Source organism: Apodemus sylvaticus, chromosome 14, assembly GCF_947179515.1.
Source record: "Apodemus sylvaticus chromosome 14, mApoSyl1.1, whole genome shotgun sequence".
In the NCBI taxonomy this organism is placed as follows: domain Eukaryota; kingdom Metazoa; phylum Chordata; class Mammalia; order Rodentia; family Muridae; genus Apodemus; species Apodemus sylvaticus.
In genome coordinates, this window is record NC_067485.1 from 71,064,879 (window position 1) to 71,169,174 (window position 104,296).

At 46.4% G+C, this 104,296-nt stretch overlaps 3 protein-coding genes across 6 annotated transcripts; 1 reads left to right on the forward strand and 2 right to left on the reverse strand.

The window, feature by feature from the left end:
* The first annotated feature begins 17,900 nt into the window (after positions 1–17,900).
* Positions 17,901–25,867, forward strand: Ucma (upper zone of growth plate and cartilage matrix associated). The gene is made up of 5 exons (XM_052156829.1): positions 17,901–18,085; positions 18,426–18,491; positions 18,576–18,671; positions 22,561–22,659; positions 25,429–25,867. Exons 1-5 carry the CDS (start codon positions 18,028–18,030, stop codon positions 25,524–25,526), a joined length of 417 nt encoding a protein of 138 aa, XP_052012789.1. The 5' UTR covers positions 17,901–18,027; the 3' UTR covers positions 25,527–25,867.
* A 5,989-nt stretch (positions 25,868–31,856) lies between these two features.
* Mcm10 (minichromosome maintenance 10 replication initiation factor) lies at positions 31,857–54,576 on the reverse strand. 4 transcript variants are annotated; one of them, XM_052156763.1, is made up of 20 exons: positions 54,526–54,576; positions 52,081–52,170; positions 50,389–50,724; positions 49,270–49,377; positions 49,006–49,140; positions 48,146–48,380; positions 47,212–47,377; positions 46,261–46,428; positions 43,585–43,701; positions 43,169–43,365; positions 41,191–41,291; positions 40,351–40,461; positions 40,156–40,264; positions 38,769–38,997; positions 36,860–37,004; positions 35,989–36,101; positions 35,285–35,398; positions 34,427–34,572; positions 33,964–34,006; positions 31,857–33,554 (listed from the first exon to the last, which is right to left on the reverse strand). In XM_052156763.1, exons 2-20 carry the CDS (start codon positions 52,085–52,087, stop codon positions 33,471–33,473), a joined length of 2,664 nt encoding a protein of 887 aa, XP_052012723.1. In that variant the 5' UTR covers positions 52,088–52,170; positions 54,526–54,576; the 3' UTR covers positions 31,857–33,470. The 4 variants fall into 4 exon arrangements, with proteins under 4 accessions (XP_052012723.1, XP_052012724.1, XP_052012722.1 ...); XM_052156764.1 differs by lacking the exon at positions 54,526–54,576 and adding an exon at positions 54,346–54,441; XM_052156762.1 differs by lacking the exon at positions 54,526–54,576 and adding an exon at positions 53,751–54,038.
* A 6,069-nt stretch (positions 54,577–60,645) lies between these two features.
* Optn (optineurin) lies at positions 60,646–103,861 on the reverse strand. The gene is made up of 14 exons (XM_052156873.1): positions 103,684–103,861; positions 94,821–94,997; positions 93,418–93,620; positions 84,591–84,806; positions 80,874–80,947; positions 78,608–78,742; positions 75,546–75,642; positions 73,954–74,069; positions 73,563–73,712; positions 72,561–72,654; positions 70,787–70,945; positions 68,067–68,197; positions 65,918–66,000; positions 60,646–62,704 (listed from the first exon to the last, which is right to left on the reverse strand). Exons 2-14 carry the CDS (start codon positions 94,984–94,986, stop codon positions 62,574–62,576), a joined length of 1,755 nt encoding a protein of 584 aa, XP_052012833.1. The 5' UTR covers positions 94,987–94,997; positions 103,684–103,861; the 3' UTR covers positions 60,646–62,573.
* Between the last annotated feature and the right edge of the window lie 435 nt (positions 103,862–104,296).

The window sequence follows — 104,296 nt, forward strand, 5'->3', positions numbered from 1 at the left end:
AGGTCCCAGGCCATGGATTCCCGGATGCGAAACAGAGAGGTCTGAGACACACTCTATGGTTCCTGGCCTCCTGTGTACCCAGATGCTGCTGGGGACTGCAGGAAGTTGGGAATGGTGGTCCTTGGGTCCGCACTTCTCCTAAGTAAGTCTAGGCAGGAAGAAGATGGCTGAGCCCAGGATGAGGGGTGGGGGACGAGGTTGGAGGTGGGGAGTCCACTTTAGTTCCGAGAGGATGGAGGGCTGGAAGAAAGAAGGCCTTCTCTGGGAGATTTAGACATGGCTCTTCATGATAAAGCCCAACCCCCACCCCAGGCGACCCTTGATGAAGGAGACAGTCCTTGCCTGAACTGCTTTATTTGATGGTGGATATGAATGCATTTGTCTTTTTTCAAGAAGGAATGCCCAGGATGGGAAAGAATCTCATTGGCTAAACACTCTACTCCGCGCCTATCTAGATACCTCGTTAGCATGGAGAACTTTTAGTTTTTTTTATGCTACATGACTGATTGTCAGGGTCCTCTCAGTGGGAGTTCATGGTGTTACAGATGAGATAGTTTGGCAGAGAGCTGGCTTCAATGGCCACCGGCCACCGTTCTCAATGCTGAGATTTCCCAGGGTTTGGGCTGTCTCGACCTTATCCGTTCTTCTGTCTGGTGGCCCAGTCCAATTGCCCCATGGCTCTAAGAGCTCTCTTTAAGCAACACAAACAAACAAACAGTCCGAAATCAGGTACAAAAGACAAGAGCGCTCCTTGGAGGGTCCCCACAGTCAGGCCTGGAGGGAAACGCCAACCCCATTTCATAGTACCTGTGTGAGTCACTAGACATCTCTAGACATTGTTTCTGGAATGGGGCTTCATGAGGTAGTTTTGGAGGTTGAACATAAGAGAGGAATGTTGGGTATTTCCCCCATCTTTATTCTCTATGGAGCAATCCATTCAGAGGTCTTTTGGAAAATAAAAATGGAGGTCATGCCAATATATGATAGTGGACATCTATAATGCCAGCATTTGAGAGGCAGAAACCAGAGGATCATCAGGTTCAAGGCTAGACTATGACACAAGGCTAGACTGTATCTCTAAAATTAAATTAAAATAAACCAAATCCAAACATCCTAACCAGGGACTAGGAATTGTAGCTCAGCAGGTAGAGTGTCTACTGAAGGGAGTTGGGACTTTTCAGAATCCATAGTTGAGGCAGCAAGCAGACTAGAGCCAGGGCATGCTGGACAAGCTTGTAGCAAGGTTGTGGTTGAGCCATTCCACAAACAGACAGGCCATAAAAGATAAGGGGCATGCCCGGGAAAACTCCTATGGGTCATACACTATCTGGACTGGAGTCTCCTTTCTCCTGTCCCTTGGATGCAGTTTACTAATGTCAAAGTGACCTTCCTGCTAACAAAAATAAACCGCCCTCCTACATTGCTGATGGCCCGATCTGCACGTATGCCAAAAAAAACCCACCCTGCGCGCCAGAATCCCCCGCCAATGTTTGAACCAGCAAATCATGTGTAACCGCGCCAACCCCCCTGACAACCCCCCTAACTTTTGAGCCTCAAGGTCGACTCCACTGTCTCCTGTGTGAGATACGTGTCGATCCAGAGCTCTGATAATAAACTACCTCATGCATTTGCATCAAGTCGGTCTCTCATGTTTCCTTGGGTGTACGCTATCCCGAGAATGGAGTGGGGGTCTCCCTCAAAAGGAGGTCCTACACTACCTAGAATGCATAAAGTCCTAGGTTTAATCCCCGGCACCGCATAAAACTGAATGTGGTTGCACGCCCTGGTAATCTGAGCGTCTGAGAGTAGGAGGCAGCTGAAACAGAAATTCAAAGTCATCCTCAGCTACATAACAAGTTGGAGGCCAGCCTGAGGTGCACGAGACCCTGACTAACAGCAAGCAAACAAACAAAAACAACAACAACAAAAAAAACCCTGACCTTTTCACAGTGAAATATGTATAAAGCCATCCCATGTCAGTAACAACTCCATTGAAGATTTTGAACCATGGGAAGGAGGATCCTGTATTACTGTGATGGAGCCTTCAAAGCTATATATCTTTAAGTACCCAAGGGTCTTCTGGTACCCAGAGATCTGAAGGCCCTCAGGTAATTCCAAGAAGGAGCACAAAACCAAATTTTCAGTGGGACAAGAGAGGGGTAACAGGAATGAATACAATTGCGTTAGGTAAACATATGGCCAGGCAGTGGTGGTGCACGCCTTTAATTAGCACTCGGGAGGCAGAGGCAGGTGGATTTCTTAGTTCGAGGCCAGCCTGGTCTACAGAGTGAGTTTTAGGGCAGCCAGGGCTATACAAAGAAACCCTGTCAAAACAAAAAACAAAAAAACAAAAAAAAAAACAAAAAAACAAAAAAACAAAAAACAAAAAAACCCCAAAAAAACAAAAAAACAAAAAAAAAAATACAATTGCATTAGGTAAATATGAAAATAGCATACTGAAATATATTACTGTGTGTAATCAATACATGCTAATAAATGTTAAATGGCAAGACAGAAAAGTCCTCATTTATTTTTCAAGAACACCTGGGCCGCGCACACAGCGGTAACCCGCTTGTTACTGGGACAGTTTGCCTTGGTAAATTCTCATTCCTTGAAAGGGATGTGGCGAGCTCGCACTGGGAGAGAGGAGAAGGCATAATGAAAGGTTTAGAAATGAGGGTTTCATGAGGGCCGAAGCCAGCCCGAGGAAACGGTCTCAGACCTTCCAAAAGGTGAGCGACCAGGAACTTGTGTGTACATTCCTGGCGTGCCTCTGACCAGTCTCAGAGTCTTGATGCCAACCATCTCAAAGACAAAGACGGCCCCAGTCCCTCGAACAAGCTCCCTTTCATACCTCCTCTCACCGCTGGGCTGCTTCCTCTCACAAGCCTTCACTCACTCGCCTGGTTAACACTTGAGCTGTTCACAGACGCCCTTTCATGCGTTTCCTCGGGCGGGCGTGTGCGCACACCCGCTTCCTGCCTGGTCCGCCAGCTTTACCTGGCCGCGGCTCCCCTTCTCCCGGCTCCTACCCAACGGCTCCGGATCAATCTCCTGCTAGCAAATATTTACTGATACCACGCGTGCAGCAGCATTAGGGACCCCTGGGAGAACGGGATAAGGCCTGGCCGGTGCTCAGGCAGAGGCAGCTGGGGAAACCCCATGAAATCTTGTGTACAGAGAGAGGCAGGCTGTAGACCTGAGGAGAAACACAAAGGAAAGAAAGTGTGAACCCAGGGAAAGACGAGAAGAGGGAGTTCTAGGAAAGGAAGATGGTGTCTACCTGGAATTGAGGAGAGAGGTCTAGAAAAGAAGGACCTTTGGAAAAACCAGCAAACTGCTAAATATTTTTTTTAAAAAAGAGAAAGTTGCTCACCAGAGTATGTGGAGAAGGGAATTCATGGGCAGCGTGTGATGTGCCCAAGAGGAGAAGACAGGACAGCCATGTAGCTAGAGAGCACCGAACTAACAAAAAACGTTGTCATGTCTTATCAAGTCATTTAAAACATTTTCAGTCTTTAGTGGTGCTTTTGGTGGTAAGTCGCAGGAAAAAAAATCTATTCTGCAGTAAAGAAAAGATATTTTCCCATATAACTGGAGTGCCAGAGTAAAGAATGCTCAGCCGGATGTGGTGGCACATGCCTTTAAGACCAGCCTAAGCCCAAGGGAGGCAGGGCAGGGGCAAGGGGCAGGGGCAGGGGCAGAGGCAGAAAGGCAGAGGCAGAGGCAGAGGCAGAGAGGCAGAGGCAGAGGCAGAAAGGCAGAGGCAGAGGCAGAGAGGCAGAGACAGAGACGCAGAGGCAGAGGCAGAGGCAGAGAGGCAGAGGCAGAGGCAGAGACAGAGAGGCAGAGGCAGAGAGGCAGAGGCAGAGGCAGAGAGGCAGAGACAGAGAGGCAGAGGCAGAGAGGCAGAGGCAGAGGCAGAGGCAGAGGCAGAGAGGCAGAGAGGCAGAGAGGCAGAGACAGAGGCAGAGGCAGAGAGGCAGAGGCAGAGAGGCAGAGACAGAGAGGCAGAGGCAGAGGCAGAGCAGAGAGGCAGAGGCAGAGGCAGAAAGGCAGAGGCAGAGGCAGAGAGGCAGAGACAGAGACGCAGAGGCAGAGGCAGAGGCAGAGAGGCAGAGGCAGAGAGGCAGAGAGGCAGAGACAGAGAGGCAGAGACAGAGAGGCAGAGGCAGAGGCAGAGGCAGAGGCAGAGGCAGAGAGGCAGAGAGGCAGAGAGGCAGAGACAGAGGCAGAGGCAGAGAGGCAGAGACAGAGGCAGAGGCAGAGAGGCAGAGGCAGAGAGGCAGAGACAGAGAGGCAGAGGCAGAGGCAGAGAGGCAGAGGCAGAGGCAGAAAGGCAGAGGCAGAGGCAGAGAGGCAGAGACAGAGACGCAGAGGCAGAGGCAGAGGCAGAGAGGCAGAGGCAGAGGCAGAGGCAGAGAGGCAGAGAGGCAGAGACAGAGAGGCAGAGACAGAGAGGCAGAGGCAGAGGCAGAGGCAGAGGCAGAGGCGGATCACTATGAGTTGAAAGCCAACCTGGTCTCTGCATAGTGAACTTCAGGCCAGTCAGGCCTACACAGTGAGACCCTACAGAAAAAGGGCATGCCTGCCCAGTGGTGATGGAAAAGCCAGAGCGCTTTTGTTTTTTACTGGATCTCTAGTCCGCCCTGGAAAATTTTATGTGATGTGCATTTTGCCATAATTAAAAATAGAGGGAAAAAGAGATAACAAGGCCCTTTACATTTCTGGATCTTTGAAACAAAGATTTATTTACTTACCATTTAAAAACAAAACATTTATTTATTATATGTAAGTTCACTGTAGCTGTCTTCAGATGTACCAGAAGAGGGTGTCAGATCTCTTTACGGATGGTTGTGAGCCACCATGTGGCTGCTGGGATTTGAACTCATGACATCCAGAAGAGCAGTCGGTGCTCTCACCCACTGAGCAGCCCTTATTTAGCATTTTTAAGTACATGTGTTGACACCATGTGTGTGCAGTGCCCATTTGAGGCCAGAAGTGGGCATGGGATCCTCTGGACCTGGAGCTGCAGATGGTTATGAGCTGTCATGCAGGTGATGGGAACCAAACCCAGGTCTTCTGTAAGAGCAGCAGGCTGAGTTGTCTCTCTAGCCCCAAATCTTTTAACCTCCGTGAGACTCATCAAGGACATACAACCCCCTAGGCATATCTGCAGCTAAGAATGTTGAGAGGAAAGCAAAAAGCATATCAGAGAGGAAAGGCCGGGGGACAGACTCTTGGTGAGGCCTGTGTGCATTCTCTTGTGGTCCCCTAGAAGAGTTTAGAACAAGACAGTTTTCGTGAGAAATGTGTGAGCAGATTTATCTTATCTGAAAAACACAGATGATGTTTTGGTGGCAGCAAGTTCGAGTAGGTTGACCAGAGTTTATGATAAAGTGGATTGGTTCTTCAGTGTGGTTAGGTGACAAGATTTATTTAGTGACATGGCCAGGGCATTCGGCCCTGTGGTGTAGAACTTGCCTTCTTTGGGTATGTCCTTGGGGTCCTTACTCCCCCTACCCTGGAAAAAATGATGTAGCTCAGTGTTTGATGAAAAATATTTAAGACATGGTTATGACAAAATTTTTGCTTATTTTTATTAATGTTTAGTCAATAATTTCAGGACTTTTTTCCCCTTCCCCATTCCTGTATTGGAACTTAAAAGTCTAGGACCCTATACCTTCTAGGCAAGCACTTAACCACTGAGCTACACCACCAGTCCAGAAGGCTTGATGACATTTTTCTTTTTCTTTCTTTCTTTCTTTCTTTCTTTCTTTCTTTCTTTCTTTCTTTCTTTCTTTCTTTCTTTCTTTCTTTCTTTTTTTTTTTTGTTGATTTGTTTTTTTCGAGACAGGGCTTTTCTGTGTAGCCCTGGCTATCCTGGAGCTCACTCTGTAGACCAGGCTGGCCTCGAACTCAGAAATCTGCCTGCCTCTGCCTCTGCCTCCCAGAGTGCTGGGATTACAGGCGTGTGCTACCATCGCCTGGCTTGACATCTTTCTTTTTCAAGAAGGCCTCAAAGAAAATTATTTTAATGATGGGACAAATTCTTTTCCAACTGTGTTGTTTTCTTCATAATTAAAAGGCCCAGTTAGCTGTTAGCTGATTGGTTGTCATTAAGATCCCTTTCCTGTGGGAGTTAAGAAACATCTATCCCGGGCTGGAGAGATGGCTTGGCGGTTAAGATCACCGACTGCTCTTCCGAAGGTCCTGAGTTCAAATTCCAGCAACCACATGGTGGCTCACAACCATCTATAGTGAGATCTGATGCCCTCTTCTGGTGTGTCTGAAAACAGCTACAGTGTACTTACAAGCAATAAATAAAATAAATCTTAAAAAAAAAAAAGAAATATCTATCCCAACTCCCCAGGTTTCAAGGAGAAACTAGTGTGCAAATGTATGTGAAGAATCTGAACAGAAAGGCCCTAGGGCAGTGGTACATGCAGTTTCACACAATAGGTGTGCTGTAAAAATCAAGGACCAAGAGTCCACCTTCTAACAGTAAAAAATACCCTGTCCATGTATACAGGGGATGTGGGGGGGAAGGCTAGTAGTGGCTTTAAACCCACTGCTGTATCTGGAGTCCACCAGGTTTACAATGTAGCCATTTTATCTAAAATGTTAATACCTAGGTGCAGCTGTCCAGCAGCCATGGATGAACTGGGTTACCTGAAGGGGGGGGGGCTGGAAATGAAAAAAATGGGGGAGGGGGAAGGGGTAGAGAAGGATGAAGCCAAGACAAAAGTTTCTGATCAAGGCTCAAAGTTTAATAGTTAGCACTGCATTTATATAGGGAGAGCCACAGACCCATCCTTTGTTTCAGCTGGATTAGGTTGCAAAGCAAGCTCAGCGGGGAGTCTGCTCCTGGAGGAAATTTCAGGTGCAGCAAGACAGAAGACTTCACCTAGGTGGTTGAGATCCAAGTGTGGCAAACAGTCTGTTTAGCCTGCTCAAGGCTGGGGAAAGGGCACACTTAGGACATGGCTAAAAGTATTTATAATAATTTAAACTCCAAAACTGCGGCTGTCAATCCACATTCTGGGAATCAGAGAACTGATTGCCAAAAGTTGTCTTCTGACCTTTCCATACCTGAGCCATGACATACCCATGACCACCCACATGTCCGTGTGTGTGCACATACGCAAATGGTAAATAAATAAATGTAATGAAGATTTAAAGACTTTTGTTTCAGAGTCTGTTTTGCGTTGACTGCATTTCTGTTTTCACTTAAGCAGAGCAAGGAAGCAATTGTCCAAGGTCTCAAGACATCTAAACACTGGGAGGCATGGAATCTGAGGAGTTGATCAATCGTAATTGGAAAAGAAAAGTTGAAGAGCCCTGAAGTGCTTGCCACTTGCTCTTTTAGGAGAGACTGGAGAGGAGGAGGGCAGTGGGTGACATGAAGGGCAGAGAAGCGGTCACTGACAGGCTGGTAAGCCATGAGGGGATCCTTGAGCTTCTGCACTTGATGAGGAAAGCTGGGGAGGGGATTTCTGAAGGGTAAAGGAGGAGTGGATTTGGGGGAGAGGGGAGGTGGCAAGGTTGGGGGGGACTAGGAGGATAGGAGGAAGGGGAAACTTCAGTCAGGACGAGAGAAGAAGAGGAGGAGGAAGAGGAAGAAGAAGAGGAGGAAGAAGATGAGGAGAAGGAGGAGGAGGAAGAAGAAGAAAAAGAAGAGGAGGAGGAAGAGGAAGAAGGAGGAGGAGGAGGAGGAGAAGAAAAGCAGGAATTGTGAAGTTACAGAGCACACTCTCTCCAAGTAAGATGCCTTTTGACCTCTAATAGGAGAAAAGAACCAGAGGTCATCAGAGGTCAGGGTAGCCATTTCCCAATTTCCTTGGTTCTCTAGGTCCCCTTGAGACTTTACCAAGCAGAGTCTCTGCCGAAGGCTGCCCTTAAAGTCATGCCCAGGAGGAGAAGAGTGGATCCTGTGTTTCTTCTTCCCCTTGGCAAGGCTCAGTCAGGCCCAGGCTTCCTTCAGATCCTGGCTGCTGGACCCAGCTGTAGCATAATCTAGACACAGTCCTGGCTCGGCTGCCCAGACCTGATGAGAACGCCAAGCATAAACCACACATTCACGGATTCCTGGAAGACCAGTCTGCTGGGTAGATGCCGTTTACCCACAGACCATGTTTATGTGCTCCTTCGGAGGTTTTGCCAGCAGTCGCTCCCTGTCTAGTCCATAAATCCTATCATGAGATCAGAAAGCAGGCCTGTGTCTGACGGAGGGAGAGATGGAAGGAGTGGGAGAGACGGGGAAGGAGGGAGGAAGGAGACATTTCTAATAAATGCATGTTCTGTTCTCAGATGAGTACACCCCAGGGTACTCCTGGGGTCTTCTATCTTGGTTGTCTCCAGTTTTGCATTTTCAAAGTTAAAGATGCTCTTTATTGACTTACCTGCATGAGACTCTTTGTAAGGGGATGAGATGTTGATGGGGCTGGGGGAGAAGAATTTCAGGATGGGAACCAAGAAGAGACAGGGAACGTACAGGACAAATTCAGGAGAACCGTGAACGCTAAAACAACCCTGTGAATTCAGAGAAAAATTAAAAATACTTCCCAGGCATAGGACAGACATTTTCCATCTAGAACCAAGCCTCTCTGTAAGCACAAGCAGTTTTCTGAAAGGCTGAGCCAAGGGTCACCCACTCTAGGTGGTAAGGCCTGAGATTAGCAGTAGAGGGCAGTGGGACAGGACGCAGGCTAGCAGCAGCTATTGATGCCGGATCGAGACTGAAGGTGGATGTAATATACATCGATCCTAGGGCCTTATGAACGCTAATGGATACATTCCTACAGGGCTGTGTCCTCAGACTTTGTTTTGAGACAGTCTTGCTGAGCTGCCCAGCTGGTCCTGATTTTAGGATCCTCCGACCATAGCCTCTACTGAGTAGTTGCAATTACTATGTGCTTCCTGCCAGGCAAGGAAATAGCTTGATATTTGAATGACTTGAATAGCTAGAATAGTGCTGATGACCTGGGATGGTTAGTTTGATTGTCAACCTGACACAACCCATAGTCACCCAGAAGACAGTCTCAGTGAGGGACTATTTGGATCAGGTTGTCCTGTGGGCATGTTTGTGGGTGACTGTCTGTTGGGAAGGGTTGAAACAGGGTTTCTCTGTGTAGCCCTGGCTGTCCTGAAACTCACAGGCTGGCCTCGAACTTACAGAGGTACATCTGCCTCTGCCTCTCCAGTGCTGAAATGAAAGGCACTCATGACCACCATCTGACACATGGGTGGGTGAGTATTTTGGTCAGGTAGTTCTGTGGGTATGTTTGTGTGTTATTATTTTGATTGCCTTCGCTAGTGTAGAAAGACCTCACCTGATTATAAGCAGCACCATTAGCAGGGTTGGGTCCCTAGACTGCCTAAGAGTAGAGAGAGCTAGCTGAACAGTAAGTGTGAGATCTATTTATTTTTGTTCTTGGCTGTGGTGACTAGCTGTTTGAGGCTCTGGCCACTGTGGCTTCCCTAAGAAGATAGATTATAACCTGGAATTATAAGATAAAACAAACACCTTCTCCTGTAAATTGCTTTCTGTTGGGATATTTTATCACAGTAAGAAATGAGTGAAGGAAAGGTTCTGTGTAGAATGCTCGCGAGGCTGTGGATCTGCACTTAAGGGAAAATGGCTTTCACAGGAAGATAAGACACCAGGTGGGATTTAGAAACATCCTAACGTGTGGAGATCTCATTTTCCACACACACCGGTGTCAACACAGCTCCAAAGGGATGCCAAATAAATGGATTAATAAAACATTACAATCTGTCTTTATTGCAACATGAGTCTAACAAGCAGGTCTAACCCACCCACATTTGCATTTAAGATGTTTCCCTTCCATGGAGAATAGAGGAAAGATACTCATGTCTTCCCAGACAGGGCTCAGTTCTGGAAACTTCTTGGTTCCAAGTGTCAGGAATTCCTCTTGTGATACAACCCCTACTTTATGCCTTTAATCCTAGCACTCAGGAAGCAGAGATAGATCTCTGAGTTCAAGGCCAGCCTGATCTACAGATTGAGTTCCAAGACTCAACTAGGGGTACACAGTGAAACCCTTTCTAAAGACAAAAAAATAAATAAAAATGAAAGTACACCGTGTATTGTCGACATTAGGAACCACGTATTGTTGACTGACATTAGGAATCCTGTAATGGGGGGCTGGAGAGATGGGTCAGTGGGTAAGGGCACTGATTGCTCTTCTGTAGGTCCTGAGTTCAAATCCCAGAAACCACATGGTGGCTCACAACTATCTGTAATGAGATCTGATGCCCTCCTCTGGTGTGTCTGAAGACAGCTACAGTGTACTTACATATAATAATAAATAAATCATTTTTTTAAAAGGAAGCATGTAATGTTGACATTAGGAACAGACAAGGCTGTGCATGTTTATACTAGGCAGCATGATAGGTGGACCAGGGCATTTAGACATCTCGTCTTCATGGACACACTTCCCTAGGGTCATTTCCACATGACATATGAGTTATGCCCAATGTCCTCGGAGGACTGGATGGCACACTGAGTCAATGTTATCGGCAAAGCTAAAATGGATCCAACAATTTTAGTCTTTATTCAAGACCATTGTGACATTTGAGTGGGCCTGAAGCAATTGCACTAAAACCAAAGGGCTGGATGGGTTTGGAGAGCCTCATGGGAGAAGTACAGAATACCCGTGTGTGATTATTTGGCTGTCGTGACTCTAAAGTTAACCACCTACCCTTTCACCAAGGCTGGGACACAGATCTTCCCAGGTTTCTGTGGCAGAAAGATGAATCTCAGGGACTTCTAAATGACATTCCCGAATGAAAACAGAAGTCACATATATCGTTACCCTTCTGAATCCAGAATGTTGCATCTTCAATTTCTCCAGAATTATTCAAAATATATTTTCTTGAAAAAATTTTATTTTATGTGTAAGAGTGTTTTGCTTGTGTGTGTGTCTGTATACCTCCAGCACATTAGTGCCTGGCTCCTGGGGAAGCCAGAAGAAGTCATCACAGCCCCCCGGAACTGGAGTTACAGACAGTTGTGAGCCACCATGTGGGTCAAACCCAGGTCCTCTGGAAAAGCAGTAAGTGTTCTCTTAACCACTGAGCTATCATTCCAGTCTCTCAAACACACATTTTAAAAATTGCAGGTGTGTTGAGTGTGATTGCGCACTCAATCAGTCCCAGCACTTGGGAGGCAGAGGCAGGCAGATCTCTGTGAGTTCAAGGCTAGCCTGGTCAACATAATAAGCTCCAAGCCAGCCAGAGATACATATTAAGACCCTGACTCAGAAAAGTGTGTGTGTGTGTGTGTCTGTGTCTGTGTGTCTCTGTCTATCTGTCTGTCTGGAGGGGTAGGGAGAGGAGAAATGGCTCCCAGTTTAGACCACTGGTTACTTGTTTCAGAGGACCTTGGTTTATTCATAGCATCTGCATGGCTGCTCACAACTGTGACTTCAGTTCCAGGGAAGCTGATGCCCTTTTCTGGCTGCTCTGAACACTCTACACATACGATGCACAGACCTCCATGCAGACAAAAACCCTCATAAACATAAGATAAAAATAAATTACAGACAAACTTGTTGTGCTAGGAAGTGTTTGTGAACACCAAAAGGCCACCAAGGAGCTGATTCTGATGTAATTGCACTAAGGTCTCTTTATTTAAGCTCCAGCTTGGTCCACACCACAGTCTGTGATGCAGCAGAATGGGAGGGCTCTGCTGTGAGCCAGTTTCAGGCAAGTGTTTACAGAGGCAAGAAGTGGGTATCTAGCCTGGCATATATCTGCCTGGGGAGCCATTATGGCCTTTAGCATAATTGGCTGATACTGGGAATCAAACTATAAACTTAACATCTGTTTTCCTCCTAATTGGTGGTTGTTAGGAAGTGAAATGTCAGGGGCAAACTTGTAACCTGGGGGTGCAGATTTGTTGGGGGAATAACTTGGAAACTGGTGTAGGTTCCAGCCTGTTAGTTAACTTGAGTTCAACCTTAGGTCAGGGTCTCTAAGATGGAGTCTGAACCTAAAAGATATAGTCTCAAACTCAGCAAACTATTCCTTAGCTAACGTAACAATTACTTACATAGCATGCACATTGTATTGGATATTATAAGTAATCTAGAGAGATGTCCTAAAGTGTATGGGAGCCAGTCACCATGATGCAAGTTTATAATCCCAGCATTTGGGAAGCTTAGACTATGGAATTATGAGTTCAAGGTCAGCCTGGACTACTGAGTTGAGTCTGAGATCAGTTTGATCTATGTAGCAAGGCAATGCTTCAATGAACAAGCCAAAGAAAGAGGATAGAAAATGTGCATAGCTTGTATGCATATGCAGTACCATTTTTAAATGATTTATTTATATATTACACATACAATGTTCTGCCTGTATGTATGCCTGTAGGCCAGAAGAAGATACCAGATCTCATTATGGATGGTTATGAGCCACCATGTGGTTGCTGGGAATTGAATTCAGGACCTCTGGAAGAACAGCCAGTGCTCTTAACCTTTGAGCCATCTTTCCAGCCCATGGTACCACTTTCATTTAAGGGCCCTGAGCCCTTTGGCTATCCACAGGGAGGCCAGGACTCACCCTACCTCAGGCTGGGAAAATTTATCTTTTAAATCAAACACTCCACGAGAAGGTAATGCAGGGGCTTCAAGGAAGGAAGAGAGTTGTCTAAAGTTTGATTAAACTTGGGGGGATGTTAAGGACATCTTGATGGTCCTTCTGTGCAGTTCTTCATAAGCACATCCCCAAAATTCACTCTTGCTGTTTGAGAAAGACTGTATCCTGGGGAACTCTCTGGCCCCTGTATGAGTTCCCTCTCATGAACGGCCCATTGAGACGAACATATGAGTGTTCCTTTTTAACGTTGTCAGGGAAGGGAATTTTCATTGAGTGATTCAATAAACATTTATGAGGCAGCTCGGCTGTGCCAGGTGGTATGTTGGATATGATCCAGGTGGAAATTTCCCTCAAAGAAACCTCAAAACACCAAAAGAAGAGAGACGAATAAATAAAAATATTCAACATAAAGTTGCCCTGGGATCCAGACCTCCCCAAGAGACTTGGTGGCCACACAAACATGGCCACACAAACATCCATACACTGAAGTTCACTGTAGCACAATTCCCAGTGAGCATATGGTGGAAACCATGTGTTGAACCAATGGTGACAGGGAGATGTGTCATTTGCTGTTCTTCAGTATTAGTCGCCAATGGAGAAGGAACGAAGCTCTGATTCACGCCACACCATCAGTAGACCCATAAATCATTACACCAAATGAAAACTGCCAGGCACAGAAGGCTACGTGCTGTATGATTCTGTTGGGTGGAAATGTCTAGGCTCAGCAAATCCAGTCACAGAGCATGCGTGAGAGACTAAGGCCTAAGGCCTTGGAGATGAGGAATTGGGTGCTGATGACACAGGGTTTCCTTGAAAACAAACAAGCAAACAAACAAACAAAGTGAAGTTGATTGTGGTGAGGGGTGCCCCATTTTGTGAATCGGCTGAAACGGCTGAGTTGTGCACTTTTTGATGGGTGTCGTATGTGGCCCACAAATTCCTTCTCAAAAAGCTTGTCACTATGGGGGTTTCAGAGATGGCTCAGTGGCTAAGAACACTTGCTGTTCAATCCTGAGCCCTCAAGTTAAGATCCCAGCACCAACACTGGGCAGCTCACAGATTCGAGTGACTTATAGGTATGGTGGCAAATCCAAGACAGGGTTTCTCTGTGTAGCCTCGACCGTCCTGCAACTCTGTAGAGCAGGCTGGCCTTGAACTCCAGAGATCTGCCTGCTTCTGCCTCCTGAGTGCTGGGATTAAAGATGTGAGGGAGGCACCATTGCCTGTCTTTAATTCCAGCACTCAGTTAAGACAAACAACTAAAGCAAGCAAGCAAGCAAGCAAACACAAACAGAAACCCTAACTGCCTGTAACCCCACTCTAAGGAGTCTGACACCCTGCTTTGGACCACCTCGGGTACCACACATACCTCTTCATACGCTCACACAGAAGCAAACACATACAAATAAAAGCAAGTCCTCATGTCCAGTAGTCAAAAAGCAGGGTGCAGCATGAGGGTCTCAAGGGGAAGCGACGCCGGAGATGAAGCTTGCAGCTTCAATGCCCAGGTTTCCAGAGTTATTTGGGAAGAGGGGAAGTGTGGTAGAAATCATCTCATGCATGTTTTCTTCTCATATTCTCAGGCAAGAATGTTGTCCTGGATTGACTCAATAAACATCTATGAAGCAGCTCATTTGAGCTTGGTTTTCTATTAGGGATGAACGTGATGTACGTGATGTACGTGATGAACGTGATTTACGTGATGGACGTGATTTACGTGATGGACGTGATTTACGTGATGGACGTGTACGTGATGAACGTGACGCCTTCCTTTAAAGAGACCGCACAGCTCTGAAGGAGACACATCCCTGAGGACACGCAGGTGCTCCAGCGGTCCCAGATCATAGGTGTCTGTGGAAAGTCTAGGGACAGACATTGCCTGGGCATGGCAGGCCAGGGCTGGGCTACTTGCACTCAATTCCATCTTTGCATCTGTGGACTGAGCAAGTCACTGCAAGTCACTTCACTTTCCTCATCCTCTTCTCTCTAACACAGATAGCACAGAGGCATCCGACGTCCCTGCAATGGGGTCTGGCAGGCTCTGAGCATCTGGGCATGTGTGTTGACATCACGTGATGATGAATTACTGTCAAGACACTCATCTCCATGAAGCAGAGGCTGAAAGGACCAGACTAAAACAATGAGAAGGGAGGAGTCACGGTTGTCCACAGAGGATGGTGTTTGGGGAGGTCAGGAGCAGCGGGGATGGCAAGGAGAGAACGTTGAAAAAGCTTTAAGAAGAAACCCTAGGCCGGGCAGTGGTGGCGCATGCCTGTAATCCCAGCACTTGGGAGGCAGAGGCAGGCGGATTTCTGAGTTCAAGGCTAGCCTGGTCTACAGAGCGAGTTCCAGGACAGCCAGGGCTACACAGAGAAACCCTGTCTCAAAAAAAAAAACCAAAAAAAAAAAAAAAAAAAGAAGAAGAAGAAGAAACCCTAGGGTGTGATAACTAACAAGCTAAGGCAGGGAGGAGGGGTGGAGGTGTGCCTTTAGGTGGCTACCAAGGGCTTTGTTTGTTTCCTTGTGTGTTTTTTAAGATAGGGTTTGGCCGTGTAGCCCCGAGTGTTCTGGAACTTGCTTTGTAAACCAGTCTGGCCTTGAACTCAAGAGATTCACCTGTCTCTGCCTCCTGAGCGCTGCCATTAAAGGCATGCTCCACCACCACCTGGCTTGCTTTTGAGTTTCTGTTTGAATAACTGGGTGGATGGATGGTAGGATCACTCATGGAAATGCAAAAAACAGAAGAAAGGGAGGGTGTAAACCTCATGTCACTGGCCAAATCTGGCAAACAGTACCTGTGGAATCCAACATGGCCTCTTATTATTATTATGCATATAATTTCATTTTTTCTTATAGCTAAATAAAACTCCATTATGTGTATCCAAGGAGGCGTAGTAGTAGTAGTAGTAGTAGTAGTAGTAGTAGTAGTAGTAGTAGTAGTATTGCAGTAGTATTTGTCTCATTACGTAATTCCATTGGTCCTAGAACTCACTAAGTATATCAGGCTAGCCTCAGATTCACAGGGTTCTACCTGCTTCTGCCTCCCATGTGCTGGGATTAAAGGCGTGCGTCACCACACCTAGCCTTAGTCTGACTTATTTTATGTAACATGAGATTCTCCAGTTCCAGCCATTTTTCTACAGATGACATAATTTCATTTTTTCTTACAGCTAAACAAAACTCCATTGTGTGTATCTCCCCCTTCCCTCCCTCTCACCTTTTCCCTCCCCCACCACCAGTGTGCATAGCAAGCCTACTTGATAGTGTGCGTGTGCACACTCATGCGCGTGCATGTGGAGGCGTGAGATTGACACCAGGTGTCTTTTCTTGAACATTCTCCGTCTTTATCGTTTTTTGAGCCTCACTGAGCTCCTGGGTTCTGCTCGGCTGGGTGGCCGGTGAGGGTCAGTGACCTGCCTGTCTCTGCACCCTAGAGCCCCGCCCCCTCCCCCTGCCTTTTCACATAGGGATCCAAACCCAGGTCGTCATGCTTGCTGGGCAGACATTTTAGGAACTGAACTCCCTCCCTGAGCCATTTTCTCTATCTACTCTTCTGTTGACAGCAACTGAGGTGACAGGATAACTTGGCTGTTGTGAATGGCGTCACAGGGAACAGACGTGTCTATCTCGTTCTTACTGTGACGCCTTCGGGAGTACACACAAGAGTCCACCTAAGTCTCCTGATTTCTGATCCAGAACACTTCTCATTTCCAGTCACTAGAGCTGTGACCCTTTCTTGAGGTGACATGGCTTTCTATACCACAGGGTGAAAGGTCATGAGGTGGCCAGCTCCGCTGTGCACACAGCCTGGTGGGCAGCCCTGGGGCAGAGCAAGTGAGGACTGAAAAGTTATGACAGTGGATTCCAGTGGTTTGGGACAGAAAGTTCTGAGGGGACCTAGAGATCATGGGAAGCAGCTAGGGACCATTTCTTGGACCAGGGCAGCACAGGTGGCACAAATGGAAGCTTAGACATGAGACATGCACACTTCATTCTCATTAGTGGGTTCTGTTACTCTGCCCAGTGACTTCTGATATCTGGCCATCTTCTGCCACGCTGGCTCTGGGAGAACAGCGTGGAGCTTACTCTCTAGGCCTTTTGGCAGAGACAGTGGGTTTATGAAACCCCAATGTGGGAATAAGTGACCTTGGAGGAAGGTGGTACCACTCACTGGTCAGTGACTGGTCCAGGGGCTCCGGAGAAAGTTGGTGCTCAGTAAATGTCTATGGTTGGACGGGATGCTCTTTAAATGGGCACAGGCGGGCTGAAGATGTCAAGGCTGCCACAAGTCTTTCCCATATCTACCAGGTCAGCCCCGTCACCCCCCCAGCGCCGTGCACCCAACAAGCTGCTATGGCGCCCTACAGAGGACCATTCCAGGAACACACTGAAACATTAAAGGAACTGTGTTCTGGTGCTCCACACAGCTCAGAGGCCTGGAAGGGCCGGGTGCAAGTGGTTATTAGGAAGTATTTTTGATATTTGTGTGCATGTATTTGTCCCCTTGACGTGAGAAGAGGGTGTTCTCGTCCAGTCCTCTGCAAGAGCAGCAAGTATAATTTAAAGGCTGAGCCATCTTGCTGGTCCAGTCATAAACAAGTATTGTCATTGTCTTCCTCCATCTCCGCAAACCTAGAGTTTTGCATTTTAAAGCCATTTATAAAGAATTCATTAATATTAATACAGTCCGTTAATTCATGGATATTAATGTAGTCCTGGAGGTGGAACCTAGGCCCTCCCCATCACTGAGCTATATCCTTAGGTCAAGGACGTCATGTTTTACTTCATAATAATCATCCCTGGAAACAATGTATCAGGTGAGGAAATCCTGTAGGTGTCATCAGACATCCCTGTGTCTCAGTGAGCATCACCAGACATCTTGTATTCAGATATCAGTAGCCACCCTTGTCTGACGTTTGGATGCAAATGATCTCTGAGTAGTCCTGTCTCCCTTTGGCCCCACAGGTTTCAGCCATGGTTCCCAGCATCCTACCCCATCTTGAGGACATGCGAAGGATTCATTCAGACATGTCATTTGCCTCTCCCACTCTGACTCAGGCTGGGCATTCCTCGTCGCATCTCCCTGGGCATGGATGTTGGCAAGGACAGTTCAAAACTGCCCCTGCCGGGGCCTCCACCAGCTGCAAGCTCCACTCCTGTGGAACTTTTTCCAGGCGCCAAAAACATCTCCAGGGCTCTGGCCTGGAGCAGCCAGTGGAAACCATAGCCAGGACCCCTCCCACTCTCCCCCCAGTGCCATCCCAGCTTCCTGCCGCCTGTTTCTCTCTCTTGCCTGACTCACAAGTGAGTGAGGACTTACTGGGCAGCAGCTTCAGCAGTACTGGGGACTTCCAAGATACCTCACCTTATTATCTGCCCTGTGGTTTCTGGGGGTGCACTGTAAAGATGTCGTGGAGACAAGCCGTTCTCCTCACCTCTCTCTCGGCTCTGGTGCTCCTGTGTCGTGAGTATGGGAGGGGTCAAGGGGTGGGCCGTGTTAACTACACAGTAAGACTAGGTCTAGGTAAATTCGTTCAGGTGCCGTAGGTAGGAGGGGTGTGTTTGGTAAGGCAACTATTCTTGGTGTGTGTTTGTGTGTGTGCAAAAGATAATGTAACAGAGAAAAACAGCAAAGATAAAATATAGGAAACAACCCAGCTTATATGGTGGGTTCCCATCAAGATTGGATGGCACGGCAAGGGCAGGAGGCCCCACATGAAGTCTGGCAAGCCACTGCACCCAGAGCTATTGAAGCCCTCCCGGGGCCTCTGTGGTGCAGCCTCTCCTTGTACCTTATCCTACAGTGCTGCAGGAGGGGACCAGCGCTTCTGTGGGCAACAGGCAGGCAGCTGGAGAGGAAGTGCCGGAAGGTGAGTCCAGGGGCTACCCCTACATGTGGGATCCTGCTCCTCCACACCCCATGCTGAGTGTGAAGAGTTCCTTTTTGGTTTCAGGTATGAAACAGAAGATTTTCATGCAAGAATCTGATGCCTCGAATTTCCTTAAGAGGCGTGGCAAACGGTCTCCGAAGTCCCGAGATGAAGTTAATGGTAAGGATGCTTGGACGGTCTCCCTCCCACAGTAGAAGACCAAAGCTCTGGGATATTAAGCTCTACGGGCAATAGTACCATATCTGGGGCCCGTGAGACGGCTCAAAGGGTGAAAGTGAGAAGAATTCAATCCTTAGACCTCCCATGGTAGAAGACAACTGGCCGCAACAAGTTGGGTTTTTTTCTTTTTTTTTCTTTTTCTTTTTTTTTTTTTTTCTGGAGACAGGGTTTCTCTGTGTAGCCCTGGCTGTCCTGGAACTCACTCTGTAGACCAGGCTGGCCTCAAACTCAGAAATCCTCCTGCCTCTGCCTCCCAGAGTGCTGGGATTACAGGCGTGCGCCACCATCGCCCAGCTAACAAGTTATTTTCTGACCTCCATGTCCACGCAGTGGTATGAATATGTCCCTAGCAAATGAAATAAATAAAAATATAGAAGTGATATCATATTTCACTGGTTGTGGACCACGGGTTGAACTGCATGTGGCATAAGAGTAATGAACAATATAGAATAAACCCCATCGAGAGCACCAGGATGTATCCAGATTCAGAAAGTGAAATAAACTTAGAACGTCTACTAGGTGTAAAGTGAATGGGACACTTCAGTGTAAGGGTAGCGGCCTGATGCACCCAGGACAACAATGTGTCATCAGGGGACAAGCACAAGGGACCCGAGTGCTGAGAGGAGGTGGTTTGGTGACAGTTCAGCTGCTGAGTGGCCTTAGCCACTCCCTTGCTGTGTTTCCAATTTCCTTATCTATAAACTTGGGGGAAAGCTGGTGACAATGTGTCAAGGGAGGGAGCTGGTATATATATATATATATATATATATATATATATATATATATATATATATATGTGTGTGTGTGTGTGTGTGTGTGTGTGTGTGTGTGTGTGTATTGTTTGTTTTGTTTTGTTTTTCTTCAGTTTATTTTCTGTAAATCTCAGACTCTCCAGGCCTCTGAATACCCCAGTTGGTTATTGATCTTCCAGCCGAGGAGGCACTTGATTCTCTCAAGCCTCTGAGCTCAGGACATCCTGGCTGAGTGTGTGGTTGGATTCTTTCCTTGTGCCTGGGGGTGAATGAACTCTTTGTCTCTCTTACCACACTCAGCAAGGAGGTGACTTGTTCAATCAAACAGCAGGATTATTTTCAAATGATGGGGAAGAACAGATGGAAATACTTGGCAGATCATTCTTTTTTGAAACGTGGAGAAGTCTAACTACAGTAGGAAAATCACCAGACTGCACACTGAAAGTCTGCGCTAGAGGTGCGGTCCTTGATTACAATCAGAGAAGCAAAGTCTGGCAGACTCTGGGGGAGGCAGCTATCTTCTGTCCTGTAAAACTGACTCGAGTAATGGGGTAGTCGATTAAGCCTGAGGTCTTTAATCTTACATAGAAGCTCAGGCAGGCAGTAGATGGGTATCCAAGTGAATACTAGGACTTTACATATGCACTCAGCAGTTACTAGGTCAAGTTCTGTGGACAGGTAGAGAAGCATGACCTTGGGATTAACTTGGATTTAGAAATGCTTTAGAGTAAGAATTGGATGGGTGTATATTTGTGTGTGTGTGGGGGGGGCAGAAGACAACTTCAGGTGTTGTTTCTAAGTTGTTGCCTACTTTTCCTTTAGAGGCAGGGTCTCTCAGTGGCCTGGAACTTGCCAGAAGTCTAGTTTGCTCACAGCAAATCCCTGGGACCTGTTTCCTCTATCCCAGCTCTGGGATTACAAGTGTAGGATACCATGCCCAGTTACGTTTTAAAACATGTATAGAATGTGTTTGTTGGCAACCTAGTATAAAACACCCTTTTGGAGGAGAATGAAATTGTTTTTGGGTCAGATGTCCAACTTTTGGATGGTTTCTATTACAAAGATGCTTCTTCGGGAACTGGTAGTCACTTGTGAAGTCCTTCCTAAAAGCCGAACCTTCTCGAGGCAGCTCTGGGATACCTAGAGCTGCCTCGGAGCCTCAGGTGAGTCAGAAGGGAGGCACTGCCCTGCATGGTGCTCTGGCAAGACAGCTGTGTGACCTCCATTAGGCCACCACACCTGTTGTGATCCTAAAAAGAGAAAGAGGTTAGAGAACATGTTCTTCCTCAGTGTGGGGGAAGAGGGTGGCTCAGCGGGCCCTTGCTGAGGCATCCCTTCCCTGTGAGGGTCCAGATAAATGCCAGTATAGAATAGAGTTTATTCAGGGCATGGGGAGGGGAGTTAAGGGGGTAGGAGAGGCGGAGAGAGGCAGAGAGAGGGAGAGAGTAGAGAAGCAGTGACCGGCCATGACCATGTGGAGAGAGTGGGTAGGGGAAGAGAGCCCAAGGGGGCAAGAGAGAAGCTGAGAGTGTGAGAATAAGAGATGTAAAAGAGAGAGAGAGAGAGAGAGAGAGAGAGAGAGAGAGAGAGAGAGGAGGAGGGGCTGAGCAGCCCTTTTTATAGTAGGCCAGGCCCACCTGGCTGTCCCCAGGGAACTCTGGGGTGGAGCTTAGAATCCTAACAATATCTCTCTGGGTTTGAATCACCTCCTGAGAAATCTGAAGGGTGGGGAGCTAGACTAGACTAGACTATCATTTCTGTCAGGAAAAAGATTTCTGCTATTGTAAATAAAGGCAGAACTTTGTAAAGAAACATAGGACGTCTCTCAGAAATCTGGCCTAAGGCAAACTCACAGATAACCTGGTTTTTATGAGTTAACTAGTATTCACATATTTACTTATGAATATCAGCTTCTTGCTACCAGGAGGGATTTGAGATTTTCTTTTCTACTTTCTTAGTTCTTTTTCCTTCTTTCCTCCCTCAAACGAACAAAACAAACAAACAAAAAACCCATTTGTTGATTTACTCTGTGGGGTGTGTGCACATGTGCTTACACATGTGTGTGTGTGTGTGTGTAGGTCAGAGGACCATTTGTGGAAGCAATAAGTTATTTACCACCAAGCCTGACAACCTGTGTTTGAACCCCAGAATCCACATGTGGGAGGAATCAGCATCTACAAATGGTCTCTCTCTTCGCTCTCCTTCCCCATCCCCCCAGTGCTAGGTATGGACTTCTAGGCCTCGTGCATGCCAGGCAAGCCAGACGCTGTGCTGTGGGGTGAGATGGGTACCATGGCTTGCCTCAGCCTTCCTGTGTCTCCCTCTCCTTTTGCATACCAGTGTTGCCAAGCAACGGGCACTGTAGTCTCTAGTGATGATGTCGGGGAACACTTGCCTTGACAGTGCAAGGCGATCTGAGGGACCCACTCTGTGTCCCACAGGCCTTCACTGTGTTTTCTGGTTGAAGGGCATGCTCTAAGCACCTTTAAGGAGCTTTAAATATCACCTCCCAGAACATCGCGGCTCTCAGTCTTTTTTCCTAGATACCATCATGGAAGTAAAAACTTATTTGACCGTTTAGCGCTATTTTGCAGTGTTGGGAATTAAACCTAGGGTCTTGCATATTCTGGGCAAGTGCTCTACCATGGAGTCACACCCCCAAGCCTGCTGATACTGATTTCATACTCTTCTTAACTGCAAGGCAAGGCTGTCCCTCTTAAGGAGTCACCACCGCCCAGCTTAAGACATTTAATCTTAAGAGTTCATTTCCCATCATGTGAGTTCAAGTCATGCGAGTTCAAGTTTCTAAGCAGTCTGGTACTTAGATCACATCACTGGCTTTGTGACCAGAGCCAAAGCACTTAACCCTTTGGGCCTCCATCTTCTCATCTGCAAAATGGGCTCACTGGATAGAATGGTCTCCCAGGCCCTTCATGTTTTAAAGTCAAGGCAGGCACAAACTATCTGGGCAAAACCCTTGTCCACCCTCTTCACCAGGTCCAGTTTCTCAGGTATAGCGTGGTGTCCCTCACACATGCGCCTCCTCCTCTTTCTCAAGAGCAACTCTGTCTTCACAGCGGAAAACAGACAGAGGCTGCGGGATGACGAGCTGCGGAGGGAGTACTACGAGGAGCAAAGGAATGAGTTCGAGAACTTCGTGGAGGAACAGAGAGATGGTAAGCTAAGCGCTCTCCGGCCGCAGCCTTGTGGGAGGAGAGCACAGAGGAAATTCCAGGCCTGCCCCCGTGTCTCCCCATGCTGATTGGAGGAAGGAGGTATGGATGGGGAATCCATTTTCATCTCCTATCCATGGTAGATGTGAAGAGAACGAGCCACAGAAATGACTATGCAGACTTTAAAAGTTGTGGAACAGGGTAAAGGACATAGGGGTTGGGGACACGCTCGGCGGGGGGTGGGGGTGGGGGTGGGACGGTGGAGACCAGGGAGTTATTGGTCTGTATGGAAGTATACATATTGACCGTATGGAAGGATAATTCCCCCATCTCTTTTTTGGAATCACTGTGGATCTAAGGGCCCCAAATGTGACTTAGCTCCTGCAGAGTTGACAGGTGAATATCAAAGTCACGATCATGAGTTCCTTAGACATTAATGTGCCAATTCCAGGTGCTACTTAATCCCGGAAAATGAGGACCACTTACCTAGTCATTATAATCTGTGTCCCCTTCCTGTTTGCATTTCTTAAAAAAGATTTATTCCATTTATATGAGTACACTGTAGCTGTCTTCAGACACCAGAAGAGGGCATCAGATCCCATTACAGATAGCTGTAAGTGGTTGTTGGGAATTGAACTCAGGACCTCTGGAAGAGCAGCCAGTGCTCCTAACCACTGAGCCATCTCTCCAGGTCTTGCTCTTATCCACAGAGGTAGGGCTTCTCAATCAAACCCAGAGTCAGTCAATTAAGAGGCAGGGCTTCTCAATCAAACCCAGAGTCGGTCAATATGGCCAGCCTTGGCTTGCTTTGACACCCCTGTCTCCTCCACCTTCGGAGGCTCAGAGTACCATGTCCGCCCAGCATTTTATAGATTGTGGAGCTCACACTTGTCTTTGGCAAGCTCATTATATGCTACACCATCTTGCCAGCCCATAACAACACTTTTATACAGAGAGCTGATGTTACAAAAGCACCGCTCCTTTTACCTGCCCTGCACTTGACTTCTAATATCTCTATTCTATCATGGCCTCTCAGTCACCCAATAGCAATGTGGATTCCTGAAAGGCTTTTGTGCATGGTTGTCTGTGTCTCTTCTCATCTGTCACCTTTTAAACTAATGCCTCGCTCCTGTCAATACAGCAGAAAAGTGACAGACAGCTTAGGGTTTCTGATGAGGCAAGAGGCACATTTCATTCCTCCTAGCTGCCCTCAGGACACAAACCAGGCCTCTGCAGAGGTGTGGGTGGAGGCAGTTCAGAGCGGTTCTGTCTGAACCAAGGCTGGCTAGAGGTCTCAAGTGTCACCCATAATAAACATGCATAGGGACACCTGATGGAAAGAGAGGGAGAGAAAGAGGGAGAAGACGTGGAAGAAAGGGTTGATGGGGAAGAATGAGGGTGTGACTATTTCTCTCTTGTTTCTGATTTCAAGCCTGATGTACACCCACAAGTGTCTTGGAAGCTCGGGCACACCAGCTTCATTCAGGTCCTGACAGAACTTGGTATTAGTTCTGACTCCTGGGCTCTGATGGGTGTGGAGGGTTTTCCTCTAAGGGCACAGGGCACAGGCTCTGGGGACTGAGGGCCGAAGGCTGTTCCCATTGCCTGGCAGAGGTCACCTAGCTAAAGGCTGCAAGCAGGTGTTGGGCTCCCATCCAGGGAAGTCAGGAGTCAGACTTTCTTGGGAACACAGTGTAAAGAGCTCAGCCTGTCACCTCTGTTGTTGGAGACTTGTTGACCTTGGCAGGCTGCTGAGGGGAACAGCTGAGGGGAGCTGTCTTGTTTTTAAAACCTGAGGATTTGGAATCTAGATTTCCTTCGGTGTGATTTTTACTCACACTGTTCCTAATAACACTCGACTCGGTGCCATCTCCAATGTTTCAGACAGGCCTGGCGGTGCTGCCTCATAATCCCAGGACTTATTTACTTCAGTGGACTGAAGCAGGGAGAATCTCAGTTTTGAAGCCAGCCTGGGCCACATAGTGAAACTGTGTAAAAAAACAAAACAAAACAAAATGAAAACAACAACAACAAAACAACAACCAAAAAGCCCCAATGACAAGCAAAATGTATCAGTTTCAAATTTCAGCCTATGGGTGGAAAAAACTGACAAGTTTGCTCTTTCATGATGAGTTGGGATGTGGGGTTACCACCTAGCAGATACTAAGACCATGGTCCTTGAGCTCCACCCACGCAGAGAAGCGCATCAGGGTAGAAGCTGTTGGGGATTGTCACCATAGCACTGTTGGCACTGAACATTTGTACCGAAACTGTCTAATGCTTGCCACATTCCTCTGAAGACAGGCCTCACCATCCCCACTTTACAGACTGAAAGACTGAGGCTTTAAAAGGAAACACGGTCCCCACATTGATGTGCTAGCAGATGGCCTAGGATGGCTGCTCACTGTTGGCCAGCAAGGTGTGGCTTGCATTTCCACGTGACTCTCGTGCTGTTCCCTGTTCCTTTGCTGCCTGGTCATCTGCTTAAGACTCTTTCCCCCATTGCTGGTAAGGAGGCCGGCGGCTGAGCTTTAGCTTCAGTTCTGCTGGCAACCACCTCTGACCTTTACCCTCTGACCTGCTCCAAAACAGAAACCTTTGTACAGATGCTCATCAGCCCCTCCCAGCTCCAATCTTGGACTTCTCCAGGGCGGTGCACAGGCACACTTCCGCTCACTGTCCCTTCAGTGGGTGCTGGGGGCTGATCAACAACTGCTGCTGGGTTGGGTGTCTTCTAATCAGGACAATGGCCTTTTATCTTCCCCCCTTCAGAGCAGGAAGAGAGAACCAGGGAGGCAGTGGAGCAGTGGCGTCAGTGGCATTACGATGGCCTGTATCCTTCCTACCTTTACAACCGCCAAAACATCTGACCTCATCCTGAAGCAACTGGGGAACAGAAGCATGCCACATGCCTCCCACCTCTCCCCAGAGGGACCCACAAGGTGAAGCCCTCTCGCTACCCTGGCCAACAGCTCCAGGAAACACTGCCTTTGTTCCGATGCCTGGCTTTCGCTTCTTTCTGAATGTTTGCTTTGTTGTGCTTTTGAGTGAACAACCATCTGTGGTTCTTCCCAGCATCAAATCTACACCCTGCCCCCTTGCTTAGCCACCGGAAACCGGAATTAAAATGCCCATCTGATAGGACACTTGAAGGATCGAAGTGTAAAGATTTTAAGCTTGCTTATAACCTATTAATAAAGTGCTGAATCCACCTTGTGTTATCATTGCCACAAAACTCCAAGGAAGCTGCTGTGTGTCTGAGTGTCATGCTAAGCACACGCTCTACCTCTGAGCTACACCCCAGCCCTAACTTGCAGTACAAAAACACTGTGGACAGGCAGATTGGAGGGACCACCCTCTCCCAAGCACCTGGTGCTCTGTCTTCAAAACAGAGCCTTTTGTTTTGGGGGAATCAAGCTTGGAATACAAGTGGCGTCACAGCAAAAGCCAAACCCGCCTCCAGGTCCCATGGCTACTTTTGTAGATCCACAGGTACATAGCCGTCTCTTTCCCTATTTCTCCTCCCCTGTGGTCATGGTACAGGATGCTCCAATTTCCACAGCAGGCAGTTTCTCTGTGGGGTAACAGGTATTTAGAAAATTTTCTGTGCTTTCAAGTTTTTCTTCCTTTAAGTGTTTTATACTGAAACCACTGGTGCTTTTGGGGTGCTTTTGGGCTGTGCTGCCCTCCCATTCCTTCTTCAGTAAGGTGGTGACCTGTGGGCCCTAACTTCTACACTTCCAACCCGGAGACATCATTGATTTGAAAACATTTACAGGGAAAGTCTTGAGGAAAGACGGCCTTGAGATATATTACTATTACTGGTGCCATCTCACTGTCACCCATGACCTCGCAGGTCACCAGTGCACCCTCACCTGTTCAACTTGCATATTCCTCCCCTGTTGCTTCTGGGTGAGGCCCAACAGAAAGGCCGTTCCGAAACCCAGTTGCCATAATCTGGTCTATCAGCAAGAACGCACTGTTAAAGCCTGGTGTCTGATTGCAAATTTTGTGCTACTGGAAGGGGGTATTCTGGGACAAATGCCTCAAGAGGGCTGTGCACCTTAATGTCTTTCCTCTCTTGTTGATGACCATGAAATGAGCACCATACATATATTCCTTCTACAATGAAAGGCCTCATGCAAAGCCACAGGGCCTATCAATCACAGATTGAAACCTCCAGACCAAGAAGGACTGGAACTCTATTCTCTCTATGAAGTGCTCTTCCACAAGTATTTGTCACAGGTACGGAGAGCTAACAGCTGCCCTCTAGACCTGCCGTGCAGCTGGAAGCTGGCATATGGACTGGCAGAACTCTAAGCTAAAAGCCTGACAAGGTACCTCCCTGTTCTGTAGCTACTTTTATTACTCTATTACCTGAGGGTGCTGGGGTAACATAGGAGACATGACATCTCAATGCTTGGAAGATAAAAATCTCAGCACAGTCAGTCCCTGAGCCAAAGTGGAGAAGGCAAGGAGGTCTGAGCAGAGCAAATGTCAGAGATGTCCTTCTCTGAGCAACCGGGTAAGAGACTCAGATCCTGCACAGAGATGTCCTTCTCTGAGCAACCGGGTAAGAGACTCAGATCCTGCACGGATCCCGCCTGTAAGAACACAGCAAGCCTTTTTTTTTTTTTTTTTTACTTTTAATTCCTAAAGTTGTTCTCTTAGGGCTGGCTCCTCTACATTCCTTCTCCACAGCTGTATTAGAATCCCAGACAGACCCAACTTCATTCTCACCTTCCGGGCCGCCGAGCATGATGGGAGGCAGACCTTTTGACTGGAGCTGACACGTAGGCAGAGATACAAGCTTAGCTTGCTGTGCTCTAAGGGAGGTTGGATTGTGGTTACATAACCTTTCTGCTTGGCCAGGAACTAGAAGACAGCACAGGCCTTGAGAACTTTCCCCTCTGATGGGTAATTTAGGAGACAAGGTGCTTTCCAAATGGACTACAGTTGTCTCTTTGTATCTCAGGAAGACTGGGCCCCAGACCTACCAATAGTTGAAGATGCTCGTTGATGTGTTTATAAAAAGATAAATGTTCTATGTTCTATGAAGGTGTGGGGGAAGGGAGTGCCTCTGCGGGCCCATGCCGAGGCATCCCTTCCTCCTGAGGGACCAGCCATACAACGGTGGTATCGTATAGAAGAGAGTTTGTTCAGGGCATGGGGAGGGGAGTCAAGAGGGTAGGAGAGGCAGAGAAAGGCAGAGAGAGAGAGAGAGAGAGAGAGAGAGAGAGAGAGAGAGAGAAGTTGAGTAGATGAGTAGAAGCCAGCCATGGAGAGATTGGGGACGGGGAAGGAAATGGGGAGGGGGGAAGCAAGAGCAAGAGAGCAGGGGGCAAGCAGCCCCCCTTTTACAGTGAGTCAGGTACACCTGGCTGTTGCTAGGTAACTGTGGGGCGGAGCTTAGACAGAAGGCCAACACTTGTCTTTTACATAACCAAGCCATGTATGCAGCAGCATTTGCATATAACCCCCCATCTCCTTGCATGATCCAGTTCATCTCTAGATTACTTAATCGGAATACAATGTACGTAGTATATATTACTCTCAAATGACTGAGAACAATTACAAACATGTCTGTAGTTAGTGCAGATGCCATCTGTCTCAGATGTTTTTAATCTGGGGTTTGTTGAGCTGGTAAACGCAAAATCCACACATCCCTCTATTACACGCCCAGCTGGGCAACAGAAGGCAACAAACACAGCTCTCTCTACTTTCCAGGGAGGCAAGGGTCCTAATCTGGGTGATCCTGTCACGTGGCCGGCTCACTTTCATTCACACCGGCTGATTGGCATCTCCTCCCACAGGCTAGTGCACAGGTAGAGGGTCACAGCTGGCTGCATTCTGAGATGCATCCCACACATTCCCCCCATCCCCCATTGTGTCTGAGGGAAGGAATGCTCACACCGAGTAGATTTCTAAGGGAAGCAAGGTTTGGGAGAACAGCCAGTTTAAAAGTGAAGGAAACAAACCCTGAACAAAACTGCCCTTGCCTCTTCAACTGCTGCACTTGGCATTCTGGCTCTAGATAAAGAGTTCTGGCCTTGAGGGCCTGGGTAGGAATCCTTTCACCTCATTCACCCCTGTCCTTAACAAGGGGGGCATTATTCTTAAGTTTTTCCAAGTTCAGCCTAGGATTGCTTCACGAAAGGCCGAGCACTGTTATTCATAGTGGGAACTATGCCAGAGGTAACAAAACCAGGAATCTGAGTGACCAAACTTCATATGCCTATGAAACAGCAACAGGGCCATCTGTACTTGAGGCTGGCCTTGCCAAGGGCAGCTTCAGGGCTCGCTGTGTCTCTTCCATTCCTTCTCATCACTACGCACTCATTCTGAGGAGGTGGAGAACAAATGTGTCAAAAATTCCTTAGTAATTTCTATTCATTCATCTCACATGTTTTATTTACAAATACAGGGAGGTGGGGCTCACCTGGGAGTCAGACTGGCAAAGCACTTGCTCACCAAGTTCAGGGTCCCGGGCTCAGTTCCCAGCACCACCCAAAACAAACCGAGGCAGTGACTAAGGAAGCTGTATGCTCTGGGCTGATTCTGTTTACTCTGACTTTCTGAGAAGAGGCTGGTGATTTTCCTAAGCCCCACAGTGAATTAATTGTGTTTTCTGTAAACCTCTCCTGCGCTTCCCCATCTGGTTGGGTTACTTAATTTCTAATTGCTTTTCAAACAACAGTGTTCTAATGCTTTCCTAAGATTGTCATAATTTAGGTTGGTGAAATGGTCAAACTGCCGGTGCTAAGCCTGATGACATAGGAGAGTTCAGTCCCCAAGACTGACATGGTAGAAACAGAACCAACTACTTCCAAGTTGTCCTCTGACCTCAGGCACATTAGCTATATCTATTTATTCTGTAACTGGTATATATATATATATATATATATATATACACATACACATATACATACACAAATATATGTATATACAAATATATGTATGTATGTATATATATTTAATGAACTCACTCATTCAAAATAAAATATATGGCTAGTGCAGACCATCTCTAGACCAGTAGTTCTCAACCTCTGGGTTGTGACCCCACTGCAGGAGAAGGTTGGATGGCTCACAGGGGTTGCATATCAGATACCCCGCATATCAGTATTTACATTATGATCCATAACAGTGGCAGAATTACAATTATAAAGTAGTAACAAAAATGTTATTGTTGGGGGGTCACCACATGAGACTGTGAATGAGTCTCAGCATTCGGAAGCTTGAGGATCCCTGCTTAGACTATACACAGCCACCTTCAGAGTCCCTTATGGTTCAAGCAAGCCTTTGTATTCAGAATATAGAAAGAAAATTTGACAAGTCCACCTAATGATACCAAGCTTCGGCTGGTCGATAGCACGTGACAAGATGTTCAGTACTGGTGATGAGCACTGAAACCACAGTGAGGTGTCACCATACGCTGACCTGAACTGCTGAACTTAAGGACAGATGGGCTGGGGAGATGGCTGGACAGTCAAGACACTTGCTGCTCTTCTAGGTGACTGTGGTCCCCAGCACCCACATAGGGCGGCTCTCCATAGCCTGTGACTCCAGCTCCTGGGCATCTGATGCCCTCTTTTGGCTTCTGTAGCTACTTGCATACACACACACACACACACACACACACATACACACTCACATATAAATTTAAAATGTAAAAGATTGACAGTATCAGGTGTTGGTGAAAGCCTTGGAGCAAATGGGAAATGGAATTCCCGTACATTTACTAGACGGTGTGTCAGAGGGTACAACCACTTTAGAGTAAGGTTGGCAGCTTCCTATAAAGCTAACACACATCTATTTATGATACAACCTAGATATTCCATTTATAGAAATTTTTTTGTTTGTTTTTTTTTTTAGAAATTTTTTATAATCTAAAAGATCCAAAGATGTAGGCACAGAAATACTTCTGAATGGATGTTCATAGCAGCTTTAGTCAAAGCCTCAAAGCTCAATGCCCTTTAATCGGTGATTAAATAAACCAATGGCAAGCACATTCATTCGTAGCATGCTTAGTAATAACATGGGAACATGCGGCCACAGGGAAGGACCTCACAATGCCATGCAAGGGAAAGATGCCGGACATTGGAGTGCATCCTATGTGATACCATTTATCCTGAACTCTAGGAAAGACAAGTAGAAAGTGATAGGAAATGGATTATTTTCTACATTGGTCCTAATGGGGGCAGGGTCTAGGTTGGGCTTTTACAGGAAACTGGCTTTAGGCTAATGTCCTGTTGACTGCACTTTTAATTTTTAAATTTTGTTTGTGTTTTTCTACAAATTGCTTCTAACTTTAACCAACTGACCTTTCATCCCTCCTTTGAAATATTGGCAAATGTAGAATTTCCCTGTTTGAACTCTCCACATTTCTGGACTTAGGACATCCAAGCCCTGCCGCAGGGTAGACTCTGACTTTCATGGCAGAGCACACGTTGATGGGTATTCGTGACACTCGTAGACAAACGACTTGTGCTCCTGCTTTTAAAAAAGATTTTATTTTTATTTTGTGTGTAGGAGTGTTGTGCCTGCATGTAAGTGCATTTTATAGGCCAGAAAGTGTGTGTGTGCACGCGCAAACTGCACCCAACTCTCCTGTCAGAGTTCCTAACTGCTGAGCCATAGCCCTGCCGCCCATGCCCCTGATTCTAATCAATAAACACCTTCGGACATTATTTAACCAGCCCGTTTACTTTGCTAAACCCCAGCCACCCCGAGGCATCTGGTGTTTTAGCTTCTGTTGGGGACAATTTACCAGACATTCAGAAGTTCCCTATTTTCTTTTTTTTTAGCCATGGTTTTTCTGTATAGCCCTGGCTGTCCTTGAACTCACTCTGTAGATAAGGCTGGCCTCAAACTCATACATCCACCTGCCTCTGCCTCCCAAGTGCTGGGATTAAAGGCATGCACCCCCACTGCCCCGCTATAAGTTTCCTATTTTCTATTCTACAAGATTGTTATCTAAAAGAGTTCATCTTTCTTGCTTGGAAACAGGATTTTGTTTTTTAAAATGTTACTTTTTTTCTAAATAGAAAAAAAAAAGGCATGAAAAAAACCTAAAACAAAAAAAATCCTGAAGATAGATTCAGATCAGCCAGTTTCTGCTCCTGCTGAGTGCTTGCCCAGTTCTAAGTGCCTGATGACCTGATAAAGCTCTGACATTAAGTCAAAAAAGGATAAACATATAGTGGATTTGCATGGAACTATTTAATTGCTCGTAAAATCACTAAAAGGAAGGATTCAAAGGTTAAGTCCATTAATGAATATTTTCAAGGCTCTCGGGTAGTTCCCTCCACCCGTTCTCACCCCTGAATATTCTGGAAACCACACACACAATGCACACAAATCCAACCTCTCAGTGTCCGTGAGAGTATAAGGGCTTCCACTGTGTGTAGTTATTTAGAAATTAAAATGTAAAAGAACGAAGGCAGCCATACTCAGGTCTCAGAGCTTTGTGAGCATCTGAACATCTTATAGACGGCCAAGACCCAGCAGACAAGAACGCGTTTCCCACACAGCGCAGGAGCTCTGAGAGCAGTCTGCTCTTCCTGATCTACATATCTGCGCTGCTCACTTCACACACATCTCTTTTCAGATTAGTTTTAAGAACCTTTGGTTCTTACTAATAAACACTTTTTTTTTCTTAGCTGAGTTAGAAACCAAAGCCAAAACCCCATGTAAGCACAAACACCCCTATAAAATGGTGGTCAGACCTCCAGGGATTCAGGGACCACAGTGGTCAGCTCCTTCAGCCCAGAGAGCAGACACAAAGCTGGAGGCCGGCCCGGCCACGCGACTGTTCCTTTGGCTCTTGGAAGCCGATAACTGCTTTTACCCTCTCAACATGCTGTCTGGGACAGAACCCAAACATGTCTAGCTAGAGTTCAGACTCCAGGATAATGGTCCTGCCGTTATCTTACACTTAGACAGTACCAGCATTCACGTGGACCAAATACTGTGTGAAAATAGTTTGTCCAACTAGTCTAATCTGGAGAACTAAATGTTTACTGTGATTAGCTATGTATGTGTTGATTTAGGGTTCTTGACACATTTAATAATAAATATACCTGTAACCCTACCCAAAGTCCTTGAGATTCTGTCCGTACAGTTGGTTTCTGAGTCACGTTTTACATCTTCTCAAGTTGCATATCTGCTTTTATTAGGAGCATCAAACTTTATTTTAAATAAACCCACACTAAAGGCGATGAGAGCTTAGGAGTTTCTGAGTCCCACAGTGCTGTAGGAGAAACACTTCCTTCTCTATATGAAAGGACTCGGTCACAAATTGGCTCAGTGACTTCATTTCAAAGAAAAGGCTGAAATCACAGTATACCAGACGGAAAGAATGTGGCATTCGATGTCAGCACGTCCGGACAACACAAGCAGCAGCGGCATCCATCATCCAGAACCCGAGTGCTGCGATGTCAGACATGCAGCCGGGGCTTCATTTCCACATAAGGACCGCGTGTGCAAGTGGGTGATAACCATGCACATTAGCTCTTCGGTCTCTCAGTGTCCCCATTAATGCTTGAAGGAGACCCAGAGGCAAAGGTTCTGAGTCGCCTTTCAGTTCTGGGACAAAAATCTGTGTGGCTGCTGTACAGCAGGCATCTGCGAGTTGAGGAAAGGCCGCAGGGCCTGGTTTCCCAGGTGCACACGAATGTTAACTATGGTGTCAGGCCAGCACGGAGGAAAGGGAGTAGGCCCTGGGATTACTAAGCACTTCTTTCTCACAGTGTCAACCAGGAAAAGGCACAGCACAGAGCCACAGCACCACGGCCAGCTGGGCGAGGCTGAGAGACTCATTTAAGGCTGTTGAGGAACTTGGCGTGCTCTTCTCCTCTAGGCAGCAGGGTTTCGCCTCCTATCTTTGGACCAGTCTTCTCCTAGAAAAAGGAGAGCGCATGAGTAAGAGATGCTTTATCTTTATTTTCCTGGGCCACCAACTTAATTACGAATTAGAATACAGTCGTACCCAGCTAGGTAATGTCTAGAATGTTCCCAAGGCCGTCTCTTACAGCTGGCACCAGGCTGGTGCTCTTGGGAGGTAGTGGGACCGAGTGGGCATTCTTAAATCACTGGGGACGAGGCCCCAAAGGAACAGTAGGGCCCAGGGATCTTTCCTGTTCTGTCTGAGATAAATAAGCCTTTGTCATCTTTTCCCCTAAGGTCCAAAACCGGACTAACCCGGCAGAAAGCGGAGAACCGTGAACCAAAGGAAACCTTCCCTCTTTTAAAGTTGATCATCTCAGGTAATTTTTGTCACAGTAATGAAAAACAGATCAGCACACATACCTTTAGCATCCCATCCCGTTCCCACTTGTAGAGGCCACAGTTACTGAAACAGAAAAAAATGGCTTCACTCGATAGTAAGATATATAACGGCGAGAAGACAATGGGGTTGGGGTGGGGCAGAGGGAAAAAGCTGCCCCTTCATCCAAGGAAGAGCTGCTCCAGGAGGCACCCCGACATCCACCTCATCTAGGGTCATGCTCAGTGCTACGGAGAATAAGGACTTCAGTGGCTTGACACACAGCCTTCCACTCCTCGGTAACCTGAGGCTTCAGAGAGGAAACTTCAGGCGACAGCACTACAGCCCACCACCGTGTGCATTCTTCCTCTGGGGGAGGCTCTGCCTCTTAAGGGTCTCAGCTAACAGTTCCTAACAGAGGGCTATCAGGAGCTGCGGGAAAGCTCGGGGTGATGATCCCATGTTCCAGGAAGTACCACGGAGTCAGAGAGGCAGTGATGCTCATACCGACAATGTTTATTTGGGAGCTTGTCCAGGGAGATAGTCCTGTTTCCACAAGGACATTTGAAAAACCTCTTGATGCCGTCATGCCAGTGGAGGCTATGCTGCTCGCTGACGCAGGTCTCCAGAGGCTTGAAGTGGGTATAGGTGCACTGCAGGGGACACAGACCACACACCGGGTGAGTGAGCAGCTCTGAGGCAGGAGGAGGAGCTGCTCTCGGGGCCCTCTGCACTCTGCCACTGCTGGGACTTGACCAACTAATCTTTAATGATGCTTTTCTTCTTGACACGGGGATTCTATAGCCCAGGCTAGTCTTAAACTTGTACTTATGTCAGTCTCCTACCACTACCTCCCAAATGCTGGGATCGGAGGCACAAGTCACCTCGCCAGGCTCAGGTGGAGTCCGTGGCTCTCTCCTAAACTAATTCCTATTTTCTAATGTCAGCCCTATTGGGCTCACACAGAAGGGTTGCAAGCTCAAGGACAGCCTTGGCTACATAGTGCATTTCAGATCAGCCAGAACTAATAGTGAGATTCAAAATAAAATTTTCCTTTTTCCTTTTTTGTTTTTTAAAATTTTGGTCAAGGTTCCAGAGATAGCAAACTTTGAACTATCAATATATCTGGATTTGTCAGAACTCGACAACAGCAATAGGAACAACTTGGTCCTTGCCTATAAACACTCCACTGCACAGCTACAGGTCAAGCAGGGAACCTGAACCTTGTCTGTCTTGCGCTATTTATTTTCAACTCTGAATGACATATTCCAATCTACAGCGCCACATCCCACAACTCCCCAGGTCCTGTCGAGCGGCCCCTGAGGCGGAGCCCCGCCCACACACCGGAGCCCCGCCCACACGCACCGTCCTGCACGTCACCACTCGGCACTTCACTTCGCGGGTGGCTCTCATCTTTTCTTCCATTTGTTCTTTTTTCACTAGTGGCTCAAAATAGGATTCCTGTAGCTCAGCCTCGGCCTGAATGACAAAAGCCACCGGGGTAACTGCACCAAACCCAGTATAAGCTCAGAATAATGACTGCCGAGATTTAATCATCATCTAAGCAGAGCAGAGGAAGACAGGCAAAATGTCGGAACGCTACATAGAGTAAACCAACTGCAAGCCAAAGATCATAATAGTTAAAAAACAAAAACAAAACCAAACAAACAAACCCTAACAACTAAAAACCTTAAAACAGGGAGTAAAAGAAGATTAAAAAGACCTAAAGACATTTGGTTTTTAGAAAAAGTTTGAATAAGAACAGATGTGATTATCAAATTGGCAGTCCGTTGAGAGTGTATGAGCAGACAGCCAGTTCAACACACCATTCCGACAGACCGCAGAAGGCAGGCACGAGCCGCCCCACGGATGACAGCCCCACTGGCTAGGTGCTGGCCGCTCCGAATGCTCAGGGCACAAGAACGTCCCACGCAAACAGCAGTAGAGGTGGGGGCAGTCACACCACACACACACACACACACACACACACACACACACACACACACACACACACAGGCCTCCTAGAGCTCGGTATTGAAGGACTCGGGCCTGATCCCTTGGGCGCTTACCTCCTTCAGGATGTCTGTGTGCTTGGACTTTGCTTTCAGAATTTTCTGAAATTCCTCTGACTCTAAGTAGGCCAGCTGCTCTCGCCTTTTCTTCCTGGCAGGCTCCAGTTCATCTGTAAAAGAACAGCACTAGTCATTACTGAGGAGGGAGGGGAGAGATAGATAGATAGATAGACAGAGAGAGAGAGAGAGACAGACAGACAGTGTGCTTCACCCCTTAACTCCACATTCCGGGCTCTTCAACCCTGACATCAGGACCCCAGTTGGGAACTGGCAAGGGTGACCTCCATGTACAGTGAGCTAGGTATGATGGCCTGCGATCCCATTATTGGTAAAGATAAGGCAGGAGGATTGCCAAGTTTGAAGACAACCTTTAAACAAACAGTAACCAAAAATTAAGGAGCGTAGACCGGGGCAGAGTGCTTGACAAGAGACTCTTTACTTCTGATTTTGGTGACAGAAGAACAAAAATGTGACTTACAAGCCCATTTTAAATGACATTTAGCAGTTCCCATGTCTTAATTAGTTAAAAACAGCAAATTCCTTTCAAAAATCTGATGTTACTATAAAATGCATAAAGATTCAGGGAGCAATCCTTTCTGCATCTGCTCTGCTCACGCACAATGCCATTCCAAGTTCGTGTGACTAAACGAGTCACTGGATGAGCCAGGCAGGGGATTGTGACTGTAGCCAGGCAGGGGATTGTGACTGTAACCCAGCCCCAGGGCTCTGGGCAAGAAGACAGAGCTGGAGGGAGGCAGCCTGGACTATTTACCCAAACTGATGCTTGATGTTGGAGGACTAAGTGTGCTTAGAATGCGTCATCTCTAAACAGGATCTGTCCCCAACTATGACGGCGAAGTCACAGTACCTTCAGGAGAAACTGTGCCACTGTTCTCCGCACGCTCCTTCACTCCCAGCGCGGCTCGGGCGTCCACTGGCTTCCTTATAATATTGTTTGGGTCTATTTTTGTAAGAATCTGGCCCTTTGCCCTTAATTTTGCAATAGCAGCTAACTAGAAACAAAGAGACAAACAACCAGTTGAGATACAACAGGCACCTATAACCCCCAGCCCTTGGTTCTCTAACAGAAACTAGGTTGTGGATGGCCCGGTAGGCAGAGCCTGACCACCTGAGTTCTAACTTGAGAACGCACATGGTGGCTGGAGAGAACCAATTCCTGCAAGTTGTCTTCTGCCCACCGCATGGTGGCACGTGTACGTACGTACACACACACACACACACACACACACAAACAAAAGACTGTACTGGAAGTCGACAGGACAACAGTAAGTCTATAAACAGATATAAATAAATGATGTTTAAGAGAAATACACACTATGAAATAGCAGAAGTATGTTTAGGGCCCTTTTGGAAATTGTCAGAAAGCCTATCCAAATCTCAGGCCCAAAAATTCATTTAGCAACTTTTAAAATCAAATGTTCTAACAATATATTTCAAAGATATATTATTTTTGATACTTCCATGCTAAGGAATAATAGAAGGGAAATATTAAATGTCTTTGCTTGCTACAATTAAGCCATTATGCTTAATTTCCATATTTAAATCATCTTGAAGAGTAGAAATTGAGCATATACCAAGACCATTGCAGACTATTATATAAAACAGCATGGAACTTTAGTCAAGGGTGTCAGACAGCTCATTGGTACTGTGTGCTGAGATGGTGTGTTCGTCAGACAAAGTGCACATGCAGAAGTCTCAGAAGCAGGCCTGTAGTGAAGTGTCTTCATCAGCACGGGCAAGGATTCCCACGGATAGCCTGGATTTGTTCTGTGTTTGACTCTTGAGTTAATTTTCGGACACGGTGTACTCGAAGCCTTTTATCAGTAATACAATGTTCACGACTCATATCGTGAGTTACGAGAGCCCCAAATCAGTTGGTAGCCTTGGATAAGAGGCTGAACTTTCTACCACGACCATTACAGGGATCTTCTGCCTAATGCTACTGTCCCCAGCTGTAGAACAATACCTTCCTGAGGCTGCCTCCTCCTCTAGATTGACAAGAAATTGTACCAACAATGGCTCTCAAGTCCTTAGACAAACTTAAAGACCCTATGCCAGCACCATTAACATTGCACTTACTTTGGAACTATTTAGGATGCTTGGCTGACAGCTGCTCAGTGACTTTCCTGGCCAGAGTATAGCTTTAAAAACCATCTCGCCACAGAATGCAAAGCCAAGCAATGAAAATAGAAGCCAGCAAAAATAAATAAACCTTTACATTTTTTAAACAATAGACTTGGGTGTGTATAGCATCCCGAGTGCTTGTCTACATGTGTATAAACTAACAAGTGTCTTTCTGCCTTCATCACCCTCACCTTATTATTTAAAACTGTTTGTCTGTCTAGTGCCTGCTTGTCTGTGTACCATGTGTGTATGGGTGCCCTGAAGGCCAGAGGAAGGTGTGTGTTAGAGCCTGGAACTGAAGTCACATGCTCTAGGAGTTGCCAGGCCGGTGCTTGGAACCTAGCCTGGGTCCTCGCCAAGACCACCCACGTGTCCAAGCAGTGACCGGGCTCTCCAGTCCCTGTCCTTTCTTTTGAGATAAGATCTTCCCGAGTCAGAACTCACCAAGTGGCCAGAATGGCTGGGCTGGCTGTCATGAATCCATTTGTGTTCACACCCCCCACCCCCCGCCCCCAGGGTCACATGCAGCCACCACCATGCCTGGCCTTTTACTTTCATACTAGGGATCCAAACTCAGGTCCTCAAGCACAGTAAGCACACAGTTTGGCATGGCTGCCCAACACCCCAGTCACCTTTTTAGCTTCTGCTGCTGCGCTCAGTTTTGGTCTTGGTGGTGGTGATTCATCAAAGAAGAGAACATCGTCCCCTTCTGAGATGCCTCTGCCCAGCTGGGGCATCCGTGGGGATGCGGTTCCTTCCAGCCTGGGGAACTCAGCCCCAGTTCGAGGAGACTGGGCGGCAGCCTGTTGAGAGGAAGACGGTACTGCTGGGCTCTGGACTTCACTTGTGCTTTGGAGGAATCTTAAAAGGAATATGAAGAAACTAAACATGGGGTTGGGTGTGTGGCTCAGCGTTTATTTGCCTAGCATGCCCTAGCCCCTAGGCTCCATGCTACAATCAAAACCCAAACTAAGTAAACATAAATGATAAACATATACCCAAGGCTCAAAAGACTTAGAACTCAGAATAGACCAGGAGACCTTGGGTAAGTTAGAGAGGACAATTAGTTGTTGGTAAACAATTTCCTTCCTTTGGATAATAACTCAAATTAGCAATCAACAACACCAGCTTTGCTCATTCTTGCCTAACTGAGGATGCTGTGGGTGTTCCACGCTTCCTAACTGATGACTGTTTTACCAACCGGCTTGGCCAGAGATGCTGCCTACAGCACACATCTAAAATTATAATGTGGAGGCATCTGTGTGTGGTTAGCTGTGAGACCCTTAGGGCCTCACCACATCTCCCTGCTTCTCAGCTTATCCTACAGGATGGGAATACGCAGGGATGCCTAGAAACCCTTCACAAGGGAGGAGGGAGGAGATGTTGAAATGGCCCGGGGTGAAATGACTACAATTCCTTATAGGCATGTATGGAACTGTCAGAGAATTAAAGAAAAACAAAACAAAACAAACAAACAAAAAAACAAGCAAAAAACCCCTAACCTAAGCTGGGTGGTGGTACACACCTATAAGGCCCACACCCAGGAGGCAGAAGCAGGCAGCTCTGAGTTCAAAGCTAGCCTGTCTACAGAACAAGTTCCAGAACAGCCAAGGTTACACAGAGAAACCCTACCTTGAAAAACAAACAAAAAGCTAAACCAAACCAAAAAGAAACCAACCAACCAACAAACAAAAAAACCCCCCAAACCAAAAACAACCAAACAAAAACCCATAACAAAAAGGCCACTGCAGTTTTCTTGTTGATGGAACCCAGTTTGTATGGCTTGGTAGCCGTCATGCTTACCCACTGAGCCACCCTGCCAGCCCGGCACCTTTGAAATAACTTCAGATCCACAGCACCCAGAATTCTCATTGTGCAGATGAACTAACTACGGAGCTGGCCAGTGCCCTGCAAGCCTGTGCACACTGTCTCCCTTCCCCCTCTCCAGCGCCACAGCAACTGCTCGCCCCAACACCAGGCTCTCAGTGCTCAGAGGCAGGGAGCGGAATCCACTCTTACCGCTTCTGCATTTCTTCTGATCTCCTCTTCCGCATTTCCAGCATCTGTTGTTTCTGCTGCTTCAAGAGGGCTGACGCTGAGATGGATTGGATGGCAGGTTTGGGGCTCCCTAAAACACAGGCCACACACTGAGGGTCTGTAGAACGATCTGGGGAGCACGGGCACACACACCATAACCATACACATTGACCGTACCTGAAGACTTGGCTCTGGCTAAATGCTTTTGTAAGTTTCTGGCTCCAAATGTGGGTAGGGCCATCAGTTCCCTGAACTCCTCAGAGCAAGACAAGCTCTTCTGGGGAATTCCTGAAACACGCAGACATTAATTTTAGAGGATTCAATATGTAAATGGTTTGATATCATGTGAGATCACTTTTTAAACTCTAGTCATAACTTAGTAACCTTTTAGTGCATAGGATAGAATACTTTTTTAAAAGATTATTTATTTATTTATTTCAGGTGAGTACATCACCATTGCTCTCTTCAGACACACCAGGAGAGGGCATCAGATCTCATTACAGATGGTTGTGAGCCACCATGTGCTTGCTGAGAATTGAACCCAGGACCTCTGGAAGGGTAGTCGGTGCTCTTAACTGCTGAGTCATCTCTCCAGCCAGTGCAGAACTTTTAACTTAAAGGTAGGACAGCAAGGGGTTCAGACACTAAGCCCCTAAGGATTGTGGGGCCCACAGCCATGCCATTTCTGGAATACGCATGAGTAAGAGGCTATGCAGGCTCCTGGTCACTCTTAGGACCAAAGGTATGGGTGGACCGGCCCTATCTAACCTAGGCTGATCAGATCAGCCGGGAACCTGGTACTAATGCTGGATATTGAGAGGTTGACCCGCTAAGATCAAGCTGAAGATTTTCCTTACTGCTCAGTCACCAAGCTTTCTTCTTTAGCCTACACCATATCGTCCACTAAGCTCAGGTGATGACAGGCTGCTCGTCATTGAAGAGTATGAACAAGCCATACCCTTCCTTAGTCCCAGATACCACATCCACCGGAGACAGGGTGGGGGAAGAGAGAATTACCAAGTTTTTGTTTTGTTTCCTGGATGATTGAGTTTGTGCCCCTCACAACCAGATTGGTCAGCGTGGTTTGAACCTTCTTCTTAGGAGCAGTGGCTGCCACCCTGTAATGACAAGAGCCAAAGCAGAGAGAAAGTCACTGAGCTACAATGCCTTCTGAAACAATATGAGGATTCCCTATGCATCTGTTACCAGTGGTCCAAGTTTTCCAAGCCCCACGCACACAGGCTTTGCCAGCCACAGCTCAGCAGCCAGCAGTCCTGGCTTATACACTAAACACTGACGGAGCCTGCAGATTTGCCTGAGGAACCCCGGTGATGTGTGGACTTGTCATCTCACCATAAGGATGGCATCTGAGCATACGACAGGTCAGAACATGCACAAAGGAACTGTGAGTAAATTTAAAGCAAGCAGGCTTTAAGCTTTTCCGACCTTACAGAATAAGGCACAAAGACTTGTACTTTATATTAAGTAACAAATAGCTCTTTAATCATTATTTTTAGTAGCTATAGAGTATCCTTTATATGATTATTTACCATATTCCATATGGGTAAATGCTAATGTTATTTCTAATAACATTGTAGTCTGTCTTTTTCCTTTCACTTTCTTTCTTTCTTTCTTTCTTTCTTTCTTTCTTTCTTTCTTTCTTTCTTTCTTTCTTTCTTTCTTTCTTTCTTTCTTTCTTTCTTTCTTTCTTTTTCTTTCTTTCCCTTCCTTCCTTCCTTCCTTCCTTCCTTCCTTCCTTCCTTCCTTCCTTCCTTCCTTCCTTCCTTCCTTCCTTTCTAATTTTTTGAGACAAGATTTCATGTAGCCCAGGCTAGCTTGAACTCAGTGTACAGGCAAGCCTGGCCTTGAGCCCCTTGCCCTCCTGCCTCCATCTCCCTGGTGGGATAACAGGTACATGTCACTCTGCCCAGCTTCTCATAACATTCTAAAAGGACCTAGGATTGTACCATACTAAACTTTAACAGTCATTAATGTTTCATTATCAGTTATTCCTAGGCTTCTGCATCACAGAACTGGTGTATTTTTTTTGGTGTTTCTGGCTCTCTGGCAAAGTTTTACATTCAAGCACAGCTCCTTTGTGCGTGTTCTGACCTGTCAGATGCTCAGATGCTTGGCTGGCACCGACTACTCATTCTGCTGCCTTCACCTCTTGGTGTTGGCTCATCAAAAAAACGGTTTTATTCATTTAATCCTTTGGGTGTATGTGCATGGGTCTGAGAGTAGGTTTGTGCACACTGACGGAGAGGCCACAAAAGAGCATCAGACCTGCCCAAGCTGGGGTTACAGCGGTCGGGCCACCGGACATGGGTGCTGTATGCACTGGAAAACAAACTCGGTTTTCTCCATTTGAGATAGGGTCCCCCTAGACCGAGTAGGCTAGCCATGGCTTCATGTTCTTTCTGTCCCAGTCTCCCCAGAGCTGGGACTGCAGGTACAAGACGTAAAGCATGGGCTCTGTGACGGTCTGTATGCGCTTGGCCCAGGAGTGGCACTAGTAGGAGGTGTGGCCCTGTTGGAGTAGCTGTGTCACTGTGGGCGTGGGCTTTAAGACCCTCATCCTAGCTGCTAGAAGCCAGTATTCTGCTAACACCCTTCAGATGAAGATGTAGAACTCTCAGCTCCTCCTGCACCGTGCCTGCCTAGAGGCTGCCATGCTCTGCCTTGATGATAATGGACTGAATCTCTGAACCTGTAAGCCAGCCCCAGTGAAATGTTGTCCTTGGTCATGGTGTCTGCTCACATCAGTAAAACCCCAACTAAGGTTCAATGTTCAGATTACATGACTCACTGCCCATTCATTCCCATGTGCTCCTCTCTTCCTAGGAATAAAAGATGTCCTTGACCACTGGCTTCAGCGTCGAAGAACTAAGCTCAGGTAAGCATCCTAGGACAGCTCCAGGACAGTCTACCACCAGCTTCCTCTTAAGAGAGAAGCAAAATCCTTTCCCAAGAGCAGACCTGAGAAACGCCTTACATGGATGCTGCAAAGGATTCGGAAGATACGCCGCCGTAGTAGAAGCCATCTTGACACAGCCGCTCCTTCAGGCTGGTGCCTTTGCGGAACTTCTTTGGAATTCGTCCCCCAGAGAAAGTGGACTGCAGGTCGGAGCGCTTGGCGCTGAGCTTCCTGTACTGGGCCTGGATGTGATACTGGCAGTATTCACAGTCGTGCTGCAGGGAGAAGCACCAGATGAGGGCCCAGGTCAGCAGCCCCGGGAGCAGGGACGCACGCCCATCTCTCCTAGTCTGACAACACTATGTGCCCACCGAATCCCTGTGACCTCCAGTCCTCCCCTTTGCACGCCACCACAGCACCTAAAGTCCATCCCCCATCCCCCATCCCTCACAGCTGATGGTCCATAGGCGAATACTAAAGGATCTGAGACCCACCAAGTTGACGGTTTGTGTACACGGCTCTCCGTTCTTCTTCTTAGCTTTACAGGTTCCCAGGTCCATGGCTTCTCCCATAATTAAGACTTTTTGGGGATGATCAATAGATAAGCACACCTGTGAGAGAATGCTTATGTAAGTGCTAAAGGTCTTTATCCTAAGAATGGGCAAACGTATGTCTGGTTTTGGAAGGCATCTTTGAAGCCAGAGCTCACAGCTGTGGACCCGGCATGCAGAAGACTCAATCCCAGCTTCCGTTTCTGTAACAGGCTTTCCCTCCCTCTTGGCTGTCGGAATCTTGACTGCCCAGGCTGGCCAAGTGCTCAGCCCCAGACAAAGGAGGCAACCCTGTTTTCCCAGCATTTCCTTACAGCTCACTGTAATCGAGTGACTAAGGTTTGGCAAAGTAGACTGGAACAGGAATCGATAGGGAAGTAAGTTCTTGATTTCCTACTAAAAAGACAGCTGGCTCACCTTTCTTCATCAGGTCACCAATGGTGATAAGGGGCTGGGGGACAGCCTTAGTGACCTTGTCTGACTCAGGTTCTCAGGCAGGCCTACCTATCTACCTTCCGAGGATACAGGCTGAGATAAGGACTGTCCTCAAGTGCCTGGGCTCTCTCCTTGCTCCCAGAACAGGGCATCGGCCCCTTGAAGTCATAGGGCCCAGTGGTTGTTAGGTAACAGAATCCCCAGCCAGCCTCCGTGCAAACTCGGCCACAGGTAAGCCCCCATCCACACTGGGCAGTTGTCCCCAGCCTGGAGGGAAGAGCCCACAGCAGCCCATCTGTAACGGCTGCTCTGCCTGGTGGCTGAATTTGTGCAAGACCTCCCATCAGATCTAGGAGTTTTAGCAGAAAATATCAAGCCGTTTAGAGCCTCTCCGCCTCCAGGGTAGGGAGATACAGTTCTCTGCTTCATAGTGATTTGCTGTCATCTTTTGACCAAGAGGGAAAGGCAGAGACTCACTGTTGCGCTTTGACTAAAAACTGCCCCATAGGTTCATGTATTTGAATACGTGGCACCCGGTTGGCTGGAGATATTTTGAGAAGAATCAGGTGTGGCCTTTTGGAAGAGGTATATCACTGGGGGTCTCTCTGCCTCAAATTTATGGATTAGGATGTAGGCTCAGCTACCATCATAATGCCACGCCTGCCTGTCTGCTGTCCTGCTCCCCACCATGATCCTCAGGGACCCACCCTCTGGAGCAGTACAGCTTTCTTTATAAGTTGCTGTGGTCATGTTGCCTCTTCACAGAGATAAAAAGGTAACTAAGACACTGAGAGATAGGGCTTCACGACACTGTCTGTTTCTAGTGTCCTTGTTTTTCTGAAGAGAGGCCAGGGTCTTGTTGTATACTAAAGAATAGTCTAAATTCACACATAGCCCAGGATGGCCCAAGGCTTATGACTCCCCCCATACCTATCATAATACTAGACTGGACTTAGAAGAAAACTGGGCTGGCAAGATGGTGGGTAAAGGTACTGGCTAACAAACCCCATGACATGAGTACAACTCTAGGAACCCACATGCTGGCGGGTGAGAACCCATTCTGCAAGTTGTCCCCTGAGCTCCACATATATGCTGACACCCGTCAACCCCACATGAACTAATAAAGGCAGTAAGTTAAAAGAGAAAACGGGAAGAAAGAAAAGGAAAAATAGTTGGAAATGGTAACTTATACCTATAATCCTAGAATCTGGGAGGCAGAGATAAGAGGCCTGCTGCTAGTGTGCGCACACAGACATGCATAGACACACACAGACACACACACAGACACACAGACACAGACACACACACACACAGTTATTTTGGTTTTATGAGACAGGACCTGACCTCGGAGCCCAGACTGGCCTTGAAGTAATGGTAATCCTCTGGCCTTTGGCTGCTGGGATTACAGATGTGAATCACCACACCCACCTAAATCCAACTGTTTGTTTAAAAGAAACTGTAGAGAATTTTTTTGTTGTGTTGTTACAAATGATCAAATATACTCCCAAGCAACAAATGAAGACTTTTGTCGTTCTCTACTGAAAATAAAGCCCTTGCTGGGACAGAGCAGAAAAACTATCCGTTGTAATTTACACTGGTTAGCAACTCACTAGGAACAGTAACACAAAACTCTAGCAGATTGGGAGGATGAAGATTTGCTTTGCCTCGAAGTACCAGCTAGGGCTGTAAAACTCATTCAGCTGTATCACACGATCTCTTCATACAACCATGGACATATATGAGGGGCTTTAGGAGCCCCAAGCGGGCAAATTTAGGAGCACTGAGCTGGTGACGATGACCCAGCAGGTACAAGTGCTTGCCGTGCAAGGCTGCAGCCCCGAGTTCAATCCCCAGACTCACATAAAGGTAGGGACGAGATTCCATAAAGTTGTTCTTTCACCTCCACACGTGAGCCATGTCAGTGTGTGAGTGAGTGTGTGTGTGTGTGTGTTCTCTAGTTCTCTTTGATAATAAATAAAATAGCAGTGATAATAGGAGTTCGTTTAGAATAAGTAGATTTCTCAGAATATTGGTAAGCAGTGAGCCAACAACTGAAGAGGCAGAATAGTGGGGAGAGAATCAGGTACAGCCCAGAGGAAGGTTAACACAGATGTTTCTGATAAAACAGTGACTGCAGGAGCCAGCAGCCAGCAGCCAGCAGCCCAAGCTGAGTTCAAGCCTCACCTCGGCCGAGCCATCTTTGGGCTTCATGGGATTGGCGTTGAGCAATCCTACGACAGTCCCCTGCTCCGTCTTCCAGAGATCTTTGTGGACGTCTCCAAACAAGAACAAGGACACACACTGAGTCAGGTCTCGAAGGTCGTTCAGTTTCCAGATGCTAAACGTCTTCCCCTGGAGAGAAGAGAGTCCCTTTCAGTCACCTTTGAACCGTGGCTTACGGTGCCTCCGTGTAATGGTTCAGGTGTCTTATTGTAGAAAATTATCTCAATATAATTCACCTGAAATAAATGGTTGTCAGCGGGCTTTCAAATTACAAATTAATTCTTTCTTTGGGCTCTAGCGTTCATTACCTGCCACATTTGGGATGAACAGAAGCAAGGCAGGCCACAAGCAAATTTAGTAGAGTATACCTTAGCGGCAATCTAGCTGCCGTCCAGTACCACAGGTAGGGATCGCGTGCAGCAACATCCCCTACCATCCTGGTGTGAGACGAGAGGCAGCTACAGCACTGCATTCATACTGATCACAGGGTTCAGAGCAGGTGACTGATCGTCACCGGCACTGCTCTTAAGAGCTACCTCAGTACATACCTCACTGACTGGGCCCACCATCTCAGCACCTCATATTCACAGGGATCTCTGGGATTTGTGGACTCAGCCTGATTACTTGGCCTTCTCCACAGGAGACATGACAGTATCTTAGGGACCAACACAGGTGTCCCATAAATGGTGAGAACTGAAACACAGTCAGAAGGACTGGACAACACACAGTCCCACTGTGCGCCCTCACTGTCTCTCAGCCCTGTTCTTTGCAGACACTACCCTTGAATGCCAACCCAAAGATGAGCGCCCACTAGGTGTTATTTTAAAAGGAGGGCTGGCAGGTGCCAGACGAAGAGCCGGGGAACCCTTTAGCCCAGGGCAGGCGGAGCTCAGCAATCAGTAAAGCACTTACACTGTTAGCGCTCTGTGGAGTGACCTTCCTCAGAATAACCCCAAATGTCACCCAGTCCTTCTCTTCCAGGTTCTCAGTTGCCATCTTCTCCTTGATCTGAGACAGTCGGATCAGTTTCCGGCCTGTCATCTTCCTGTTCATTTCTGTGGAGGAGACTCGAGGTCGCCTGGGTCAAGAGGCCAGTAATTGCTAGGTTATTATTCTGGTAACAGACTGTCTGGCACCTTACTAGGTGGTCAGGGGAATATTACAGGCAGCAACCTCTCCCGTGTCTTGGGGTACGTCTATAGAATATGAACAGTATATACTTATTTTTATTTAGTTAGTTTGGTTTCTTGGGACAGAACCTCACTATGTAGCCCAGACTGGCCTGGAACCCTGCCTCCGTTTTTGCTTTCGAGACCTAGGTTAATGCTGAAGCCTGGGCTGGCCACGGAGTTGGAGTTACTTGGAGTTACGCAGGCTAGCCTTATTTCCCAGTCCTCCTTCCTCAGCATTCTGCGTGTGGGAATTACAGACTGCATATACTTACAAGTTGTATACACTTCAACTGTATACATTTAAGAATTGTCTAGCATCGTAACTGTACACAGTAATACAGACTACACCATACACATACAATGATGGGGTGTTTTATAATGACATCTGTGTCACTTTGTAGACCAGGCTGGCCTTAAACTCACAAAGCTCTTCCTGCTTCTGGGTTCAGACTGCTGGCACTAAAGGTGTGCGCTGCCCACCATTATCGTTGTGTAGACACACCTTCCTAAACAGTCCACACCACAGTGCACCGAGCTAAGATCCCTCAGTCAGAGCTGCTGCTATGTGGACCTGTGGCGCACACACTGCCTCTAGAAGACCCATCTTCTGATAGGAGTAAGAGTCATCTAGCGGGACAGATAGAGGGACACAAAGGGTCGATATAGCTACTGACCTGAGGCGTAGGCCTGAGAAGGCTTCCACAGAGACCTGGGAAACCTGCGGGGGCCGCTCCCCAGAAGTCCCCGGGGTCGCCCTGCTTTGATGTCCAGTCATCCCACTGCGTCTGTTTCCAGGAACAGCTTGAGGTGAGGGCGGGCTTGCCGACCCTGAAGAGGAGCTTTTCGGGGCTAGAAAACTGGAAGTAAGCTGTAGTGGCTGTGAGGGTGTGCTGATCCTTGAAGATGGCTCTAGAAAATTAGCATAAGCAGTGGACAGGAAATGACTGAGGGCATAAAGCCTGTTCATGGCATTCCTTTTTTTTGTTGTTGTTTTTTTCGAGACAGGTTTCTCTGTGTAGCCCTGGCTGTCCTGGAACCCACTTTGTAGACCAGGCTGGCCTTGAACTCAGAAATCCGCCTGCCTCTGCCTCCCAAGTGCTGGGATTAAAGGCGTGCCACCACCCAGCAAGGCATTCTTTTGAAATCAACACATAGGATAGTTTCTTGTTGCTATTTTGAGACTGGGTCTCACTCGGTAGCTCAGGCTGGCCTATAATGTAGGTTCCTCCAAATGCTAGATGTAGAAGCGTGTACCAATAGGTCTCACGCAATCCACTCGTGCCACAGAACAAGACCACTTTGTGATGATCATCCAGGTCTCTGCAGGGGCGTCTAGTAGACCTTTGTGTGGCAATGGCTGGGCAGCTCACAAATGCTAGTGACTCCAGGGATCCCACCCCTCTGTAAGTATCTGCACACACACAAGCTTACTTGCCCGCAAAACTCTCTCACCCCTCCCCCCACACACACAGCAGTAGAATGTATTTTCAACAGAGCTGAGCCGTGAGACCCCACAAGGCCTTGAGAAGCACACCTGCAGGAGTCTTTGGCGTCCGTGCCACCCGCTTGGCTCTGGGTAAAGCGGGGGCATCGAGCTCTGCAGAAAAGCACGCTGACTCCTGAATTCTCCGAATTTTCTTCTCCTTACGTGGGGGCTGCAGAGAGGCACCTTTGCGATTGAAAAGGAAAGAAATTAGGAATGCTACAGTTTTTGCAGGAGCTGGGCGAAAATACTAATAATGCTACTGTTGCTTGGTAAGAAAAATGCATATGATTGCTCCAATCACAGTCACATTACCAGGCGGTTCCTTCAAAGGGGCCGTGCACAGAGGCGGCTGTTTAATTGATGCAGCTTTTAGCTGTTCCTGTAAGGATTTCATTTGCTCTTGCAACTTCTTTAATTCATCTACAAAGGAAAGTATATTAGAATCAGATAGACTAGCATACTCCATCTGACACAAATACTGGCCGTATTTTTATTATCCCCACCACAGCCCTCGAGGTTCACAATACAATTCCTTAGTAGCTGTACACTTCAGAGAGGTTCCTTAAAAAATCTTTTTATCCCTAGCAATCAAGCCTTTTGACACCTGAGCTAGCCAGGAGCTTATTCAAGGAGCAGGCATGGTGGTGTAAACCTGCAGTTCCAGCGCTCGGGAGGGGGCAGAAAGGGAGCCGAGGTCAGCCTAAGCTGCCTAGTAAGACCCCGCGTCGGGAAAACATAGACCCCCAACAAAACCCCAAAGAGGAATTCGTACGAATGTGTTACAGAGGTCAAGCAATCTAAGTTGAAATACCATAACTAGTACCATCAGTGCTGGCTTCTGTATTAGATACACGCGAAGGGGCCAGGACCAGCGAAGGGGCCAGGACCAGTGAAGCGGCAGTCCAGGAATGGCCTCTTGCTCAACACAACCGTGTGGGAACTTTGTAGCCTCGCCCGCCCCCTCCCCCCCGCCCCCCCATGAACATACATCCTAAAGTAACACATTCTGCAACAAGTATGGACAGGGTTAGAGCCGCTTTGCAAAGGTCAAGTCCAGCTGGCTGACCAGGACGTAAGGAGGACCAGGAGCGATGCAATGCTGACTTTAAATGCCCCATGTGCCCCTCATTCAAGGTCAGCACACAAAGGGCTTTACGGTCGGTACCCCTTGATTGCTCCTGCCTAATTTTTTGAGTCAGGGTCTCTCACTGAGCTCACGGATTCTGCTAGGTTGGCTCCTCGAACTGGGGTTCTGGACTTGGGTCCTAGTGCATGCATCTTACTAAGCCATCTTTCCACCATTTTGAAAAAAATAAACCCATTGGTCGCCACCCTTGTATCTGCAGTTATTTTAATGAAAACTGTCCACCTTGGGAGCACCGACTGTCTCGTGAGTAAACAGGAGAAAGCAAGCCCTCCAATCGGGGTTACCTTGCAACTCCTGATTGGTTTTCTCCTGTCTGGGCGCAGGAGCAGGGGGGACGCTGCTGTCAACCTGTGATGTAGGAACTTCATCATCTGTTAAGTCCTCCACATCGCCAAAGAGAGTGGCCAAGCACTCCTCCTGGTTTCCGGTCTTTCCCTCTTCGCTGTCAGCCTCTTCTGTGTAAGATTCACCGTCACCATCAGCATCAAAAAGCTCATCAAATTCATCTGGGTCGCCGCCATCTTCCAGAGACAAGGACTTATTCTCTCCTGAACTACAGGGCAAGGCTGCCTCGCTCTCCTCCAGCAGAGATGTCAGCAGACACAAGTCATCCTCCTCCACTAGAAGAAATGGGAGCAAGAGTCTACCCAGGGCAGTGTCTGAGACAAGCACACCACACTCACCGTCAGCACTCACAGGGCAACTGAGAGGAGCCTCCAGGTTGGCCATTCTGCCTGCTGCTCTTGTACCTACTCCCCCGCCCCAGCGCTTCTTAGAAGGCACCAAGGAGAGGGCAGAGCAGGTGGGCCAGGCACCAGGCTAGAGCTCCCCCTGCACTACTTTAACAAGCTACCGTCCTACAATACTGTTTCATGATATCTGACCAGTAAGGAATAATTAAAAAACACTTTAATATAGATATCGACCTTGCCTGCTGTTTCACTTTTTGTCATTTTTAATTTTTATGTATGTATGTATGTATGTATGTATGTATGTATGTATGTTTGTATTTCAAGTCAGGGTTTGTCTGTTTTAGCTTTGGCCAACCTGGAACTTGCTGTTTCACTTTTTGTCATTTTTAATTTATTTATTTATTTATTTATTTATTTATTTATTTATTCATTCATTCATTCATTTATGTATGTATGTTTGTATTTCAAGTCAGGGTTTGTCTGTTTTAGCTTTGGCCAACCTGGAACTTGCTCTGTAGACCAGGCCGGCTTCAAACTCAAGAGATCCTCCTGCCTCTGCCTCCCTAGTGCTGGGATTAAAGGCGGCTGACACACCATCTGGCCAATTGTTACTTTTAAATGGAAAAAGATATATAAATACTCATCACCCATAATTAGCTATCATTAACATTTCTGCCATATTTGCTTTTATTTGACCTTTCATTATTAAGTAACATTTTATTTCACTGGTAATTTCATGTTCAAGATAAAATGAATCCAAATCTTGAGACAAGATCTCATATAGCCCTGTGCTAGCTGAACTCAAGAGATTTACCTGCCTCTGACTCCTGAGTGTTGAGATTAAAGGGCTAAGCCACCACACCCAACCCAGTGGAGTAATTTCAATGTTTGCCTTTACTTTTCTTAAAGAGGACAAAGTCTAATAAACCAGGGTCAAAAAGAAAGACAGTGTCTGGCAATGAGCTCAGTTATGTAACCAAAGAGAACAACCACCTCACCCCACCCCGCAGTCTGCTTGCCCAGGGCCTGGAGAATCAGCGCAGACGCTCTGTGCTGCTCCATTGAGCTTTGCTTAACAGAACAATATTTTTTTCATTGGGATTTTTCTTTGTACAAATCCCTGAAAAACAAACAAACAAAGTAACTCTGGAGTCAGAGCGCCCTGGCCTGACAATTGGACGTAAGTTACTAAGCAGCCCTGGCTCCCTGCTATTTTGTGGTAGAATGATGAAATGGCAGTCCTCCACAAAGCTAAGAGGAATCCACAAAACTAGAAGACCTTACCATCCATGCTGTCAACAGAAGAGCCGAGATGAACAAGGGTGAAGGAGGATCAGGTCGGCGGCCCAGGAGACGTGCAGCGAAGACTCTTGGCTGCATACAAATCAGTAGCAGAGAAGTCACTCTTGACTCTCTTCACAAGGCGCATCCAACAAAGCTACATCCCGGAGATTCTGTGTCACTAACCTTAGGATTTGCCTAGCACCTGGGATGTCTCATCACCTCTCACCAGCAGCTCAGGGGCACCCCTCCTCTCACATTAGCATTTCTATCTGGCTTCAAAGTGTGGCTAGACACCAAGCAACAGTACAGTGCAGGGTGTGAGGTAGACGGCAGACTCTGTGAACAAGTACTACTCAGGCTGAAGTGAGATTTAGGGTCACTATCCTGCTTTTTGTTTTCTGAGGTCTACATTATCCACTGAAGTGTGATACATAGCTGTACCCTGAGTCAGGATTTGACTTCCACAGTAGTTATTGAAACATAGATGACCAGAACAATTAAGATAGAAAGATAACATCGAAGCTGGGTGCAGTATCAAATGCCTTTAATTGCAGTACTCGGGGAGGAGCAAGCAAGTTGTCAGAACCCGGGCCATCCTGCCAAACAGTGAACTGTGAGAGAGGCTCGGGGGTGGGGTGGGGTGGGGATGGGGACAGAGTGCCTTTAGCCTCCAGTACAGTTTGCTCCCTGGATTGTTCTTGGACCTGATTTCCAGACTCCTGTGACAAACATTTACATTCAACTTATAAGACATGTTTGTTCCTGTTGGATGTGGGAACACGGCTATAGTGGATAGGTTGAGCGCTGTCTTCCGTGTATGACTCTGGACACGGCCTGCTGCCTTCCTTGCTTTTAGTGTTTCCTCAGATATAAACTATACTGTGTATGCCAGGCTATTGTTTAAACTGTTCTGAAAACATTCTGGAAAAGGGTTGTTCTGTTAATATTTAGTATGTGCTTACTGTATACTTATTTACATGGTCTTCTAAACTCAGACAGCCTTGCTCAAACCACTGTTCTGTCACATTTGTTTACAAGAGCACACTGAAACTGGCGAAGTTGTTAAAGGCACACGCCAACATCACCCTGCTAAATATGGTATTTTTCCCTCACTCTCTCAGCAAACGTTTGCAAGGATGATAGCAGGAGTCATGTGTTATCTGCAGAGGCATTCCCAAGTATAAGTTTCTGGAGGGTTAGGAGCAAACGTCTGGGCTCATTCCTCCCAGTGTCTTGCCTTGCTTCCCCAAATCAAACCAGTACATCCTTCTGGTCCTGAGAGATCCTAAAAGCACAACAGCTCCAACCTACAAAACATTGTGCACACTTTCCTCTGTTCTCTGAGCTCTCAGCTAACACCCCAATTAAGTCTCCGTTAACTTTTTAAGCCTTCCTTCGTCTTTTCTTTGGTCCCCCACAACCATCCCTGTTACCCTGCAGTTCATTCATTCTCTGAGACAGGATCTCCCTGTGTAGCTCTAGCCGGCCTCAAAATCACCGAGCTTACCTCGACTTTCTGCCTCCCAAATGCTGCCACCTCCCCCAGCCATTGGGCCCACCGAGTTCTTTCAGTTGAACCATTCTGATGCTTTCAATCATCCTCAGAACAAGATTCACAAAGCCTGTGAGGCAAAGAGTGCCTTCCTCCTTCCTTGTTTCTATTTCCTCACCTTTCTGCTAGATTAGTTTGCTTTCAACTTCTTGAAGTGCTTCCGGCTTCAGGCACTTTGTCTAGAAAGCTCTTCTAGAGTTCTTTCTCTTCTCCAATTATCTAACTTCTGAGCCTTTCCAATCGGCCACACCCGGATGGTCCCCTCTCTGCCCTAGCTAACTGCACATTGGCCCGCTATTGTGTGCTGGTTCTGAGACCTCTCCGGAGGGCTAGGTCGGAAGGCTAGAGCGGATATTACTACGTGTCTCTACCGGAGCCCGGCACAAGGTATGCATTTAGCAGGGGTCAGGGAGACGCGAGCATTTTTAAAAGGGTGCTCTCTTTATGCGGGCAACTCTAACGGCCTCGGTGGGTTTAAACAACAACAACAACAACAACAACAACAACCAACAACAACAACAACAACAACCAAACATGAAAGTAGCCGGATACGTTCGGTGAAGAAGGGGTTCAGAGAAAAGGGAAGCGGTTAAGAGAGGAACGGGGCTGAATATAACCAAAACTGCCGTATCTACATGTACATAAAGGACACTGTCAGAGATAAACTTTTAAAAATCAGAAATAAAAGGGCGCTCTTGAAAAAGAAAACAAACCAAAACGGGCTCCTCAAGCACACGAGCCTCGATCTTCCAGCCCCGGCGCCTTGCCCTTCCCAGCCCCGGCCGAAGTCGCCTGCTCCGCCCGCCCCAGATCTCGGCGCCTCTCGCCCTCAGACCCCAATCCCTGCGCGGACGCCCAGAGTCCCCGGCACACGCTAAGCCCGTGAAGCTCACCCAACACCGGTCCTCTTCCCGGCCCGCACCGGATCCCGCCAAAAATTAAAATTGAACTCCCCCCACCTCTGACGCCAACGCGTTCGTCTGTGGCGGTCGCTCTGATTGGCTACGCCGGAACTCTCGGACCATACAGATCCTTGGCTGGGGGGAAGTACCGCCTCTCAGAGCAACCTGATTGGCGTAGTAGGTTACCAGACGCCATCTTTGTTATGGGCAAAGAACTTCCGGCTAGTGAAGTCTCAGATTCCCGTAACTAAAGTAAGGGGTCTGGCGCCCTCTAGCGCGGAGGAGGTGGATCATTATTGCCAACGCCGGAGCTCAGTCCATCTCTATAAGTGAGGATCAAAGAAGCCTAAACTTCTACCAATGGACACTCACCGCTGTCCTCAGTGGTTTCCTTGATGTAAGTAAACCTACCGACGTCCGAACCAGTTTTGCTGATCTCGTGTCCAGTTTAGATATTCGGATTTGAATAGAGAGCCATGGAAAGTTTCTACCTTTCACTCTGACTTACAGGAACTAACATTTCTTCAGATTTTGTTTCTCCACCTGTAAACGAGGGAACGGCTAGATGATATTTTTGGATACAGAAAACAATATTCCTAGAATAGTGCAGATTCGGGGGACTAGATTATGTCAGAGTTGAGAATAATGTATCGATCATTCTTTAGTAAAATTCAAACTTTATTTATGAGTGTTTATATATAGTATTAAAACCATTTCCCAAATGCAGAATATTTAGTCCCCACAATTCCAAAGACTTCCATGTACAGCTTTGTTGATGTTTGAGACAGGGTCTCTCCTCGAAGCTCTGGCTTTGAACTTTCTACATAGATGAGATGAGTCTTGAACTCACACTCTGCTTCCCACGTACTGGGATTAGAGTACCTGCCTGGATTGTTTTAAAACAGTATGTAGCAGAACCCGGAGTGTCCTGGAATTCCTCCGCCCTCCCCTCTTCTTTTTCCTTTGTGCTGATGATTGGATTAAGGGGTGCCCTGTGCCCCGGAGCTATATTCACACCCCTGGCCTAGAATTCTTGAAACCTTCTGCCTCAGCTTCCAGAGTGCTGGGATTACAGTCATCACACCCAGCTCCACGTACTTGTACCATGGGTACTAATGCTCCATCTCATCGTTATTAAAGCCTGTGCTACTGGCCCAGGTTTAGGAGTAATTCTACTGTGAAAATTTCACAGTGAGAGGAGAGACTTCACTAATTAGCTGGACTAGTTCTTGTTGGCACTCTCTAGTTCCTTTCTTCCCCGTGACTTTGCAGGTAACCTTTGCTTCCGTGGGATCCGAGGAACAGGAAACAGTGTCAACCAAAGCATCCAAGCACAAATGGATACGGAGAGCCAAGCAATTTGTATTAATTGGTTTAGTGGCAAATTCGAGGAAAGAGGAGGTAGTGATTTTGGGGAAAAATAAATTCAGAATCCAGTGCATGTGGGATATTGAGGAGAGAGAAAGAGGGCAAAGGAAAGTCAGAGGAAGGCTAGCTGAGCCTTGTGCGCCTAGTTGCTTAGTTGTCTCTGGAGGTAACGCACTTTAGCAGGGAACATGGAAAGTCAAAGTTTAAGGGACACACACAATAGAGTCCACTTGGTTTCAGGTGGCATCTGTATATGTTAGTCAGACTTCTCGCTCCTGTGACAACTTCAGGCAGGAAGGATTACAAGAAGAAATTAGAGCTCCTGATGTCAAACTAGAAATGCCCGAGGTGACGTAAGGCAGGAAGGATTTTGGTTCTATTGTTCCTAGACCTGGGTGAGGAAGAAGATTGCTAAGGCAAGAAGGGTATGATGGACGAGGTGCAAGGCACAGCATGGTGGAAAGGGGTAGTGTGGTTGAGCAGGGCAGCTCATTTCATGCAGCCAGGAAGCAGGATGACAGGAAGATCAAGAGCAAAGTTTATCACTCCTGCTTTCCCTAACACTCAGAGACCAACTTCCTCCAACTAAGCCCCGCCTTCCACAGTCCCACATCCTCCAACTAGGCCCCGCCTCCCACAGTCCCACTTCCTCCAACTAGGCCCCGCCTTCCACAGTCCCACTTCCTCCAACTAGGCCCCGCCTTCCACAGTCTCACGACCTCTCCAGGGTCTTCTGTTTTGTGTTTTTGAGACACGATCTCTCTGTGTAGCCCTGGCTGTCCTGGAGTGTTCTCTGTAGACCAGGCTGGCCTTTAACTCAGATCTACCTGCTTCTGCCTCCCAAATGCTAAGATTAAAGGTGTGCGCCACCACCTCACTGTAGCTGGTCTTCCGCTACTTTGTGGGTTCTTTTTTCTTCCACCCTTCCAACCTCCCAACACTAGATAAAAGGATAAAGAAATCCCTGAATAAAGTCAAAGGTCAGAAATGGGGTCACATTGTTAGACTACTTCTTGCTGACTGGGGTGTCTGAGTTCCTTGGGGCAAGTTTGATCTTTGCCATTGGGATATCTAATTTTGGGCTGGAGAGATGGCTCAGTGGTTAAGGTCCCAAGTTCAAATCCCAGCAACCACATGGTGGCTCACAACCATCCACAACCATTCATAATGAGATCTGACGCCCTCTTCTGGAGTGTCTGAAGACAGCTATAGTAAAAAAACAAAAGGATATCTTAATTTCTTCCTGTTGTTTCTTCGTTACACATGGCTAATTAACAAACTGGGACCAACATCAACCAACAACCCACCAGGTTTCTAGCATTTATATAACCTCCAAATAAGTCCCCAGAATCCCAAACATTCATCTGCATCTGGCAAAAATCAAATGCCCATCACAGCATGAGGCAAATCATAGTTAGCTACTGCCACAGCTGAAGTGGTCCCATATTTCACAGACCAAGACATATTCTTAAGGTATTTTTGTGGGTTGTTTTTGTTTGCTTTGTTTTTTTCAAGACAGGGTTTCTCTGTGTAGCCCTGGCTGTCCTGGAACTCACTCTGTAGACCAGGCTGGCCTTGAACTCAGAAATCTGCCTGCCTCTGCCTCCCAAGTGCTGGGATTAAAGGCGTGCACCACCACCGCCCGGCTATTTTTGCTTTTTAAAGAAACCAAAATACCAAAATTATCCCACCACACGTAGTCTGTTCACACCTGGAACCCACAGTGGATTAATGCACGCGATCTGAAGGCGCCTCTTCTGAGCATTGCTTCTCCTGGGGCCCAGACCTTCAATGCAGGAAGCTTTTGAGGCAGACATTTCATATCTAAAGCATCACACTAAGAGGATGAAGCTGTCCAGGAACAGCTTGCCCCGCCTCTTGAGTCTGCGGCTCTGAAGAAAGGCTGCACCCCAGAAGAAGAGCTGAGGCCCACACATCAGGTCTAAACTATTACACGGTTGCTTTTGCTTTCTTTTTCAGATTTGCTGAGTTGCTCTGGCTGTCTTTGAACTCCTGGTAGTTCTCCTGCCTCAGCTTCCCAAGTGCTGCTATTAGAAATTGCACCATGTAGTGGTTCTTAATTTGGGGGATAGGGGTAGGTGCTTACAGACCTCTTTGAGAAAATAATCTAGTAGGGTTTTTTTTTTTTTTCCCTTCTAGTAAAACACATACATACATCAAGAGTTTTTATGCTTTTCAGGGGTTTGTATACTTTCTGGAAACTAGTCCAGATGTCTCTCAAATTCTGACGATGGGTGTGGTGGTGACCCATACTTTAATCCCAGCACTCGGGAGGCAGAGACAGGTGGATCTCTATGGGTTCAAGGCCAGCCTGGTCTATAGAGTGAGTGTCAGGAGCCTTTGGTGCAGAAGACCAGAAACTGGGAAGAGGAACCAATGGTCAGAACAGTCAGAGTGGGGAGGGCAATGGGCTGTCCTCATCCTGAGCCCCGCCCTTCATGTGGCCCCATCCTCAAGTATGAGGTGACTGCATCTGTGTGAGCTGGCTTCTTTCGGGGCATGCTATTCTCGCTGTTGTCTGTTTCACTGCCAGTGCTCTAGTCTTGTTTGTATTTTTCCAGTGTATTGAGAGTATTTGAAAAACATGTACATATATATGTATACACACACACACACACACACACACACACACAACTGAACAAAACTTAACAACAAAACAATAGCAACAACCAGGCACTTAAGAAAGTCTTTGGAGGCCGGGTGGTGGTGGCGCACGCCTGTAATCCCAGCACTCTGGGAGGGAGAGGCAGGCGGATTTCTGAGTTCGAGGCCAGCCTGGTCTACAGAGTGAGTTCCAGGACAGCCAGGGCTACACAGAGAAACCCTATCTAGAAAAAACAAACAAAAAACCAAACCAACCAACCAAACAAACAAAAAGAAAGTCTTTGGCTTCATTATTCAGTACTGCACTGGCTCCTTCAGGTCTTTTATATTAATACCTTCCTACGTAAGATTTAGATGTTACTTTGTTGATATCCTCAAAATAGCTTGCCAGGAGTTTGACTGGAATTGCATTAAAGTCAGACCTGACATCTTGAAATTTTTATATGTATAGAATGTGTTTTGAAAATCCTATGCATGAATGCAATGTCTTTAATCAGATTATCCTCCATTACTGTCTTGTTCCCACCCTTTCCTGCTGACCTCCTTCCTACCTAACCCTCCTCTTACTGTCATGTCTTAATAAGCCCGCTGAGTTTCCCCAGCGTGGCCACCATGAGCAGAGAGGAGTGTCTTAGTAATGTGCGGGCAGTTTTCCAGTGTTCCACGGAGAAGAAGGGCTCCCCTCCCTCCGACAACCCATTAACTGTCAACAGTTTAAGGAGGGATAGGACACTAGGGACACTTCCATCATCAGTGAGGAGTCCTGTCTTGTGTTGGAGTATGCAGAGATCCACATTTGCTCTGAGTTCTTGGGTGCAGCAGCCAAAATATCATTGCACCCCTAGCCATCTATTGATTTCCTCCTGTGATATTCCCTGCGCCTGGGGTTGGAGAATACAGATGTTTTATTTAATCTGGACGCTCAGCAGTCACTCACTATTAGTAATCTATTAAAAGTATAAGGAGAGAAATGAAAATAGGAAAGTGGAACTTAACTATATCAGAATAAAAGAAGTCTGCCTGGCCAAAGAAATAACCAACTACAGTATGAAAGGAAATATTTGCAAAGCAATCTCTCTCTCTCTCTCTCTCTCTCTCTCTCTCTCTGTGTGTGTGTGTGTGTGTGTGTTTATACACAAAGTGGTCAATGAATAAAATATCAGCCACCAACCATAAATGGAATAAAACCCAATAAGCCAAGTATTGAAATTTTAAAACAGTCAAAGAACTGGAGTAGACATATCTCCAAAGACTTTTACTTGGCCAAGAGGTATATAGAAGGCTCAGGATAACATCACTGGGAAATCACAAAGCCAAATGACATAAAATATCTTATCTGTTAAGGTGGCTATTATCATCAGAAACAGGAAAGAAGGACAGACAGATGAACGGACAGACAGCCAATATTAATAAGGATGAAGGGCTAGTGAAATGATGTGCTTGCCCCGTAAGCCCGGCAACGAGGGGCTTTGCTCCGAGAGCAGTGAGATGGCTGCTAACTGCGACTGTCAGTGTGACTGCTGTTGCAAAGTGCCCCGGAGGTTAGAACTTCTCTCCTTGGTGTCTGGAGAGGGAAGGGTTGACATTAAACATGGGCAGCACTGCTTGGCAGGTGGGAGTCCAGTGGGATGAGGCCATCTCTCTGTTCCCTGGCCTCCCATGGCGGAAGCAGCCCATGTCCACCACAGCCTCCCCACCAGGAAAGACCAGGGCCTTTGACACACTGAGCCTTAAGAAACTTTTCTTCCTTTTCCATTTTTGGTCAGATATTTCATCACAGCAGCAAAAGTCTGATTAACACATGCAGATAAAACGTGGGTGATGATTTTTCAGGCAGGAGAGTGACACGTATAGCCAGGTGTGGTGGCGCACGCCTTTAGTTCCAGCACTCAGGAGGGAGGCAGGTGGATCTCTGTTGAGTTTGAAGCCAGCCTGGTCCACAAAATGAGTTCCAGGACAGCCAGGGCTACACAGTGCAACCCTGTCTCGGAAAAACCACGATCAAGAAGAAAAGAAAGAAAATAACATGCATAAAACTCCTATGGCTTGTAACATGCTAACTGGTACCATGCAACAAGGCCTTAGAGCAGACAGATGAAATAAATCAGATAACGCACAGAGGGTTTACAAGTTGTTTACTAAACTGGTGATATAGCCTTAATATACAAATTATTACAGTCACTATTCTGTACAGTAGATCACTACAGTTTATCCCTCCTGAGACTTTGTGCCTTCGTCCGGCATCTCTACCTTCCTACGCCTTCCTCCTGTCCTGCTAAGCACTGCGCAGCTCTAAACATCCACCGCTACGTTTCTTCAGAGTCCACATGTGAGATCACGTGGTATCTATGACTAGCTTATTTCACTTGGCTTGCTGCCCTCCAGGTGATATAATCCTTCTTTTTCAAGGCTGGGTACTACTTCACTGTATCTGAGTATTGCGTTTCCTTATCCAATCCCAGGGAATGGATGCCTAGGTTGCACTGTATCCTAGCTGCTGTGGAAGATGCTGTACATAGATCTCTCTCTAAGTCTTAATCTGAACTTATCTTCATTTGTAATCCTCTTCATGATCAAACAAATGCGTAGGTCATAGTCTTAGTAAGACCATTTGAGTGTTCACTTCACATTCTAGATTTATCAGATAATTATACTTGAACAAAGCAAAAGGATTTCCCCAGTAACCTCATTGTAAAACGGTTTGGTTTCCTCCTGGATCTGGGATACATTAAAAACCTGCTTTATCCAGTATAAAATAGTAAAGAAATTTATACTAGAAACAATAAGAAAAGAAAAAATGTCATTGTAATTTTAGAAATGTCATTAGCAAACATTGTCCCTAGAGTCTGAGGGGGGTTCTAAACTAACTACTGATGAACAGTCCTGTGTTCTACTGTCTTGGAGGGGATAACTGTTCAGGTGTGAGGATTACCTGTCATCTGAGGACTCTGTTCCATTGAGATGAATGAAGTATTTTTATTTTATTTAAATACACATCTGTGTATATTTAACCCCAGGTCCTATGATCAACACAAAACAATTCTCTTAATTGTGTTAGGACTTGATGCTGTTTACTTGTGGACTTGTTTAGTTCTTGCTAACTTTTTTAACACAAAGTATGGCAAATCCCCATTATTCTGTGTAGACCTATGTGGCCACGAGCTGGCGATCCCCTGCCTCGGTCTCCCGTGCGGGTGTGCTATGCACCATCACCGCCGCCGCCGCACATGGCTCTGGCTACGTCTATATCAGGAATCTCATTCAAGCATGCATGGGCCTCTAGTAAAAGGACCCGCTCCTATCCACATTGATCAGAACATCTCAGTATTAATATACACACTACAGTGTTGCTGGTCATGTATGAGCAGCGGAACACACATATCACAAAAGTTCACTTTGTAATAACTGTAAGCTGCTACTTCATCATGAAGAAAGTAGCTGCTCTTAAAAATTAAACTATGTACTGTACTAGCCTGTGCACCTCCGGTACAGAGACTGAGGGTAACGTTACACTGAGCAGCGGAGGGAAGTACCGCAATCCTGAGCTACATACACTCCGAGCCCCACCTGTCCTGGTATCAACAGATACCCCAGGGCTCGCTCAGAAGGAGCCACATGTAACTTCCACATAAGTGCACACAGAACGCGATGCCTGCGGGGGAAGGATTCCCTAGATAAACACTGCAGCCGTGCTTCCCCACCATTTCAATTTCCTGCCTCTTACAGGTTCTCACCTTCAGTGAGTTCCTCCCATGTCATTTCACGAACTTGGTCACATGGCTGTCCCATTCTGGCTGACTGCTCTCAGCGACTCTCATGAGCAGAACATAAAAACACTGGCTCTCGTATTGGAAGGGTGCTAATTCGATTCTTGTTTGTGACTTCCTGTCGGTCCAGGCGCTCTCCTTAGGAGGGGTACAACTTCCTTTCTCCAGAAATAAGGATAGTGTGGCAGAAATATTTGTGTGACAAAAAAGAAGACAGAAGTACAAGTGTTGGAGGAGAAATCTGGCGTTTACCAAGAGCTTTGGGGAGTGGAGAGGAACTCAAATGATGCAGTCCATCACGTGGATCTGAAGTGTGTCCATGTCCGGCAGGACCTCCCCACACTTGGGGCATGAGTGAACCGCAATACTGCGAGGCTGCTGCCCGTGTTGCCAGCTCCTGTCCTCGGCTCCTGGGAGGAAGCAAGAGACACGTGCGGTCAGCCAGCTCCGTCTCAAGAGCACCTCGGCCTGGATTTAGTAACAGAGGGTTAGTGTGAGCAGCTGTGAAACTCAGAAACCAGCCTTGAGTGGGACACAAATGGGTCCTTTTGGTCACTAGTGGAAATCATCACAATGAACACAGAGAAACTAGAACTAGCGTTTGTGCCTTAAATCACATCTGGAGTTCAAGGTCTGTGAAACATAGTTTTATGTCTAGGGAGAGGATGAGACATGGTTTACCAAGAATTAAATCCACAAGAGAGTAAGCCAGAGATGAGGATATAAATCAAAGGGGAGCGATCAGAGGAGCTGGGGAGGGTCTCTTGGGAGGACATGTCATCTCTCTCAGAAGCAGACAAGATGAGAGGAGCTGGGGAGGGCTCTTGAGGGACACGTCATCGTCTCTCTCAGAAGCAGACAGCTGTCTCTTTGGTCAGCTGACCGAGAACCCTCCAGGACTCTACTGCTCTGTGCTGGGCTATGGATGAGATGGGGAAGCCTGGTGGAGAAGCAGCAGGTGCAGCCTCAGGCCCTGGGTGTCCCCCAGGATCGAGGGCCCCTGGCTCTGCAGCCAGGCCCTCTTCTGTCAGGTAGGAAGCACCTTTCAGGGGGCAGCACTATTGCGGGAAGGCTGTGGCACCGCTGGAAGGTGGAAGGAGGGCGCTGCAGCTGTGCTGGGGCTCAGGCCCTGACCTTGGCCTCGGCTCTGCTCCCTGCCTACTGTGATGTGAGCCTCCTCTCTCCACATGTTTGCACTGTCATGATGTTCTTTACAAAACATAGTTGAAATGGATCTGTACTCTACATAGATCAATAATCTTTGATCAGTAAATTTCTCCATTAATGCTGAAAACTGCTTCTGCTTCCAGGGCATCTCTCTGCCCCTTTATGGAACAAACTTTTGGCCTTTTAGTCTTAGCCGAGTAAGACTTAAAGACTTTTTGGCTTAGCTCACAAAGTGTCTTTTTATTTTACTTTATTTATTTATTTTTTTTTTGAGCATGACAAAAAAAAAAATGACCTTTAACGCTTGTTTGCTTCAAAGCACATTAAATTTGTTACACAAGGCTAATAGATGGCTTGTGGTAAACAAATTAAAGGGATGTTTGTTGATTCATTTGCAGTACTGAGAGTCAAACTAGGGCCTTAGGCCTGCTAAGCAAGCATGTAACCACTGAAGCAAGAAGTTTGTGTGGGGGTGGGAGACTGGCACAGATGTTCGTATGCACATATGTGTGCGGGCATGCTCACCTGGGTATACACGTGTGGAGGCCACGGGCTGACTTGTAGCATGCCATTTTGTGAGACAGGCCAGCCTTTACCTGCTGATGCTGAAAATTCTCCAGGGCATTACTATGTCAGGCCGTGGGCTCTGTCCTCGGCATGCACCAAGGATGCATGTTTCTTGTTTGTGATTTGGGGTTTTTGTTTTGGTTTTAATCAGTATATACTCATATATGTAAAAGACTTATTCCTTTTTTATTCATGTGTGCTTGATTGTGTACTATGTGTTGTGTTCAGGTGCTTGCAGAAACCAGGAGGAGGAGGAGTGAGCTGTAGTTACAGGCAGTTGTGAGCGCTAGCTACAGGCAGTTGTGAGCTGCCTGCCTGATGCAGGTGCTGGGAACTGGGTAACTGAACTTGGTCCTCTGGAGGGTCAACGAGGATCCATCTCTCTAGCTCCTTTATCAATGCATAGTAATTATTCAGAATAGTGGGTTTCATTGTGACATGTTCATACATGTATACTAATCATTTATTTATTTATTTATTTATTTATTTATTTATTTATTTATTTATTTATTTATTTATTGGGATAGACTAGCCCAGGCTGGCCTGGAGTTCTCAGTCCTCCTGTCTCAGCCTCTTACATCCGAGGATGCAGGCATGAGCCACATTGGCTGCTAAACTTTATTTATTTTTAACTTGCTTTCCTATAAAAAAAAGACTTCGCTGGGGGGGGGGCGTGGGAGGGAGGGACAGACAGGAAATACAAAATGACACGTAGAGACATACTTTTCAGTGTGGATTTGGGGTGACGCTCCCACAGTGGTGGATGATAACCTACCTACCTGGAAATGGGAGTTAAAACAAGCCTGCCGCTTGCCCTGTTCTCAGATCAACAGAAACCAGAGCAGGGCAGACTGAGGGGCCCTCGGGCTGCTCTGACAACTAAGGGGCCTTTTAATGTCTATGAAATTTACGATGGCATCTTGTTAGCAAGAGCATTGCCACTGACATTTCTCCTAGCTATGCTGGGTCTCTGGCTTTATTTTTGGGGGGGGGGTATGAAAAATCAAGAATACTTCTTTTGATAGCTTCCTGTAATTTACAGAACATTGTCACTTGTGTACTGATACCACCACATAATAAATCTGGCACCATGCATCTCTTCACACCTGGACTTATCTAGCATTTCATGAAGATCTGGGCTTAATTTCAAGCATCACAAACAGAAAGAGTGAGGCAAAACCCTCTCAGTGAAGGCAAACGGGCTCAGGATGAGCTGGAGAGGGCGACTTGGGTCAGCTAACGGACACTGGAGTCGTGTGGTACTAGCTGGCTGGTGGAGGGTCTGGACTGAATGAAATGAGAGGCTACCAGGAACTGAATTCTGGGAAACTGAGCTGAAGGGCCAATGCACCAATGAAGGGGGCTTAAGAAGAGAGAATGGGGGTTAAGGGCGTGTGGCATGGCGGTGTGGGGGAAGAGGGTGCCCAGGAGGGCCCTTGCCCAAGCACCTCTTTCCCCTGAGGGACCACAAGCACACAGACATGGTATAGAATAGAGTTTATTCAGGGTGGAGGATGGGAGTTAGTGGTAGAGAAAGGCAGAGAGGGGGAGAGAGAGAGAGAGAGAGAGAGAGAGAGAGAGAGAGAGAGAGAGAGAGAGAGAGAGAGAGAGAGAAATGTAGGCTGGCCATGACCATGTGGGAGGGGAGGAGAGCCCAAGGGGCAGAGAAGTGAGAGTGGGATGAGAGAGAGTGATGAGGGGGGAGGGGCAAGTAGCCCCTTTTATAGTGGGCCAGGTCTATGGGGCGGGGCATACCTGGCTGTGGCCAGGTAAGTGTGGAGTGGAACTTAGATAGAATACTAACGCAAGCGGTGCTGTATTCCGACTGGCTTGACCAGGGAACCATTCCCTACAATGTAATCTGAAACCCTGGCTCATAAGTGACTCACCTCTTTGAAACAGGTAAGCCTGCTGGTCAGAGTCGCTGGTTCTCGCCCCGTGCCGGCACTGCATTTCCATCAAGGACTGCCTGCTGGGATCAAAAGCAAGCCCGGTCACCTGTGACATTCTATAGCCCTGCCACAGGTCACCAGCAAGCCACCAACAGAAGGGTGGGTGTGGGAAACAAGCCACAAACACAAGGCTGAACTTCATAAGGAAACTGACCCTGACTGAGGATACGTCAGCAAGTAGCTCAGGCCGAGTACTTGCCGAGTGCACAAGGCCTGAAGCCCTCAGGGCCACAGGCACAGTAAACCACCCGGAACGAAAGACTAACTTGGTTTTTAGCTACCACTAATGCCAGGGCAGAATGATATAAAGATACTAAGTTGGGCTTTATAAAATCAGGAAATAACCTAACTCTACTCTTTTCTTTTTTCTTTCTTTTTTAAAAAATGTATTTATTATGTATAGTGTTTTGCTTGCATATACACCTGCAGGCCAGAAGAGGGCACCAGATCTTGCTGGGAACTGAACTCAGGACCTCTGGCAGGTCTCTTAACCTCTGATCCATCTCTCCAGCCCATCCCCCACCTCAAACACACACACTCACACACACACACACACACACACACACACACACACACCCGGTCTTGAAATGATAGGCCTTTTCTGTTTAGCCCTGGCTGTCAAGAACTTGCTTTGTAGACCAGGAGGACTCAGATGTCCGCCTGTCTCTGCCTCCAAAGTGCCCAGAGTTGATAGCCAAGTGGGTCAGAGAAAGTGGCATATTTCTGGATCAAAGCATTACAAAGCAATTAAATCATTTGCTAAGAGAAAAAAAATCATTTTCTAAAAAATAATGAATTAAATCTGCTTCAGAGTTCACAGTCACATGATACAGATTAAATTGCAGAACAACATCTATAATGATCATTTTGTAACTTAAACACAGAAAAAAAAATCAGTATTATCTTCCTTAAAAAAACACCATGTTGGGAGCTGGAGAGACGGCTCAGCGGTTAGAGACTACTTATACTCTAACAGAGGAGCTAAGTTTGGTTCCTAGCACCCACATGGTGGTTCACAACAGCCTGTAACTCCAGGTCGGGGTTGGATGGACATCCTCTTCTGACTTCTGCTGGCACTAGGCATACACGTAGTATACATCAGACGTGCAAGCAAAACACTCACACATAAATATAAAACAGTTGGTTAAAAACATGATGCAGGGATTTGTGTGGCTATGGACATGAGAAATTATAATGCAGATGGGTGGTTACTTACCAAATTCCTGTCTCCACAAAGTAGGGGTGGAGGGGTGGGGTGGACTGAAGGGTGGGAAATGTGACCAGCTTTGGCTAGAACTCCCCTTATACCTTTGATAAACAGGACTTGGGGCTGGCGTGATGGCTGAGCTGGAAACACATTTTCTGACAAGCCTGAGCTCAGTCCTTGGGACCCACATGGCAGAAGAGAACTCCTGCCTCTCCCTGACTCCTTCAAGCTGTCCTCTGTCCTCCAGACACAAATCATGCCAAGCATCCATGCCCCGCACATAAATAAATGTAAGGAATGTTGTTTAAAGAAAATGTAAAAAAAATACTGGAAGCAAGTGAAATAAACAGTTAATTTAGAATGGCACGCACATTACTTGTGGTATTTTCTGTTTAAAATATTTTAAGACCTTTCCCAATATTGTTTAAGCCTGACATCTGGTATATGCCTGGACTCCCAAGTAGCACTCCAGAGACTAAGGCAGGGGGACAAGGTTTAGGCCAGCATGTGGTAGCAATTTCTAGACCAGTCTGGGTTTCAAAACAAACAAATAAACAAACAAAGTAAAAATAAAAATTTAAAGCCAGGTAAGATACTGGGACACAGAATGTTATTTTTACAGCTTACGCAATGCAATAAAGTTGTTCAGGTTCCTATGCCTGTGTTAGCCTTTGGTGTCCCCTGAACTAAGTGTGGAGAGAGAGCAGGTCTCAGCTATGAATAAGACTCAGCCTGCACACCGTTCCTCTGCGGGCTGGCCTGTGCTAAGGACTCAGCCTGCACACTGTTCCTCTGCGGGCTGGCCTGTGCTAAGGACTCAGCCTGCACACCGTTCCTCTGCGGGCTGGCCTGTGAGCCAGTTTCCTTGCTTTCTCTTACCTGCCTCCATCTTCAAAGTCGTTGTTCTCTTTCAGCAAAATTGCGAGCTGCAAGGCCAGCTGTTCCTTTTCTTCATGAATCTTCTCCCTGGCGGCTCTCTCAGCATGAAAATCTGAACAGTACACCTCCATCTGCGGGAGGGAGAACTGGGTTACCATGGAGACGAGCATGGACTCCGGGAGGGTCTAACGTGACCTGAGATCAGGGTCTGTGCTGCCCCTGTTCACAGCTTTGGGACTCACAGAGGCTTGTGTTGTGAACGGGTGTGATAAATCATGACTTCCCAATGCCATTAAATAGTAGATACAAATTGCTCATGTGTGGCTGCTTTAAACAATGGCAACTCCTAAACTGAACTGATATAAATGGCCTAAGGGATGCATGAATCATTAATTCAGTAATATATATATATATATATATATTTAAAAAGTAGTACTCAGGAATAACATAGTAAATGGCTCACCAGAATGTTGGTTGTTAAACTAAATTTAAAATAAATAAATAACACATTATTTGTTGAGTTCCAGACATTTGTAAGGTCTTAGTTTGGTTGCTTTTACCTCATCAAAAGTCCTCAGAATTAACCCAGTCTCAGGGGAAAAAAAAAGTCTTCAGAATCCGCGCTTGAGTGATAGAGACTCACATGTCTGTTCAGGTCTTTGTTGCAAGTCCTGGGCTACATAGCAAGACTCTGTCCTGGAAATGTAAACTTGTCACTTTTCTAGTTGGCTTAATAGTCCTTAGTCTCAGGAAAATCTGGCTGAGCCTGAGCATGGTGGCACTGGCCTGTGATCTTAGTGTTCCACAGGCGGAGGCAAGAGGATTTTGAGCTGTGGTCTAGCCTGGGCTACATGGCAAGACTGTAGCAAAAGAGGAAATGTTTAGTGACTCATGTTTGAACCTAGAGAGAGGTCTTATGGACTCCTCCATGTATCAAGCCACTTCCTCTCCATGTGGGTGGCTCCAGTGATCTTCACGTCCTGGCAGAGAACTTCTTGTGCGGTCTATCCCACACTAGGGCCAGCCTGTGTAAGCGCTAAGATGCTACGCAAGGGGTGGCGGGTGGACTCCGAGACCACATCAAAGGCACTGTGGCCCCTGCTTGCTTTGGAGGAGGTTAGCGGCCATGCCATGGGCAGGCATCTCGAGAGGCTCCCAGAGGGAGGCCTCCTGTCAGGCACGTGACTGAGTCATCCTGGAAATGGCCCACAAAGTCCATTTTTGGTGCAGCCTCATGAGAGGCTCTGAGCCAGACCTCCCTTACTGAGCTTGATGCTTCATTCACAGAATCTGTACTTGAGATGACAAACGCTTGTTTCTATTTCAGCTGCTATGATGCGGGCATAATTTGCCACATAGTAAAACAGACAACTAATATATTAATATATTCATAATGAATAATTTCATTGTTCTCAAATTATATCATAAAACAATCAATTTCACAGTGAATGGAGGTGATCTGAACACTGTTTTAATAGCACCTTTTGATCTTCTTTTTTATTTGTTTATTTTCATGTGCATTAGTGCTTTGCCTGCTCTAGGAGGCAGGATCCCATGCTGCTCCTGTCGCAATGGCATTAGAGCCACAGGCACAAACTCCACTCTGTGGGGTTTGTCCACAATGGGCAGCTGGTGATAATGAGCCCTCAGGTAGGATAGAAACCCTGGCATCATTTCTACGTAAAAAACACAAGGATGGAAAGACATTGGGGCCCTCCTGAGAGAAGTCCTGTCATGTATTTTGTAGGATAAACTGGTAGTGTTTATTTAATTTTAAAATAAGCAATGTACATAATGATGTAGTCTCTCTCTCTCTCTCTGTGCGTGTGTGTGTGTGTGTGTGTGTGTGTGTGTGTGTGTGTGTATGTGTGTGCATATGTCAACACGTACATGTGGAGGCCGGAGGACAGCCTCGGATGTCATTCCTCAGGTGCCATCCACTTCGGTTTTTGAGACAGCATCTGTCACTGGCCTGGAACTCCCCAAGTGTGCTAGACTGGCTGGCCAGGGAACTCAGGAATCTCAGCACTGGGATCACAAGTAAATGCTACCACACCCAGTCTTTTTTTAAAACTTATGTCTAGTATTTCTATTTAATAGCAACTTTAAGAAAAAGACCCATATGAAGCCAGGTATGGTAACATGCCTACAATCCTAGTATTTGGAAAGTAGAGGCCAAAAGATCAGGGGTTCAAGGCCATCCTTGGCTACATAGATATGTGTCAAAAAAGAATCCACTTTCCCCCAAAAAACCATTTATAATAAACTACAAAAATATTTAGAAATAAGTGTAATACTAATACCTGGGAGTCTAAGGCTGGCCTTGAACTATTAATTCCCCTGCCTTTATTTCAAGTGCTGAAAATTCAGGTGTGCACAGCCATGCCTGGCTCTCATTTAAAAGTTGTTTTTTTGTTTTTGTTTTTGTTTTTTTTTTTTTTTTGGGTAGGCACCGTGGTACAGGCTTTTAATCCCAGCACTTGGGAAGCAGGGACAGGCAGATCTGTGAGTTCAAGGCCAACCTGGTCTACAGAGTAAGTTCTAAGTCAGCCAGAGCTAAATAAACAGTGAGACCATGCATCCACAAACCAGAACAGAACAAGAAGAGAAGCAGCTTTCATAAAGAACCTAAGAGCACTGGCACGTTAAGCACTGCCATTGTCCCAGTTGAGGTCTGCCTGGGCCTCGTCCCTCTGCTCCGGCTCTGGCTGGCATCTCACCTGCGCCCTGAGGACAGCCATGGTCTCCAGGTCCTCCTCCTGTTTGGCAAGGGTCTGCTTCATGTCGTCCATCTGCAGCTGTTTGGACGCCAGAGCCCGCTCGGCCAGCTCCAGCTTCTCGCTGAGCTCCTGCAGCAGCATCTTGTCCACCTTCTCTGCCTGAAAAGTACAACTCTACTCTAGGAACTGCTTGGAAACGATGCGGCCCATTTTAGGAAAAGGTAAAGCTTTACACTAGGTACTGTCGCTCCAGTCTGTTGCTCAGCAGTGACAATGCACTCAGCAAGTTGTAGTCACTTGTGACTGGCCAGAGATCGCCTCCTCGGCTAAAACACTTTCTTAAGAGGTAAGAGCAGTGGTAGGAAGCACTGTTCCCCGTAGATGAGTTCAGATCTCAGCACACATCAACACCGGATAACGTGACCTGTGCATGGATAGCAAGCCTGCTCTGATGAGGGCGGGCGGGCGTGGAGACTATTATTTATCTTGTTACTTTAGCTTCATAAACATGTTTACATTTAAAGGGATCAGGTCCTTGGTGAGCATTGCGGCTCACACCTTTAATCCCAGGAATCTGGAGGCAGAAGGGGCAGGTAGTCGAGGCCAGCTTTGTCTATGTAGTGAGTTCCAGGCTAGCCAAGGCCACATAAAGACTCTTTCTCTAAATAAATAAAATAAATAAGTAAATAAATAAGTAAATAAATGGGTTTTTTGAAGCTATAGGTTTAAGAGAGTTATAATATTTTTCTTTTTTAACGAAGTAAAAAGGCCTGGGAGATTATCCAGTCGTGAAAGTGCTAGCTGTGTATATGAGGACGGAGTCCAGAGCCTCCCATCTAAAAGCCAGATATGGTGATGGCTCTTGCTTGCATGCTAGTCCCGGGGATGCAGAGACAGGAGGCTCCCTGCTTTGCTGGCCGGCTAGCCTAGCTAGTTGGTAAGCTTCAGTAAGAGAGACCCTCAGAGCTAAGGTGGCCTGTCTCTGGCCTCCACATGTTCCTGCCAGTATGTATGTGGATAGCACCATCTACATCCTGCCCCCTCTGGAAAAGGGAAGGAAAACACGGGCTTACGGCAGAGGCCTGTACTCGTAACTGCTGGGGAGACTGAGGCAGTAGGCTTGCAACTTCAAGGTCTGCTCAAGTAACTCTGAGACTTTAGGAGGCGAGGGCAGAGGAGGATGTAGCCCAGTAGTAGAACATTTGCCTAGCACGCAGGAGGCCCTGGGCATATTCCCCGCCATAGAAAGGAAGGAATAGGACTATCCCCTGAAGGTGGGAAGCAGGAGTAAAGGAAGGGGGGGCAAAGAGCATATTTATAAGAATATTTATAGCCTTATAAATGGAGACTTAATTCAAAGTCTCCATGGTCTGTAGATTTTATACCATGTTGAACATTGTTAACCAATTTAAATTAAATGCTGTAAACCCAGGGTTCCAAGTTCACTGCCAGCAGGCAAGACGCCCTCGCAATCTCATTCAGCAGATGGCCATAGCCAGTTGTCTCCCTACATGGTTGACAAGGAGCCCAGGCTCTGGGCTCTCCTACAGACACACCCTGCGGAAGCAGGAAAAGCCCAGGCCCCGCCTCCATACACAAGTCACATTTTATACATAGGATGAACGTGAAAAGCTGTAATAATTTTGTTAAAATTGATAAGCTACAAAGCGATTTTTGAAAGTAGACTTAGTTGAGGGGCCACACAATGTTTTTGTACATATATCCAGTGGTTCCATCCCCTGGGGCTATGGGAGCACCTTTTCTCTATAAATACCTGTTGTTTGGTCAGTTCTTCAATTGTTTTCAGTGCTTTATTATGTTCTTGAAGGAGCTTGTTGTGAGTTGCCTGTAGAGTGGCTAACCTGGACCTATTAAAATATGATATTAAAAGTGGAATAATGAGGGAAATATCATAGAAACCCATCCTCCTGTCTCCCTAACAGACTTTGAAAACTCAACTAGAAAAATCTCTGGTTTTTTTCATCCCAGCAACTTTTAACTCTCAGCTTGACATGACCAGGAGTCACCTGAGAAAAAGCGTCAGTGGAGATTGCTTTCAGGTTGGCTCTCGGCCTGTCTGTGAGGATTGTCTGGATTGCCTTTACCCGAGTGGGATCACCTGCCACATGAAAGAGGTGACACCTGCCAGTCCCTAGCTCGGGGCTCTGGATTATCCCAGCACTGGAGTGTAAGAGGCAGGAGGATCTCTGTGAGTTCGAGGCCAGCCAGGTTTACAGCGTGAGTTCCGGGATAATCAGAGACAAATCTTGTCTCAATAAACAAAGCTAAACAGAAGTAGAGCGAGCAAGCTGAGAACTAGGCATCCATTCTCTCTGCTCCTCACTGTGGACGTGACATGAATGGCTGCTTCCAGCCTGAGCACCTTGACTTCCACCCAAGAAGGGGCTGGACCTGGAACTGTAAGCTAAGATAAACCCTCTGTCCACTAAGTTGCCTTGTCAGGATATTTTATCACGTTTAACAGAAATGAAACTACAGCCACCACACATCAGCATTTTTCTTACTCTCAAAGAAAATGGTATCTTCTAGAGGATCGTCTTTCTCACAAAAGATAGAATGAAAATGCTTTTCATATCTTTGCTACAACTCAAAAATTTAATTCTCCCCAAGGGTCTCCTAGACATCTAGTTTCCAGATGGCAAAACAGATTTTATGCCATGACTCTTGGGTCCTCCTCCCCACCCTTAACCAATGTGTATTTGGCCAGCCGTCCTTCCCCTTCCTGGCAAGCTGTTGCCCTGCCCTGCACACGCACCTCTCCTCCTCCGTCTTGGCCTGCTCCATCTGGATCTCGGAGCGCATACTCTCCACTTGCAGCTCTAACTTCCTGTTGCTGTAAAGGAGCTCTTGCTTTTCATTCAGCTCTGATGGGGTTGCAGAGTTCTTCCTTTCCAGAGCCTGACACCTGCAAAAGGTGACTATTCCATAAGGAAGAACAATGCTTTGCCACTCTCCCTGGCTTCTGCACAGACTTCAGGAGTACACACGTACACACACACACACACACACCAACCCCAAACTCTCTTTTTCTGAACCGTATATCATTTAGGTCCCTGCTTTTGCTTTAGCCAGTAATACAGTAACAAAACTGTTTTGATACAGTAAGGCACGTCATAAATCATGCGATACAGTGACGGAGTTATTACTTTTCTTGAAGTCTCTTCTTCATCAGCTCAGCCTCACTGAGCTTCGTGTGCGCCTCCTGAAGCTCCTTAAACAGAGAGGTCACTTGAACGTTCAGTGTTTCCACTTCGCTTCCAAACTGTCAAGACAATGTTAGATATTCATTAGAGAGGAAATGAACGTTGTGTGAGAAGACAGTGTGGACCCCAAGCACCCAGCTAACACTGATACCCTAAGTAGACTCGATTAGCGCAAGACGTCCCCAAGTGCCTGACATGAAAAGCAAGCTTCTGCGTCTGTGTAGCACATTCACTATAAGCCGGACGAGCACGTATGGTAATGGATTTCCTGCCAAACCTGGCCCTACTCATGCTTCCAGGACCAGAGGTCACCAGGTCAGAGGTCACCAGGTCAAAGTGCAGCCTTATCCATGTGGGGAAAGGCTCAGAGCCCATATTGCCTTGCCAATGTCTTGTTTCTAGCTAGTACAATTATTTCTGTTATCCGGCTCTTTTCCTGGAAGGCTGCCAGTTGTCAATTTGCATGTTTTATAAGAGCTTAGAAACATCAATACTTTCCCATTAACTGTTGGTCCATTTCAGTTAATGGTGTGCTATTCTGGCGGAGTTCTCTCTCCACCTCCCCCACCCCTGTTTTGCTTTTGTAGCCAGGCTGATCTGGAACTGGCTATGTTGCATACGCTGTCCTTAAATTCAAAATCCACCTGCCTCAGCCTACCAGGCAGTGGAATTATAGGGAAAGGCACCATTGTACCGTCTTCACAGTGTTCTCCACTGTCTTAAAGTGGCGACCCAGAGCCAGAGAGGCAGGTGCATGCCTGTATTCCTAACATACCAAAGGGAGGAACATCGCGAGTTCCTCTCCTGGGCTACATAGGAAGTCTGAGCTCAGCCTAGGTTGTATAAGATCGTCTCAAAATTAAAAAAAAAAAAAGAAAAAGAAAAAAGAAAAATAAAAAGGAAGGACATATCCAATAGTGGTGTGTGTGTGTGTGTACATGGATGAATACATGAACAAAAAAGGATCATTTTATATGTCTTTCTCATGAACTCCTGTGAGCACTGGCTTCAGGAACTTTTCCTAAGCTTAAAACTCTTCAGGCTCAAGGATATAGTCACAATGTCTTTTTCTGGTAGTGGACTTAAGGATTTAGGAGATGACATCAGTCAAGAAGAAAAATGAGAGTATCTTATGTAGTACAGACCGGGATACATCTTACTGACATACACTTCAAATCTAGGATAAGAAAATGAAAGAGAAGCAGAAAATGCTCAGTAACAAACAAGTTTCCATGTCTAAGGTAAACGGTGCAACATAAAACTTGAACCAGTGATAGAGAGATGGCTCAGTGGTTAAGAGCACTGACTGTTCTTCAGAAGGTCCTGAGTTCAAATTCCAGCAACCACATGGCAGCTCACAATCAGTAATGAGATCTGACGCCCTCTTCTGGAGTGTCTGAAGACAGCTACAGTGTACTCATATATAATAAATAAATAAATCTTAAAAAAAAAAAAAAAGACTTGAACCGAGCAGCCACGTCACCCCCCCGGGATGTGACAGGGGTGTGCCAGTCCTTTGGAGGCGCTGTACCCACACTCTCTGGGCCTTTGTCCTCTTCTTTGTCTGTTCTCCCCTCTGTCTGGGTCTCAATTGCAGAATGGCCATTTTCTTTCTTTTCAAATTCTGAAATTCTGAAAAAAGAAAAAAAACCCACCAACATAAGAACGTAGCGAAGTTTTCCTTTCTGTTTAGACGCACAAGGGCAAGCAGCTGCAACAGCACTGGAACGCACACCGTCAGCCTGGAGAGCGACCGGGCTTCAGTCTCTTTATATGTGCCTCTTCGGCAGCCATCTTGTTGTTACCCTAATGCTGGTTACAACTCCTGTGACTTAAGATGAATACACACAGAACACAGATATCACAGAAGAAAAGAGGTGGGGCACTTTTGGCTAAGCAGATCTCTGAAGATATTCTCCTCTCAGATTCTTCCTCAGGAAGTCAGCAGAGATACAGTGCACTTCACTAAGGGGCAAAGAGTAAGAAAGGCATTGGAGTAAGGGAATGGGAGCCGGCATGGGAGAGCCGAGGAATTCCATAGGATGCTGGCGAAGGGCGGTCTTAGGAGCGACTACAATGTAGAGGAACCAAGACACCTTAAGAACAATCTCAGTCGTAATGAATGGAATGTAATTAAGAGATTGGCTCCCTAGGAAAACTTGGGGCTACAACTACAACATCCCTTTCAAAATCATAGTGAATTTTTTGAGGGGTAAGAGAACTTTATTTTTAATTCTCTCTGTCTCTCTCTGTCTCTCTGTTTCTCTGTCTCAGTCAGTCAGTCAGTCTGTCTGTCTGTCTGTCTCTCTCTCTTTCTGTGTGTGTGTGTGTGTGTGAATGCAGGGATCAGGAGAGGGCATTAGATCCCCAGGAACTGGAGTTACAGGCAGTTGTGAGTCCCTTGGCGTGGGTGCTGGGGACTGGACTTATGTGTTCTGTACGAGCAGTCCATGCTCTTGACTGCTGAGCATCTCTCCAGCCCTCCATGTTGACACTTGGTTGCCATGGCGCTGTAGCAGCATGCCTTCAACATTATCATCTCAGGAGTGGGATCCTAATAAAGGCTGGGTTAAAAGTGCCACTGTTTTCTGTTGAAAGCCCCAGAACCATAGGCTAAAAACACTTCCATAGTTGACAACCTATCTAGTCTAGCACTCTGTTAAAGAAGCAGAAAACAGACCAACACAGGAGGATAAATGGCTAATTTTTTACTGAGATCTAAAAAGGATAAAAGGAAAAGTGGCCGTTGTGGAGTGCCTGCTCGACTGTACGAGAGCACACGTGTGCATCATATGCATGTGTCTGAATGCACGGGGACAGGGACAGAGTAGTCATTTGAGGAAAGCTCAAAATCATCGACTTCAGCTGGGAACAGGAGGTAGAGAAAGTTCCAGAAATGCATGTGCTGGGCAGCTGATGGTCGGTTGTGCGGGACAGTTCAGTCTTCCCCATGCATACCTGGAGGTCAATAGGTCATGATTAAAATCTTCAGAAAAATGAAGTAACAATGGAGGCTGCTACTGAAAGAACCAAGCAGCCGGACTGGAAGTGACTGAGAAGCAGGAGAGTGGGTGTGGCAGGGGCTCCAAGCACCGCTTCCCCATCGGCTCCTGTCAGAGCCGTGCTTCACCCTGGGAAGTCTGTAGAGACATTCTTGTTTTATCATTGACAAACTGTCAGCTCTAATTGGTATTTGGTCACTGTCCCTTTGGCTAGGCAGAATATACGGGCGAGGCACCAGATGGTACTTGGAGGGTGGGCTTAGCAGCACTGTAGGCCGCCGCTTCACATTTGGCACAGGTTTTGACCTACATGTGAATTACAAGTTATCTTAATTTTCGATGGCAAATGTTTACTTTGGATCATATTTCCCTTGTTTTTTTTTTTTTTTTTAAAACAAGAGCTGTATTTCTTATACAACCTCTTTCTCCTTACTGGCTTATTTAGAAAATATAAATTCAATCAGTTATGGCTGTGCACACGCTTTTAATCTCAGCCCTCGGGGGTCAGAGGTGGTGGTGGGGGGTGTCTCTGTGAGATCGGCATGATCTACCACAGCATGTTCCAGGCTACCCAGGACCACATAGTGAGAACCTGTCTCAAAACAACAACAACAACAACAACAACAACAACAGAACCTCAAAATAAATAAATAAAACCAAAAATCCCAAAATGACAAACAAAAAAACAAAACCAGAAAGTCCTATGAGGTGAACCATGAACACTGCACACAAGATACAAGGCAAACAAACATACATCCACGCCTCTCTCACTACATTAGAACATCTGTATTCCTATTTCCAGTGATCAGGGAGAAAGGCTGAAGGCTGGCTCATTTGTTTCAGAAAAATACAGCATCTTGCAATGTGTTTGTGCTATCACTGATTTCAGTGTGTGCCAGTCAGGCCGCTGACCAGGCCGCTGACCATGTGGCCCTGATGCCTCTTAGCTTTAGCCCTGTCTTGTCTGAGAAGCAAGCACTACCCTGGTACCCATGCAGAGTACACAAGTCTCCACGACTATTGACTGGCTTGCCCTGTTAAATACTGAGCCAGCTGGCTCACTACATAGAGGTTCAATGTCATCGAGAAAAGCGTCTTTCCAGGGTACTCAATATGGGGCATGGACCCTTCTTCTCCAAAGGCAGGTCTGACTCACTAACTATAATCTAAAGAACTATATGCCTTCGGTATCCAGGAGACAGCTATGTTTTTGTTTGTTTTGTTGGAAAGCAGGAACAAAGATTAGAAATATGTAAGTGGCAAGCTGCCAAGTATACACGTCTTCCATTTTATCATCCACCTGCTTTAAGGACAGAGGTCTGGCAAACAGGACTCTGTGGATAGAGAGTGAAAAAAGTCAATCCCAGAAGACTGTACTATTGAGTCCATATAGGAATGTGCAGGATGCAGAGATCTCCAAAGTCACAGGAAGAACTGGGTAGTGAGTGCCGAGGGGTACTGACTGACTCCTGTGTGAGGAGACTGTCCTAAGACTGTCTTGTGGCAGTGGGCACACAGCCGTGTGCATTGCCTCGCATGTGCCTCACTTTATCTACCAAAGCCTTTCTTCCATTTTTCCCGTTAGCAGTTCATACCTTTTTTTGGCTTCTCTGAGTGCCATTTCAAGTCTCTCCACCTTTTGGTTTCCTTCCCTTAGGCAAAGCAGGAGCTGGCTCACAGTCAATTCTTCAAACTCCACACAAGTCCTGGCATCCTCTGTACATTTGCTCCTAATAAGACATCACCACCGCATTCAGTATAGAAATTCAAAAGATTTCAATCTCAATGAAAATGTCAAGAGGAGAAGGAGAGGGAAGCATGATACAACTGAAATCCATATCCTTCAATCAATTCTTGACTGCCCCATGCATGGCTGATTCAATCCTTGTATGCGAAGGCTGTGGAGACGAGCAATGCCTCAGGGAGGCTAACCTCAGAATGTAAGCACTCACTCCAGACTGGTACTGTGTCCACAAGGCCACAGAATCCACAGGGACAGCTCATCAGCTGTGGCAGGAGATGCCAAGATCTCCAGAGATCAGTTTCAGAGAGGACTTTGGGCTGACTATTCAGGGCAGACCACTGCCCACTGCAACTGGTTAGAGACTATCACCTTTGTGAGTCAAGGGAAGAAAATCTTTTCTTTGGTTTTCACATGAAGGGGAGACATGTAGATACTACCAGCAAATAGTTTTCTAAGTTTCATAATCTTATCAAGAGGCACATTCACGACAAACACGCAGCTGTGACCATCACCCAGTAACAGAATGCTCAGAGTGACGAGGAAGACGCCAGCGACGACAGCTGGTCTTTCAGGCATCTGCTAGGCTCACATATCCGAATGCCAGGATTAGACTGCATAGACAGAGCCCCAAGCCTAGAAACCAATCTCAGACCTTACCAGCCTCACAAAGGTTAAGAGCTATTGTCCTGAAAGAGGAAGTAGTCTCTGCATATGGAAATAAATGAATCGGGAAGTTGCTTAAAATTTCCAAATACAGTTTTTCTTTCCTCTGCTTCCGGGAAAGTCTCGATATTAAAAACAGCAATTTGGGGAAAGTTGACTTCTAAACTGAAAGAAAAAAACCCTCACTAAAACCAGGAATAACATTCACTTATACTAATTATTCTAGTTGGTGAAAGACTATTATATTATCCACATTCTCCCTGACATGAGAACATAGGGACAGACCTACAAAGTGTTGTATTACTTTTTCTGTGTCATTCTCTATGCATATTTATCAAATAATATAAAAAATGGTTTTAAAGGTCTGTGAGATAAGAGAAATTCTGAGCAAGCCGACAGAGAAATGGATTAATGTTGCCTGCACACACACAGGATGGGCAAACCACAGGCTCTGGGTAATATTACCTTCAAGAACCAAGAAGTTCAGGGCCTAGTTCTCCTGCCTCTGCTCAAGGCCCTTCCATTACTCATTATGTGTTTCCTAGAATCTGCTCAGGGCAGGCAGACTTGAGATTCCAAAGGTAAGGTCCTGGGCACTTTTGAGGTTGACCAGATGGCTCGGTGGGTAAAGCTGCTTGCTGTCTATCCTGATGGCCCGAGTTTGAATCCTCAAAACTCACATAATGCAGAGAACAGATTTCCATAAACCAGTGCTTCTCAATGCTGAGACCCTTTTACAGTCCCTCATGTTGTAGTAACCCCAACCATAAAATTATTTTCAGTGCTGTTTCATAATGGTACTTTGCTTCTGTTATGAACTATAATGTAAATATTTTTGGAGACAGAGGTTTGCCAAAGGGGCTGTAACCCACAGGTTGAGAACTGCTGCTCCTGTCCTGTGGCCTCCATATGTGTACTGTGACATGTTACCAGTCTATCATATACATATGCATACACATACACATTGATAGCTCTTAGCCATTGCCTCAGAAGAGCACCAGCATTGGTTACTGTGGCTGATAATCAGAGTAGGGAAAGAAAAAGAGTATGTCCCACTTAGGAAGCCTGGCAGCCTGCTTAGTCCAAGCAGCTCTGACAAATGAGCACAGGACTGCTGACTGGGAACAAGTCTCTTTTTGACTGAGGATGAATGTGTTTCCACTGCTAACAGAGAGCAGACGCCTCTGTAACAGAGCGGTCAGCATTTGTCAGCCTTTAAAGGGCACCGGACTTTGTTTCCATTCTCTGCTAGTCTGAGTTGCGACATTAAATACCATTGAAAATGAATGTTAGCACTTGGGAAACTAAGGCAGAGGGTGGCTGCAGGTTCATATCAACCCTGGATCACAGAGCAAGACCCTGCCTGCCTCAAAAAGCAAAGTAACTTTTCTTCATTATGTCTGACCTCCAGTGATAGGCTCAAATTAACAAGACACTAGAGTCCCATCACCTACATGCTGATGGAGTCTGTTCTTGTGGGTATAGGGCTGTTCTTCATCTCCTTCATTGCCCCTTCAGTCTCTCCTTCCTGTAAGAGCAGAGGTGAAAGGATTGAATACCATAGATCTGCAAGACAGATCCCCTTTCAAAGGGAAAAGACAAAAGTTTCCATCCAAGGAAAATACTCACTCAGCCTTTGTATGAGATGGGATCTAAATTGGGTCACTCAAATGAAACAGGAAACACTCTCCCCAGGGCCTGCCCTCCCTGACAGGATTATAAATATCTAAGCTAAGGCTTGAAGGTCAGACTCCTGCATTGGAATACACTCAACCCAACTCCATAAACGTGGATTTGGCTTACAAGGCCATGCCTTTGCCAAGCTGGCGGCCATTATATGTTTGCTGTACCAGTGGCCTGTTAGGGAACCAAAGCCTAAACCTACTAAGACTGATAGGATTTGTGAGCTGGTCATATTTCACTAAGCTAATGGATCAGCCAGGCAGTCTACAGAGTGAGCTCCAGGACAGTCAGGGCTACACAGAGAAACCCTGCCTCGAAAAATAAAAAATAAAAAAAATAAGCTAATGGAGCAAATCTTCACAAATGCACAAAGATGGTTCTCCGGGATGCTGTGGCCACACTTTTTCCTAAGCCATGGGCAGGGTCCTCCAGCCCACCAAAGCAAAGCAGAGCACATTTATACTCACGACAACTGTCACTCATCTGGGAGGCCACAGTGTCGCTTGGAAACTTTAGATAAAATGTCTGGGTTTCCTGACTTTTATCGGCCAGCACAAGGCTAAAACTCTGTGTTTCAGTCATCTCCTGTCACTTGTAGAGAAGTTTGCTTTTCAAATCCTCTTCTGGGCACCCTGACTGCACCTCAGTGTCTTAGAGGGCATGGATGTTATAGGGGTCATCTGCTACCTGCACTGCTCTGTAGGCAGTTGGTGAATAAGGAGTCCCAGGAAACACTGCAGGTCTGTGGTATGAGAGTGACAAACTGCTCTCCACTCCCTGGCTTTATCTACCAAGCAGGCTTCCCTCTTTAATCTCTTCCTCCTTCAGATATGAACTCTTGACAAAGTGGAAATGGCACTTCTCTTATGAAGGACTTTGTCCTGGTGTGGCTTCACTCTCGCTTCAGATGTCTCTTAGCAGCACAGAAGGAGAGGCCCCTCCAATGCCGACTCACCTGCTTTCTTTGTTATAGGATCCATTGAAAGGGGCCCAGGACACACAAGAGCTGAGGGATGGGTGCACAGCTGCCAATTCACAGAGCTTAAGTGTGATAGCTCTGGCTTCAAATTCTGTTCTGAGAAGCCAAGTCATGGCTTCTGGTAGGCGGTAAAGACCAGATTTCCTCAACCTACCTGCAGAGTTGCTCTCACTGCTTAAATATTTATTTTATTACTGATTATGTGCAAGTGCATACTGGTGTGTGAATAAGGGTAGGTCAGCACAGGTATCATCAGAGGCCGGAAGGTGGTGTCATGCTCTGGTGCTGGAGTTAAAGGCAGCTGTGAGCCTCCACAGTTCTGTGGGAACAGAACTCGGGTCCTCTGAAAGGGCAGCATTCCTTTAACTGCTGCGTCCTAACTCCCACCATCCCATCCCTCTTTTTGAGACACGGTTTCCCGTATCCCAGGCTAGCCCTGAACTGGCTCTGGAGCTGAGAAAGAATGACCTTGAACTTCTTACGCTTCTACCAACACCTACCAAGTCCCAGGCTTCCAGGCTTGCGCCATCCTACCCAGCTTCTGTGGTGCTGAAGAAGGGACCCAGGGGCTCCCTCAGGAAGTTACCAGGCTTATATGGCTAATGTCAGGTCCAAAGGGAATGCCAGTTCCCAACACTGCAAAGGCAGTGCCTATGCCCAGAAATGACAGCTGTGGCCCAGGTGGAAGCCGGACTATACAAGGATTTCTGGTGGTCAGATAAAGGCCAGTCAACTGGGGATCTTGGGTACCAAAAGGAAACATGTTCCTTGCCTTGGAAAAGTGTCCCTGGTAACAGATACCTGTAGCTGCATCTCAAAGCACATGCTGGCCTCAGGTTCCACAGTCTATAGGCAGCATTTGTTCTGGGCCTCAGGCTTCCCTCCTCTCTCCCTAAACTCCCAGCCCTGCCCTAGCTTGGCTTCCCTTCCCCACCTACTCCTCTTCCCCTCCTTATAATCCCCATGATTTCTATGCGCCCCTCTCCCCACCCACTTCCCTTCTTCTGCAGATAGCCCTGGCCAGGCCAGTCTGCTGCTTTGCCTCTTTGACCTGGACTCTTCTCTATGTCTCCGGATATTTTGTCTTATTCACCATAAAGCCCTTTCTCCTAAAAACGGAGTGGCTGGTTCAATGTTTCTTGGCTGCACCCCTCACAAACAACTAGGACAACCCTTATCAGTCACTATCCACCTAAGAATAAACCAGTCTCCAAATGAGTCTCCTCCCAAGGTTAGCATCATCTGCAGCCTCCCAGATGAGTGACAGTGGTTGTGGGTGTGACTGTGCTGTGCTTTGCTTCTGTGGGCTGGCGAACTCTGTCTGTGGCTTAGGAAGAGTGTAGCCAAAGCCTCCAGAACCATCTTTGTGCAACTGTGGAGATTTGCTCCATTAGCTTACTGAAATATAACCAGCTCACATATGCTGTCAGCCTAGTCTTGGCCTCTGATTCCCAAACAAGTCAGTACTACAGGCAAGTTTAAAATGCCAGCTGTCTTGGCAAAATTTAATAGGCACTTTATCTCTGTTCCATTCTTACTCCTCATTATTTGGCTTACTGTGCTGACAGCAAATCGTGGTAATTGTTTTACATGGCCCCAGAGGCTTTGAAGCTTGCTTCCTAGGTCCAATTTGCAAGCAAGCACTCTTACCGATTAAGCTACACAGCCAGTCCTTTTCATCCGTCAGATGTTATTATTACTATTTGTGTGTGTGTGGGAGTGTGTGGGGGTGCTTGTGCCCTGGAGCAGGTAAAGGTCAGGCGACAACCCTGGGAAGTTAGTGAGCTCCTCTCCCCTTTAGGTGGGGTCTAGAGCCCAGGCTTAGGTGGCAAACACCTTCTCCTGCTGAGCCTTCCTCTCAGGCCCTCTTAGCTTTTAACTTCATTATTGAATTATTTACATTCTACTGACCCCCTCCCTTTCCCCCTGCCCCTTGCCTCTGAGAGGGTGCTCCCCCTCCCCACTTATTGTTAATTACCATGCTTCCTCACCAGACTTTGGAGTCTATTAAACACAGTGGCTCACAGTTAAGACACTTATCACCAAGGCTGATGACCTTAGTTCAATTCCCTGGACCCACATCAGAGGAGAAAACCAATCCCTGCAAAGTGCTCTCTGATCTCTGTGCAATGTCATCAGGGCAGTTGTGTAAAAATAATTCAAGGGGTTTAAAAGCCATCCAAACATCTGGTCACAATTCTGCACAACTTTGTCTTGCAAAAAAAAAAAGTTTATGTTTATGGTTTTTGTCTGGAACATTTTGTTTGTTTTCAGATCACTCAGAAAAATGTTCAACTTGGGACTTTATCGTTCATCAAAAAGCTGAGTGATATATTTTTTAGTTAAGACAACCCTTGTTAAGCATCATGCTACATTTAAAAAACAGGAACTGATTTATCTGGAATCTCGCTCTTTGGACCGGCTGTGTTGACAGTCAGGTGTTGTGTTTCCTATGTCTAGAGGGGGCTTGGACATTTGCTTCATTAAAAAAAAGAACCACAATTCTTACAGTCATCCTGATCTCAACGAAGGAGTCTTCCGTGGAGCCACCAGAGTTGAGTTTGAGCTGCAGTTCTGAGACGATGCCCAGCAGGTCTGCCTTTTCCGCCTGAAGGCGCATCACTTGGATCTTCAGATGCTCTACTTCCTGCTCCACCTGGGTCTTCAGCTTCTCCACTTCCTGCTCCAAGTCGGCTCTGGGAGACCTGTAGTTACCTGTGAGGTCCTGAGGGAAGACCAGGAAAGAGGCATGAGGCGAATACAGAAATCAAACCTAAGGTCTGGCTAGTAAAATGGATGACCAAGCACCAGAGACAGTGCTGTGTGCTTTCCCTCCTCCATCCCCCTCCCTCTTTCTTTCTCAAAGCCAGATATCATGTAGTCCAGGTTGACCTTGAACTCAGAGCTGAGGAGAGCACTACCTCTCTCTACCTCCCAAGTGCTGGTATTATTGACATGCACCACTAGGCCCCATTTTATTTTTGTATGTTGGGGTGCACGTGTGTGTGGCTATGCTCATGGTAATCATGTGCAAAGGGGCTCAGGAGGCCCTCTCCAGGTGCCACCCACCTAGCCCACCTTTGCTGTTCCTGCCTTAGTTTGGAGACAGGATCCCCCTCTCTGCTGAGGACTTGCCAAGGAGGCTATGCTGGCTAGCTAGCGAGCCCAGGAACCTGCCTGTCATCGTCGCGACCCCAGCACTGGGACTGTATGCACACATCACCATGCCCGGGCTTTGCATGTATGTTCTGGGATTAAACTCGGGTCCTCAGCCGTTCCTTGGCCGCACTACATCTCTAGCCCCATGCCTGTTTTTAGAAAAGGCAATTTTCTAACACCTCTGTCCCCTATGCTTTAAGTAGACGGTCCTTCTGGTTGTTTAACAACTTATTTTGATACATTATATAAAAATGAGAGGGGCTAGAAAGATGGCTCAGTGGTTAAGAACACTCACTGCTCCTCCAGAGGTCCTGAGTTCAATTCCCAGGAACTACATGATGGCTCACAACCATCTGTAATGGGTCTAATGCCCTCTTCTGGTGTGTCTGAAGACAGCGAGAGTGTACTCATCTACATAAATAAATAAGTCTTTAAATAAAAATAAAAGATAAAAATGAGAATTTGGGGGCTAGTGATACAGCCCAGAGTTAGCTAGCCTCAAATGTGTTCAACCGCTGGGCGGTGGTGGCACACGCCTGTAATCCCAGCACTCTGGGAGGCAGAAGCAGGTGGATTTCTGAGTTCGAGGCCAGCCTGGTCTACAGAGTGAGTTCCAGGACAGCCAGGAAACAGAGAAACCCTGTTTCGAAAAACCAAATCCAAAAAAAAAAAAAAAACCAAACAAACAAAAAAAAAAACCCAAAAGAACCAAAAAACAAAAATCAAGTGTGTTCAACCCACAGAATCATACAGACCAGAAAGAAATTCAGGATAACTTAATGACAAGAAAGGCTTCTACCACATGCTGGGATGATGAGTTAAAATCACACAAAGAGCCAAGCAGACTTTGGCAGTGGTAGACTCCAACACTGTAGTTTAATATTTCAGAAACTAGGGACAAGAACTGTGAAAGGCCAGACTCCACCTTTTCTCCTCCCCACGCACACCCACACCCCCCACAGTCATCTTGTGCAGCCAGAAGCCAGAGCACCCACAATGCCTCCTGGCTCAGTGGAAGCAAGCTAAGGAAAGGTCGGCCGCCATCCTGGCTGCTCTGCCCGGGCCGGTGTTATCAGATCGATCAAAGTAAATCTGGGAGGGAGAAGACGACAAACCCTCAGAGGTTAAATTTCAGCCCGTACAAGATGAGTAAATAGTATTGCATCTCTGTGAAGTATAAACCTGTGTGTGCCGGGTTCGCCCCCTGGTAATGACCACTTTGAGAGCAACAGGGGAACAAGCTTGTTTGGGTGCTTTTTTTTTTTCTGGGGCATAGGGACAGCAGACCTGTCAGCTTTGCTGATCACTAGGTGTGCGATGCGAACAGACTCTCTAAAGTACTCGCCTCAGTCTTCTCGGGTCAGAAGGAAATGTGGCCGCAAATCTTCCATGGTCTCGTCAGTGACCATCCAGGCCTTCCAGTTCCCTCCCTGGGAAACCTCAATACCTCAGTGTACAAGAGGCCATGCTTTCAAATGCAAATACTCAGGAGAAACAAGAAACTTTGCATGCTGGATCTCCTCTCTCTCTCTCTCTCTCTCTCTCTCTCTCTCTCTCTCTCTCTCACACACACACACACACACACACACACACACACACACACACACACACATTTATTTTGTTTTTTGAGTTAGTCTCTTTCTATGTGGCCCAGGCTGGCCAAGAACTTAGGCAGTAGCCTGGGCTATACTTGACTTCATGATCCCCCTGCCTTAGCCTGAGTCCTGGAATGACAATAAGTATAACTGGTTCAAACTCACTTAAATTTCAGACAAGATTTTAAAGAAATGTCTTAATTCTTAATTCTCCTCAGGAATTAATACCACCATTAAACACCATCTCCAAATTCTTTAAATAAGTCACTTCAATATGTGAATCCAGACTTGTACTCATGATTGCTGAACTGAGCTTTTAGCCTTTCCATTTCTTGGTGCCTCCTCTGACCATGGACCATGTGGTCCACAAAATATTAAAAATGAGCCCAACAATCCGTGACACCACTAGGTTAATGATCTCTTTTGTGAATTAGCCTTAGCCAGGGAACCAGCAAGGCTCCGGGAAATGTGGAGTCAGGCAGCAAGGGGAGATCAGAATCCCATGTGATAGCATTCAGCAATGGCTCAGATGAAAGGAACAAACTGATGTATACAGGCCCAGCAGGGGCCGTGCACACCTTTAATCCCAGCACTTGGGAGGCAGAGATAGGCAGGTCTCTGAGTTCAAGGTCAGCTTGGTCTATAGAACAAGTTCTAGGACAGCCAGGGCTATGCAGAGAAACCCTGTCTCAAAAAACTAAACAAACAAGCAAAATTACAGAACAGAGTGGGGTCCTTCTTAGCTTGAACCAGGAAGTACACTTGGCAAGGAACACTGAAGACTTCGCTTCACCCTTCATCCTTCACCTTTCTAAGTATATTTCACAGAATTCGTACAGCCTTGGTTGTTGTTGTTTGTTTAGTGCTAGGAATTGGACCCAGGATCTTGTGCATGTTAGGCAAGCGCTCTACCCCTGAGCTACACCTTAGCCCTAGCATAAATGTATTGATTTTGTGTATGTGTGTTGTATATACCTGTGAAACGTGTGCAGGTGTGATTGCCCACGCCGGGGAGAGCTGAGCCCAGAGGCCATGTCAGGATATCTTCCTTGTCTTATTTTTATTTTATTTATTTTAGTTTTAGTTTTTTTTTTTTTTTAAGATTTATTTGTTTTATGTATGTGAGCACCCTGTAGCTATCTTCAGACACACCAGTAGAGGGCATCAGATCCCGCTATAGATGGTTGTGAGCCACCATGTGGTTACTGGGAATTGAACTCAGGACCTCTGGAAGAGCAGTCAGTGCTCTTAAGCGCTGAACTATCTCTCCAGCCCTAGTTTTAGCATACTATTTTAAGACGCTGTGTCCCACTGAACCTGGCCCTCACAATTTCAGCTAGACTGACTATCCAAGATCATACACAGGTCTTTATGTAGTGTGGGTTACAAATTCACATTGCCATACCTGCCTTTTGTTTTGTTTTTATTGTTTTTGTTTATTTAAGACAAAGCCTTGCAATGTAGCCCCGGTTGGCCTGGAACTAATTACATAGCCCAGGCAGATCCTAGAGTGGATTGTTAGGTAGTAAACTTAAAAACAACCAACCAACCAACCAACCATCTAGGCATGGTGGTGCATAACTTTAATCCTATCACTTAGGAGGCAGAGGCAGGTAATCTTTGAGTTCAAGGTCACCCTGGTCTACAGAATAAGTTCCAGCACAGCCTGTTGCGCCACACAGAGAAACCTTGTTTTGAAAAAAAAAAAACCAAAAAATAAAATTAAAACCAAAGCCCCAAATTGGATGGCTCTAGGCAGGGTCCCATCTGCACCAGCTGGAAAGAACAGTAATAAAACTGGGGCTCATCATCTCAATATTCTGTGGGCCCCAGTCAATACAGCAAAAGCCTTTCACAGTTCTTCCCCCTTTGATCACCAAGATCAAACATGATCCTTAAAACTGCAATCAGTCTTTCAGCAAAAAAATGCTTCTCAGATCACTTTTTTTTTTGTTTTTTGTTTTTTTGTTTTTTCTTTGGATTTGGTTTTTTTGAGACAGCCTGGCTGTCCTGGAACTCACTCTGTAGACCAGACTGACCTTGAACTCAGAAATCTGCCTGCCTCTGCCTCCCAGAGTGCTGGGACTACAGGCATGCACCACCACCACCCGGCTTCTCAGATCACTTAACACACCAGCCCATCAGAACAATGGAAGGTTCTGATCTTAGAGTAAGACTACAGCTTTTGGGAAAGCTCAGGCAAATGTGAGGCCAGCCTGGGTCCCAGGAAAGAGAGGTGGTGGGGAGGGGGAGAGGGAAGGAGAACAGAGGGAGGAACTGGCATTTAAGATGAATCCAATCGCTAACAAGGAAAAACAACAACAATAACAAAATGCCCTTATAAGTTAGGCTTAGTTTCTTAATTTCCGTGTCTACTATCTCCTAATTCTTCTGCTCCAACTAAGTATGCCTAAACACATCAACTATTATGGTTCACCCCACCCTACACACCCCTGTAAGCTCCATAAAGCTAGGGACACATGCACTAGTCCCAGGTAAGAAAGAATACAAGGACCCAAGGTAAATGCTGATTTAAGTGTTCTACATAAATTAACTCACTCAGTAAATGGGGAACAAGGAGTAACCAGTTAGAATAGAACCAAACCAGGAAACCTTAGAGCCATGGTTTAATCCAGGCCTTGGGCTCTTCTACTCCATCTGGTTTCTTAATCTTGACTGTAGACAGGCAGTTGCTTGTGAGCTATAAAGGCCCAACTACTCTGCTGGGCAGTAAAGGGCAGAAACCCAAGGTAGAGCCAAACACAACTGGCTTTAAAAAAAAAAAGTCAATGAAATTATCCCTAATGATATTCTGCTCTACTCATAGACTGGTGCCTAACCCATTGTCATCAGAGACTTTTCAGAGACCCCCCAGACAAACATCAGGCAGAGCTCAGGGAACCCCACAGAGGGGTAGGAGGAAGGATTATAGGAGCCAGAGGGGGTCAAGGATACCTAGAGAACACTAGGTCCTCTGTATACATGGCTGTGGTGGTTTGGCTTGTTTTAGTTTGTTTTGGTGAGCCTCCTAACAGTGGAAGTGGGAGTGTCTGACTCTTTTGCCTGCTCTTGGAACCTGTGTCCCGACTGGGTTGGCTTGTCTAGCCTTGACATGGGGGGTTGTTCTTAATCTCATTGCACCTTGTTATGCTGAGCTTGGTTGCTGTCCTGGGGAGATCTGCTCTTTTCTGAAGGGAAGCACAGGAGCAGTGGATCTGGGGAGGGGGGGGGGAGAAGGGGGTTGGAGGGAGTGGAGGCGGAGATACGGATATATGGTAGAGAGAAGAATGAATAAATTAATTACAAAATATTCTACAACCATACTTGGTAGAAGGGAAGGGAAACAGAACTTTGAACTCGTGTCTAAAGGCCTGGGGTAGAAGGCTGTGACATTAGAATCTCACATTATTAGGTTAATTTTGTTTTTCTAAATCATAAGTCTCTCCTAGTAATCTGTGGGAAATTATGGATCCACTTATTAGACCATAAAACACCTTATAACTGAACTCTTTGGGGCTGGTGAGATGGCTCAGTGGTTAAGAACACTGACTGTTCTTCCAGAGGTCCTGAGTTCAATTCCCAGCAACCACATGGTGGCTTACAACCATCTGTAATGGGATCTGATGCCTTCTTATAGTGTGTCTAAAGAGAGCAATAGTGTACACATACACATAAAATAAATAAATCTTTTTTGTTGTTGTTTAAAGAAAACTCTAAATTCCCCTTTGTTTTACTATTGGTGTTCTCCATCCTTTGCACTAAAACCACCATTTTGACTCCACTGTCAGCATCCACCCCCTTAGAGCTATCTCAACTCCACTGTCAGCATCCACCCCCATTGAGCTATCTCAACTCCACTGTCAGCATCCACCCCCATTGAGCTATCTCAACTCCACTGTCAGCATCCACCCCCATTGAGCTATCTCAACTCCACTGTCAGCATCCACCCCCATTGAGCTATCTCAACTCCACTGTCAGCATCCACCCCCATTGAGCTCTAGCTCTTAGCCTCATGGGATACAGTTCCTTTGTCTTTTCATGTACCCATTCCATTGGCCTGAAGATGGGCCAATTGAGGTGGCTAATCTTGGCTGTCAATCTGATTAAATAAAGATATGCCGGGGAGATCTGCATCTCTGACCTGACCCTATCTCTCATTCCCAGCTTCTGTATAAAGATTCCTGAAGCAGGGGCACTGGCTTGCAATCCAAGGCTAGACAAGCAAGGGCAAGGGGACCCTGGGGGCTTAGTGAGCTTCAGGCCAGTAAAAGAGTCTGTCTCAAAGGAGAAGGCTAGCCTTGAGGATGACACCTGAGGTTGTCCTGTCGCTTCTACAAGTATGCAACACACACACACACACACACACACACACACACACACACACACACACACACACACACACACGATTGATACAATGTTTTTCTTTTCTCTCTCTTTCTTCCTTCCTTCCTTCCTTCCTTCCTTCCTTCCTTCCTTCCTTCCTTCCTTCCTTCCTTCCTTCCTTCCTTCCTTCCTTCCTTCCTTCCTTCCTTCCTTCCTTCCTTTCTTTCTTTCTTTCTTTCTTTCTTTCTTTCTTTCTTTCTTTCTTTCTTTCTTTCTTTCTTTCTTTCTTTCTTTCCTTTCTTTTTTCATTTTTCAAGATAGAATTTCTCTGTAGACCAGGCTGGCCTGGAACTCAGAAATCCACCTGCCTCTGCCTCTCAAGTTCTGGGATTAAAGGCGTGCACCTCCACCGCCTGGCGATACAATATTTTTCTAAGTAGTTTTTCATGCTTTAAGTTACTCTATATCATCTTCTTTCCATTTCTTTCTGTTTGTTTTACTTTGTTTCCATTTTTATCCATCCATAGAAAAGAGAGATTAGCAAAATCATTAGTACCTGAAACAGCCCATCCTCCATCCTCTGAAGGGTCAAGTGTGAGGCTTGGAAAGAAGTGGCTAAATGTCACCTAGATGAAACCCCCAGGGTCTTGGAAGACCAGCTAGGAGCAAGTGTGCTCTGGTTTGTCCTTTGCTAATGTCTTTGACTGCAGTTTCAGGGGTCAAAGAATTTCCCAGGACCTTTGGATTAACCAAATGTAACCATTTTCCTCTTTAACTGTGCACAGCAGCCTGCATCAGTGTCACATATCTGACATGGCACTGCTGAGCCACTCTTCAGAAGCAAACTATAAAGGGAATAATCACTACTTAAAGGATAACATGACTAACATTCCAAGGCACACTTGTAAAAATCTAATTTTATATCAAGGATATAAAACTAAAAATTAGCCATTGGGTGGTTCTAGGCAGAGGTCCATCTACCATTTTTAATAAATATGAAACAGTGATTTATAACCTGAATATTTTTAGGTTTGATTTTTTTGAGACAGGGAGACTCACACTACCCAGTCTGGCGTGGAACTCACTATGCAGTTCAGACCCGCTTTGGACTCTCAAGCCACTTGCCTCCATCTTTATCTGGTTGTGGGTATGTGCACATGTGTGCGAAGGTGCACGCGCACGTGGGTGTGTATTATGGAGGCCAGAGATCGACACTGAGTGTCTTCCTAGATCACTGACCATCTTGTTCTATTTTTTTTTTTTGAAACAAGGTCTCTCTCTCTCTCTCTCTCTCACTGGAGCTCACTGATTCGGTTAGCTGGCCAACGAATTTCAGGAATCTGCTTATCTTGGCCCCTAGTGCTGAATTTACAGATCTGAATCTCTGATTCCAAAATTTAAACAGGTGTCAGAGAGCAGGCCCTCAGGATTAGTCAACAAGCAGTCTCTTCAGCTAACAACATCTCCTCAGCCCTGCCCTTCCAAATATCCTTCCCCAACAGAGAGTTCATGTGACCCAGCCATTGTTTCCAGCAAAGCCACACGGCTTCCTAGACCAAGTAAACCACCAGTCCAGCCTGAACCAAGAACGGTGTGATCTGATAGTCCAGACTAAGAAGATTCTCCTTCTGTCGTGTAACGTTTCCTCCCAGATAGAAACATTCCTTCCTGCAGGAAAGCAAAGGACTCAAAACACCTTCAGGAAGTCCCTGAAACTGACCAGAATTACCAGAGGTTCCTCCCAGCCAGAGTACCAACAACAAACCTTAGAGGGAAGAAATCTGAGCTACAAGGACAATGAGAGAAAAAAATGTACAAAGCCAGTTGCCTGAAAGAAGCAGAAAGCAGGCGAGCCTCTTAGAAGAGGTTAGACCAGAGGTTAGACCTGGAAAGGACACTCCAACCTGCTGAGCTGCCTGCAGGCTGTGCAGTGAGCCCCAGGGTTCCCAGCTTTTCTGAGCCATCACCCATCTGGGCTGGGCCTTGGTGAGGCAGCTGTCTTTAAGTCATTTCCGCTCCTATAAGTAACCCTTCACTCATACTCCCATAAGCAACCCTAATAAAGTTAGTTAGTTTACCAAGTTGGACTTTGGTGGAATTCATACTTTAGTCTGTTGTGGGATCCCTCTGGGTGAGTAGGCAGGTGTGTGTGTGTGTGTGTGTTGTGTGTGTGTGTGTGTGTGTGTTCCCGGGAAGAGTTTTGTTGCATAGCAGCTGTTCATATTCAGGAAATAAAACCACGGCGGATGGTGTACTCACTTCAAACGGCCTTTCTGATTTCTCTTTTAGTTTTCCAAGCTCTTTCTTCAGCCTCTCATTTTCGTGACTCAGGGCCTTGAGGCTCTCCTTAGCCTCTTTGCTCTGCATCTCAAACAACAGGCGCTCTTCCTTCTGCTTCTCTGTCCAGGCAGAAAGCTCCTCAAATCGCCCTTTCATAGCTTGATTATTTAGCTTCATGGCTTCTGTTTGGGGTTCAGAGAGAGGGAGTCACCCACCAGGGAACAGATGGAATCTCACGAACCAGCCCCTCTGCTCTCAGTACCCTGGGTCACTGGATCTAAACATGCCTGAATGGCCTGGCATGGGTGTGTCAGTGGAAAAAAAGGACCACAGTGATGTGAGCAGAGTTTGCTAACAGACAAACTAGAACATCACTGCTGGTCCTTAGAGGTCATGAGAAAGACCAGGCATGGTGGCTCATGACAACTCCTAATGCTTGGGAGCAAGAGGTAGAAAAATGAGTTTAGGGTTAGTCCCAGCTACGTAATGATCTGGAGGCCATCTGGGGGGGGGGGCGGTCTACATGAGACACTGTCTCAAATCAACAAAATCTCCCAAATAAAAACCGATTTAGGGATATAAGAGACTGAGGGTGGGCCTATCATTTATTGATTACAAAGTTTAGGATTAGCTATGGCTTGAGATGTCAGAATATTACCCCTCTCTTGAAACAAAGTTTCACTATGTATGTAGTCCGGGAGGGCCTTGAACTTGCTATGTAGTAGCACATGGTAGCACTGAACTTGGAATCCCCCTGCCTCTGTTCTGGAGCCAGGATACAGCCCAGTACCATCAAGCCTAGCTCAGAATGCTTTCACCCAACACTCTATAACTACAGTAGATCCTGGATACTTCCTTTTAAACAGGGGTAAATGTCATTATCCTATTTCCTGAGATGGAATATGTTTTTTTTTTTTTTTTTGGTATGGTGATTAAGGGTCCATTCTAGATCCTTGCATATGTTAGGCATGCTCTCTGTTACTGATTTATATGGTTTTTTTTGTTGTTTGTTTGTTTTTTGGATTTGGCTTTTTTGGGACAGGGTTTCTCTGTGTAGCCCTGGCTGTCCTGGAACTCACTCTGTAGACCAGGCTGGCTTCGAACTCAGAAATTCGCCTCCCTCTGCCTCCCAGAGTGCTGGGATTACAGGCGTGCACCACCACCACCCGGCTACTGATCTATACTCTTAGCCCCTACACTTTTTAGTCTGATCTGTAGACAGATGTAAACAATAAGCCCCCTTAACCCTGCCCAAAGTCTTGCTGTGCTGTTTTTCCCTCTAGGGAAATAGACTGAGAAAGGCCCTCACTGACAAGATGTCTTCAGAAAGGATTGTTTCCTGAGTCGAGAGTCCAGATGGACAGATGGACAGTCCAGCTCACCTTTTAGCTGGTGGTTCTCGACCAGCAGTTCCTTCATTTGCTGTAGTAGCTCCTCAGGGGTGAATGTGTCCAGGCTGGGGTGAACCATATTGGAGGGTCCATTTCCTGGGGTCTCACAAGGGCTGTCCCCCTTTTCAGTCAGGCAGCTCAGAGGTTGATGGGACATGGTAACAGGTCCTACGGAAAAGCCATAAGCCAAAAATATAGCTGTCGCTGGCCTACCACAGGCCTCTGAAAGGCCCACAATTCCACTAGGAACGAGAGGTAGTAAATCCCAGGGTTGCTGGCTTTCCCTCTAGTTGCAGTGGGAAGGTGCTCCCTTTAAACATCCAGTTAATACCGCCCAGCCTTCACCAGACCATACAAGAAAGGGGCGGACCCAGAAAAAAGGTGGGAAGTATAGACTGCAGTAATGATAGAGATAATATTTAAAGCCTTGGTGAAGGATCACTACTAGCTCCCCTGAAATCTGTAAGTCCAAATTCTGAGTGAATTGTATTATTTGGAAATTAGAACTCAATAAAGCTATTAAAATATCCATATTTTAATATTTCAGTAAGTTTATACTTACTGGAAGCTATTAAACCCTGCATATTTTTTATTTATTAAAAGTCATTAAGATCTCCATATTTTATCTTTTTAAAAAAGGAATGGAAACTAATGTTTATTTGTGGCCACTTAGGCACAGCATGCTGAAACACGAGTCTTGCAGACTGCATCATTCCAAGAGGAAGCAGGTACAGCACCCTGCCCAAGGTCAGAAGCAGCACACAGCAAGGCTGATGTGCAGTCACCATCTTATAATACACAAAAGGTGCGAATGTAGCGTTCTTTTTCTTGAGGCTTTGATATGGTATTCATCAGTGCATACACAGAAGACACTAAAGCAGCTTTTCCTATTGCATATCCTGAAAACACCTCTACTGATATGGCTTTATTTCACAGATTGTCAATGAGAACACATAAATAAGAATGCCAATTCCACGTTTTTATCACCTACCACTCAGGCAAGCATAGGCATCTTGCCAATGACTGGCTACACACATATTCTAGGCAAACAAATTTTAATGTTCACACTTCATGAAAATGACAGATATTCCCATCAGGAATTGCCCTATTCTACAAAGGTAAATAACTGAAGTCCTGAAAGCATTATTTCTTGGCCCAGCGAGATGACTCAGTATTTTAAAGCACTCACTCCTCTTTGACTCCTCGTACCCATCCCATGTCAGATGTCTCAAAACTCCAGCTCTAGGGATTTGATGTCCTCTTCTGGCCTCTATAGACACACATATACACATGGCATAAACTCACACAGACACACAGACACATAAATTTTTTAAATCATTTTTTATCTCTAATGATTAATTATAAGATTAATTAAAGCTGGGCAGTGGTGGTGCATGCCTGTAATCCCAGCACTTTGGGAGGCAGAGATAGACGATTTCTGAGTTCGAGGCCAGCCTGATCTACAAAGTGAGTTTCAGGACAGCCAGGGCTAAAAGAGAAAGCCTGTCTCAAAAAAACAAAACAAAACAAAACAAAGATAATAAGATAATTTAAAACAAATCTATGCAACAGATGGTACTTGCTGCACAACTGTGATGTAGCCGAGAGCTACAGCCCCAGCACACTGTCTTATTTCTGACTGAGGGAGAAGGTGTCACTGTTGCTTTCAGACTGCCAAGGCTTAAAGACTAAGGTGCTTCGTGACTCCTTACGAATGGAGTTGTAGTCCATCATGCAGCCAGTCCCTGTTCTGACAGAGGAGAAGCACCCTCCCTGCACGGAACCACATCATAACAGAAGTGCTCATGCTTCCTGCCCACACAGAAAAATAAGACCCAATGCACAGAATGAGAGTTGCTTTCTATGCCCACAGGAGGTGCCATCCTGGACTCTCTGTGGGTTCTCTAAGATCAAGGGTCTGGTGCACTGCTTCTAGGCTGAAGAACTTGTAGATGAATGAAGTGTTACATAAACACCTTGTTAGAAGAAATGCATCACAAGAAGTACATAGGAGGACAGTGACTTCAGAGGGAGACCCCAACCAGGCATGGCTCACTTGTGAGCCTCTTCTGTGGATGTAGGTTTTACCTAACTGAAATGATTTAAGATGCCATCCCTAGACCCTCTTTCTGGGCAAAGTCCTTGTTTCTGACTTTCCATAAAATTCATTTTTACAGTGCAAGTGTTATTACATATTTATTGCCTTAGGAGACTGAGGCAGGAGGATCACAGGTCTCAGACCATTGTGGCATACATGGTGAAAACCTGCCCCTGCAAAATCAGTGAAGGGAGCTGAGGAGATGGTCCAGGGGCTCTAGTGCCCACTGTGCAAGCACAAGGACTGGGGTTTGGATCCCCAGAACCCATATAAAGCCAGGAAGGCATGCTGGCCTCTCGTAATCCAGGTATTTGGGAAGCAGAGATGGGGTTGTGAGGGCAAACTCCACAGCTAGACTAGTTGGAATTTATGAGTTCCAGGTTCAGTGAAGAGATCCTACCTCAATAAATAAAGTAGACAGCAGTCAAGGAAGATGCTTGATGTCAACTTCAGACACGCACCTAGACATGTATGCCTACATATATGTGAACATACGTATACATACATATAGAAAAATCATTAACTTTTTAATTTTTGTACATAATGATGTTGGTTGCAACATTTCATAAAAGTGTTTAATTGTGAGTAATAGTAAAATTTTCTATAGTATTTAATCTGAAAAAGCCATAGAAATATTTGACAAATTTGTGTGTGTTGGGAAGCTGATGCCAGGGACAGAACCCAGGGACTTATGAATACTAGCAAGTGCTCTAGTGAGCTATAGCTATACTCAACATTGTCATTTGATTTGGTTTTGTTTTTGTCTTTGCTTTTTCAGACAAGGTCTCATTCTATAGCCCAGTTTGGCCAAGGATTCATTATGTAGATCCAACTGCCCCTGAACTCATGGTGATCCTCCTGCCTCCATATGCAGAGTACTGGGTGAGATTACAAAATTAATCCACTATACCCATCTCAACAGATGTTAAACATGTAATAAACAGACATCTATAGGATGTGTTTACTTCCATCTTATTATATGTATAAAACAACATCTGGATCTCTATTCTTTTTTTGGAGATGGAGGATAGCCTCAAACTGGTAAACTTTCTGCCTTAGCCTCCTAAGTGCTGGGATAATAGGCATGTTACCACACTTAGGTCCAGCAACAAATTATTTCTTTATGGTTTTATCAAAATTAAAGAAAAGAAGGGAGGGGAGGAACAGGAGGAAGAGGCAAAGGGAGTATACGGGAATGGGGAGGGAGAAGGCCTTTCTGAAGACTGCTTAGCTGTCTCTGCTCCTTGACCTCCCATCTGCACCTTCCCTCAGCCTACAAGCACAGACACAGTAATGCTGGCCCTGGTCCTGATGGCTCCAGGAATCCTTCCATACTTGATGCAGGTTGCTCAGATTCTACAAGGACAGTGAAAACAAAACAAAACAAAACCAGAGCCATGCTAGGGGAGACAGTGGAAGAATCACTTGTACCAATAGCCAAGTGAGTGGCCTTGGGAGACACCTGACATCTACAGGCCATTTACTGACTGGTCGGTAGATAATACTCCTCATGGTTCCCAGCTCTAAAATGTATGCTCAATTCTCTAGAAAAATCACAGCCCCACCTCCACCCTTCAACACAGGCACTCTCAGTATTCCTAGACCCCTATACTGCCAGCCTGCCATTACTCCTAATCATTCTCACAAATACAGACTCACCTAGTTGCACTGCTGTCAAATCGTGTTAGGAAAATTAATTCCACAATTCAAAGGTCATGGTGAATAAGAAGCCAGTATATACAGTAAATGTGAGCATTCAAATACTACCACTGCTTTACTAAAAGAGGATTCATGTAGTAGTGGAAGTCTCAAAGGACGTTTCAGGATTTTTGAGTGTTTTAAAGGTAACAATATGAATTATCACTATATGGTGCACATATGAAATATGTAGTAGCAGAATGCTTAAATCTCGAAGTCTCAACATTTTTATCCTGTCTGTCTGTCTCTATCTATCTATCTATCTATCTATCTATCCAAACATCCATCTATCCAACATCCATCCATCAATCCATCCATCCATCATCCATCCATCTATCTACATACAATCATCTGTGTACACACACACACACACACACACACACACACATACACACACACACACACACACACACACACACACACACACACACACAGTGCATGAACAATCACAAGCACCATGCCAGCAGTCTATGTGGAGTTCAGATGAGAGCCTTTCTCTTTCCTTCCCCCATCTGGGTTCCAAGGATGGAGATTAGATCATCAAGCTTAGCAGCAAAAGGCTTAAACCAACTCACTGGTGCCTGAATGTCTGAGTCAGCAAGTTCCTCTTGAAATGGAGCAAACCCAGAGATACACATCTATCTTATGTACCTTCAGAGATTTCAGCTGGAAAGGAGTATTTATTGTAATGATCCCCCTATCAACAATTCCACATAAAAATCCAACTGATCTGGCTATGAAGTACCATTTCCCAGGCAAACATATTTAGTAAGAAGAGGAAGGTGGGTCATACCATAACCCATCACTTGGCAAGCTGAGGCCCTGAGTTTGAGGATAACCTGGGATACATGGTGATTTCTAGACCATTGAAGTCTACAGTATAAGACGAGAGAGAGAGAGAGAGAGAGAGAGAGAGAGAGAGAGAGAGAGAGAGAGAAACAGAGAGAGAGAAACAGAGAGAGAGAGAGAGAGAGAGAGAGAGAGACAGAGAGAAGTTAGCATGAGACTAGCAAGCCAAAATTCCAGGCATGCGTGATGGTGCAAGTCTATAATCCCAGCTCTAGGTAGGAAAGCTGGGTTTCCAGAAGTTCTAGGCCAGTCTGGGGGACATAGCTAACCCAGATTCAGAGTAAACAGACAGAAGACACTTAACACTGGAGTACAGGATTTGTCAAGATTTCACTAACAAGAAGGACCAGGAACTAGCAAGGTAGAAAGTCAGAAATCTCCAGCTTTTCTTCCCTAGATCTGGTCCCCAAGTCCCTAACTATGTGCACCAGTATTTATGCTGAGGTCAAGTAATTAATGACCTGACCTTACAGACATGGGCATAATCTCATTCCTGAGTTGGCCTTAATCCACTCTGACTTCTTATTCACTATAAGAATGTCTGTGTGGTTTCTGTGACACATGGTTGCACAGACACTTGAGTGATAGGACACATGAGCCAAGTCCCGCCCCCAGCAGGCACTGTCTCTTCCACTGCAGGGTGGCTCTGACAGCCAGAAGGCTGTCTGCCTAGCATTATCTGCCTTATGCCAACTTCCATCCACTGAATGCTGAATGCAAAAATGAACTCAGTCCTTTTTCCCTGGTGTAAATGAGTTTGCAGATTTACGCATGAAGTATTATCAAGTTTAATCCCTACATGGGCAAATTATTTGTTTCTTTTTTAATATTTATTTTTATTATTTATTTATGTGAAGGCATGTGTGTTCCCTTGTGGGTATGAGAATGTAAATGCAGGTACCCTCGGGTGCCAGGGGCACTGGATTCCCTGGAGGGGGGCTGCCTGAAGTAGGTATTGGGACCAACAGAACTTAGGTCCCTCTGGAAAAGCAGAAAGTGTTCTTTTACTGCTGAGCCATCTCTACATCCCTGGTACATTAGTTTTAAACAATGAAAACCTGTTTCCTAAAGAGAACCAATAGCTGGCTATGGTAGATTGTAGTTTCCATTCACAAAGGGTTAAAGGGGGCTAGGGCGATGGCTCACTGGTAAAGCACTTGACATCAAACCTGATCACCTCAGTTTGATCCCCAGGATTCACAGTCAGGACAGAGCTGACTCTTAAGAGCTGTCCTGAGTCCTTCTCATAGGTGCCACGACATGTGTGCATTCACACCCATTCTGACAGAATAAATATATAAATGTAATTAACGGGAGGTTGAATCGATTCCATGACCAGATGCCTAAACCGCATTATCTGCTTGGAAAAGAAAGGTAGGAGACATACACATCTTACTGCTAGAGCAAAAGAAGTCTCACTGTTGCTAACTAGGAATGCTATTAGTGAGGCTATTCCATGCCATACGTGGAAAATACAGACTTAACCCAGTTTTGAAGGCAGGAACACTGGAGTACAGCTTCCTTCTTTCCATTCCCCTTCTCCAAATCTAAAGGAACAATCAAGTCCGGTCACTTCTACCTTCCAAGTACTTCCATCTCCTCTCCATCCTCAAAGGCTGATGCTTGGGCTTTTATTTGGCCTATGATTGGCAATGTTCAACTCTCACCTATCTTGTCTACTGCTCTGTCCCCAGTACTGTGGTACATACAAGAAAAAAATCACCAGGTCCTTGTTGAGTGAATTTTAATAGCATTACACGCTTCCCATTTCAACCTCACTGCTGTTGAGGTTTATGAGAGTAACTTATTTGTATTTATTTTTAGGTTCTGGGCTTACTTATCCATACAAATCAATGCCACCTCCTGTCAGGAAGACACAAATACCACATCAAAGGGCTCAGGGTTCAGTGCATTCTTCACCTCTGTGTCCTTGCCTCTTCTGTGCTCTCTCTCTCTGGGCAAGGCCTGGCTCTCACTTGCTCTGGCGCATGTCCATGGGGCAGTTTCAAAATCCAGCTCAAAGATGACATTTTTTTGGAGAAGCAAGGCTTTCAAGCACCTAAGAACCATTTGAATTTCCAGTGCCTCTGCCCTTCTACCAATTACTGCCAGTCTTCTACCATCAACTTTCTCTCAGTACTCTTCTTACAAGAGACTGGCACACAGCAGCCTCTGGGTTAAGTGTTGAAATGACAAGCACAGCTTACTGAGGTTTACTTAAGTCTAACACCTGTAAAATGCTCTCTGCTATGCACACACAAACCGTACACATTAGAACTGTTATGAGTTTCCTGCAATTCTATGACTTTCACATCCAGATTCTTGAAGGCATCCTTTAAAACTCTTTTTTAAAATCAGGTTCTGGGGGCTTACTTAGCTATAGAGACATCAATGTCAATGTTTTTCTCTACCACTGCAAAGAATCTGGATTATATCTATATTCTATTATTTTTTTTTATCAAACAAATGCCAAATCAGAAACAAGAAAGGCTATAATAAATTTATTTAAGAAAAAAAAAGATTTTGGGAGGCTTGGTGGTAGCACACACCTGTGACCTCAGTTCTCGAGGGGCAGAAGCAAAGTAGATCTCTGTGAGTTCAAGGCCATCTTGGTCTATGAAATGAGTTGCAGACCAGCCAGGTAGACATAGTGAGACCCCTTCTCAAAACCAAATCAAAACAAAACAAAACAAAAAAGATTTCACAGGTCAGAGAGATGACTCGGTGGGTAAAGGCTCTTCCTGGCAACCCTGATGACCCAGGAATCTCCCAGAGACTGTCCCTTGCAGTCCACAGGAACGCCATGACAGCCCACAGAACTGATACATATAATAACATTTAAAGGGCTTAATTTCTTTTCTTTTGGATTTTGATTTTTCCAGAAAATCCAAAGAATTCATGAACATGCTAAGTGTGTATAACAAAACTTCAGGAAAGCAGACCTGGGAATTAGTAGGCATAATTCAAGGTCAGAACGAGCTCCTTAAATGAGGGAGTTCAATAGTAACCCAGAGGAAGGTAATAAGCAACTCCTTTCAAGACTGAGACGCTCCGCTCCCTCCCTCCCCTCCCCCATAAGTAATACACAATTTATAGGCCAGCTGTAAAAACTGTAGCTACTTTCATGGTGTTGCACATAAAGTACTGCTCAAACTGGCTCAATGTAAACAGATCAACTATGCACAGGATCCACAGTGAAACCTCCTCTGTGCAATCAAATCCAAGGCAGTCTCTGGCAGTGGCCTCTGCTCTGTGCAGATCTACCCCATTATCATCAGCCTGGGGCGATGGGCTCCTAACTTCCCTTCCTAGGTCAAAAGAGCAAAGTGGCTGCTTTGGGCCAAAGGGCAGCTTTGGATTCAGTTCTGAAAGCACGAGTGACCCAGGACTGCCTTGTGTGTTTTTCCTGATGTTCTCCATAAGATTTGCCATTTCAACCTTAAATACTTCTGGCATACTTTCCTACACAGGAGTTCTGACAGTGCAGAGCAGGGGCTGGGTTTCAGTTTCCTCTGAGGCTTGTTTACTGCCTCCAATGTACACATTGCCTGTGGTAAAAACACCTCCTTTAAACTTCTCACCTTTATTACATTCATTCTCATTGTCTCACATTCTCGCCCCCGGGGTCTCTCTGTGACCCCCCTCCCCACACACACAAGTGTATATACATGCATGAATATAGCACACTCTCCCAGATAGACACAACAGTCTATGTTCCCTTCTGTAAGCCTGTCACTTTGTCTCTCTATACTTCACTGTTCCTGGGTGACCTCATTCAGTGTACCTTCATTCCTTGAGACAGTATCTTAACCACTTCCTCCTTAAAATGAACTGACTGCTTGCTTAATCACAACCTGGGACATCACCTTCCAACCACCTCGGTGACTTCAACTGGAGGTCACCTGAGACCAGCTGAGCCTGTGTTTTACTATCCTGGTAAAAGAGGGGTGACCTCTGGAGTTGGCCGTCACTCCCCACCCCCACCTCCATCCTTGCCGCCCTGTGACCCCAGCTCAGGGTGTGCCTGGGCCTAGGAAGCCTTACCAGGACAGCCTTCCTAAGGGAGGGCCGCCCCAGCTTCGCCACCCTTCCCGCGGCAGGTTCCCGGAGAAGGCTACAGCGAGAACCGCTGCCAGGATGGAGTGGAGTCCTCTGGGTAGAGTCGCCGCGCTCAGCCAGCACCCGCCCCGCCCCCCCGGCCCAGCTTACCAGCCACAGGGATCCGCTCCTCTCAGGTCACTGCTTCGTTGGCATTTTGTCCCAAAGCTCTGGATGCCGACGCCCGCCAGGGACCGGCCGGGGGGCGGCGACCGGGCAGCAGGACGATGACGCGCGGCCTCGCGACCCGCCGGGCGCCGCTCAGCTGACCACAGAGCCCGCTCCCGCCCTAGCCGGGGAATTTCCCAGACCACGCCCACTTGGACACGCCTCCCAAAGCCACGCCCAACTCCCCGCCCGACCGTAGCTCTTCCTGAGTCCTGCAGTCCACCTCCGCGGTTCGTTAGGGATGGAGATCTGGCGTAAGGGAATTGAGAGGAAGCCAGTGTCACAGAGGAGGAGTTAACTACAGTAAACTATTTATCAGACCAAATGGGCCGAGCCAGGCTTCTCTGGTCTATAGAGAAAGATCAGAATCACATGGGGTCTCTGAGCCCTTCAGAAGGGTCTCAGGCATCCTCAAAGCAAGGCCTTTATCTTTCTGTCTCTACTTCTCTGCCCACTCCCACCTGAGTGTGTATTTAAACCTTACAGCTAGGCATACCCTCCCACTGATCCTCTGTCCTCTTCTGGAGGCTTTAATTTAAAAAAATCAAAGAAAAGA

Bases quoted from the DNA above. Each gene is read 5' to 3' on its own strand.
- Ucma (XM_052156829.1), top strand. From the start codon at position 18,028: ATGTCGTGGAGACAAGCCGTTCTCCTCACCTCTCTCTCGGCTCTGGTG. The intron at 18,492-18,575 runs GTGAGTCCAGGG...TTTTGGTTTCAG, and splicing joins TGGAGAGGAAGTGCCGGAAG to GTATGAAACAGAAGATTTTC. The intron at 18,672-22,560 runs GTAAGGATGCTT...CTGTCTTCACAG, and splicing joins GTCCCGAGATGAAGTTAATG to CGGAAAACAGACAGAGGCTG.
- Mcm10 (XM_052156763.1), bottom strand. The intron at 46,429-47,211 runs GTAAGTGCTTTA...TCTTCTCTCCAG, and splicing joins CTCCACAGAGCGCTAACAGT to GGGAAGACGTTTAGCATCTG. The intron at 34,007-34,426 runs GTATGAGCATCA...TTTCTGTTTCAG, and splicing joins CTCCCAAATAAACATTGTCG to TAACTGTGGCCTCTACAAGT.
- Optn (XM_052156873.1), bottom strand. From the start codon at position 94,986: ATGTCCCATCAACCTCTGAGCTGCCTGACTGAAAAGGGGGACAGCCCT. The intron at 93,621-94,820 runs GTGAGCTGGACT...AACCCCAAACAG, and splicing joins CGAGAACCACCAGCTAAAAG to AAGCCATGAAGCTAAATAAT. The intron at 68,198-70,786 runs GTGAGATGCCAG...TCCCTCCCGCAG, and splicing joins TGGCTGTCCTCAGGGCGCAG to ATGGAGGTGTACTGTTCAGA.